Below are 144,179 nucleotides of genomic sequence, written 5' to 3'. Positions count from 1 at the left end.
AACGCGACGTTTGCGACGACGTAAAAAAACCGCCTTGACCACATTGCAAACTGCAGCATTACAACCGTATTTGAACGACACGATTCACGGTTATAACGGTAGTAACGTATTTTGACCAGCTTGGCACTTAGAATGAATAGCATAACGGATTCCAACGGCTGAGCTTGGAATGTCGGCAATCACCAACGTAAAATGACCGGCACAGCTGGTAGGAAATATTCAAGTCCACGTGATTTCACCGTCTGAGCTAGCATATGCAATTTTATGTGTATGCAAATTGTAACCAATCTGTGTTCGAAAAAATAACATATTTATTTACATAACAATAAATATTCAAATTGTGGGGAGATGCAGTCTTGTGGACATCTGGTCGTTCAGTATAAATATGGCCGAAGAAAATGAGATAAAGCCCAGACTCGCTGTGTGCCTCCTTTCCGACACATACGTTAATATGCCGTCCTATACAGATAGAAAGTGTTTTATGAAGGCAAGAAGGAAACTGAAGAAAACGCGTCAATCGTGCAGTGGCACGGGGAGTGATAAGTTTGACATTGACACGACAGATTTTTCACCAGCAAAGCGTGGAAAAAGAAAGAAATCCAAAGCAAAGGAAACATTTGACGTCGGTGAGTTACCAGCCGAGCGTACCACGGACACCAGTGATAATAGTCCACTCAAGAAAAGGCGTAAAAAGAATAAGAACAAACGCAAGTCGGAGACTGTCTCCTCTGTCAATGAACATGCGATTACAGAAGAAAACCGTTTGAAGGACTGCAGGGGCAAACCAGGAGGCAAACGTAAATCGAAGACGAACCGTAAAGTGGTTGAATCGCCAGCTGCCGACAAAGCAGATGCCGAAGAAACGGAAGTTGGTCACGCTGAAATACAACGTGCCGTCGAAGATGTGATACAATTTTTGCAAGACAATGTTTGCGATTCGGAACCGTCAACATCCGCCACAACTGCCAACGCAGAAAAGCAGGGGCCTGAACATATCGACCCAGCGAGTACGCAACAAAACGTCGATGTCACCAAAGAAATGGTACAAGAAAATGTATGCGGTACAGAACAATCAACACTTGCGAGTTTCCCCGAAAAACAAACTATTAAAAAACGTGTTGTGTATGCACACGCATCGCCAATGGACACGCGTGATGATGAACTTGTATTGGACGAAAAAACGGGTGAGCTACGACACAAAATACCAGATGACTTCATAGTTGCAACTGACGACGATACAGATTCAGAAATCGATGAAGATCGTGCTGAGAATGACGATTTTTTAGAGCAACGTTACCCACCTGTACTCGATAGCGACATTGAAATTGAATCCGACACAGAAATTGGTGCTACATTCGATTATGTTGCCTCCGGCACTGGTGAATGGAGAATGGCCACGGAGGAAGACGGCGATATATTTACTATTCCAGTTTTTGAACCCGAACCTGGACCAACTTTCGAACTGCCTTCATATGCTCGTGAGGTGGAATATTTCTACAAATTTATCCCACCAGAACTGATAGAACTGGCTTCTACCGAGACTAATAAATACGCCAAATATCATCAAAAATGCATTGCAAAAAAATTAAATGCCCGCTGGCGTAATACAAATTTCATTGAAATGCAAGCATTCTTTGGTGTGATGATATGTATGGGTGTTGATCACAAATCAGCAATCGACGATTATTGGTCGAGTGACCCCTTTCTGCAGAACATGGGAATTGCATCAGTAATGACTCGGGCCAGATTTCAAATGCTAATGCGTTATTTTCATTTAGCTGATCCAGTAAATGACCCACGGCGGGATCCTGACATTGAACGTCGCCGTCAACGATCAGAGGCCGACCCGTTGTATAAAATCAACCCGTGGCTGAAACCCGTACTCGAAAATTGTCGGCGATACTACCAGATGGGACAGGAAATTTCGATTGATGAGGGTATGATTAGATTCAAGGGACGGTCCAAGTTTAAGCAGAGATTGCCCCACAAACCCGACCGTGATGGCTTCAAAATATGGCAGGTGTGCGACTCGACAACGTCTTACATTGCAAACTTTGAACCATATTTGGGGGTGAAATATAAAACTACAATTGAGGGGAGAAAGAAAGAAACTGGGACAATCAAGAAGACAACACACCGGTTGCTACAGCCCTTCACAGAAAAAAACCATATTCTTTTCTGTGATTCGCTTTTTACGTCAGTTAACACAGCCCTTGAATTACAAGACAAGAAAGTGTACATGGTCGGTAGTTTTAGCAGACGAAATCGGAAAACCATGCCGCCGCAATTAATTCCTGAAGGGAAAAGCAAGAAGCTGAAATTGAAAATTGGTGAAATGAAAGCAGCAACTAGACCGGACGACACTATCAATATTACTGCATACCAGGATGACAGCGCGCAAATATTGATTTTAAATACAGTCTATCCCCCACTGGCTACGTCGGCAGAAGCAGTAGATGACGAGAGACACGTGCCTGTATCGTTACAATGTTACAGACATCACATGGGTGGCGTGGATCGTTCTAACCAAAGGCGAAAATACTATCACACGGGCAGAAAAAACAATCGTTGGTGGATCTACATGGCCTGTTACCTCATAGATGTTGCATTGGTCAATGCTTATGAATGTTTCAAGGCATTGAATCGCACGACAAAAGTAACGCACAAATTCTTCAATATCCGCACAGGTAAACAACTGATTGGTGGACACTCGAGTAGAATTCAAAAATCCATAAGAGAAGTTGGCTCTCTTCCAAGTAACACGTCATTTATTCGTAGTGAAAACATGGATTCGCACGAAATATGCAGACTATCCGGGCGTCAAAAATCGTGTAAGCAGTGCAGCAAGGACGGGAGAAAAACTGCGAGTGGCCGATTATCAGAAACATCAAAAGGATGCCCAATTTGTAAAGTTCACCTTCACGCGGGCGAATGTTTCGCTGCTTTTCATCACAACATGGCACTGAGGGGAAAACGCACCGTGGGAACACAAACACGAAGTACAGAAGAGCAGCCCTCGACATCAGGCAGACGCATGGGAGCAGCCCGCCGGGGTGGACGACTAAGAAAGGCGTACAACAAATAAATTTGAGACTTATTACAGCGTCACGAACTGTACAATAGTTTGAGTTGGTGAAAATACGTTATTGTTAATTTAGTTTCATGCTCAGTCGGTATTTATACGTTTTAATGTCAGGATAGTTCATCGGGTCTAGTCGGTGGAAATACGTTTCTGCGTGAGTATATATACACGCCAAGTCCCTGCAGTTACGTTCTCGCTAGTTCGTTTTATTTCAAGTCGTTAAATATACGTTGAAATATTTAGTTGGTTAATGTGGTCATGTCGGTGAATATACGTTACCGTGTGAAGGTAACCCCGATCAAGTCGTTGCAGTTACGTTCTCGTTCGTTTCAGTCTCAGTTTGAGTCGTTAAATATACGTTGTAAGTGTGGACTTACTCATACGGTCAAGTCGGTTAATATACGTTAGAGCTTGAATATAACATCAGTTAAGTCACGGAAAGTACGTTGTAATATGTTACACATGTAGTTCAAGTCGTTGAATATACGTTGCAATTTGAAATGTACGCTAACGGGTCGAGTACGTCAAACACGTTTTCCCTCGTACATGTCCCAAATATCCCCATACTCACTTGCATTCATGTAGTGACCTTGTACTTGCTTGTAATGTGTTTTCAATTAAGCAATATTTATTTCAATGTTTAACACGTGTTTATTGAGACTGTACAAAGGGCAAAACATCGTTACTTAACGACAGTAAAAAATGTGTATTGAAATAAAACGGTGATTTTTTTTATACGAGAAATTGTTGTCCATGGTGGTAATGAAGTGTGTATGCAAACAGATTGCAAAAAATGTGAAAACTGTGGTCGATACAGTCTGTTAACTATGGCCTATTTTTGCAAAAAATGTCTGGCAGGATAGCATGCTCAGATGCTGGCTACTGGAGTGCATTGAATCATGACCGTTTTTCAACGACTTAACCTGATAGCGTGAAACTCCCCTGACCGGAAAAGGGTTAAAGAATTCAGTTCTGGATCCGTATCCGAGACATGTCTGGATTGATCAAGTTCAAACTTCACACACACAAGGTACATCATGTCACAAATATGTATGTGCATTTGTTTCATGATCTCATTAACGATAGCCAAATGGGGGCCGCTTTAAGGCCGAAAATGCATTGAAATCGCACATTTTCACCATTCCGGACCCGTATCTCAGTTATGCATCGATGGATTTTGTTCAAATTTGGTACATACATTAAACATAATAGGACCTTGATGCACGTCTTTTTTTTTCGGATCAAGTTTGAAATGGCCGACTGGCGGCCATTTTGTTAAAGAATTCAGTTCTGGATTCGTATCCAAGACATGTCTGGATTGATCAAGTTCAAACTTCACACACACATGGTACATCATGTCACAAATAGATATGTGCATTTGTTTCATGATCTGCTTAACAATAGCGGAATGATGGCCATTTTAAGGCCGAAAATGCATCAAAATCACGTATTTTCACAATTCCAGAACCGGATCTCAGTCATGCATGGATGGATTTTGTTCAGATTTAGCACAATGTGTTGTACATATGCAGGTGCATTTCGGTCATGATCTGCTTTGAATGTATATGTTACTCAAATATGAACGGAACGGGGACGTGTCATTGACAATGACTTGTTTCCTTCATGTGTTGCTGTTGCATGTTCTGTGTAGCATTAATGATGTAGAGCAATTTTGTCTAAAAAGTGGGAATATTTATTTATCCATGATGTATACTTTTTGAAGTGGCTTTGTTTCCAAACCAGCCTATAGAAGAAATGTGTGTAGTAATATGGCAACATTTTCTTCATTCACTGCACTGGTTTTCAAGGGGAAAGCACTTCATCTAGGAATCTGGGTTGGTGTAATAAGTTTGACCTGAGAAGTCTATGCCAGAGAATGCAGTCCTACCTGTGTCCTACAAGAATGATATGTGGAACCTCATCACCATAGAATGCATCAACAACATTACCAATATCTCTGTGGGGAGAAAAATTAATATCTTTATTTATCTTGATTTCAATTTCACTTTGAAATCTCATGTTCCTGCAGATTATCATAAGCAGAGAAAAGAATTATTTCCTGTGATGATATAAAAATATAATCATTATTTTTATTACATATTATATATTGCTTTAAAGTATAAACAAATGTGAGAGAGAGCTGGTTACACAAGCAGAGTGACAGAGAAGCACATCATGATGAAAGTACTGAATCTTAAAGTATAAACAAATGTGAGATGTGAGAGAGAGCTGGTTACACAAGCAGAGTGACAGAGAAGCACATCATGATGAAAGTACTGAATCTTAAAGTATAAACAAATGTGAGAGAGAGCTGGTTACACAAGCAGAGTGACAGAGATGCACATCATGATGAAAGTACTGAATCTTAAAGTATAAACAAATGTGAGAGAGAGCTGGTTACACAAGCAGAGTGACAGAGAAGCACATCATGATGAAAATACTGAATCTTAAAGTATAAACAAATGTGAGAGAGAGCTGGTTACACAAGCAGAGTGACAGAGATGCACATCATGATGAAAGTACTGAATCTTAAAGTATAAACAAATGTGAGAGAGAGCTGGTTACACAAGCAGAGTGACAGAGATGCACATCATGATGAAAGTACTGAATCTTAAAGTATAAACAAATGTGAGAGAGAGCTGGTTACACAAGCAGAGTGACAGAGATGCACATCATGATGAAAGTACTGAATCTTAAAGTATAAACAAATGTGAGAGAGAGCTGGTTACACAAGCAGAGTGACAGAGATGCACATCATGATGAAAGTACTGAATCTTAAAGTATAAACAAATGTGAGAGAGAGCTGGTTACACAAGCAGAGTGACAGAGAAGCACATCATGATGAAAGTACTGAATCTTAAAGTATAAACAAATGTGAGAGAGAGCTGGTTACACAAGCAGAGTGACAGAGATGCACATCATGATGAAAGTACTGAATCTTAAAGACTTAGTATAAACAAATGTGAGAGAGAGCTGGTTACACAAGCAGAGTGACAGAGAAGCACATCATGATGAAAGTACTGAATCTGACTTGTTATTTGAGGATAACATTTTTTTTAAAAGTCAGTAGTTCAGACTTCTTTTTCAGCATATACCAAATCAAGAGAGTGATTACAGGATATACACTGATAAGATATCATACCTGGATAGGACGTTTGCTGATAGATCATCATCATTAGTTGTCTGTGTATTCCCATGTCCTCTGCTATCTATTGCTAATATCCTACATTTTATAATCTTTGATAATGACGCCTTCAAAAAACAATAACATAATAAAAGCATGTTTTATGGTGTGGGCTTCTGCTAAAGGAGCAAAAGTACCGGTAGTTAATGCTATATTGTTTTTCTTAGCTAAAAATTCCTAATCCTATTTGATTGTACATTGTACTCTGACTGCACATCAAATTGTTTTGCCATACTACCTATTGCCAGAGTCCAATGGAACATGCAGCCTGCCCTGAATTCTGATTCAGTGTACTGTGCAGTATTGTTTTACTGGTCACCATGATGGTAGAACACGTTGTACTCCAATAATATGCTTGTGCCATGTTGAATAGAGATGCAAGATGTGACTGGTAGTCTCTTTTTGGGTGGTTTATTGAGATGTGTGTTCTGTATTATGACCGCTTCTGTGATGCCAGATGCTGAATGAAATACAATTATGCTTGTCTTCTTCCTTCTGGCTGGCTGTATCTTTTTCACCTTCATGGTTATGGCCATATAATCCTTTGGTGCTTGTTGTCCCCATCTTGGATACTGATACAAGGCATTGGATATGTGAAGTAAACTAATTGAACTAATCTCCACTCTGTAATAGGCTGATTCCTGAATGGTTTTGAGTGGTAAGACTATCCATTACTTTTAAAAGCACTGTAGGTCATTAAGGGTAATATCTGGATTTTCCTTTGGGGGTGTCATAAGGTATACCAATATTAAACGAGTTTGATGATATGTCAAATCTGCTTGTCTGCTATATCATGGTTTTATAGAACATTGTGTTATTGGTCATATGTCATGAGTTTGTATTGTATTCGTAATATTTTTACATATATCTTATTATTATTTTAAAACTATTTTTTGCTGTACTTATCCTATGTAAATCTTTTTACAGGAAGGCAATAAAGTTATTATTATTATTATACACACTGTGACTGGGTGTTGTTTTCATGCTCCCAAGCTAGACTAAGTGCATAATACATATGGAAACTATGCAGTTTGCACAAAACCATTCTATTTGTTGGTGCCTTAGCTGATGGCAAACAGCTTGTGTGATTTCTGAGTTACATGTACAGTACTGTTATCTATCACACGCAAGCATCGATAATTTCCACTATAACAATATTTATATAAATCTGGAACAAGGTATTAAAACATATAATGTATGGAATCAGAATTCGGTCATTAAAATATATCATAACAAAATGAGATCAACTGGATTGGTAGCCCCTAGTTACGGATAAAAATTCACACATTTAATGGGAGTGAAATCAAGCCAATTAACTGGAAGATATAACTATCCCATATGATGCAAAGTGCAATACCTATTCAAAGATGTTAGTGTTTTTTTTATCTCTCTTGTTTTATACATTGCACTGTTATTTTAAAGTAAAAACACAAAAATAACTCAAATAAGAAAATTGTTTTGAAATTAATTTACATGAAACAAATTCACAATGACAAGCAGATCGATGCATGTTATTATCCACTTATAGGCTTTTATTTTTGTATTCCATTTTCTGTCTTAATAATTTATGTTAATTACTCTGAAGGCTGAACCCATTAAATAACTAAATTAAATAATTAAATATTTCTTTTATATATTCCTGTACATGGAAGTCCTAAAATGAGACATCCTACGACAGACTAATATGGCCATGTACACATATTTTGGCATTGGCCACACTAAAAACAATGTTTGTTTTCTTTTTGATCAAAATGCATATATGTACTTACAGAAAGAACAGCCCAAGACAAAGAAGAATGTCCTCCACCATGTAGAAATATTACAGCTGGACCTTCACATCCACTTTCATAAACTCTGAATGTATCACTGCCTACTTGTATATCTTCACATTTCTCAAAGTAATGCTGCCAAGTTACAGGTGTGAAGTCTTTGGTAAAACGGGACCGCCTATATTGAACAAGAAAGAAACAAAAACATCTTGTACAAGCCTTCTATTATTACAAATCGTACAGTCAGAGCGCAACTTGACATTCATCTAGCTTAAAAAGCCCAAGTACAGTATATATTTGCTTCTAAGCAATAGAGATGTAAACAGCTCCAGCCAAACTTGTGTGGAATCATGTTTCCTTCAACTCGTAGATGGATTGGGTAGTACCAAAGTGGATGTATGTGACTATGAATAGCACAGCAGTGTTTATATGTTGTATTTATGACACAATAACCAGTGTAGGATTTAAACGAATAAATGTCAAAAACATGAACCAGTAAAAAGCACCACTACTAAGCTTGAATAAATAAATGTCCTGTGATATGGAAATGATGAAAGAGGATGCATCAGTTTAATTTACATTAGTTCCTAATACTAATCTTATTGAAGACAATGAAAATCATGTTCACAAATTTAAAGTGACACTGTAAAGTACAAGACAGAAATATGCCTAGTTTTATGAAATAAAATGAATTTGGTATTTACATGTAGTATTGTTTACTGTCATGTTCTGAGTTTGCATTTGTGGAGGACACATTTCAAAAATAATGCAGTGTATGATGACAAATGAAACAGAAATGAGAATCCATAGAGTTGATGATGACAGCAAATTCAACCAATTTTGGAATTTTTCCTTGATTGTAAAGACAGTGAGACAAATAATGACATCAAGTCACTTGATGTTAACCTGACTTCAGTCAGAGAATAGTTTTTCACATTACAAATTAGTAACAACCTCTTCTAAACTCTGCGATTAGATTTGTGTAATTGCTTGTACACCACCATTTCACAATTTTGTCACAAATTTCAAGAAACTTCACTTTTTGTTTATTTATAGTGAAATAGAACTAATTGTCCAGACCTGCCAATAGCACATTGTATGTGTATGACACAGTATGTATGTGTGCTACACATCAGTAATAGTATTTGATTCACCAGTCAGTAATTTAGTGACGTCGTCTAACATTGTTGTGTGGTAAAGTCATGCAGTGAATATATTTGTTTTTATTGTTTACCATAGCATGAACATGAACACTGGCATTCAAAGAGTTAAGGTGACTTAAATCTACTGTATAACAAAATTACAGTTACCGTACTGCATAACAATCATGAACACAGTACAGCACCAAGTTGGAGCAGCTGATACTATGTGAGATGTGAAGCATAAAATTATTTAAAGTCAAATGAATATTGAATTTCTGTTTGTTTATCGTGTGACATTTGGGTGACGTACAACAACCAAATAAACACCAAATTATTAGTGACGATGATAGTATTTTTGCCCAAAACACTCCTATACAAATATCTGTGTATGTGTTAGCACAGAGTAGAAATCATAATTCTACTGCACTTTTCTCAGCAAATGAAATCAACGACTTCCATTCCATATAGCAAGGTGGAAAAATGTATAACGTCAGTCCACGAACAAGAATACAATTCAGTTTAGGTATAGGTAGAATTTTAATTTAGTGACAATCTCATTATGAGAATATACTATATTTCAAATTAGATAAAACAACGTGTTATCTAAAAAGGCATGTTTTCCACTAGTCATCTGCTATTTTAGTCATCTTACTGGTAAATAATTACTATTTTAACAGTGTTTAATATGATACGATTGAAGTACTTCTTCTCCAACCCTATTTTTCTCCCAGAAAGCATAGTTCTAAAATATTGCAACCTTCCTATGGCAGGATATTCTACAGCAATGCCATGTTTATAATTACACACTAATGTTGGGGGTTTGCTAGCTAATTTACAGCCAGGGCAATGTAATGCCATAGAGTATAGGACTTGGTAGGGCTTTCATTGATGCAAGGGTATTTGATTGCCTTGGTGCTCTTTGATATGCCCTCCATTATCTCTACATTCTAAGACAATTTTACCAAATTTGGGCTTAAAGGGCAGGGGTCATCGCGCTGAGTCCTGTTCGATATGGGACTCATAGCAACGTGTACAACACATGTAAAATACAAGTTGTTTATTTTCACAAAATTTAAACACGCGCTGCACGATAACCACCATGCTTTAAATTTAGTGCTCTCCCAACTCTGATGAACAACCCACCCTGTAATAGCCATCTAAGAATTGTACAAATAATGACCTAATATGGACATAGAACCAAGGACTTGTACATATCCTTGATATAAAATAGCTTATTATATTTGTTAGGCAGTCAATTTATTTTTCGAATAATAATGAGTATAATACTGGTAACATACTTTCATAAAACAGTTAATATCAATTTTTACAATAATATGGTCACTATATATTTAGCATCAATTAATTGTCATGTGATCTTTACAGATTTAAATTTTTTTTTTAGTAGAATCATACCTAAAATAGAACAGTGTTTACACAAAATATGCTAACTTTCTCCAGATAGTACCAGGATACTAGAATATCCGTTTACTGTATATAACACAAGACATTTGATTTCGAAATGTCAGCTATTGTCTCCATAGACAGCGAATGGGTTCAACGCTGAATATGTTTCCGTAATTATTTTATATCATAATACTCACGTATTACCCCTTGTCATACCCGGAGGGGGCATGCTTCGACTGGACATTTTTTTCGTGTGCAGCGACCGCTCAAACGCCATTTATCATGTTGTGTGGGTTATTTTTAACTTCGAGTCTTCGGGAAAACTCGGGATCACATCGAGTGTCCCCGGCGATTTGTTTTATTCTGTTAGTCGAATCCAGAATGTGGACGGACACCCCCCACATTTAATCAGCTTCCGGCGTATTCTGGAATTTGAAACGAACATTCATGGTTATTTCAGTTTTGAAATAGAGGAATTGCCGAGAATGTGCGTGTTTTGCTGTTGGTAGAGCCACCGGGACCCGGGCACCGGGATGGTGCAGAGGTAATTTGACGGGCTCGGAGGTCATAAGTCAGAGGTCAGCAGTTGAGAAGGGTATCTGTAAATTTTGGAATTAAGAATGATCGGTGGTTAAGAATTTGAAAAATCGAGATTTCAATTTTGAATGATAATCACCTTACGGTTCCGCAGATGCATGATTATTAACAATAAATGAAGCCTTTATAACGACAATTCTATTGCCATAGAGGGCGCGCATCTTTGTAAACCACGGTCACGGTGTCGAACTTGCTTGTACCAAAATGACAAGACAAAAACAATAAATGTCTGGTTTCTTTGATTCTATGCACTGATTCTCGGGCCTATTAAATTGATTGTATTCTTCCTCGCTCCGGCTGCCCGATGTTTGTTTGTTTTTGTTTGTTTGTTTTTTTTTTTGGGGGGGGGTACACATTACCAATGATAAGCGTCAGCACACTTCTCTCATTCATTCGTCGTACAGTATGATGTCTTGTTGTTCTGGTTGAATTTTGAAGAAGAATGGTAAGTTCGAAATGAAACTGAGACTGTATAACGTGATAATTATAACATTTGATCACCACCTCCCGCTTTCTTAAATGATTTTCTTTTCATTTCCGCTGAAAGTGTTCACAACTGTCTGAATTTACCGAATGCGTTCGCTGAAAAAAGGAATATGTGACCACGTCAATGTTATTCTAATCGATATAAAGCGCTATTTCCAACTTTTTCCCGCAACATTTTAAACACCTAAATGTTCGTTCCAAATTTATATAGATTTTAAGAATATACTTATGTTTACAAAAATATGATATAAAAGAACAGAACTACTAAATGTGTAGAAATTGCACACTTACGCGTTGTCTGGCCCGTCATTTCTGTTTAGAAAATATTCCCTCAAATGTCAAATTGTTAAGTTATTTTTTGTCTATGTGAATGTAATGGAAATATAATTTATAAAATTCATTTAGAATTAATACAATTCATGAACAAAAGCAACTGAAAAGTTAGTAGTTGTAGTTGTTTGTTTATTAAATGTGACATAAAACATAAATTCCTAAATATTACTTTATTATAACATTTAAGCCCGTCGGGCTTACAACTTGAAATCACTATGCGCATCGGAAATAAACTGTGTGATAGCATACGCGCCCACGCGTTCGCTAATCTTTTTCTAAAATGAAATATTTTCAATTTGTCTTTAACAATTATTATTTTCCTTCCTTCATTGTTTGCACCAATTGTGAAAATGATCTAAACATTGTTTATATATGCACCACACTTTAGGTAGTTAATTCCGGCATGACGTCATTAACAAAACAGAGAATAATGTAGGTATTTTATTGATGTAGGTATAACATATGAAGAATAAAACATTTATCATGAATTTTCGACGTGTTTCTAAAGGAGATAAATTGGAATGGTAGCAGAGTGATACATAATCTTTTGAAGAATATAATATACTTTACCTTGCACATACAATTTTTATAAATTTTCTTTGAGCTCGTTCAATTTTATTAACAAGAAATGTTTGTGAAGGAGACAACACCTGAGAACAATACTCAAGGTTTCTTTTCACTGACGTTGTAGATAAGGTTTTAATAAGATGGACACTGTCAAAATATTTGCACGCTCGCTTTAGAAAACCTAACATTTTAAAAGCTTTATTTGATCTCTAAAAAGAAGTTTACTCATTAATAAAACACTTTAATCCAGTATAATCGTGACTCTACAAACAACAACATTTACAACAACATTTACAACAACATTTACAACAACATTTACAACATCATTTATAACAACATTTACAACAACATTTACAACAACATTTATAACAACATTTACAACAACATTTACAACAACATTTACAACAACATTTACAACAACATTTATAACAACATTTACAACATTTATAACAACATTTATAACAATATTTATAACAATATTTACAACATCATTTATAACAACATTTATAACAATATTTACAACAACATTTTCAACAACATTTATAACAACATTTATAACAACATTTATAACAACATTTATAACAACATTAATAACAACATTTACAACATTAATAACAACATTAATAACAACATATACAACAATATCAATAACAACATGTACAACAACATTATACAACATTTACAACAACATTTATACCAACATTTATAACAACATTAATAACAACGTTAATAACAACATTTATAACAACATTTATAACAACATTAATAACAACATTAACAACAACATTTATAACAATATTTACAACATTTACAACATTTACAACATTTATAACAACATTTACAACAACATTATACAACATTTACAACAACATTTGCAACAACAATTACAACAACATTTACAACAACATTTATAACAACATTTATAACAACATTTATACCAACATTTATAACAACATTTACAACAACATTTACAACAACATTTATAACAACAATTACAGCAACATTTACATACAACAACATTTATAACAACATTTACAACATTTATACCAACATTTATAACAACATTAATAACAACATTAATGACAACATTTACAACAACATTAATAACAACATTAATAACAACATATACAACAACATTAATAACAACATTAATAACAACATTTACAACAACATAACAACATTTACAACAACATTTATACCAACATTTATAACAACATTAATAACAACATTAATAACACCATTTACAACAACATTAATAACAACATTAATAACAACATTTACAACAACATTAATAACAACATTAATTACAACATTTACAACAACATTTATAACAATATTTACAACATTTACAACATTTATAACAACATTTATAACAATATTTACAACATTTACAACATTTACAACATTAATAACAACATTTATAACAACATTAATAACAACATTTACAACAACATTAATAACAACATTAATTACAACATTTACAACAACATTTATAACAATATTTACAACATTTATAACAACATTTACAACATCATTTATAACAATATTTACAACAACATTTATAACATTTACATCATTTATACCAACATTTATAACAACATTTACAACAACATTTACAACAACATTTATAACAACATTTACAACAACATTTACAACAACATTAATAACAACATTTATACCAACATTTATAACAACATTTACAACAACATTTATAACAACAATTACAGCAACATTTACATACAACAACATTTATAACAACATTTACAACATTTATACCAACATTTATAACAACATTAATAGCAACATTAATGACAACATTTACAACAACATTAATAACAACATTAATAACAACATTAATAACAACATTTACAACAACATAACATTTACAACAACATTTATAACAACATTAATAACAACATTAATAACAACATTTACAACAACATTAATAACAACATTAATAACAACATTTACAACAACATTAATAACAACATTTACAACAACATTAATAACAACATTTACAACAACATTAATAACAACATTTATACCAACATTTATAACAACATTAATAACAACATTTATAACAACATTAATAACAACATTTACAACAACATTAATAACATTTACAACATTTACAACAGCATTTACAACAACATTTATAACAACATTAATAACAACATTTACAACAACATTAATAACAACATTAATAACATTTACAACAACATTTATAACAATATTTACAACATTAACAACATTTATAACAACATTTACAACAACATTAATAACAACATTAATAACAACATTTACAACAACATTAATAACAACATTTATACCAACATTTATAACAACATTAATAACAACATTTATAACAACATTAATAACAACATTTACAACAACATTAATAACATTTACAACATTTACAACAGCATTTACAACAACATTTATAACAACATTAATAACAACATTTACAACAACATTAATAACAACATTAATAACATTTACAACAACATTTATAACAATATTTACAACATTAACAACATTTATAACAACATTTACAACAACATTAATAACAACATTAATAACAACATTTACAACAACATTAATAACAACATTTACAACATTTACAACATTTACAAAATTTATAACAACATTAATAACAACATTAATAACAACATTTACAACATTAATAACAACATTAATAACAACATATACAACAATATCAATAACAACATGTACAACAACATTATACAACATTTACAACAACATTCATACCAACATTTATAACAACATTAATAACAACGTTAATAACAACATTTATAACAACATTTATAACAACATTAATAACAACATTAACAACAACATTTATAACAATATTTACAACATTTACAACATTTACAACATTTATAACAACATTTACAACAACATTATACAACATTTACAACAACATTTGCAACAACATTTAGAACAACATTTACAACAACATTTACAACAACATTTATAACAACAATTACAACAACATTTACAACAACATTTATAACAACATTTATAACAACATTTATACCAACATTTATAACAACATTTACAACAACATTTACAACAAAATTTATAACATCAATTACAGCAACATTTACATACAACAACATTTATAACAACATTTACAACATTTATACCAACATTTATAACAACATTAATAACAACATTAATGACAACATTTACAACAACATTAATAACAACATTAATAACAACATATACAACAACATTAATAACAACATTAATAACAACATTTACAACAACATAACAACATTTACAACAACATTTATACCAACATTTATAACAACATTAATAACAACATTAATAACACCATTTACAACAACATTAATAACAACATTAATAACAACATTTACAACAACATTAATAACAACATTAATTACAACATTTACAACAACATTTATAACAATATTTACAACATTTACAACATTTACAACATTTACAACATTTATAACAACATTTACAACAACATTATACAACATTTACAACAACATTTGCAACAACATTTAGAACAACATTTACAACAACATTTACAACAACATTTATAACAACAATTACAACAACATTTACAACAACATTTATAACAACATTTATAACAACATTTATACCAACATTTATAACAACATTTACAACAACATTTACAACAAAATTTATAACATCAATTACAGCAACATTTACATACAACAACATTTATAACAACATTTACAACATTTATACCAACATTTATAACAACATTAATAACAACATTAATGACAACATTTACAACAACATTAATAACAACATTAATAACAACATATACAACAACATTAATAACAACATTAATAACAACATTTACAACAACATAACAACATTTACAACAACATTTATACCAACATTTATAACAACATTAATAACAACATTAATAACACCATTTACAACAACATTAATAACAACATTAATAACAACATTTACAACAACATTAATAACAACATTAATTACAACATTTACAACAACATTTATAACAATATTTACAACATTTACAACATTTATAACAACATTTATAACAATATTTACAACATTTACAACATTTACAACATTAATAACAACATTTATAACAACATTAATAACAACATTTACAACAACATTAATAACAACATTAATTACAACATTTACAACAACATTTATAACAATATTTACAACATTTATAACAACATTTACAACATCATTTATAACAATATTTACAACAACATTTATAACATTTACATCATTTATACCAACATTTATAACAACATTTACAACAACATTTACAACAACATTAATAACAACATTTATACCAACATTTATAACAACATTTACAACAACATTTATAACAACAATTACAGCAACATTTACATACAACAACATTTATAACAACATTTACAACATTTATACCAACATTTATAACAACATTAATAGCAACATTAATGACAACATTTACAACAACATTAATAACAACATTAATAACAACATTAATAACAACATTAATAACAACATTTACAACAACATAACATTTACAACAACATTTATACCAACATTTATAACAACATTAATAACAACATTAATAACAACATTTACAACAACATTAATAACAACATTAATAACAACATTTACAACAACATTAATAACAACATTTACAACAACATTAATAACAACATTTATACCAACATTTATGACAACATTTACAACAACATTTACAACAACATTTATAACAACAATTACAGCAACATTTACATACCACAACATTTATAACAACATTTACAACATTTATACCAACATTTATAACAACATTAATAACAACATTAATGACAACATTTACAACAACATTAATAACAACATTAATAACAACATATACAACAACATTAATAACAACATTAATAACAACATTTACAACAACATAACAACATTTACAACAACATTTATACCAACATTTATAACAACATTAATAACAACATTAATAACAACATTTACAACAACATTAATAACAACATTAATAACAACATTTACAACAACATTAATAACAACATTAATTACAACATTTACAACAACATTTATAACAATATTTACAACATTTACAACATTTATAACAATATTTATAACAATATTTACAACATTTACAACATTTACAACAACATTTATAACAACATTTATAACAACATTAATAACAACATTAACAACAACATTAATAACAACATTTACAACAACATTTATAACAATATTTACAACATTAACAACATTTATAACAACATTTACAACAACATTTATAACATTTACAACATTTACAACAGCATTTACAACAACATTTATAACAACATTAATAACAACATTTACAACAACATTAATAACAACATTAATAACAACATTTACAACAACATTAATAACAACATTAACAACAACATTAATAACAACATTTACAACAACATTTATAACAATATTTACAACATTAACAACATTTATAACAACATTTACAACAACATTTATAACATTTACAACATTTACAACAGCATTTACAACAACATTTATAACAACATTAATAACAACATTTACAACAACATTAATAACAACATTAATAACAACATTTACAACAACATTAATAACAACATTTACAACATTAACAACATTTATAACAACATTTACAACAACATTAATAACAACATTAATAACAACATTTACAACAACATTAATAACAACATTTATACCAACATTTATAACAATATTTACAACATTTACAACATTTACAACATTTACAACATTTATAACAACATTAATAACAACATTAATAACAACATTTACAACATTTACAACAACATTTATAACAACATTTATAACAACATTAATAACAACATTAACAACAACATTAATAACAACATTTACAACAACATTTATAACAATATTTACAACATTAACAACATTTATAACAACATTTACAACAACATTTATAACATTTACAACATTTACAACAGCATTTACAACAACATTTATAACAACATTAATAACAACATTTACAACAACATTAATAACAACATTAATAACAACATTTACAACAACATTAATAACAACATTAACAACAACATTAATAACAACATTTACAACAACATTTATAACAATATTTACAACATTAACAACATTTATAACAACATTTACAACAACATTTATAACATTTACAACATTTACAACAGCATTTACAACAACATTTATAACAACATTAATAACAACATTTACAACAACATTAATAACAACATTAATAACAACATTTACAACAACATTTATAACAATATTTACAACATTAACAACATTTATAACAACATTTACAACAACATTAATAACAACATTAATAACAACATTTACAACAACATTAATAACAACATTTATACCAACATTTATAACAATATTTACAACATTTACAACATTTACAACATTTACAACATTTATAACAACATTAATAACAACATTAATAACAACATTTACAACATTAATAACAACATTAATAACAACATATACAACAATATTAATAACAACATGTACAACACATTATACAACATTCACAACAACATTTATACCAACATTTATAACAACATTAATAACAACATTAATAACAACATTTACAACAACATTTACAACAATATTTATAACAACATTAACAACAACATTTATAACAATTTACAACATTTACAACATTTACAACATTTATAACAACATTTACTACAACATTTACAACAACATTTATAACAACATTAATAACAACATTTACAACAACATTAATAACAACATTAATAACAACATTTGCAACAACATTTATAACAATATTTACAACATTAACAACATTTATAACAACATTTACAACAACATTTACAACAACATTTATAACAACATTTATAACATTTACAACATTTACAACAGCATTTACAACAACATTTATAACAACATTTACAACAACATTTATACCACATTTATAACAACATTAATAACAACATTTACAACAACATTAATAACAACATTAATAACAACATTTACAACAACATTAATAACAACATTTACAACAACATTAATAACAACATTTATACCAACATTTATAACAACATTTACAACATTTACAACAACATTAATAACAACATTAACAACAACATTAATAACAACATTTACAACAACATTATAACAATATTTACAACATTAACAACATTTATAACAACATTTACAACATTATAACATTCAACATTTACAACGTTACAACAACATTTATAACAACATTAATAACAACATTTACAACAACATTAATAACAACATTAATAACAACATTTACAACAACATTTATAACAATATTTACAACATTAACAACATTTATAACAACATTTACAACAACATTAATAACAACATTAATAACAACATTTACAACAACATTAATAACAACATTTATACCAACATTTATAACAATATTTACAACATTTACAACATTTACAACATTTACAACATTTATAACAACATTAATAACAACATTAATAACAACATTTACAACATTTACAACAACATTTATAACAACATTTATAACAACATTAATAACAACATTAACAACAACATTAATAACAACATTTACAACAACATTTATAACAATATTTACAACATTAACAACATTTATAACAACATTTACAACAACATTTATAACATTTACAACATTTACAACAGCATTTACAACAACATTTATAACAACATTAATAACAACATTTACAACAACATTAATAACAACATTAATAACAACATTTACAACAACATTAATAACAACATTAACAACAACATTAATAACAACATTTACAACAACATTTATAACAATATTTACAACATTAACAACATTTATAACAACATTTACAACAACATTTATAACATTTACAACATTTACAACAGCATTTACAACAACATTTATAACAACATTAATAACAACATTTACAACAACATTAATAACAACATTTACCAACAACATTTATAACAATATTTACAACATTAACAACATTTATAACAACATTTACAACAACATTTATAACATTTACAACATTTACAACAGCATTTACAACAACATTTATAACAACATTAATAACAACATTTACAACAACATTAATAACAACATTAATAACAACATTTACAACAACATTTATAACAATATTTACAACATTAACAACATTATAACAACATTTACAACAACATTAATAACAACATTAATAACAACATTTACAACAACATTAATAACAACATTTATACCAACATTTATAACAATATTTACAACATTTACAACATTTACAACATTTACAACATTTATAACAACATTAATAACAACATTAATAACAACATTTACAACATTTACAACAACATTTATAACAACATTTATAACAACATTAATAACAACATTAACAACAACATTAATAACAACATTTACAACAACATTTATAACAATATTTACAACATTAACAACATTTATAACAACATTTACAACAACATTTATAACATTTACAACATTTACAACAGCATTTACAACAACATTTATAACAACATTAATAACAACATTTATAACATTTACAACATTTACAACAGCATTTACAACAACATTTATAACAACATTAATAACAACATTAATAACACCATTTACAACAACATTAATAACAACATTAATAACAACATTTACAACAACATTAATAACAACATTAATTACAACATTTACAACAACATTTATAACAATATTTACAACATTTACAACATTTATAACAACATTTATAACAATATTTACAACATTTACAACATTTACAACATTAATAACAACATTTATAACAACATTAATAACAACATTTACAACAACATTAATAACAACATTAATTACAACATTTACAACAACATTTATAACAATATTTACAACATTTATAACAACATTTATAACATCATTTATAACAATATTTACAACAACATTTATAACATTTACATCATTTATACCAACATTTATAACAACATTTACAACATTTATACCAACATTTATAACAACATTAATAGCAACATTAATGACAACATTTACAACAACATTAATAACAACATTAATAACAACATTAATAACAACATTAATAACAACATTTACAACAACATAACATTTACAACAACATTTATACCAACATTTATAACAACATTAATAACAACATTAATAACAACATTTACAACAACATTAATAACAACATTAATAACAACATTTACAACAACATTAATAACAACATTTATACCAACATTTATGACAACATTTACAACAACATTTACAACAACATTTATAACAACAATTACAGCAACATTTACATACCACAACATTTATAACAACATTTATACCAACATTTATAACAACATTAATAACAACATTAATGACAACATTTACAACAACATTAATAACAACATTAATAACAACATTAATAACAACATTAATAACAACATTTACAACAACATAACATTTACAACAACATTTATACCAACATTTATAACAACATTAATAACAACATTAATAACAACATTTACAACAACATTAATAACAACATTAATAACAACATTTACAACAACATTAATAACAACATTTATACCAACATTTATGACAACATTTACAACAACATTTACAACAACATTTATAACAACAATTACAGCAACATTTACATACCACAACATTTATAACAACATTTATACCAACATTTATAACAACATTAATAACAACATTAATGACAACATTTACAACAACATTAATAACAACATTAATAACAACATATACAACAACATTAATAACAACATTAATAACAACATTTACAACAACATAACAACATTTACAACAACATTTATACCAACATTTATAACAACATTAATAACAACATTAATAACAACATTTACAACAACATTAATAACAACATTTACAACAACATTAATAACAACATTAATTACAACATTTACAACAACATTTATAACAATATTTACAACATTTACAACATTTATAACAATATTTATAACAATATTTACAACATTTACAACATTTACAACAACATTTATAACAACATTTATAACAACATTAATAACAACATTAACAACAACATTAATAACAACATTTACAACAACATTTATAACAATATTTACAACATTAACAACATTTATAACAACATTTACAACAACATTAATAACAACATTTACAACAACATTAATAACAACATTAATTACAACATTTACAACAACATTTATAACAATATTTACAACATTTACAACATTTATAACAATATTTATAACAACATTTACAACATTTATAACAACATTTATAACAACATTAATAACAACATTAACAACAACATTAATAACAACATTTACAACAACATTTATAACAATATTTACAACATTAACAACATTTATAACAACATTTACAACAACATTTATAACATTAACAACATTTACAACAGCATTTACAACAGCATTTACAACAACATTTATAACAACATTAATAACAACATTTACAACAACATTAATAACAACATTAATAACAACATTTACAACAACATTAATAACAACATTTACAACAACATTTACAACAACATTTACAACAACATTTATAACAACATTAATAACAACATTTACAACAACATTAATAACAACATTAATAACAACATTTACAACAACATTTATAACAATATTTACAACATTAACAACATTTATAACAACATTTACAACAACATTAATAACAACATTAATAACATTTACAACAACATTAATAACAACATTTATACCAACATTTATAACAATATTTACAACATTTACAACATTTACAACATTTATAACAACATTAATAACAACATTAATAACAACATTTACAACATTAATAACAACATTAATAACAACATATACAACAACATTAATAACAACATATACAACAATATTAATAACAACATGTACAACAACATTATACAACATTTACAACAACATTTATACCAACATTTATAACAACATTAATAACAACATTAATAACAACATTTACAACAACATTTACAACAATATTTATAACAACATTAACAACAACATTTATAACAATATTTACAACATTTACAACATTTACAACATTTATAACAACATTTACTACAACATTTACAACAACATTTATAACAACATTAATAACAACATTTACAACAACATTTATAACAATATTTACAACATTAACAACATTTATAACAACATTTACAACAACATTTACAACAACATTTATAACAACATTTATAACATTTACAACATTTACAACAGCATTTACAACAACATTTATAACAACATTTACAACAACATTTATACCAACATTTATAACAACATTAATAACAACATTTACAACAACATTAATAACAACATTAATAACAACATTTACAACAACATTAATAACAACATTTACAACAACATTAATAACAACATTTATACCAACATTTATAACAACATTTACAACAACATTTACAACAACATTTACAACAACAATTACAGCAACATTTACATACAACAACATTTATAACAACATTTACAACATTTATACCAACATTTATAACAACATTAATAACAACATTAATGACAACATTTACAACAACATTAATAACAACATTAATAACAACATATACAACAACATTAATAACAACATTAATAACAACATTTACAACAACATAACAACATTTACAACAACATTTATACCAACATTTATAACAACATTAATAACAACATTAATAACACCATTTACAACAACATTAATAACAACATTAATAACAACATTTACAACAACATTAATAACAACATTAATTACAACATTTACAACAACATTTATAACAATATTTACAACATTTACAACATTTATAACAACATTTATAACAATATTTACAACATTTACAACATTTACAACATTAATAACAACATTAATAACAACATTTATAATAACATTAATAACAACATTTACAACAACATTAATAACAACATTAATTACAACATTTACAACAACATTTATAACAATATTTACAACATTTACAACATTTATAACAACATTTACAACATCATTTATAACAATATTTACAACAACATTTGCAACAACATTTAGAACAACATTTACAACAACATTTACAACAACATTTATAACAACAATTACAACAACATTTACAACAACATTTATAACAACATTTATAACAATATTTACAACATTTACAACAACATTTATAACAACATTTACATCATTTATACTAACATTTATAACAACATTTAAAACAACATTTACAACAACATTTATAACAACATTTATAACAATATTTATACCAACATTTACTACAACATTTATAACAACATTTATAACAACATTTATTGAAGTTAATTTTAGGTTGCCATCTAGAAAACCAACCAACTACATGATCAAGATATTTCTGAAGCTTAATACAATCAGGCAACAGGTCAATCCTTTTTCATTTAAATAAATCGAGGCTTTTGATGGGAATATGGTGATCGTTTGATGCAATTACTAGTATTATGTACTATGTACTTTAAGCAAATGCCATATTTCCGAGAGTCTACTTTTACTATTTCCATGTTGTGCTATTTTATTTATTCAGTTAATTATTGAGTAGTGGGTGAAAGACACAAAACATGTTATAACATTAAACAAGCTCATTGAGTGTTTACTGTGTTTCGCGCGGTACGTAGAGATATTGCTCCTCAGTAAATCCTAATATTGTATTATCCAAGTATTGGTCTATGTTGCTATGTCAACAAAATGCACTATAAACCAAATAGTTACAGTTTATTCCTTACTCTAGGGACTGTGGTTATAAGAAGGCTTACACTTCCCAATGTTTTCATTGACCAAGATAAACTTCTTTACGATCAGCTATTCGTCTGGACAACGCCCCTATTCCATTGATACCAGAGACATCAACATAACTAGTATCAAGTATCTATCAAGTGCCACGCGTGGGATTAATCCTTCCAAGAAAGACAGATGGAAAGATGTACATATATCCCAACTGACATGTCAGTTGGTGCCCGTCCCATGTCAGTTGGTGCCCGTCCCATGTCAGTTGGTGCCCGTCCCATGTCAGTTGGTGCCCGTCCCATGTCAGTTGGTGCCCGTCCCATGTCAGTTGGTGCCCGTCCCATGTCAGTTGGTGCCCGTCCCATGTCAGTTGGTGCCCGTCCCATGTCAGTTGGTGCCCGTCCCATGTCAGTTGGTGCCCGTCCCATGTCAGTTGGTGCCCGTCCTATACCGTCAAATTATTGCCGGTAACCCCGGAGATTAGTACCTAGTTACGGTAGTACATGCCACATGAACTAAATACCCGTATGCTCGTCAAAAAAGGTCTCTTCACTTGTGTCCGATGCAGTGTAGTGGATACCAGCTGAGAATTGTCGCCACGCTGCCGCGCATACATTGTACATATAGATTACGCAATACCTGCCAATTTAGAATTAATTTTATCAGCTGTATTCGCTTACCTATTGTGTTGTCTGCAACCTTCACACAAGCGTGTGTTTTTTACAGAACACTCACAAGACATCAGGATTCTCCAATGGCTAAACACGACTCATTTCCGCGCATACAAGTACTACCGTATATTGTTCGATGACGCTCGTCATGACCCCCTGTTCACTTACTAGTATTTATTTTATTTATTTATTTATTTTATTTATTCCCGGTAGTTCCTTAAGTAAGTAAGTACATATTTCATGGAGACCGTAATGTAAAAAGGATTATTCATAACAATAACACATCTTTAAATTACATTAAGGTATATTTTTCATAATAATATAAAAAATCATTTTTTAGAGATCTTTGTATAAAAATTTAAAATATTGCAAACTGTGTGAAATATATTTGGTATTCATGAATTTAATTCCTAGCGATACAGATGTATTAAAATAACTAGGGCCATAACCCTCGTTTTTTATCCACCAGCACTGCTTTAAAGAGAAAAGCAGAAATCTATAGATTATAAACATATTTATACCGATCATCAACTTCCATTGAAATTAAAACATTTAATAGCGATTTGCCCAAAATAGAGCTCAACATCGTTCACGCCCATAATGTTCACATACATGAAATAAAATGGAAAGTTCTATTTAATGTAAAAATAGGTTTTTACACTTTACAGATAAAGCAAATTACTAATTACATTGTTATAATATATTTGATAATTTGTGTTTAAGAATCAAAATTTGTTTACGAATTACGACATTTGATGCGGTAAATGCTTTATAATCATGATGCTTACAAAAATAAGATCCCGGACGAATAAAATAGCTGATTACATTTTACAACTTGCCCATGTCTACGTGTTTTATATACTTAAATTACATTATTACGGAAATACAAACAATTGATTACAGCTTACGAAAATACCCCATGCCGACCCAGATACATAGGCATGCATGCGACCGCCAACTTATTATAAATGAATCGCTTTCTGGTTAGATGTTGTTGGACAAACTAGCGACGATCTTACAATACCACTCTGGATTTGCCAATTATAAATCTATCATCTATTTTGATTTAGAAAAAAATTATATTTATAAAATCTTCAAAATGTACCCAGGTTTCAGCTGTTCACTGTATTCTGTTTACGAAGAGACAGCAAGTTTAGTTATTTATTTCTGTGCGCAATATTGTTGCGATATTTGTTCCAACCAGTTTGAAACATGCTATTTCTACGTCATTTCAGTTTTATCTCTTTCTTCAGTTGGATTTAATTGTCCATATTACACAGGGGTAACGGGAAAATACCGGTTTGTTTGATGTTTCAGATGTTTCTGTCCTCACTGGGCGTTAACAATCCCAGCCATATTTGTCAAAAGACCAGCAGATTGAGTGCAATGAGTGGCTCCGAGTCCCCTTCACGCCAACCAGGAAGGATCAACAAACTTTGAAGACTGATGCATTCTAATCAATAGCTAGTATTCGGGGCGAATTGTTGATCTGAATACGGGATAACGCTTAGAAATTAAAAGCCCTCTTTGCGCACATGTTACATATCCCCCCCCCCCAAAAAAAAACAATGAAACACATTACAATGCAAATATTTCCGAAAAAAATGCACATTTGTACACACGCGGCAATGTATCTCCATGCGCCCTCTACGAATTGTTTATTTATCTAAACTTGGAGGCGTTCTACCGAAGACACAACAAATATCATGAAAGGGGTGTACATTTATTTGTCAATCTCATCCAAGTTAATTAAGTTAACTGCGCGTATTCGGTTATTTTATCTGGCGTAACTGCCATGTGGATGACCCCTGTACAGAAAATACTTCACATGGTCTTTACAAGAGGGTCACCTTGGGTAACGCGAGCCTCGACTGAGAAGGAAACAAAGGAACCCGCTGGGATTTCACCTCGCCTTTTTACTTTACTTGTTGAATGTCTGCAAAATAGCGTGACTTCCAGATTGCTAGTTTGAAGAAGATTTGGGTTCGCTACACGGGAAGATTTCGAAACAGTGCAGGGTATTTTCATACTTGGCCGCGTTTAATACTGATACGAACGAACATCCACTAGTGCGATGGTGACGCCGACTGTTCGGTATGTCACTGGTAGTGTGTTTGGAGTGCTACTATGCGGACTCGGGATCGGGTTAATACCACTCTTCTGTAGGACCATACACAATATGATTGAACAGGTATGCTTCCATTATATATTAACCAATCATGTATGCTTTCTTTATATAATACTAATTATAGGGACCGTGCTTCATCCCGCACACAGTCAACGCCACGTTTGTGCCTTTGGATTTAAAGTAATCATACTGCAAGGTTTATAATAAATCCTGTCTTAGCGAAGGTAAAACACGGATAACTAGTCCTGAGTAATCGATAGTCACACTATATGTACACGGTGTATTCTTTCATTTAACCTCGAACTGTGGATGCACGTATTCAATACTAAGTATATTCTTTGAAGACTACTACCAGCGTCACTCTACCCCCAGAGTGTAACCATATGCAGTCTAGTAAGAAAAAATGTCTGGAACAGCTTGAATCGAGCACTGTTATAAACAAACTTAACTGGCAAGCCCTACACTAGAGACTGTGTTTATATTTGCATTGCATGAAAGAGTGGCTTTTGAAGGGCATATGGAGTTCATTTTGTTGGAATACCTTGTAGGGTAAAAATAGAGCATTTCCTTCCGTGTATTTTGTCATGCTGATCATCCGATGGATCGTGTTATGATTTCTATGACCTTTGCACCCAGCTCATAAGATAGCGAATATCGGACGATTTGAAAATCTGGGACAAAGCTTAATGGTGTGATACCGATCTTATCCAAGGGAAGTTAGAATATTTCAAAAATGCAGCTAAACCTCAAGAGGAGAAATAATTAGGCACATCGTAGAGAAAAGTAAACCACTCAAACCGCAAAACCACATGTTTCATTTGATGTCTTCACCTCAACCTGAGAGTCGACAGCTCCCCGAGCATTTGTTTATTTTTCGCGAAAACAATATACAATAATAATAATAATAATCTTTATTACCACCGTAAAGAAAATTTGACATTTTTTTTTAATTTTTTTTTATCACAATTCAACAAAATATGTTAAAATAATAAAATGTCTAATACATATGCTAAGACATAAAAATTAAAATTAAAAATAGCACCGTATGTACGAATAAACAAATAACCCCTGTACAAATAATGCCATTTCCATGGGTATGGGGTAAATCCCTGTACAAATAACGCCATGTCCCAGGGTATGGGGTAAATCCCTGTACAAATAACGCCATGTCCCTGGGTATGGGGTAAACCCCTGTACAAATAATGCCATTTCCATGGGTATGGGGTAAATCCCTGTACAAATAACGCCATGTCCCTGGGTATGGGGTAAACCCCTGTACAAATAATGCCATTTCCATGGGTATGGGGTAAATCCCTGTACAAATAACGCCATTTCCCTGGGTATGGGGGTAAATCCCTGTTTAAATAACGCCATGTCCCTGGGATGAGGTAAATCCCTGTACAAATAACGCCATGTCCCTGGGTATGGGGTAAACCCCTGTACAAATAATGCCATTTCCATGGGTATGGGGTAAATCCCTATACAAATAACGCCATGTCCCTGGGTATGGGGTAAATCCCTGTACAAATAACGCCATGTCCCTGGGATGAGGTCAATCCCTGTACAAATAACGCCATGTCCCTGGGTATGGGGGTAAATTCCTGTACACATAACGCCATGTCCCAGGGTATGGGGTAAATCCCTGTACACATAACGCCATATCTCTAGGTATGGGGTAAATCCCTGTACACATAACGCCATGTCCATGGGTATGGGGTAAATCCCTGTACACATAACGCCATGTCCCTGGGTATGGGGTAAATCCCTGTACAAATAACGCCATTTCCCTGGGTATGGGGTAAATCCCTGTACAAATAACGCCATTTCCCTGGGTATGGGGTAAATCCCTGTACAAATAACGCCATTTCCCTGGGTATGGGGTAAACCCCTGTACAAATAATGCCATTTCCATGGGTATGGGGTAAATCCCTATACAAATAACGCCATGTCCCTGGGTATGGGGTAAATCCCTGTACGCATAACGCCATGTCCCTGGGTATGGGGGGTAAATTCCTGTACACATAACGCCATGTCCCTGGGTATGGGGGTAAATTCCTGTACACATAACGCCATGTCCCTGGGTATGGGGTAAATCCCTGTACACATAACGCCATGTCCCAGGGTATGGGGTAAATCCCTGTACACATAACGCCATGTCTCTAGGTATGGGGTAAATCCCTGTACACATAACGCCATGTCCATGGGTATGGGGGTAAATCCCTGTACAAATAACGGCATGTCCCTGGGTATGGGGGTAAATTCCTGTACACATAACGCCATTTCCCTGGGTATGGGGTAAATTCCTGTACACATAACGCCATGTCCCAGGGTATGGGGTAAATCCCTGTACACATAACGCCATGTCTCTAGGTATGGGGTAAATTCCTGTACAAATAACGCCATGTCCCTGGGTATGGGGTAAATCCCTGTACAAATAACGCCATGTCCCTGGGTATGGGGGTAAATCCCTGTACAAATAACGGCATGTCCCTGGGTATGGGGGTAAATTCCTGTACACATAACGCCATGTCCCTGGGTATGGGGTAAATCCCTGTACAAATAACGGCATGTCCCAGGGTATGGGGTAAATCCCTGTACAAATAACGCCATGTGTCTAGGTATGGGGTAAATCCCTGTACAAATAACGGCATGTCCTTGGGTATGGGGTAAATCCCTGTACAAATAACGCCATGTCCCTGGGTATGGGGGTAAATCCCTGTACAAATAACGGCATGTCCCTGGGTATGGGGGTAAATTCCTGTACACATAACGCCATGTCCCTGGGTATGGGGTAAATCCCTGTACAAATAACGGCATGTCCCAGGGTATGGGGTAAATCCCTGTACAAATAACGCCATGTGTCTAGGTATGGGGTAAATCCCTGTACAAATAACGGCATGTCCCTGGGTATGGGGTAAATCCCTCTACAAATAACGCCATGTCCCTGGGTATGGGGTAAATAATGATAAATACGTTTGTTGACCAAATAAGCTGCCTGTAGAGCGTTTACCTGTAATAGCCAGGTCAAAAAGTCACGTGACCAAGTAGCGCCATCTTGCGACAAAGTGATTCGGTGATCTGACGCACATGGTTGGAGTGAAAGACAGTTTTTTACAATAGGTGAATATATAAATAAATGCTATTTTATTAAAGATTTGAAAAATCGAACAAAACAATCTACTTGAAAAGCAAAATAGTATTTCGTGTGTTCTTTAAATGGTGCAAGTAACATAAATTAGATAACTATGTCAAGCTACAATTCACCATGGTAACCACCGGATCCACTGGCATGTACGGTATTTACAATTAACACTATTGTCATTTGTTTTGTAGCAATTGGTTATTTCGAAGAGTTCAATGACCTATAAAGACTGGGTTTCGCCCGACGTACCTATTTACATGCAGCTGTGGTTCTGGGATGTGAAAAACCCTGACGAAATCCTAGCGGGTGAACTCCCACATTTCGTCGAAAAAGGTCCATATACATACAGGTACGGTTGGAGCATCTTAGTCCAAACAATTGTCACGAAGTTCGGCTTATTAATACATTTGTATGCCAATTTTCAACATAAAATGATTTTGATTTATCAATTTTTGCCATAGATAATAATAATAATAATAATAATAATAATAATAATAATAATAATAATAATAATAATAATAATAATAATGACGAGTATTTATATTGCGCTTAACCTAAATTAGCTCTAAGTGCAAGATGGCACTCTGCTTCATTAACAGTTGCCATTTCCATAAATTCCCTGTTCTACAGCTCGCTCTATTTTTGTTCTCGCCATCTGGAAGTGTAATCTTCTTTCTTTTTTTAAATGTTCATTAATTTACTTGAAAGATAAAATTGCTGCATACTTGAGTCCATCGTCGCTACCCTCCAAACATACTCTAGTCAAATACACCGACAAGGCCAATTAGAGCGTGTTGTAGAAGGTCCTCACATCGACTACTTCTACAAGTAGAATAAGATTGATCGGTTCCCGGTTATGAACGTTATTAAATACTACTACGTAGGCGTAATGTATGTTAGCAATGATAACTTAAAGTGGTAACATAATATTTTCGAGATAAACTACATTTGTTTATTAATCGTGTCAGGCTTTATTACATTTATCATACACCCCGACTGAAACCGTCCCAAGGTTTTAGGCACGAGACGCTTCTGTGAAACAAATGGAACTGATATTTTGTTTTTCCGTAAAATCAATATTGAAAACAAATCTGATGCGTTGAGAATGTATTTCTGGCCTTGGGATATACTATATCCCAAATGATGAATGGCTACATGGCATTTAGACGTCACGTGAACAATAGAGAGCGTAATTATTTACTTAAATAGTTTTTTGCGCATACACTGTAAATTGAACTAATGAACTAATATTTGTGTTTACATGCAGGGAATACCGTGATAAGTTTGACATCGTATGGAACTCAAATGGTACAGTTTCGTATAGAAACAAAGTAGTCTTCACATTTGAACCAACGATGTCTGTTGGTTCGGAAGACGACATGATAACCACACTTAATATCCCACTTATGGTAAGCCAAGATCTATGGTAACTATGATGTCAATTTCCTCTTCGGAATTTGGTTTATTATTTCCAAATAGTTTTATTTAGTGTCAGCGTTTCCGGTGAGATGATATTCATTTCAGTTATATTATACAATGGTGATTTATCTCCCATAATGCATTGTGCATACACTTAGTATGTCCTATTAGTAGTCGTGTAAGTTGTTTTGAATGATAACAAAAGTTCACTCAGATATTTCTAGTTCTATTTTTATTCACACTAATATGCCCAGCTTATTTTAAAGCGCGGTGGTCGTCGCGTGTTCGAATTTCATGTAAATAAACAATGTATTTTACACGCGTTTTATACGTCGCTATGAGTCCCATATCGAACAGAACGCGGCGCGACGACTACCGCCCTTTAATTTTATTTATTCATAATTGTTCAAACACAAAAAAACCATTTAAAGGAACATAAGAGGCAACCAAACAATGCATGACTAAGCATAGTATTACTACACAAAACAAAGCGAAGTCATAACATAATCTAAAAAGTACTAGTAAAATAGGTTGAACAATTTAGTTTTATCCAAACTTGGATATTATATTAACCAGTTTATGATCGTGGCCAGGTTAGATTATGGTGCATGTTCTATGTATATAGGATCTTCATTTAATTTCACCTAAAATTGTCTTTTTGTGGTTACAATAATTCAAACAATTTTTATCTAATATCAAATTTGGGAACATACTATCAATCGCTATAAAGCAATAAATAACAACCAAGTTCAATTTTGGTGTAACCAACAATAGCAGTTTTCAAGATATGAGATGAAATTGGACTGAAATAACGCATCTTTCAGCCAGATATTATATTGTATTATATATTATTATATTATATATTATTGCGTTCTTTCAGGATTTTTATACTCACTTTTACCAGGCAAAGAAAAGATATTGCATTATTATTCAAACATACATTTGTTATTTAATCGATGTTCTCAATAAACAAGGCTGTAATAGTTTTTAAACAGAGTATCTGTGAAATCGAAGGAATTACTCAGGCTGAAATCATTAACAATGCTATTAAAAAGACCCCACCCCCACCCCACTCATACGCACGTGGTAAAAAGAGTATTTTATTATATTAATAAGGAAATGATTTAAAATAGACGTCATTTCTGAGAACCCGCTCAAAACATGTATCTCCTAAGATATCGGATACATCATATAGGTTATTTGAACACTTGAATAAAAAATGTGCCTGTCCTAAAACTATTGTTGCTCCCTCAGCCCGGACATAAACAAAACGACGGGTCGTTGTTTTTGTTTGAATTACTAGTATTTACTTATTGTATTAATTTACATGTAATGACGTAATACATAATTCTATAGTTGCGCCCTCTATCGACGGGCACTTCTGTGACATCAAAGTAACATAGATGCTTGAAAGCAAATTGACATTCAAAGCGATAACTGTGTTTGGTCGAGTAGTCCGTCTAAACTTGTGATATCACTCAAAAAATGTATTTAGTAATGACGTACAACCACAGACCAAATCTACATTGACGTTTTCCTTCACCTATTTACGTCACAGAAACGCTTCGTCCACAGGGGGCGCGGTTTATATTAAGCTGCTTTAAATACATTTATTCTTCAGTCAGTTGGCCTGAAACTTGAGATGATGAACATTGTCGGTATCGGACAGTGGTTAGTCGATCTATTATTCAACTCGCTTGACGCAACAGTGTTTTATCAACGCTCAGTTAAAGAATTAACATGGGGTTACCAGGACCCAACACTTAAATTATTAAAAGGTCTGGCACCTGATCAGGTCCCAAGTGACGTCTTTGGAATCTTTATGAACGTGAGTACCATTCGTCTGCTGAGGGCGGCACCATTTTATGATATGATCAAATCGCTAGTGTGAACGGGCTTTATACGACGACATTCTATTGTTTTCACTGCCAAACAATAATTATAAATATGGATGTCATTTTGTTTTCTATTCAAAGAAAAATAATTCTAATGACGGTGTATACACAGTGTTCACTGGTGAAACTGATATCAAGAAATTGAATCAAATTGATATGTGGAATGGTATTCGTAAATTATCACATTGGACAACTGAACAAGCTAATATGATAAACGGAACGGGTGAGTGACGTCATTTTTTCATGGCCAAGCATTAACTTGGTGGAACGGGTGAGTCACGTCATTTTGTTATGGCAAAGCATTAATTTGATAAGTTCCATACGCAATACCGATTGCCAATATCCACATCAGAATGTTGCAGTTTGCCTAAATATCATTATCTAGTGTACCCGTATCCTCGAGTTTAGTGTTTGTCATCATTCACTGTCGAAGATATGAGTAGTAACACATCTTGGATATCAAATATTGCACATAAAACTACCGGTACGAACATTTAACCTAGTAATATGGGTATTTGTACGTGAAACTAAAATTGTTAGATCTACAGAGCGACAGGAAAGCTATTTGTTGATAGAATATACGTACGTACAGTTAAATGTGGAACACACATATCAAAAAGTACACAAATACCAAGCATTTCGTCATGGGTTCGAAGTGAACGCACAGGAGTTTCGCGTGTGAACGCGTTGTATTATATATGCATATGTTTACATAGGACAAATTACTGAAATTGTCGTATCTTTACAAATAAGTTCGTAACCCCCATTTTTTCTTCAAAATGTAGTTTAAGTCAGATTGTTTTATTACGAAAAGTTACAAAGCATATATGCCCTAGTATAAAATTCAAACCCGAAACTGTATTGAGCAACCTTAACGTAATATTCTCGGTTCTACTATACGTATAGTGCAGTACATGCAGGTTATGTTCAATATTTCTTCACAGTCTGTTTGTGTGTTTTTTTCCAATAGACGGTTCGATGAATGCTCCTTTTATGGACCTCACAAAGCCACAGTTTGTATACGCAGCAGACGCATGTAGGTAAGATTTTCTTCATTTTCAGTAAAAAATGACATTGTCGTACGCTCGACTTCTCAGTAGGTTGACAAATTATTATATCTTAACACATCCAGCAAACGATATTGATTGTTTTTGTATTTTCTTTCTGGAACATGAAACCGCGTAAAACATTCTGTAAGTAGGGGTGTATCTTTTGGACAGGATGGGATATACTAGTATACAATGAGTTTCCAAGGTAATAAACTATCGCAACTAATGGTTATTTTTGAAAGGCATCCCGGTGTTCGAAAAAGGTGTATAAATCTGCATTCAGAAACATGTGCCGAGAGGCGCACTAATTCCACCCGAATCAAGGATATGCACCTTCGGGTATTTTATTGCGTTGAGCTGCGCGGCTACCAGTCGTAGTGCACGAATACACAAAGAAATAATTTCTCCCCATTGAGTGACGACGCACCCACGACGTACCGCCGGTCTACACTGCCACACATGGGTATACGTTAATTTTCAATTATGTATAAGTCATATGATCCTTCATTCTTCAACATTCAAAACTGTCAATGTCCAGGCAGCACGTTTGTTAAACGACATAAGTAAGTTTGCAAATATATCCAGTTTTCACCTACGTCGAGATATCTTTTTCATTCTGTAGATCACTGGTTGGAGTATACGAAAAGCATGTTTATTTAAAAGGTATTAAACTTGCAAGATTCTCGGCGCCTGAATATGTTTTAGCAGACGCTGACACTTATCCTCCTAATATTGGTTTTTGTACGCCAAATGAAGACCACTGCTTACCAGCTGGACTCCTTAACGCCAGTGCATGCCAACAAGGTAAGTCTCTTTACTACATCCGGGTAACCCATGGCCACTTCGTACGTTTTATTTACTGATCTCTGGTTGTAGACAACTGTGTTTGGTCGTAGAGTCATTCATCATTAAGACTTTAGCAAATACTTAGAACCCTTACATTTTTATCAATGGGCGTCAAACAATTTGAACAACCAATGAAGGACATCGCCACGAGAGGGCACGACTTAATGCATATAGCAACCACATAATATTCTGTGTATCGGAAATATTTTTACCGGTCTGTCGATCTGAAATCACAGTTTTTGTATATTATTATTGAACATGTTTTTGCTGCATCTAAATATCGACTCAGGTATATGAATAGATCGCTACCTACTACTTCTTATCGTTGTAGGGGCTCCGGTGATATATTCATTTCCACATTTCTTATACGCGGATCCGAGTATAATGTTACCAGACATGTCACCAGATAAGGAAAAACACCAGACATATGTTGATACAGACCCGGTAAGTGAATCCTTTTCATGACTCACAAGGCAATGTACGTGGCAAAGTGTTAATGTTATTTAAAAATACAACACGTTTTTTCTACGATGTAACCAACTTTCAGGCGATATATTCTAATTCTAAACAAAATATACAGTTTAAATCGAAACGTCGATATCAAGCAATATAATCAATGCCCAAAGATATAAGTAATTTCCGTTAAATTACGTCACTGTCTCGCTCTGCGTCCAGTGGCGGATCCAGAGGGGGGGGGTCCGTACATCTTAAGCGTAGCTTGGACCCCCCCAATACATTTTGCTGTATCCGCCACTGTCTGCGTCCTAGCGCGTTGTGTTCAACACGTGACGACGGAAGCAGTTGAGAAGTTGAGAAGTACGTATGCCTCGAATATATGGCATGGTATATACACTTATGCACTGTGCTACATTCTATTCCAAATAACAATTGATGTCGACAGTTGTAGACAGAACATATGGGCAACAAAATTTCAAATATTAAATTATTTTGTCTTTGTAGATAACTGGGCTTACTATGCGGGTAGCGAAGAGATTACAAGTCAATATCCATCTACAGCCTTTGAGTGGACTCTCGTAAGTTCGTCATTACATTATACATCATTACATTACGTTACGTCATATTACAACACAGTTCAGTACCGTGTAATACAGTAAAGTATTGCGACTATGTGAGCTACAATAAAAAAATGTTAGGTAATTATGTGTCAATGATCTTTGCAAATTATTCAAGTATTGTTTTTTTTAAATATAATTACTTATTTTTTCAACTATATCTTTAGACAAACATATGAAGTTCTGGAAATGGTATTTCCTATTCTGTGGTTAAATGAGGTAAGCTGATTGTTATTTGAATTACGTATGTAATGCGAATGTGCATAAACTGGTAATTCTAGCTGGCATGGCGAACCATACACAGTTTCATCTCGATATACATGTGTAAGATTTGTGCGCGGAGGCGAATAATTGTCACACACGTTATAATGTGAACTTCAGGGTAGATTGGTATGCAGCTATTTGAGTTAGTCTTTCTAAATCAATAATAAATAGACTGACTGATTAGTTAAGTCATATATATTAATTAATTGATACACATCTTTGAATACAAGTTCATATCATTGTACTGACTGTGATAGTTTTCGACTGTAAGATGTCAATGTGATTGCCTGACCTTTTGTATTGTTTTCTGACAATATCCCGCAGAGCACAGAGTTGAGTGACGCCAGTGCGGCCAAATACAGATCCCACATACAGACACCTCTCCTCGTCACTAAAATAGTACCATGGGTCTTCATTGCTATTGGTGTTTTGCTTATCGTCTTGTCGTTGATAATGGCAATAAGGAATCGAAGAAAAAGCAAATCACATAAAGCAGTGAGTATTAATTTCAAGTCTTATACAAATATATGTATCATAGCATAATTTACATTGACATATTCATAGAGTCCTACATATATTTCTCAGATAAGTTATTGTGTAACTCATTATATAATTAAGAATTAAGAGCACTGCATAAAGCATTACAATCACTCCACGTAAGCATTCCATGCCTCATGCCTTTCATTTTCACTATTTGTCAACAGGAACAATCGTCCCTGGAACTCTCCGAGCCAGTCACGCTAAACAAATCTCAAAGAAAAAACACGACCCAAATTCACACGGCAGTGTGACGATTCTCTACATGACATTTGTGAGAATCGCTCTTTCACTTCATGTCTTGCGTATGCATATTGTGATTTGAGTGTTTGTGTTTCTTTGATTTCAAAAAGAAGGCAATTATTAAGAATTGTATTTTCATCACATTTAAAATCATCAAGCAACAACAGAGAATATATAAAGCAAAATAATAAATTACTTACCACTAGTTGATGTGAAGGGTCACCAGGCAAGGACACATGTATTTTATAATAGTCGAAATTGACCATTATCCCTTAACCAAATTGCTAAGTGAAAAAAATCCTATTTGTTTTAAAATAGATTCTGGGGTCTCTGGGTATTTTATGTTTTGCCCTCTACATGATTTGATTTGAAATGCCGCAAAGTTGAGAAGTTTGTTTCTAAGTATACACCAACGGCTTTATTATCACTAATGAATGATTAACATATAACGCCTATATCTGTTGTAAAATTCAGTGGTATATTTATACTGCAAACAAACGTCGATCATGTTTTTATTGCTCAACTGTCATCGAAGACGACCGAGCGAAGATGTTTATATATTTTCTCGACGTTGACCGCCCATCTGTTCTCCGTCATCTAAACAGTAAGTTAAATCGCTTTCATATTCACCATACGTGTTCCTTGAACATCAGACCAGATTAGTCCGTATCATGCCAATAAACCCGGACAATATTAATTAAATCAGCATTGTGGGTTGTGGTCCAGCCATTAATTTCAAATTGTTCACCGCCAGAGATTATGCATATTCACGATGAGCAGAATATGTAGATGCATTATTTTTTTATAATAGTATTTTGTAAAGTCTACTGTTTTTAAAAGGATAAGTATTCGTGAACTGATGCTGGTGTTTGGTGATGACGAGACATATATAAAATATATGAATTATTATTTAGATATGTTTGTAATCATAGCTTAATAATTAATCATAAAGCAATGTCCTGACTTTGAACTGTCATTCTTGTATACGATTTCTGGGTTATGTGTGTTGTGAATGCAATTATGTTTTGGTGCCTCGCATACTACTTCACATTCTACACAGATTACTATTTGGTTTTACAGATGTTCATGGAAACTGAAAAGGCACAGCTGATTGGTATTAATATTATTGATGAAGAAGACAATGATTGGGATTTAGTTTTCTCCCTGGAAAAAAAACAACTGTCTTAACGTTGCGTTATACAACAGTTACGAGCACATGCGATTAAGATCATTCCAAATATTTTGGGTATAACCAATAAATGTTTATTTCATTTATGCGCGAAATGTGTGACAATGTAGTATTGTGATGATAATATAGCAGAAAAGCGTATTATCGTGGGATATGTATTCAATGCTACGAGGCGCTTGCCGAGCTCGAATTCTATGTTTAGTGTTGTGATATATGCATGTTTGTTTGTCTGTTACATATTTACTACCCGTGTAAGAATCTTTTAGACACTTTATTTTGAATTTATTCAACGTTTGAATTTAATGTACACATTTAAGTTATGGACATTAAATGCACCATCAACTAATAGTATGCGACATTTGATTGGTGCTCCAAATGGCAATTAATACAATTTATTTAACAATTATATTTCTCTCTATCCCAAAATACGACGCGGCGGAGGCGTGCACAAAGGTCACTATAATATAATAAAGTCTTCCTACACTTCAAAGTTTGACCTGGGATGGCTTCTCATTTACGCATGCAAACCTCAGTTCACATTTCAATTCAACCTGAATCATAATAATCAATAAACAAAAATCTAAAGTGGAAACACAAGATCCAAGAGTATTTGTGTTTATTGACGTTTACTAATAGATGAAATGAAATGTTAAAAATATTTCAACCAACAATACATTCTGATAAATGCGGATTTCCAAATTCATTATTGTTATGTTCAGTAATACTACGCTATCCCTCTATTGTTCTAATATTCCTCTAACATTCAATAGAAGGCAGTTTTCGTTTAGCATTTACTACGAAAGTGTTTTTCTTTCAAGTAGTACCCGGGGGTATTTCACTAGGGTTTGTTCCAAACAATTCAACGATGCCCGTTTACTAGGAAAGGACTATCGTTTTCAGAGCGAGGTTGTTCTCACATGATCAAAGTGGAGAGTACAAGTTTTGTCAGCAGGAACAGACATGATTCGATGTGAGGATGCAAGGTTACTCTACTGAATTAATGAGCTGAGTAGACGATTTCTGGTTGAATGTAACATGTAGTTCAATGTGGTACATACATGTATCAATTTGTTCAGATGTTCATGTGACTATTATTTAGAGTATAATGTTTTGCCATGTCTAAATGTCTAAACAAAGTTTAGAAGTACAATTTAAGCCCATTTTCAAGGTAGTTTACCCACGTTTAGCCAAGTGCCCCGGGTAGAACCTCGATCTCAAACAGAGTACCATCTAGTCTGTAGCCTTTTCTTACCTATCAGTAATTCCATGGTAACGATATTCCTAGCACACTTGACATAAATAACTGACGTTCAGCAAACCTGCCATGAAATAGAAATAGAAATATAAGCATAATTCCGCTCCCAAGACGACGACCCATTCAGTCACTCTATTGCCTTTTTGAGGGACAGCACAATGATATTAATGTTTCAAAGTCAAGTTACTGTGGCTGTAATTATCGAATATAACAATTTACATAAATTGCATCATTTTAGCCTGAATATTATAATATACGAATGCGGTATTGCATGGTGACCCTCGGTCAATAATGTGTAATTTATTTTCTTTCTTCACATTCATCGTATCACCATTTCTTTAAATATAATTTATATAGTTCTTTTTAACCCAACCACGTAACTTCGTGTGTTTGTCTCGAATTTTATTTTCAGATTGCTGTGCTACTTTTACTTAATGTCACAATTTATATATATCTGTATCGCTACGGTTGAGCATAAACAGTATATAACATTGTCAGTCAACTTGAGAAATCAGACAATTTAAAGACAACTTTTCAGATGATGTGAAGTATTGCCAAACAACAGATTTTGTACTCCGATTTTCAACCCTCAAATCATTAACAATAAAAGATTATCTCAAATGAAACACCTTAGTTGAATGTTCATCTTCTATATGTTCATATGGATTCACGTGGTATTTGACTTCAGAACAGATTAGAATGCACAGATATAATTTGTTGCCAAGTTTGAAACTTCCGGGGATACGTCGTAATGTCCAATGATGCAGGATGCGTCACGCCATGTGTTAAAGACGACCAATTATGTGATATACGTGGGAATAAATGTTATTGGTGGGACACGCAGACCAGAAATCTTCACGTCCAAGCTGCGATCGGAGTTGCGATGTTACAGTCTTGGAATGTAGTAAACTAGACACTGTTTTATTCAATAATCTAATAATACGTTGTCATGTTATGTCTGAGGTATTATCGAGGCCACATTTTAACTTGATCTGTTATATATAACACCGTTCGAATCATTGAATTATAGATGTGTTTAAGAAGATTAGAAAATAAATACAAATATGCCGTATAAATATATCACGACTTAACAGGACACGTTTCATAATTCGTATCCATCATTTTCAAAGACACGCAAAACGTCAGAATCCGTGATTAAAAAAAAGCGCTGACGAAATGTCCGTGCACCATTCAAACACGCGCCTAGTGGCGACCACCGTACTTTAATTTAAACAAAAAAATGTATTCAATAAAGCACTGGTTGAATTCCTATATTTGTAATAGTGCCATGATAGTTATGCATTTTTACCTTATCTGTATCATTGCAGATGAAGGTCAAGCAAGAGGGGGGAAATGTCTGTCCTTGTTAATTCCATTGAAAAACCTTTTCTTGTGGTTACAAACTCAAACAGTTTTTATCCAATCTCTTTCAAACTTGGTTAGTATATTAACCATATACCGTATATTGTGGTTACTCAAACAATTTGTAATTGATCATCTTCAAATTATCAGTTAATAGGACATGTCATCAAAGTTCAAATAAGTGATTATGACGACTTCATTATTCTTGGTAAGCATTGTACCCATTTACATTTTAGCCAGCATTTTCTGTGCAAAATGTTAACAGAAGATTGCACTGTTCATGACTTTTATACTATTTTGCCATGCAATAAAGATATTGCATCGTTTTTATCCATACATCCATTTGTTTAATCTAGATTCTTATATAGTTAAGCTATATTGAATGAGGTCACATGACCATTAAATAATTTGATCAGATCTAGTGTGCAATATTTTCAATGTGAATGTGTCTATCTGAAATAGTGTCCTTAATATGGCTATGTACACATGCACAGGTACCCACTACTACCAATAACTATACTACTCAAAACAATTTAAGGAACATTTGAATATTCTCAGTTACAGCAAGATCCTTTATTTCAGATAAACCTATTTGGTCACATAATTGACGTGCAACATCAGCACAATGAAACAGATGATAAAGAATGCATGTAATCATTACACATCGTTACACGAGTTCTGAAAGAGAGAAGGGTTGAAAATGAAAATCTCAGTTCATGGAACATTTCAATAATGGGTGTGACCACCTCTTGCAGTAACACATGCAACACAACGTCGCCTCATGGATGTCACTAGTCTCTGCAGTGAACATTGTATCGCTTGCCACTCCTGGATCAGCCATTGAGCTAGCTGACCACTATCCACTGGTGGGGGATGATTGCCCATAACACGAAGACCAAGTTGATCCCACAAATGTTCAATTTGTGCCATGTAAAAATGAATTTAGACACATGTGGCAGATTAAATACTGCTATTGTGGCAATATTGGGGTTACATGACATCGTTTAACATGGTCCAAATGTATTTGATGTAAAAAACTAAGGTGTTCCCTAAATTGTTTTGAGTTGTACATTTCCTCATCTAGCACTGTGTGTGGGTGATTATAAGCTGTTACTATACATCGTTGGAAATGAATTCAGAAACTATGAACCCAACTATGATATTAATTTCCACAATGAAATGATATTAATGATATGGTAATAAAATTGTTTCCTTTTTAAAAGTACAGGAAAACTAATTTGTTCTACTGTATGACTAACAATATGTTTTCAATGTTATCAAATTACAAATACACCCTTATATCAATCTACATCCATACCAGGTCATGCATGTACAGTAGTACATATGCAGATTGTAAAATACAATATTGTCTTTATCTTTTAAATTAATGGAATGACAGGGCAATTTATTTTCAACAGAAATTAATTCCACACTATAATCATACTATTTGTTTATTGGATAAAAGTCATATTTTATTTAAAAATAAAAAGTTTTACAAGTTTCATGTTGTAGCCATTTAATAAATTAAAGTACATCGCCAGTATGGACACAGACCTGTTGTATACAGAGCTTGGACTACAACCAGACACTTCAGTTGGAGCGCTAACGAGCGAGTAACTCCGTTTATTTCTCAACGGGAAAACAGAACCAACATGGCGGGGAAAACACAACGAGAGAACAGAGCATGCGTAGCAAAATGTAAAGCGAACACAAGAGGGCGTTAACATGATTGTAAATACAATAAACACACATAGTGGCGTAACCACTTATCGTCTTTAACTTACATCATTTTCGAAAAGACTAAAGAAAACGCAAGAGGAAAAATGACAGGCAACATGATAATTCAAAATTGTTGTTGGAAAGACACAAAAAATAATCTAAACTGAATACAGACTTAAAAGTCCATGACATAGTCTTTTAGATGTTCCGGAAGCCGGCGGTTACGGCTTGATCGTCTATGTTGAACGGGCTGCATGACTTTTGGATTATCATCAGCCAGGGATGTTGGTGTCTGGTCTCCAGGAGTCAACAATATTGGGTTTATTGAGCCAATACTTTGCGACTCAGTTTCTAAGGGAGTGTCAGTGCAACCTGTTGCCGGTGTTAGATCGGAAGGTATACTTGGTGGTATTGGTGGATGTGTTGGAGATAGTGGAGTGTCGTCTTCGTCCAGATGATATGACATAGGGTTTTGATCGGTGTCTTTCGGAGAAGGTACGATATAACATTCCGACTCTTTGACACGGTATGACGTTTGCCTGAGTTGACTACCGCGGAACTTGCGGATGTTGCGCCATTGGCCATCGATACCAGTCACCAAGTAGCGATCACGGGCACTAGACTTATTGCGGTCACAGTGCAGATAGACGAGGTCCCCAACTTCAAGTTTGGGTGCACTGGTGGTTTTTACTGTAGGAGCTTTTGACTTCTCGCTAGCTTTATGGTTAGCCAAACGTTTCGTGTGTTGGTCTAAAATAAGTTTACGGTCACTAATTGGAAGCTGGTAATTGGTAAATTGGTCTCTTTGGGTCCACATTTCACGTGCCGATAAGCCACTTGACCGTATGCGAGAGTTAACATGAGCGATTGCTATGGAGAGGGAGAGTGGCGTAATAGTTGCGCACAGTGGATCCTGGCGGAGAATCTCATCCTCAACTTCCTGTATTGCTCTATCTGCGACAGGGTTTTTGTTGCGATTCTTGATGCGGCCGACCTCAATATTCAGACGGTATTTTCGAAGAAGGCTGTCTTTCGATAGGGCTACAAAACCTGGAGCTGGGTCTGTTCGTATAACTGCGGGTGGACCATCAAGGGGGCTCAGGTCAATGCAAAGTCGCAGTAAGGCGTTGCGCAATGTTTCACTGCGTTCGTCTTCTATGAGGCACGCTGTGGTGTATGACGTGACGCATTCTCTGACGACTAGGACTAATTGTCTTTCACGTTTAATTACATCTGCTGCATATAAACTGCCAACAGATTCTGGTGGATCTGAAGTTGATTGCTTAACAATTGTGTGAGGTACTTTGTTAAGTGAGGCACACTGGTGACAAGAGGTGGATACGTGTTGGATTGCCTTGTCCATGTCCAGTGCGAAAAAATAACGATGGAGGACCTGCTTCATTTGGTAACAAGACGGGTGACTGAGACGAATATGAATTGCTGTCAGGAGGCCATCTAACACCTGTCGAGGTACAACAATGCACTCGCGAGGTGGAGCGAATGGATCAGTACGCTTGACTACAAGTAGACCATCTTTGGCAATAGTGACGATGTTGAGGTAGCGTTTGACGTCTTTGATGTTAGTTAGCTTTTTAGATGGACGAGTCCCCTGGGTGAGATGAGAATGTGTGCGTCTTAAATCAGCGCATTCCAACTGGATAGTTTGCCACGCTGCCCTATTGGTGAATGGTAGGCGTTTATTTCCTGATGATATGTCTTCAACGGATGTGTTCATGACAACCGAGTCTTCCACACGTTCTACAAACGAACATATCTGACAGGTAGGGGTGGTACACTCTGCGGCATTGCGGCTGGCAAAGTCTGATGGAATATTGTCCTTGCCCGCCAGATGGCGCACGTTGGCCTGGTAACGACTAACAGAAGAGAGGAATGTTGTTATGCGTGGGCTTGCTGAGAACTCACCCCGACAAAGTTTTTCGTACGCTTGCACACATGGCTTACTGTCGGTAAGAATACACGGTTTATGGTGGGACTGAATGATGTATGGCCCAAAGTGCCTTGTTGCGATGGCAATAGAAAGGGCCTCAATTTCACATGGAAGCCATGTTGCCTGACGGCCTCGAAGCTTGGCACTGAAGAAACCTGCAAGGTGGAGCTTGTCACCACGCGAGACATACATGGTGGACCCAACACTGTGTTTTTTAATGGCTGCATCAGTGACGATCCATATCTGATCTGTGCGTCTGGGGAGTGTGATCGTGTGATTTGATGATAATGCTGCCTGAGCAACACGAAAGGAATCACGAAGCTCATCCGACCATTGAATTTTATCTTGGGATTGTTGTCCAATAGTCGCATCTTCTAGTGGAGCAACAAGAGAAGCACAGCCTGGAAGCACTCTAGCTAGGACCTTATATGCGCCTATAAATGATCGTAGGTTGCGTATCTTTTCCGGTGGAGAACATGACGACAACGTAGAGATACGGTGTTGGCTTGCGCGGATGGTTCCCTCATTCCATACCCAACCGAGAATTGTGACTGTTGCCGGGCAGATGACAGTTTTCGATGGTGACAGTCTTAAGTCATTGGCTGCTAACTTACACAGGAGACGTCTCCAGTTTACAAGAAGGTCCTCGATTGTATTTGCACCGCAGTACAGATCATCTGCGAGTTTGGCAATGCTACCATCCTCAAGCATGTCACCAAGTACGCGACACATTAACTCCTCCAACGCTGTCTCAGAGCCTGGCATTCCCATGGCTGAACGCACGTATACGCGGACACCTTTGAATGGGGTTACAACGCCACAGTATTTTTGTGACTCGTGTGACAGGGGAATCTGGTAGAAGGCCTTAGTGAGATCGGTGGTGATGATATACTTCCATTGTGCAATTTGGCGTAGTGTGCTGTCGATGTCTGGCATGAAGGCGGGTTGTGGCTTACTGTAGCGGCCAACGTCTGCAAAAGCGGTGACAAGACGGAATTCACCGTTTGGTTTTTTGACTAAGAATGAGGGGTTCACATATTCTACATTGACATGTACGTTCTCCGGGCGAGCAAAAACACCGAGCTCTTCAAGTTTGTCAAACTTTTGTTGTAACTCAGCCAACTTGTCACGGGAGTATTGGGGAACACGGCCCTTGCGCTGCGGTGGTTGAACAGGACCCATGTTGACGACTGCTTGAAATGGGCCAGAAGCACCGTTATAACCCTTGATTGCAGTGTTGAAGACATCATTATATTCATGGTGTAATGTTGCGAACTTTGCTTGGTGAGACGGAGAGAGGAGTTGGTCGGGGTCAATTTTAACCGAATCTGAGTAGCTCTTTTCTGGAAGAACTGATTTGTGTGGTGATGTTACATGAAGTGTAGTGTCTATGCTGTCTTTGTTTGTCGGTGGTACGAAGACAGGACATATTTGGCAAAAATGTTCATTGCGTTTCAAATTTTGGGGTGTGTTGGTCTGGTTCGGAATCCGAATTTTACCCGATATGGTTGAATAAATGTTTGGAGCAGGCCATGGCTTGTCAGATGATATGACTGAGAGCGAGCGAGATTCTACTCGTGGTTCAAGTGCGAATGCCTCGCTTGAGTCTTTGATTTCTGTAGGCAAGTCAAGTTCAATGAAATCACCGGGCCAAATTGTTGTTGACTTTGGTGGTGCGCGTAGTATGAGTGTCCGGCGAATGCGATGACTGCCCTTTGGCGATGAACCGTATGTATATGTAGTGTTGTCTCCCACAGTGACTTGGTGCTTGGCTGGACGAACACTTATATCATTGGCCTCCATGAAAGGGGTACCTGCGAGTATTTCAACATCGAGATTCTCGACAACGAGGCCTTCAAACTTGAAATTCATATCATCGCGACTCACTGCGAATTTGGTCTCACCCACAACTTTTAGGGGAGATGAACCATCTGCTTGGCGTGCTGATTGAGAACTAGACTTTATTGGGACGCCGAGACGTTTTGCGGTGGCCAGTAGAATCATATTGCCAGTGGCACCACTGTCGATGGTAAGACGTGTAACCTGGTGGCCATAAAATGTATCAATATATGGTGACTGACGAACCTGTATTCTAAGGGCAGTAGGGACGTCCGCAGTGTCAGAGTCACTGAGGTCATCATCGCCCTGTTGAGTGTCCTGGGGAACATCATCGAGTATATTAACAATCTGTCTGGCCTTGGTCATGAATTTACGATCTTGGTCCGGCAGGAAGTCACGATCGCTGAGGAAATGGTTGTCTGGATGGCTGGCCTGCTTACATAATGGGCATGAGCGGCTTTTGCGTTCCCTGGGCCGAGCCTTTTGATATCTCACTGGTTTTGGTGTGATGCGTCCCCTCTGAGGCCTTGAAGAAGCAGAGAGCATGACAGTGGCGTCCTCAGTCATGTGGATTTCATCTAAAAGTGAGCTCAATGCTTGCGAGATCTCGGGCTTTATAGAAGTTAGAGTCCGTGTCCGCAGCTCAGTCCCATACCGCTGTTTAACCAGTTTGGGGAGGTCACTATGAATTAGTTGTAACCAAGTGAGTACAATGTAGTTCTCAAGTGAAGGGGAAATTTCCTCATCGTCAGTTATTGTTTCACCGTGGTGTGAAATACCATTGTCGCTGCGTAACAGGTTATCATCAACAAATGCTGTTAAGCGTTGGAAGAGATCTTCTGGGCGTTCATCTGGTTCAAGGTGTATATTACAAAAATCTAGCAGGTGTGCACCAGTGGACTGGAACCCAAAATGGAGACGGATTACCTGCCAAATATTGCTCATGGATGTCGAATTTTTGACTATCATGTTGCGAGATATGATTGGACAGAAGTTGGCTATTTGCCCCAACATTAGTTCTAGGGCACTGACCTTCTGCTGGGCAGTTTGTCGTCTGCCGGCCTGGATGTCTTCTCCATCATCTGTGAAACCTCTCAGCGGTGTAGCCTTGGTTCGCTTTGTCCACTGTACGCCCTCACCGAGGAACTGTGCAAAATTTGAGTCTAATGAGAGTGTGTAGACCAGGTTCTGACGCCAGCTTTCAAACGAAGTAATTGTTTCTGATTTTGACAGACACCACTGCTTGGGCGCCCGTTGTTGGTTGGCCATAATGATTAGTATTGCTTAACGAAATCAACGTCGGTATTATCCAGTCGATATATTGACTGACTGGCTGTACACAATATGCGTGTGTAAAGTCCGTACGTGTATAGCAGGCTTGTGAGTTAACGATGTCCGTATTACCTTTCAATGACGTGAGATCCGAAGGACGCTGCCACCACGCCAGTATGGACACAGACCTGTTGTATACAGAGCTTGGACTACAACCAGACACTTCAGTTGGAGCGCTAACGAGCGAGTAACTCCGTTTATTTCTCAACGGGAAAACAGAACCAACATGGCGGGGAAAACACAACGAGAGAACAGAGCATGCGTAGCAAAATGTAAAGCGAACACAAGAGGGCGTTAACATGATTGTAAATACAATAAACACACATAGTGGCGCATGGATCAGATTTAGATAGAATCACAAATTTAGGATTTCTAAAAATGTAGGTTTCTCCTCTTGCAATTTTGTGACCAAATTGCATTTCATGTGATTTCTTCATGTGTGATTTCATCTCACCACACTGTAAGCATAGAATTGTAAGCATAGAATTCCTTTACATACATTATAATAAAAATATTGTTTACCCAATTGTTGCATGACAAGAAAATTGCTGAATCAAAAAATATTTAAAACTTCCATTACAAGAGAACCCTGCAGAATTCTGAATTTGTGCAATACACTGTCACTTGGGTGATATAGTGTATTATGCACTCCATGTGTACATTTATGTGGTTGATATGGATGCTGTTACCATGACTACACCAGTTGGGTTGACAGTTGCTGTAAATTGATCATTGATACCATAATTGCCCAGAGATTTATGAAGGTATACATCCCTCAATGTATAGTGGTCTACACCAGTATTATAACCCATATCTTTAAGAGTCATTGAAATACTTCTAGGCATACCATTAGTATTACGATTCAGGAACACTGTTGCAAAACTTTTGTTTACCAAAGGTTTGGTCCATACTTCCATGGCTCCTGTCTATATAAACAAACACTGATAAAATAGCACTTGGCTTCAATAAAATGGCAACAAGTCGGTCAATAAAATGGCAACCAGTCGGTCAAACAAGTGTATCTCATCTTTAAATCTATCAAGTTATGTCTGAGAAACGATTAAAAACACATGGAAATAAAAACAATGCGGCTGCCAGTTTGCTGTTTTGAATCAAATCACAAAAAACAACTAAACCCAAATTTGTGATGTTCATACAGAGTTTGAATGAAATCAGTCCAGGCATGCTTGAGAATTGTGTGATTTCATTATTTTTTACAAAAATAGCTACGAGGATAGATTTTATTAAATATCCACAAATAAGTAAAGACAAAATTAAACACACTATGTCCTATCTTTGTACAAAATTAAAATTTGTAGTTGAGAAATGAGTAGAACAATTGTAAAAAAAATAAATAAAATAACTGCCATTTATCAGTGGTGAATGAAATTGGTACTGACATGCCTGAGTAATACGAGATGACATTTTCAAATGTTGATTTTATGTCATGATATTGTACCAATTTGAACAACATCACTGCAGGTATGTTAAATGAATGTTGATTTTATGTCATGATATTGTACCAATTTGAACAACATCACTGCAGGTATGTTAAATGAATGTTGATTTTATGTCATGATATTGTACCAATTTGAACAACATCACTGCAGGTATGTTAAATGAATGATGGTGAATGGATGAAATTGAGTATATTACTAGTATTTCTCTGAATGTTGAATTGTAATTTATTAATTTGCCACTCACTTTGTGCCTTGGCTTGTGAGAATGAATGATAAATGTTGTTCACATTTTGCATTCAATTATTTATCACTACAGATTTTGATTGCCATATTAATTATATATACATACAAGTTGAGAGTATTGAACTATTGATCACCAAAACAGTTATGAGAGTGGGAGAGCCTTGCATTTACCCCTTATTCCATTCTCTCCTGTCATCCCATCAACTAACCAAATAACATGGCTAACATAGTTCAGATGTTACCATGGTTACTGCATATAATGCGTGTGATAGAGGGACTGTGTATATACTTAGGATTTCCCTAGTTGCTTTCTCAATGATCCAATAAAAACATTTCAAATTTTATTAACTACTGTGAACATAATTTCATGAGTCGATGTAAATTGTGAAATTTGGTAACAGTGTCAGTGCTTTCCCCTAAAATTGTATTCTTTGAATGTCATAAAATTATCAACCGTGAAAATTGTGATCAGAAAAAATAAACAATTTCCAGTCTGTTGAAAATACTATACATTGGTTTGAAGATTAAAATAAACAAACCTTATAGACTTGTCTTCCCATCACACCAAGTGCATCTTGATTAACAGCAATAATTTCTTTATTGAGAAGTATTTCCTTAGCTTCATCACTTACAGATCTCAGGTCATTAGACATCATTAATGGTGATGCAAATATGGACCACATCGCCATCTGTGATTTAGACTGATCATAACTCAAACCGAAATCACCAATGATAACCTACATGTAGAAGCAAATAAATTACTACTATCAAGTTATTATAGCTTAACTATAGAATTACTTCTAGGTTGAGTTTGTGTTGTTTTCTTGAATTTAGCTATTTTCACCGGCTCTTTGACCGGCATTCGACAGCAGCTTGCGCAGAGCCCATAGAAATGCATGGTACAGTGGTCTTGTGACGTAGTCCCACCCAATGATAGACCCTTTTCATAAGTCTGGCACCCTCACAGGTTACCTAGAGAGAGGCCTATCATGTGAACTCAGAAAGATGCTCCTGGTCTCATGCCACTAATCAACCAATGGCTGCTCATAGCCCTCAATTTATATGCCTTGCAAGAACCAATGACATTTTTTAAATATTTTTTTTCTCAGGTGCTCTCTGTTTGAGGGCATGATTACCTGGGTCAAAGGTGAGACCAACATGTGGTCTTTTGTTTACTACTTAGCGTCTGTGTACCTGTGGGTTTATTCTGTGTGTATTTGGATGTTCTAATCTTGGTGTTTTTCCAGTGATTTCTCTTGGTGCAATCCAAATACAGTAGGTGTGTCTTGTTTACCTGAGATTTGTAAGAGTTTGAGCTGGCCAACATGTTAGTTTTTTTCATGTGGTTGATTACTGGCATGTTGCTTTCCCATTTTTGAGCCATGTTTTCAACTTTGTTCATCATTTTCATATAGCAATCTCGTCATATGGTAACATTGTCGTCTATTGAGATTCAATTAGTGATATGAGCCCTCCTGGGGAAGCCATGCTTTTTGCTGTCACTGTATGCATGGCATAGGAAATTGCTCTTAAATTTTTAATTAATTTAAAAGTCGAAGAACACAACAACAAAATAGATAAACAAACACTAATGAACAATACAATAATTAACAAAAATTATAATTAACAAATAGCAGTTGATTAAATTATAGATAATATATTTGTTATGTAATACTCACCATGTCAGGGTCATTCCATTTACCTGGTCCTTGTGCTGCTGCAAGTGTGTCATGTTCTTTTGCATAGTAGTCAATAATACTAGTAACACTATCCCAAGAATCCTGGATATCATTGAAATTACGCCATAGATTACAGTTATCTCCAATTAGAGTATAGTTTGGCTGAAAATATGAAAATATTTAAATCCAGTGTTCATACAGCAAATTGACATTAAAATATATAACAATAATTTTGCTAAAAAAATGACTGGAATTTTTTTTTTTACTATTATGTACTATTTTTTTTGAATTGTATGAGCAACTTTAATGAATACCCACATTTTGATAAACTTGTAACAATTATCACACAGGTGATCAGGTGCTTACCTTCATACCAGAAGCTTGTTGGTAATCAGGCCAACTACATGAATACACAATAGATCATGTACTTACCTTCATACCAGAAGCTTGTTGGTAATCAGGCCAACTACATGAATACACAATAGATCATGTACTTACCTTCATACCAGAAGCTTGTTGGTAATCAGGCCAACTACATGAATACACAATAGATCATGTACTTACCTTCATACCAGAAGCTTGTTGGTAATCAGGCCAACTACATGAATACACAATAGATCAGGTACTTACCTTCATACCAGAAGCTTGTTGGTAATCAGGCCAACTACATGAATACACAATAGATCAGGTACTTACCTTCATACCAGAAGCTCGTTGGTAATCAGGCCAACTACATGAAAACACAATAGGTATGCCAGTTTTATTGAGGGCCTTTGTCATCTGTGGATAGCCTGTATCCATAACTTTCGGGTTGGAGTAACATCCATCAAATTTTAAATAATCCACGCCCCAATCAGCAAATGTCTGTGCGTCTACTTCAAGGTGATCTAAACTGCCAGGGTAACCTGCACATGTGAGTTTACCATAGTCCTCATATATACCAAGTTTTAAACCTTTGGAATGCACCTGTAGAATGAGAGATTAAGACAATTAGCAGTTATGATTGCTAACCAGTACTTGCATTCTTATTCTGTATAATAATATCATAATATATTTATATTTCAGCTTACGTTTTACTAGCCTGACAAGATCACATGAGTTGCACCATCTGTGGTGCTCGGATGCTGTTCAGCTGGCGAGGGCGCCACTCACACCTACATGTCAGGCTAATATTTTTCAAAAAGGTGAAAATCTAACAATTGACAGATGGTGTGTGTTTTAAGAATATTTTTTAATTAAATTAGTTTGACATATCAAAAATATAATAATTAACTATTTCATACCAACAATCAACTTTTGTCATTTTTATCAAGCCAAAGACAACTGGCTTCAAAATAAAATAACAAATTATTAAATTAAACAAGTCATTGTCAATGACATGTCCCCGTTCTGTTCATATTTGAGTGACATATACATTCAAAGCAGATCATGACCGAAATCTCAGACCACTTTCAGTGGTCTGATCCGAAATGCAGCTGCATATGTACACATTGTACTAAATCTGAACAAAATCCATCCATGCATGACTGAGATCTCGTTCCGGAATTGTGAAAATATGCGATTTTGATGCATTTGATGCATTAAAATGACCATCATTCAGCTATTGTTAAGCGGATCATGAAACAAATGCACATACATATTTGTGACATGATGTACCATGTGTGTGTGAAGTTTGAACTTGATCAATCCAGACATGTCTCGGATACGGATCCAGAACTGAATTCTTTAAAACAAAATGGCCACCAGTCGGCCATTTCGAACTTGATCTGAAAAAAAAATGACGTGCATCAAGATACATTTTTGTACTATTATATTTAATGTATGTACCAAGTTTGAACAAAATCCGTCCATGCATAACTAAGATCCGGGTCCGGAATGATGAAAATGGGTGATTTCAATGCATTTTCGGCCTTAAAGCGGCCGCCATTTGGCTATCGTTAATGAGATCATGAAACAAATGCACATACATATTTGTGACATGATGTACTTTGTGTGTGTGAAGTTTGAACTCGATCAATCCAGGCATGTCTCAGATACGGTTCCAGAACTGAATTCTTTGAAACAAAATGGCCGCCAGTTGGCCATTTCAAACCCGATTCTCAAAAAAATGACATGCATCAAGGTCCTATTATGTTTAATGTATGTACCAAATATGAACAAAATCCGTCCATGCATAACTGAGATCCGGGTCCGGAATGGTGAAAATGTGCGATTTTGATGCATTTTTGGCCTTAAAATGGCCGCTATTCGGCTATCATTAATCGGATCATAAAAAAAATGCATGTGCATATGTTCCATATAATGTGTGATCTATGAGTGAAGTTTGAACTTAATCGGTCCATGCATGTTCGAGATACAGGTGATCACGGACGCACACAGGGCAAACCATAAGTCCCCGTTTTCGGACTACGTTCGAACAGGGACGAATAAACTGTTGGCAGATAATTTGTTGAATTTTAACATTTAACATTGACTTACATAATCAGCTAGTCTTTTAATGCCACTTGGAAACCTGGTTGTATTGCCGTATAATTTACCATTACTGTCTCTTTGGTGAGACATCCAGCAATCATCAATGGCCACGTATTCATAACCTACATCTTTGAATCCATCAGTGGACATGTGATCTGCTATCTGCATAAATAGCTTCTCTCTAGAATATAACAAATCATTGTCACATGAATCAATATTTGAAGATACAACAAACCCTGTTGGTTTAATAGTAAACAAAATTGAAATAAATCAATCATTTTTAAGTTGTAAAGTTTGATTGCAATCAGTTAATGCAATCAGTTAATGCATGAGAGAGACATGGTTCTAAAACAGCATTTGTATTCAGCCATTTTGAAATACCATTGTGGTGTCATTAAATATATGTTAAATGTATATACTGAAATAAACAATAGATCTTGATCCAGAATGGCCGCCATTCGGCCATCTTGAATCAGATCATGAATCTATTAGTTGGGCATACGTATCTCAAGATATATAATGTTTGTGTCAGTTCAAATAGGATACGCCCAGGCATGTCCGAAGTACAAGTGAGAACAGACATATGGAGGCCCTCATTTTCAGACTCTGTTCAAGCAGGGACTAAAAAGGGTAAAGTAACAAATTGTATATTGATTAGTAACCTATGATGAGTGAGGTAAATACCATATTTGAAATATATTAGCCGAAGTATCCCTGAGAAACTGTTCATGAAATATTATTTTAATTCCAAGAATTAGACTAAGCTCACACAGCCCAAAAATAGAACACAAAACATGTCAGGAAATATCAGGTGAAATATATTTTATAACAAATTGATGATATTTTAGAAATTAAAGACAACACATGTATGAGAGGTTAATTACTTGTAGTTACAAAATGTATCTGAAGCATTTGATAAGTACTGATGACTATTTAACTTTCAAATTCTGCTATTACAAAATGAAACCAATGTAAAGAAGATAATTTATCAAATAAAAAAAATGGAAACAATAAATATTCTGTGAAACTAAAACTTGGTTTTGTAGAAACCTCACAAAGAGAAAACCTACCCTATACAATTATCTGGATCGTTGACACAGTCTATATTGCAGCGAAATCTCTCCCATGCCATCCATCCCATAGGTGGTGTCCTCGCTAGGCCATTGTCCAAACTGAATGTACCGTACAGACTCAATATAACCAGTGATGTCATAAACCAGATATTCATTGTAAACTGGTGGTGTATCGTGGAATTAAATGGTAAAATTTATTAATAATACATCTATAATAAACAATTCCTTGCACATGTTTATTTATAAACTGCTGAGTACAGTCGCTGGGTTGGGTTGTGAGCAGAATTTGCGATACATACATCCTGTCTTCCCCTGAGGCATAATGGTACATCCCAGAGAGTCACATGGTGATTGTGAATCATTGACCCAAGTCTCCTATTTTAAATTGGTAGACCTTGGATAAAATTGGCATCCTCTATACACTGGTTTGTCCGCAATTTGAGATAACCAATCATTTCATTGGATACATTTTATTGTTTGCATGGGCATAATTTAGATGTACCGACAGTATTTAAGTTGAAACATGTGTGAAAACCTTTAGTCAAGAAGGTAACCTGTGATTTCTGACTCCAGTTAGCTTTACCATATACTGAGGTACATATGCAGACGTGCTGTGCAGTAGTCCCTGCTGATAAACAGGAACCACTGAAGCAGCTGGTTCTAGTGACTAGCGCCCAGTATTATTTATTTATTAGAGTGAAGGAAACCTTATATATTGTGTTGATTTGATTTATTGCATTTTTCATTGGTATATTTCCTTCCATGCACTGCCTCAGTTGTGATGATATACTTTCCCAAAACGATTCCCAAGATGTATAATAATAAGGGTATTATGATGATACTACAAAGTATGCACTCAGATAGTATGCATTTGCACTGACCTCTGCTCCGATTGAAACTCTGTACTGTCTTTGTGCATACTTTGCAGTATCCTCGTAATAACCTCATAATCATGCATATGAGTTTAATAGTAATCATCTAATTAGAATGTTGAAAAAAATGGGAATTACTCATAATGACTTTTTAAAGAAACTCAAAAGCAATTCAAAAGCAGGTGTAATGTAGAGTATACATTATGTACAGCAACACAGAAACTAAAGTTATCCATGCTGTTAACTTAAGCTGAATGATCTGACCCTTAAATTTAAACTTCAACAACATTAGATTAGATTAGTTAAATTGCAAGACGTCAGCATTGCAAAGTCTCGTGAGATCTCATGAAAATACTGTTCTTTTAATACATATCTTGGACATGTACATTTTGGAAGTTGTGATAGGAGGTTCAGTAGTGGATGACTTGTTTTCGTGGTCGTGGCCACAGCCGAAGAAGGCATGGTGGAATTTGCATAAACAGTAATTTTTATTCATTACATATCCACTAATGCTGTAAATAAACTATTGGCATTTTCTTAGTTTTTAAGTTAATTGACATAAAATAAGAATATCAAACAGCTACTTTTTACTTGTATTGCTGCTGTACTGATAGAAATACTGTATTTCTAAAGAAGCAATAAATATTAGTATTATTATAACAGCTACGATACCCGGAAATGGGGACTTATGGCTTTTGTACATATCACAATTATATCCCACAAGGATCGTTCAAAGTTAGCAATTTTACGAATTTACGAGCGTCTGTAATACACATATATAGAGTACACATACCTTGACTTCAGTGCATCGAATTATAAAGATCTAGTGTAGTACAATTCTGAGTTTCAGTCGAAAACAAACGCCCCCAAACAGGTCAGGTGATCTGTCTCAACTTTATTATGTAAAAAGTTACCTTATTGGCCTGTTTCTGATAGATTTCAAACACAAAATTCTATTGGATTGTTCTGGACCAATCATGTTGCAATATTGTTGACCGCGTTTCAAAATGGCTGCTTCGTAACCAAAACGATAGATTGATATCGAATGCAGACGAAAAGTCCACATTCTGCTGACTATTAGAACGAAACATCGTGTTTACCGAGAACTCAAGTCGTAGGACAGAAATTGCTGCCGCAGTACACGATTTCACGAGATTAATGAACATGTGAGTATTCAGTGAACACGACGTTTGAATTTTTCGTGGCATCTAACATGTCCTTGCTTGTTTTGATCAGTTCACTGTACATCGTGTACGTGTGAATACATATTTATCTGCCACGACGTTGGAACATCGTTGACAGTAGTTCGCTGACATTTGGTAGTCTGTCCTCACTTTGAGTATAGCTCGCATTTGTTTGATTTGTCTAAGTATTGTACTGTCCTGTATCCATGCGCGAGTATCGCCTTTTTTACTACTTCCGGGTTGAGTTGGCCTGTATTTATAGTGACTCTCACTAGAAGTGTATTGTCACGAAGGCGCGACATAACATTAATATAGGGTCTTAGCATAAACACAATTATCTGTTCATGATTTCAATAGGTTATCGATTGAAAATAATATTTGACAATTCTTGGTATCAGAAAATGAAATCAATGATATTGCACCAATTGTTATATTTTCTAGAGCCAAGAAAGATGTTTTATGTTTCATGGACAGTACTTAAATAGCAAACTGTTTACTCTACTTTAATAATGATAGCACAAAACATGGTTTTGTTTTTTTCACTTTAGTTGCTGAGTTAGCAATCCTAGAAAATACTTAATACAATGTTATCACCGGAGCAAGAGGAGTTGTCTGCAGAGGAATTAAAAAGCAAGTTATTCCACTCATTTAGAGAAAAGGGAGTATTAGATTCTTTGAAGGTAAGGTTGCAATGTCAAATAAAGATGTGGGGTTCAAACTGTTGAGATTGACATTCTTTACACTGTTCAATAGTTTCAAAAATTTATAAACATAAAACAATCATAAACTTGAAAACTGCCATTGACCAATCAAGATGATCACCTTGGATGGATACATGCCCCTGAAAGGGATGACCCAGTCTGTGTATATGCAGTGTGAGTCAATCAATCAACATAGGCGTATCTACCAGATTCTGATTGACTTTCCTGTACATCATTGGAAGGGGGTGCGAATTGTTAAAGTCAATCGGGTTGTCTCAAATGAATTTGAGTGATATATTTTATGGTTGTGTTATAAACTAAATTATTGAAGCAGCTTTTCTGAAACCACTACTGGTATATACAATTTGTTGTAGATATATATCGATGTACTTGTGAACATTTCCATTTCCAATTATAAGATTATTTCTTTCATTTTTCTTCATGTAATCCCAATTTTTCATTCATATGTGTAATATAAATCGACATGGAATTCTCTGACTACTGACTTTTCCTGTGCAGTACACTGTTACAGGATACAACATTCACAGCAAATGATGTCAGTCAGCATGAAATGATTTTTTTGGTCATATTTCAGTCACAGCTTCGAAATAGATTGATTACTGAACTGTCACATGGTGGAATAACGGGTAAAATACCAAGACATGTATCAGTGAAAGATGAGTCGTTGATGCTAAGGGCTTCTAACAGTATCTTAGCTGATCACCTTAGACGATGTCATTACGATTACACATTGTCAGTATTTTTACCAGAGAGTGGAACAGGTCAAGATAAGGTAAACTATGATTCATTTAAGTATGTCCAAAACTTGCAATAGTTATATTTCCTTCACAATATGGTCATAGTGGTATTAAGAAATGTTTTGAACATTGAGAGCCACCCTGGTTTTACTGCAGCCTTTGATGATACCATCCAATGTGTAAATTGACATGTAGCGTATTCGCACATGACTTGTTGACTGCATTTATCTGTAATTCATGCATTTGTTGTTCTGGTGTCAATTGTTGGGTTTTTTAGTGATACACATTGAAAATAAGATATATGATGTTAACTTTGCTGATAATATTTAATAATATTTTTCATTGCAGTTATTTACTGTCAGGGATCTACTACAACTGCTACAAATTAATCCTCAATCTAAACTTTTCAAAGATTTGGTAAGTGCATCTGATGTTGAACATTATTTACTGTGTTTGTTCCATGAAATCAGGCTTTTAACATGTAAAACATGGTTTCTTTCAATTGGCAGATGATGACATAAAGGTGTCATGTTGTTTTTTTAAAAAAAAGGAAACAAATAAATACATATCTACCATATGACATATTTTCTATTGGTTTCAGTCCTCCAGTATTACCACCTTCACAAATGAGAGTTTTCTATGGCAACTGTTGACACAGCTTGCTTCTAGGTATCAGGGTGGATGTCATGATAAATCATTACAAACAGAAGGACCTCCTGTCTGTTTTACTTCATTAGGTAATTATATTAAACTCTAAATGGTATCTATGTCTTTATCCTAAACACTATGGGGGAAATCAATGCTGTAACGATGTGTATAGCTCATCGCTTAAAAAAATATAATTTAGCTAAGGTCAAGTTGAATGAAATTGTGGAGATCTCAAGCTATAAATACTTTAAAAGCGAAGACCAACAACATTACGATACTCCTGTAGTGCATCTTGTCTATTATGCTCCTTACACCCTATCCTATTGAGAAAGACAACATAATATAATTACATTGTAACATACACATTCTAAGTAGTGAGTTAATCCCTCAAATCATTCATGCGAAGTGAGGTGCATCATTTATTGTTCAAAATGACAGCCATGAAGATCTTTCATTAAACATGTTATCGTATTTGCAGATGCAAGATTATGATATAAGCCACAAAGAAAATTAAATTATTATACATCTATCACCGTAACGCCATAAGTTACAGCGGTAACTGCTGTATTGTACCCCGTCATCCTACCATATTAGGAAATGCAAATTCCAAATATGGAATGATTATGGGCGTACAGGTCCTCTAATAATGAACTACCATCAGGGTTTGATCAGACTCCACATAAAGAAGTTTGTTGATTTTGTTCTAAATTTTTTGGATTTTGGCATTCCCATGATGTATCATTGGGAGGAAAAGATGTACAATAATAAGGCTTTTACGACTCGAACAGTACGCCATCACATCGACCTCTGCTGCACATTGGTCGAGACTACCGCTTTACTATCTTCGTGCATACTTTTTCGGTATCCTCGTAATACCTCATATTACCGTAGTTGCATTTATATAGTGGGTAAATTGATTCAAGTTAATGTTTTTGTGGAAATATACGTGACTAATGCATTCATACCTGTTTGTCATAGCAATTATAACCAGACAATTTATACTGTTCAAAATTTAATTATATGGCATGTTTTTTTTTCAATCTCTTTTACACATTGCTTTGTATGTATCATACAGTGAGAAACTCAAAACATATTATTGTAAGCCATGATTAATATACAAAAAATGGGCCAGAATTCCTGTGAATAAAATATATTAGAAGTCTCTTTTAGATTATTTGAAAGTCAATAGACAATAAATTAAAACCTAATGCATTCTCTGCAACCATATCACAGTCCTACTACCATGTCTACAGGTAGCTTGGAATACCAACTATTTATGAACCATTTTTATTTATTTTTTCTATGATTTCTTTGACAAAATTTACCATAAACCATAAAATTTGAAATGTTCACAAATATGAATTTTATTCCAGATGACAAGTTAGATTGTGTGGAGCAAGCTTACAGTAATAAACTAGATAATAATGAACTTGGTGGATCATTGGAAGAGAGACTTATGTCTCATCGCAGGCAGATAGAAGCACAGGCAAGAACTGATGTCAATGCAGAGGTAGGTACTTCCCCATGTTTGGCACAAAGGGTGAATAAATATAAGTGCATGAATCCATGATTATTTGGAATGAGTCCCATGCAACGTGTATCATGTGTTTAAACACAATGCTTAAAATTAAAATGTTGAGACTGATTTTCAGATTTTGGTGTCCTCCTTTTTTTCAAAGTACAGTAGGAGTATCAGCTGACACATAATACAGGTTGAGACTCTATTGTAATTTGTTGTTGCATTCCTGTAATGAAAATTAGCGGGCCATTTGTCTGGTTTAAAAGCAAGTAACTTTCCAATAGACAAGTAGTTTGCAGAAGCATTGAGGAAATCCTCTGTAAGACAAAAAAACTTTAATTTCGACTAACCTGAGTAAGTATTAAAAACGATTTAGCAGAGAATTATGAAAATATGATATAAGAATATTGTAATATCATTTACTAGTATGTGTGTCACAGATTGTTTTCAGATTCACAGGAGATAATACAGTTTTGTGTTTAGTTTAGCATATATACTAATGATTTTAGTTCCATATATAAGTGTTTTTTTTTCTTTTGTTTGTGTATGGTTTTTAGATTCTAAGATTCAAAGAGAATGATCTGGCTAGAGTTAAACTGGAGGAAAGAGAAAAAGCCAGAAAAGAGATCGAGCAGTCCAGGAAGGAGGTGAGATGGTTTACTAATTAGTGCAACTATTCTGTGTGCTATTTATTCCTCATTGTTTCTTTTGATGTTACAAACTAGCAATGTACATTTGTACTCCTATTATCCTATTAAATGCCATCATTTTGGTGTTTTATTCCTGACATGTATTTTTCTACAATTTCTTTATTAATTTTGGATATGTCTTCATTAAAAATTTTGGAGAAATTTAAACTGGGAAAAATTTGCACCAAAACTGTAAAAGAAAAGACAAGCTTATGAAAGAGTTAATTTATGGATTTGTCACCATCAACATATTTTCGTTCTCTTTGTGGACTTAATGCAATTTATCAACCGGAATTGGGGTTAGTAGGTGATATATGGGAATATGAATATTATAATCAAATGTCATTGTAATTTTTATTTTTTAGATGGAAAGAACATATCAGATTAAATCAGATGCATTAGGTGAAAGAGAAAGACATTCATTGGAAAGATTACAGAAAGAAAGAGAGGTACATTTATTTTGCTGATTCAGGAAGTATCATATGCCCTGGCTATGGTTTTTAAAGTTGCCTTATAACACAGGATTATCACTGGTTACATTGTTACTGTCTGCCAAAAGCTACTGTTGAAGATTCAAGCTATTTTCTTCAATACACAAATCAACAGATCTTGAAAAAAATTACAATTTACAAAATCATGGTTCTTCTGTCATTTAGAAGTGTAATTCTAAAAATGTTACAAGAACTAAATTCACTGGCCTATATTGAGAACCTTGTTCAAGGGTTGTAGGTTGATGTCCGAATTTTGAATGATACCAGGATATCCTATTATATGGATTAGATCATCACATAGCTCATGTAGTCCTATTCATAGAATATGTTGTATATATGTACACACATACTATCAGCATTGCACAGTCAGACCACAGTGTTCTATGTCTGGCCCAAAAAATACTTTGAAAAAAATAAAAAACAGAAATAAAAAAAGACATTAATTGGCACTTTGTTTGAGTTCACAGTTGTCACAGCATAAACCTTCTGGGGGCTGAAACTAGATTCTCTTGGATCAGATTCACCTGCACTTTTCGGTTCATATGACAACTATTGGAGATGTATAATATAGAAAATTGAATTAGATATTTACATAATCTGAGATATCAAACCACAGTATAATGATTTTCATTGTTCAGATTATGGAGAAAGAGACGTTTATTCAGAGACAGAAAGTACTTGAAGAATTAGATTCTCTGCGAGTCAGAGAAGCCACAGTGAGACGAGAAGCTGATCTTAATGCAAAGTAAGTGGCCAGTAATCCATCTGCTTTTAACTTGAATTATTATAATCTTAAAGTCAAACTACATGTGCGCTGCATTCAATAAATTCATACTTCTAACAAACAGCTAATATTTGACAGAATAATTTTAATTTACATTGGACCCCAGCACAATACTTTCACAAGATGTTTTTACAGAGACACAGCTATGTGTCATATACATGTAGATGAGGCCAGCTTATAATGGCAGGTATATTTACTTTTACTCACCTCATCATCATCTCAGTATGGGTCATAGAAGTCATAGGACCCAGCATAAAGTTCTCTTAATCAGCTAGGTTAATCATTAATATGGTGATAATCACAAATTATTTATTAACAGAGCTGTTAAAATTGAGGAGGATAGAAGAAGAGCAATTGAAGATAATTTAAGAAAAAGAGAAGCTGCTGTGGCCAGGATAGAAGAAACATATGAGCATCAACTCACAGAAAAGATGGCATCGTAAGTATTCAGATTGTATGTTTTATTTGGCGATTGTAAATTGGTCTTATATGGGTAGAGCTACATGTAGGAATGGGTAATACAACGGCCAGAGCTTGAAGTTGAAAGAGTACCCATTTCAAGGCCAAAATTGTCTTGGCATCATAGTAATAACAAGGGGAACATCAAAGAGCACCAATTCAAACTCATTGGGCACCAAGACAAACTCATTGGACACCAAGGCAATGGATTTTGATGCCTCTGTGAAGTTCAAACCCTCCAACAATAACTATACCAATGTAAATGTTATACTGTAAAATGACTAATTTTCACTGGGTTTAAATTTCACTGATTTACCATTTCAGGCATATTCAGTGGGTTTTAAATTCACGGTTTCGTCATTTAGATAATGTGTTCCATGCTAAATTTTACATATTCACTGTGTTTTAATTTAGTGCATTTTTCCAGTCAGTGAAATAAGCTAAATTAAAACCCCCTTTACAGTAGTGCATGTACACATATTGTGTTTGCAGCAATGTAATGGGTAAATACATTTTGAAATTCTTTTGGAAAGATATAGTTGTGCACCAATATATATTATGCATTCACAATTACAGGAAATAATTTCACCACCAAAATCCTTAGAAACCTTTATTAGGAATGAACTTCTCACTTTTTGTTCATGTTGTTGTTGTCTTGTGGGAACAGGTGTGCATATAGATGTTGCCAACCATTTCATATGAACTCGCAACATATTCAATTCATTTTCATTTAGTTGATCTGTCAGACTTTTAGAATACTAATCATGTAAGTTGTGGCAGACATTACCAATATGTTAATATTTGTAGTATACATAGCATAAAATAGACATTATTGTTTTAGATAGAAGTTCAGTCTAATATACAAAATATCTCTGTGATTTTAGTTACGATCTTGAACAGAAGTCCAAATATATAACAAGACTGCAGTCTTTGGAGATTTCTGAAGCCAGGAATAAAGGTAAGTGTATTTATTTCTAGTCACAAGCTGTATACAGTATGTGTAAAAATACACAGGTGTAATATGAATTAGTCATATTACATGGTATATCACATGGATGACCTCACTGATACTATCGTCATTCACTGCTGCTGCTGTCTTGACCCATGTTGTTTTTGAGGTTTTGAAGGAACTTTAGCCATCCAAAATACACAACGAACGTGTCTGAATAGATAAGATACTCTGTTTGGATGTTTAGGATATTCTTTATATAAAGCAAATATGTATGGTGAAACCGCCATCGTATGATGAAATATCGTATCCTGTGTTGTATTCTACGCATGCCAAGGCGATGCTCACTGAGAAAGCTCTAATCTATGTGGCTTGTCAATACAGATAGAAGGTGCGACTTTCACGAGAAAGTCATTGCAGTCACTTCCATAGCGTTCTGACATTTTTATCTGGCGAGTGGTGAAATAACTTGCGTCTGAGAAGTTCTCAATTCATATCAATAATTTTATATGCTATTTTTATATGATTTGAGTGATTCACACTGCTAAAAGTAACGTTAACTGTGCATTTCATAGTTTTTATTCCAGCAAACAATGTATGTATGTATGCTATTGAGTAATATGTCACTTGTTATAAATTATATGTACTAAAATATTGCATACTTCAAATATAAGTGTTGTTATTTTGTGGGAGAGTGGGCGTGAGAGATGTATGTTAGCTGTATTTGTGCATGGTGGATGTCTGTTCGATGTGATAAAATAAACAATACATGATCATTCAGGCAATATCATGATTTGAGGTCTGCCCTTGGGATGTTGGTCATGACCATGGTATTGATGATGTCAGAGCAGACAACAAATCGTGATATTGCCCTCACAAACATGTGTTATTTAAATATACAACTATATCAGTATATAAATAACAGGTACATGTATGTTGTTTTTTGTTGATAGAGGAGACCAGACTTCTGGCAGAGGAGAGAGCCAGAGTGAATTTAGCCAGAGAGGATCTTAAAGAAAAAACTGCAAGATGCAAGCAGCTTGAAGTAGGTGAAAACTGCTCAGTTGTATATTGTGTACATTTATATCAATTCTATTCTCCAGAAATGTAAGAATTTGTTCTTTGTTCCCTCATGTGTGTCAATAATCACTGTATCATTGTCATCCTGACTAGTGGATGGCTGGTGTTTCCTTCTCTATGGTAACCTAACAACCATTGGTTTCAAGAAGGAGATCTCTGTCTTGAACTTGTAAATTTGCAAAACTTTCTTTATTTGATTTTTAATTTTGTTGTCAATATGCTGAGAGGTTTCCCCACTTGATGATAATATCATTACCCACAATACATTGCATGTATCGTGTGATTGGCTGTTGAGAGGGACAGGAGAACTGGTAGTTAACAAGGTCTATGTTATATTGATAGTCTCAGACCAGGATATTACGGTTGCTGAGAGGTCTCCTCACTTGATGATATCATTACCCACAATACATTGCATGTACATGTATCGTGTGATTGGCTGTTGAGAGGGACAGGATTAAGAACATTAAAATGGTGGCTTGGCTAGTTGCCAACACTGTTAAACTGATAGTTAACAAGGTCTATGCTACATTGATAGTCTCAGACCAGGAAATTACATGTACAGTAGCAGTGATGCATTGCTATTGTGACTGATTGTGTTGAGTGACTGCTACTGTCTGACTGTAGTCACTGTTTCAACCATGAATGCAGCTGTGAATAGTTCAATATTTTAGTTGCAAAACTGATCCATACATGCTTTATTCAGTTTAATAGCATTTTACCCATTGAATAGTTGCTACTATGATGTAATACCATTATGTTTGTGAACACCGTAGTGGATATTGGGTTTACTGTAATATATGTTTGGAAGTAAAGAAATATTAATACCAGCATGAAAGGAAACAAATTATATTATAATATCATTACAGTCACCAAAACTATTCTGAGTGACTGTGGTTAGTTAAAAGTTGATAGTGAATTAGTATGCTAATTTACTGACTTGGTACTTGATGTAACTGTGGTTATCACAAAAACTATGATTTTTATTAACATGATACAGTGGTTAATTACATATTAATTTTATACATATGAGTTTGTTAAGTCCCTGTCATTCAGGATTGTTGTCATTTATGGGCCATTTGGACACTTATTAACTACAGCTTGTTGGTCACATGGTTCTGAATTCATATCATTGGGGTCACAATCTTTCTCATCACTTTCATCCAAGCAGTCACAAACTCCATCACATCTACGGCATTTGTCTAAACACATCTTGTTGTCGGTACACTGGAAGAACTCTAAGTCTTTGTTAAAATACGAAGATTTGCAGTCATCTGTTACAAGTAGAAACATAGAAGAGTTGTAAATCCACAATGTTGAATATTAATTAATTTATTTACATGAATAATTGCACCAATTTCAAGGTTTTTTTAAGTTTTTTCCTATGCAATATATTTTCTGGCAAACCCCTTTTTTATTCAGCCACTCACCAGAAATAATGGTTCACCCCAAAAAATAACATTCCCTTTCAGAGTCATTAAGCTCACTAATTTGCATAATTGTTGTACGGCTCTGTTAACAAAGGCGAGTAAAGGGCCCTTCCAAATTTGTCTTCTATTGCATATTAATTATCAAGCTAAATATAATCATCTGTTTGTTTATGAAAGCTTACCCTCATGTTTGGTTACACAGTCATCACCTTCTTCATCAGAACCGTCTTCACAGTCCATTAGAGCATCACACCAGTACCGATTTGAGATACATGCTGGTGAACCACTGACACACGAAAACTTATAACGGTTGTCTATCTTGCTACATATGTCTGCACCTGAGAAAATATGGCCTATTTAAATCCAATTTTCTATGAGAAGGGGTGTAGCTATGATACGTATTATAATAATAAATTTACTACCCCTCTCTCAAACTCAATTCTAATGCTTATTGCATTTTTTCTGTATGTGCCTCCTCAAGCAATGAAGTATGTCTGTGACGTAAATAGGTGCAATGTATGCAATTCACAATGTTGACAGTGTTTTGATTTGGAGTATGTATGTATGCTTTACTTACAGACAAACAAGTGACTGGAAAGGTGTTTTTGGGTAGTTTCTTAAATAATCTGAGTAGTAGTTTCAGATACAAACATTTACAGATGACTCAATCGGGAAAAATGGTGGTATTATTATGATTCTTACTCCATTGGCGCTTAGATGCAATAAGCATAAGTTCTTCCAATTCTTTTAACTCAATGTCCCGTAAAATGTCGCCCACTTCTTTTTCTTGTTTAGTTTGGTCAGCATAATATTTGGCTGCTGCTGCCACATACATGACAACAGAGATTATTATCAGATAGCGAAGCATTATGGCTGTAATAAATAATAAGGAAGTTAATTAAAAAACATATAGTGAAGTAGACATCTTCATATTTGTAAAAATATTCCTGTTATCTTTAGTAACCTGTGTGTCTAATATCTAAGACTGTACTCTTATCCTGCAAATCAGACTTAGATTGATGTGAGCATTGTCATTCAAAGTCACAATTTTGTTTGTATAGTTTAATTTAAAATAGTAAAATTTCCAAAAAAAACAAATCAATATCAATGCTGTGAGCAATGTCTCTCACATCACAGAATTGCTTCATTGCTAGCAGGTGCATCTTATAGGAGACGTAAAGCAATTGCATTGGCCATGATTTATTAAGTGTAAAAAGCTGGGACCCATGGGTAATATGTTGGCCTATCTGACATCTTTTGAAAGGTAATTTCTCACATGTTCAAAGGGTGGTCATCATGCAATAGACGTTCACATTTAGGGTGAAAGAACAATGTTGATCAGGTTTCATATCAAATCCATCATATCAAACGCATCATATCAAATGCATCATATCAAAAGCATCATATCAAAAGCATCATATCAAATGCATCATATCAAATGCATCATATCAAATGCATCATATCAAACGCATCATATCAAACGCATCATATCAAATGCATCATATCAAATGCATCATATCAAATGCATCATATCAAACGCATCATATCAAACGCATCATATCAAACGCATCATATCAAATGCATCATATCAAATGCATCATATCAAATGCATCATATCAAATGCATCATATCAAAAGCATCATATCAAATGCATCATATCAAATGCATCATATCAAATGCATCATATCAAACGCATCATATCAAATGCATCATATCAAATGCATCATATCAAATGCATCATATCAAATGCATCATATCAAAAGCATCATATCAAACGCATCATATCAAACGCATCATATCAAAAGCATCATATCAAAAGCATCATATCAAAAGCATCATATCAAACGCATCATATCAAACGCATCATATCAAAAGCATCATATCAAACGCATCATATCAAACGCATCATATCAAATGCATCATATCAAATGCATCATATCAAAAGCATCATATCAAAAGCATCATATCAAATGCATCATATCAAATGCATCATATCAAATGCATCATATCAAACGCATCATATCAAATGCATCATATCAAATGCATCATATCAAATGCATCATATCAAAAGCATCATATCAAAAGCATCATATCAAACGCATCATATCAAACGCATCATATCAAAAGCATCATATCAAAAGCATCATATCAAACGCATCATATCAAACGCATCATATCAAAAGCATCATATCAAACGCATCATATCAAACGCATCATATCAAATGCATCATATCAAATGCATCATATCAAACGCATCATATCAAACGCATCATATCAAACGCATCATATCAAAAGCATCATATCAAAAGCATCATATCAAACGCATCATATCAAACTCATCATATCAAACGCATCATATCAAACGCATCATATCAAATGCATCATATTAAACGCATCATATCAAATGCATCATATTAAACGCATCATATCAAACGCATCATATCAAACTCATCATATCAAACGCATCATATCAAACGCATATCAAACGCATCATATCAAACGCATCATATCAAACGCATATCAAACACATCATATCAAATGCATCATATCAAACGCATATCAAACGCATCATATCAAACGCATATCAAACGCATCATATCAAACGCATCATATCAAACGCATCATATCAAACGCATCATATCAAACGCATCATATCAAACGCATATCAAACGCATCATATCAAACGCATCATATCAAAGGCATCATATCAAAGGCATCATATCAAACGCATCATATCAAACGCATCATATCAAATGCATCATATCAAATGCATCATATCAAACGCATCATATCAAACGCATCATATCAAAAGCATCATATCAAAAGCATCATATCAAACGCATCATATCAAACGCATCATATCAAACTCATCATATCAAACTCATCATATCAAACGCATCATATCAAACGCATCATATCAAATGCATCATATTAAACGCATCATATCAAACGCATCATATCAAACGCATCATATCAAACGCATCATATCAAACGCATCATATCAAACGCATCATATCAAACGCATCATATCAAACGCATCATATCAAACGCATCATATCAAACGCATCATATCAAACGCATATCAAACACATCATATCAAACGCATCATATCAAATGCATCATATCAAATGCATCATATCAAATGCATCATATCAAACGCATATCAAACGCATCATATCAAACGCATCATATCAAACGCATATCAAACGCATCATATCAAACGCATCATATCAAACACATCATATCAAACGCATCATATCAAACGCATCATATCAAACGCATCATATCAAACGCATCATATCAAACGCATCATATCAAACGCATCATATCAAAGGCATCATATCAAAGGCATCATATCAAAGGCATCATATCAAAGGCATCATATCAAAGGCATCATATCAAAGGCATCATATCAAAGGCATCATATCAAATCCATCATATCAAACGCATCATATCAAACGCATCATATCAAACGCATCATATCAAACGCATCATATCAAACGCATCATATCAAACGCATCATATCAAACGCATCATATCAAACGCATCATATCAAACGCGTCATATCAAACGCGTCATATCAAACGCGTCATATCAAACGCATTATTTCAAAAGCATTATTTTAAAAGCATCAAACGCATCATATCAAATGCATCATATCAAATGCATCATATCAAATGCATCATATTAAACGCATCATATCAAACGCATCATATCAAACGCGTCATATCAAACGCATTATTTTAAAAGCATCATATCAAACATCAAACGCATCATATCAAACGCATCATTTCAAAAGCATCATATTAAACGCATAATGGAATCACCGTCCCCCTTGAGGGACGGTGATGGAATGGACAATTTTAAAAATGAATGATTGGAACTGTATCTTCATAGTCAATAAACTCCATTACGTTGTTTACTTGTGCTCTGGCTGGTCATTTTAGATACAATTATTTGGTTACGTTGAAGAATAGTTTACTCGTTCACACCCTATTCACAATAGTTTCGGAAAGGTAATAGTAAACGAAGAACCAAACTACCGTACTAAGCATGATTTTTACACCTATATATGTCATTGTCGTCCGGTAAAAACACCCTGGGCTTATAATCGGGGATGCCTTCCAATCGTTAAATGTCTAAAAATAGAGGGGTGGGCTTATACATTGTACCTGGAGAGGGGCTTATGATCGGGGAAGTACGGTATATTAAATGTCTGTCTGCTTCAACTTATGACTATCTATATAAACTGAAATCCTTGATACTGATATATTTTGAAAATTTGTTTGCCTAATGGACCATGTAATGGAAAATAGTTGTCAATTCTAGTACAGACTGAGATTTTAGCTAATCCCATATGTTTGCATATCAAGACCATGTTGGATTCATACATAGAAGGGGGCTAACAGTTAGTACGAACATGGAACTACCGTATTACCCCGGGCACGCGCCCAGGGACCTGAACGTACAAAATCGGGAAAAATTGGGGGTGGGCGCTTACCCGAGGACCACCCCAAAAAAGATTTTAAAAAGTTGTTTTTGTGATCGTATGATAAGGTCAAATAAAGGAATGCTTTCGTACATTTTGTACACGTACTTATTTCTTGATTTATGCGAGGTTTCAATAAACGTGAGCACTCAGTCAAGAACTGTGGGAACACTAAGACACAGGGTCTTTTTTAGTAACCGTGACCAGTGCAATTCGAAACGGCCGGGAAAAACTACCGTTTGTAATCCAAGAAGGCGATGATCTCATTAGCATAATTTTGTTCAGGCACGTATTGATACATCGCATCGTAATTACTGAAGAATAGCAAACAGGGTTATGAAACGAAGAAAACTTGTATTACTGATGTGAAATGTTTACAAACTATTGTGAATACATAAGCATATCCAAATGATGGCGATACATAAAAAACAGACTGAAAATAATCTCTGGTCGACCTCATTAACATGATTTATTCACGCACCCACACACGTGACAAAATTATGATGCAACAAATTTCCACCGCCGGCATGCCTCATTACGGTTATCGTAATGGACTTGAGGTCGGCAAAATGTTTTTTTCTTCAACGACAGAAAAATAATCCACATGACCGTAATGCCATAGCTGTGATGAAGGATGGAAAGAAAGTAGCAAGTTTACGACGTGATGTCTCAAAAGTGCTAGCTCCCGTTCACAGTCAGCTGGCATCGGTGTCGCTGGGTGTATATGATAGAGGGAAGTTGTGCAACCAAATTTGCCGAGTTCGCAGTTTTTCGCCGATAAAAAAATAACTAAGGCAAAAACTCACAGTTTTTCAGCATTTTTGTAATAAAGACATTATCCTCTATCAATAATCCGCCCCAAATAGAAACATTTCCACTAATTCTTGTGTTTTTTTTGACGTTTTTCGAAAAACCTGCGATTAGACTGCGAAAGTAGAACATTCCGGAGGGGGTGAAACTTAAGAGCCTAACTTAACGCGTAAAAATAGAACGCGTATTTTGACCTCTACGTGGCCAACCAATGGCTGGACACGGATACGTTTTTGGTCGTTCCCAAAGAGCTCCGCGTCCATCTGGCGATGCTCTTCCAATGAGTTTTTACGTAAAAACACAAACAAAACGGCCCTTTTCAGGCCACCACACTACCGTAACAAACACACTATTTAAACGCGTTCGTTTTTGACAAATAAAACTTTATTGTTGACCCCATTCTTGGCTAAAAATCACCCTGGGCGTTTAACCGAGGATGTCCCCAACATGTAACTTTTGTGAAAACAGGGGGGTGGGCGCTTGCCCGGGGAGGGGCGCGTGCCCGGGGTAATACGGTATAAACCACAGTTCTATGCTATGAACTAAGATATAACCAACCTTACTTATACAATTCATTGATTTATCAGTACAGTAACCAGGGTGGTATACATTTTAGTTCCATGATTACAAATAATTTGCATAGCTGTTGACCAATAGAATGCCTACACTAGCTTGCACCTCCCTTGGAGGAAAGTGACAGGTTTTGACCTAACAAACAACCACAAAGGCTATAAAATTGTGTGAACTGATACATAGGCATGCGATCATGTAGAACGACTGTACCACAGTCCCTCTATCATGATAGAGGGACTGTGACTGTACTGTTATACATGTACAAAGAACTCAAGAAACTATTGTGTTCATGACAATGGACTCCAGTCTATTGATTTTTGTGTTGATTGTGAATATCTTTGAGCTGTACATGATGCACATTGTACCCTCTTGTTCATATCAACAGTGAGCTTTAAACTGTTTCTGGACTTTAATTATAATCCTAATGAGGTTGTGATAATAATAAAGTTTACATTCTTTCCTCAAAAATATGATTATCTAAATTCTTTTGCTCCTGCTGCTGAATTGGTGTTCTTTTTTCACACTCAATTGAACTGAAAACTCTTGAAAATATTTTCCCGCAGTCAGAATGAAAAATACAGCTATCAATATGTTATTCTGCATATATAAACAATCTGCAATGTACTTACCTGTGTCTTCTCGTGTAAGTGAACTGCTCTGTCACTTTGTATGTCAAAACTGTGGAGTTGAGAGACACTGATCTATCGAGGAGTGTTCAACCAGTAGTGCTGTTCTACACAATGGTCAACAAAGGGTTAAGAAACAAGACATTTACATATCAATAACACTTGACCAGAAATATGATGTGTATTATATCAGTGCACACGATTTTTGCACAATATACTTGTGTCTTTTTGGAACTTGTGTCTTTCTGATACTTGTGTCTTTCTGGAACTTGTGTCTTTCTGATACTTGTGTCTTTCTGATACTTGTGTCTTTCTGATACATGTGTCTTTCTGGAACTTGTATCTTTCTGATACTTGTGTCTTTCTGGAACTTGTGTCTTTCTGATACTTGTGTCTTTCTGGAACTTGTGTCTTTCTGATACTTGTGTCTTTCTGATACTTGTGTCTTTCTGATACTTGTGTCTTTCTGGAACTTGTGTCTTTCTGATACTTGTGTCTTTCTGATACTTGTGTCTTTCTGATACTTGTGTCTTTTTGGAACTTGTGTCTTTCTGATACTTGTGTCTTTCTGATACTTGTGTCTTTCTGATACTTGTGTCTTTCTGATACTTGTGTCTTTCTGATACTTGCGTCTTTCTGATACTTGCGTCTTTCTGATACTTGTGTCTTTTTGGAACTTGTGTCTTTCTGATACTTGTGTCTTTCTGATACTTGTGTCTTTCTGATACTTGTGTCTTTCTGATACTTGTGTCTTTCTGATACTTGTGTCTTTCTGATACTTGTGTCTTTCTGATACTTGTGTCTTTTTGGAACTTGTGTCTTTCTGATACTTGTGTCTTTCTGATACTTGTGTCTTTCTGATACTTGTGTCTTTCTGATACTTGTGTCTTTCTGATACTTGTGTCTTTCTGATACTTGTGTCTTTCTGATACTTGCGTCTTTCTGATACTTGTGTCTTTCTGGAACTTGTGTCTTTCTGATACTTGTGTCTTTCTGATACTTGTGTCTTTCTGATACTTGTGTCTTTCTGATACTTGTGTCTTTCTGATACTTGTGTCTTTCTGATACTTGTGTCTTTTTGGAACTTGTGTCTTTCTGATACTTGTGTCTTTCTGATACTTGTGTCTTTTTGGAACTTGCGTCTTTCTGATACTTGTGTCTTTCTGGAACTTGTGTCTTTCTGATACTTGTGTCTTTCTGGAACTTGTGTCTTTCTGATACTTGTGTCTTTCTGATACCTGTGTCTTTCTGATACTTGTGTCTTTCTGATACCTGTGTCTTTCTGATACTTGTGTCTTTCTGATACCTGTGTCTTTCTGATACTTGTGTCTTTCTGATACTTGTGTCTTTCTGATACTTGTGTCTTTCTGATACTTGTGTCTTTCTGATACTTGTGTCTTTCTGATACTTGTGTCTTTCTGGAACTTGTGTCTTTCTGATACTTGTGTCTTTCTGATACTTGTGTCTTTTTGGAACTTGTGTCTTTCTGATACTTGTGTCTTTTTGGAACTTGTGTCTTTCTGATACTTGTGTCTTTCTGATACTTGTGTCTTTCTGATACTTGTGTCTTTCTGGAACTTGTGTCTTTCTGATACTTGTGTCTTTCTGATACTTGTGTCTTTCTGGAACTTGTGTCTTTCTGATACTTGTGTCTTTCTGGAACTTGTGTCTTTCTGATACTTGTGTCTTTCTGGAACTTGTGTCTTTCTGATACTTGTGTCTTTCTGATACCTGTGTCTTTCTGATACTTGTGTCTTTCTGATACTTGTGTCTTTCTGATACTTGTGTCTTTCTGATACTTGTGTCTTTCTGATACTTGTGTCTTTCTGGAACTTGTGTCTTTCTGATACTTGTGTCTTTCTGATACTTGTGTCTTTTTGGAACTTGTGTCTTTCTGATACTTGTGTCTTTCTGATACTTGTGTCTTTCTGATACTTGTGTCTTTCTGATACTTGTGTCTTTCTGATACTTGTGTCTTTCTGATACTTGTGTCTTTCTGGAACTTGTGTCTTTCTGATACTTGTGTCTTTCTGATACTTGTGTCTTTTTGGAACTTGTGTCTTTCTGATACTTGTGTCTTTTTGGAACTTGTGTCTTTCTGATACTTGTGTCTTTCTGATACTTGTGTCTTTCTGATACTTGTGTCTTTCTGGAACTTGTGTCTTTCTGATACTTGTGTCTTTCTGGAACTTGTGTCTTTCTGATACTTGTGTCTTTCTGGAACTTGTGTCTTTCTGATACTTGTGTCTTTCTGATACCTGTGTCTTTCTGATACTTGTGTCTTTCTGATACTTGTGTCTTTCTGATACTTGTGTCTTTCTGATACTTGTGTCTTTCTGATACTTGTGTCTTTCTGGAACTTGTGTCTTTCTGATACTTGTGTCTTTCTGATACTTGTGTCTTTTTGGAACTTGTGTCTTTCTGATACTTGTGTCTTTCTGATACTTGTGTCTTTCTGATACTTGTGTCTTTCTGATACTTGTGTCTTTCTGATACTTGTGTCTTTCTGGAACTTGTGTCTTTCTGGAACTTGTGTCTTTCTGGAACTTGTGTCTTTCTGGAACTTGTGTCTTTCTGGAACTTGTGTCTTTCTGGAACTTGTGTCTTTCTGATACTTGTGTCTTTCTGATACTTGCGTCTTTCTGATACTTGCGTCTTTCTGATACTTGCGTCTTTCTGATACTTGCGTCTTTCTGATACTTGCGTCTTTCTGATACTTGCGTCTTTCTGATACTTGCGTCTTTCTGATACTTGCGTCTTTCTGATACTTGCGTCTTTCTGATACTTGCGTCTTTCTGATACTTGCGTCTTTCTGGAACTTGCGTCTTTCTGGAACTTGTGTCTTTCTGATACTTGTGTCTTTCTGATACTTGCGTAAATATATGGAAAAATGTATGCAGGTTTATTTTGTGAAAAGATGACAAAAGTTGGCATTCAAAAGATTAAAGATCAAAGGTCAAAGTGTTAACTAGCAATGATACCTTTTGCTTTTTACTACCTTATACTAAAATATATTTGGATATTTAGAGTACTAGAGAATTCCAACTTATTGTCCGGTTAGACTTAAAATACACCACGAATATTCACTTTTGAGATATAATTTTTGGTATGTGTTAGTTCTTGGATATCTAAGCTTCGTCTTCCTGTACTTCGTTTAGTAATTCGAACTTCCCAGTTTGCGTAAAAAAGTTTCGCGATTTTGACATTGAAAATGTCTTTGCTTCATTATTTGCTGAGAGACGGCCGCTTAGGTATGTGCTCTGTAACTTACAGCACATGAACCTAAAAATGTTAGGTAATCAAACAAAAATGACGTTGTACTAAAGTCCAAAAAGTAAGTTCAAGGTCTTAATTTTTTCGTAGCTTAAAAATGATTTCCTCCCTCGCTTATTGTGACACCCTCAAATCAACTGATTTCCATTCTCCTCAAGAGTCAAAATGGTACATGTACATTTTACGCTATGACTGGAAAAAGTCTTTTTTGCTTGACGTATTCATTTGCCTTCAATTACGTTTCAGTAGCTGCCACTGTCGCATTGTGAGTCTTGCCGATAACATTTTGGTTCAAATCCACGTAGCTATCGTCGAAAATTCAAGAAATCTTTCATTTCTTTGTCAACTAATATGCCGGAAATCAAATTAGCATAACAATGCGTTCGAAAGTTACATTGATTCGTTTCAAAAACGTTCGTTGTTAAATTCACGTTTATTTTTGACCTTTGTGAATTGATGATAAGCAAACAATCATGGCAGATTGGCCCCGACTTTCTGTCGATCGGAAACGCAAGGGAGATAAGACTCGATTTTCATAGACGCAGGTCGTTTAGATCGGACGGTTACTTTTGTTTCAGGTTTGTTGTTGTTTTGAGTGAATATAGAACATGTTCAAGCCCAAAATTGTAGCAATAATGCTTACGTCGCTGTACGTTAAAACACACTCTCGAACTTGACAACATTCACTTACAGACCACTAAGCAAATATGTGGAAATACCAGTTACATCACTCATGAAGATTGATGATGATTCGAGATGGCTGCATTTAGTGTTCATTTCTATGCAATGTAAAATCATATCGATGCTGTGGGCGGCGAAGGCTGACAGATTGTTTTGGCTATGTGGCCGGCTCTCATGGCACGGGCAACTGACATTTGCTGACTTTTTTTTACTATTCTGATGTGTTCTGGGCTGTATATAACAGTTGGACACTGACGAGTAAGTAGGTTGGAGCCTGAATCAGGTAGGCCCTGAAAATAGCACATCGCACAGTATTCTATTAATGAACGAAGTTCTCATAACAATATTATGCTTACAAATCATCCCATAATTATTGACAAGTTGTTACTAACTTATACTAAAACAGCCGGTAGGCTGGTTGGCGATCCGCTCCTCTCAAAAAACAAGCAACATGTTTTTGGCTGTTTCCATGGTAGGACATGAACGTGAAGCTAACGTCGGTTTATAACTAAAACCGGACCCCATATATGAAGTTCGCAAAAAACATTCAGTCTTTAGAAGTCACTTTAATTTTCTTACTAGGGCGTATTCTGCTGTTACATTTATTATTTCCAACCATTTTCGATAGTATTTTCGAGAATGAAGGCAGCATTTACAGTTCATTTTAAGTTCAAAGTTACTTTAAGAATTACGGTGATACAGTGTAACAATGTCGGCGCCGGTGATCTCTTACCAATGCGCAATGTAGCCAAAATAAAAACCATGATCATTTGAACACTGTTATTACAAGACTGGTAGGAGGTAATAAATTTGGGACTAATGTTTTCAAAAATAAGTTTATATATGAACAAAATCGGCCAAGTCAAAAAAGTCACAGAGCCCGTTGCTGGTGAAGTGAAAAGTTACCCCAACTTTGAGGTCAATTTTCTTGGTAATGAAAATATACCGGTACATAAAAAAACAGTGAATGTTTGCCCACACTCAAGCTGAGTAGAATGAGCTATGTCTGAGGTGTTATCCTAAATTTGAAAAAGGAGATACATTTGGCGCAAAGCTATTCAAAAATCAGTTTTTTGGCTGTTGCTATGGCATCGGTGGGCCAACATTTTTTTTCCAGATTTTTCCTAGTAACTACGGTGAAGATGTGACATACCTGCCACGTTTGAGCAAAATCAGCCAAGCCAAACAAATCACAAAAGAATTAATACGTGAAAACTACATGGAAATCACACACACACACAATTTTTGGGGCAATCCTAACGGATCGCTAGTATGTTTTTTAGAGTACTAACAAATTCCCATTTCCGGCCCGATTAGAATTAAAATACACCACGAATATTCACTTTTGAGATTTTTGGTATGTGTTGGTTCTTAGATATTTCAGCTTCGTCGTCCTGTACTTCATTTAGTAATTCGAATTCCCAGATTGTGTCAAATTGGAGAGTTTCTTGATTTTGATATCGAAACCGCCTTGGCTTAATTGTTTGCTGGGGTACGGCCGCTTAGGTACATGCTCTGCAACTTGCAGCGCATGAACCTAAACATGTTAGATAATCAAATTCACGGGAAGTTGACAATCCCTAATATTGCTAAATCGCCAGTTGTGAACTTTATCAGGGTTCCCGTATGAAGTTACACATCATTCTAGCAAGGAAAATATTGATTACTGTTGTGCAGGTTATATAATAAAATATAAAATAATTATTATTTTATTTTTGTTAGTATATCTTTATTTATTAAAATATGTATACATTATATCTAATTGGGGTGGGTATTGCCAAGCAAGTTTATAAAATTATAAATATTTTCATAAATAACACTGGTCGCGAAATACGCCTTTGAGAAGTATTACTGATGGAATACTTTATATTGCAATTTCTTTCAATTTGAATTAGTTGTATTGCAATGCATTAGTAATAATGTAAATATATACATTCCTTTATTTCATTGTTGAGACTGAGTTATACAGTTTGTTACGTACTACAATTTATCTATATTGGAAAACAGTTATGGGGATTATTAATTTCAATAAACAATATTCAACTATCCTTTGCAACACCAATAAGATCATAATGGTAATGTTTATTGGTCTTTGAAACTAGAGGCATTATCAGAGCATGGGTCCTATTTTGGAACTCCTGCCAGGATGGTATTCCCAGAATAGTGCCAGTTGTTGAAGAAACATAAAACTTCAATTCTCAACAAGGATGAAAAGACCAGTTACTGAGACAAAGCCCTACTCCCCTCGAAACCCACCAGATATGAAACCCACTTACCGCAAAAGTCACTCACCGCGAAGCTACTAGTCTGAAATATAAAAGAAATGAAAAATGTCGTAAGGAAAATATAATGAATAGTTATCAGTAAAATGTGTCTTATGTTATAGATTGAACTTCAGAAATTAAAAAAAGATACTCTAGATATGACCAAACACAACGATATCATGAGTGATAAACTACGTGAGATGGCAGATTACCCTTCGGTGAAAGAAGAAGCAGCCGTACTGAGGAGAGAATTGCATAATACAAAAACGTGAGTAAAATTGACACAGTTTATACCTTGTATGTACTTGTTTATGAAGCTGTCCATAGTCATCACTTATTAAATTTTTTGTGTTTAAATTTCCAAAACTAGCTGATTACGTTTAGTCATTTGGTTTTTGTGCAGCCTCAGTATTGAGGCTCAAGTTAAAATCTTAAAAAGTGGATAACCCACCCTGGTTGAGTTTGTCACAGACTCAAGTAGAGGTCAAATACACTGTACCCTGGGTGAGTGTGTCACAGACTCAAATGGAGGTCAAATCCACTGTACCCTGGGTGAGTGTGTCATAGACTCAATGGGGAGGTCAAATCCACTGTACCCTGGGTAAGTGTGTCACAGACTCAATGGGAAGGGTAAATCCACTGTACCCTGGGTGAGTGTGCCACAGACTTGAGGGCGAGGTCTAATCCACTGTACCCTGGGTGAGTGTGTCATAAACTCAATGAGGTCAAATCCACTGTACCCTGGGTGAGTGTGTCACAGACTCAAATGGAGGTCAAATCCACTGCTATCTTGGTAGCACAGTAAATCGCTAGATAGGAAGATGATTTAGAACAACCCTGTTATCTTGTTCAAAACATGCAGTATTAGTGAACTAATTGATGAAGAATTGTAGACAATTTTTAGTTAAAATTTGTCGTATCATGTTCGATGTAGATCTATAGGATGGACCGGTATGTAACGTTTGTACATTACCCAATTTATTGTTTATTTACATGAAATTTGCATATTGTGTGATGATGCCATTGGTTTATGTGCTTGGGGAAAAACCTAAACTGATAGTTCTCAATTTTTGTTTTTCTTTTAGTGCATTGACTGAAGTCAAACATGAACTCAAGATTGATAGGACAAGTAAGTTGTTTGTTCTGAGAAGATTATTATGTCATGTACAATGATGGAATTCTGAAATTATGTAAATTGTGAAATGTATTCAACATTTTCATTGCTTTTCAATGTGTCTGAATGTTGGTAACCAATTTAGCTTTTCATTTTATTGTGGCCTGTGAATTTTGGCAAATTGTCAAATATTTCTCAGTTGTTACAAATTCATCTCAGCAAATATTTAGGATATTAGTTTGCAATAAATCGTTATGAATGCTCTCAGAATGGAAACTGACAGTGGTTTACATCTCAGAACGGGAACTGACAGTGGTTTACATCTCAGAACGGAAACTGACAGTGGTTTACATCTCAGAATGAAACTGACAGTGGTTTACATTTCAGAATAGAAACTGACAGTGGTTTACATCTCAGAATGGAAACTGACAGTGGTTTACATGTAGATTCTGTTAAATGATATGTCATCTAAATATATCAAATTTTATTTCATGTGAATGCTTTACTTCAACAGATAATTTATGGAAAATATTCAATTTATTAAAATGAACTTATTATTGATATCTGTCAATTTAGAATATGAGGAGCAATTGCGAGAGCTGAGAGAGAGACTGACTAAACCCACACCAGAAATGGTTACACTGCAAGTGGAGCTGAACAGGACACGGGATAGACTTAAAGATGAAGAAACAATGTTGAGACAAAAAGAAACTCATCTTAATTCAAAACTCCATGAAGAGGCAAGTTTGTCATTATTTTAGAGTTGTATTGTTAGCAAATCTGCTAAACTGACTGAGGAAATACGTAATGCTTACTCACACACATTACATTAGTAAAATACGTAATGCTTACTCACACACATTACATTAGTAAATTATGTAATGCTTACTCACACACATTACATTAGTAAAATACGTAATGCTTACTCACACACATTTTATTAGTAAATTACGTAATGCTTACTCACACACATTACATTAGTAAATTATGTAATGCTTATTCACACACATTACATTTACTAAATTATGTAATGCTTACTCACACACATTACATTAGTAAATTATGTAATGCTTACTCACACACATTACATTAGTAAAATACGTAATGCTTACTCACACACATTTTATTAGTAAATTACGTAATGCTTACTCACACACATTACATTTACTAAATTATGTAATGCTTACTCACACACATTACATTAGTAAATTACGTAATGCTTACTCACACACATTACATTTACTAAATTATGTAATGCTTACTCACACACATTACATTTAGTAAAATACGTAATGCTTACTCACACACATTACATTAGTAAATTACGTAATGCTTACTCACACACATTACATTAGTAAATTACGTAATGCTTACTCACACACATTACATTAGTAAATTACGTAATGCTTACTCACACACATTACATTAGTAAATTACGTAATGCTTACTCACACACATTACATTTACTAAATTATGTAATGCTTACTCACACACATTACATTAGTAAAATACGTAATGCTCACTCACACACATTACATTACTAAATTATGTAATGCTTACTCACACACATTACATTAGTAAAATATGTAATGCTCACTCACACACATTACATTACTAAATTATGTAATGCTTACTCACACACATTACATTAGTAAAATACGTAATGCTTACTCACACACATTACATTAGTAAAATACGTAATGCTTACTCGCACATTACATTAGTAAAATATGTAATGCTTACTCACACACATTACATTAGTAAAATATGTAATGCTTACTCACACACATTACATTAGTAAAATACGTAATGCTTACTCACACACATTACATTAGTAAAATACGTAATGCTTACTCACACACATTACATTAGTAAAATATGTGTTCAAGAGCCTGGCGTGCATCTCCAACTAATTCTAATGAAAATTGCTTTACATGCTTGCATTAAAAATTCACTACGTTCAATTACCCACCATAGACTCCTCCCTGTCAAAATGACTATTTTGAACTGTAGGCATTAATCAGCGATTCTGCCGGTGACAGAGAGATAGAATCTAGGTCAGGGGAAGCCCCATGACCCCAAGATTCACTTCCCTTACGTCATGAACTACGTAACCGAGGCCATATGGCAGCGCCATTAACAGCTGGACAATCACTCTGATTTTTCTCCGCCTCGAATGGAGATGAAATCTCTCGAGCTCTGCCTGGAGCGCTTGCTTTTTTCCTGTCCTGGTTTCTAGCGTGGGTTGTTTTTCAGAGCCATCAAAATCACTGAGAATGACCACGTTGCTCGTTTTTTCACAGCAAGGTCGCGCATCTGGTAAAAAGTTGGTCAAAGTGAGTTGCGTGTTTGGCATGAGTGGAAAGTCTTCACACTCAGCTACCGGTGCTTCGCGTAACGGGACATTGAGTAGGAGGCCCGACAGTGGAGGTACCGATATTTTTTCGGTCTCCCTTGCTGATCGGAGGGCATCCTCACAGTCTTTGTTTTCAGGCGGTGGTTTACCCGATTTTACCGGCTACAGCGAGGCTGTGCCCCTGGAGGTTTTTTTCCTTCTATGGGGCCTGTTGTGGGTTCCTTTATGGATCCTTCCTCACACGGCGCTGGGTTTGCGTCCGAGTTTAGAGCTTTGATCGAAGGACTGTCGGGGCAAATTGTGTCCCTGGCAGGCCGGGTAGATCAGACTCAGTCGGAGCGAGCTGTCTCCACTGCGGCCCCCGGTGGGCAAGCAGGAAGAAACACAAAAGCATGTTTGCATTCAGACACGTCTCTTCCGGGAAACCTCCGTTTACTGCCACTAATTTGGGTCAGGCCGTGGCTCAGGCTAATTGCACAGGGCCTCCTCTGGAGCCTCGGGCACTGAATGCCAACAGGGTGCTGGCAGCCAAGCCTCTGATCGCGGGGTAGGGCTTTCAGGGCAGGGCACATGTTGACCCCCCTACTTTCAGCCAGCCAGGGTTTGTCGCGCGGTAATGGTACAGTGGTAACGAATTTACCCTTGTGTCCGGTCTCCGCTGTGGGTTTTGACTCCCTTCTTACGAACCCACGGGCGTCCCCAGAGAGAACCGACCCTTAACGCTTAAGGCCCCCGAGTGGGGTAAAATCTTGTGCAACACTTTCCGCTGGACCAAACGCTACCCGGTCGGTGTGGTTCCGGGATCAGTCCCCAAAGTGTGGGATGAGACCAAAATACCCCCAACCGGATCCCAAGGCTCCTTCCCCCAGACCCCGGTACCACGAATTTCTGTTCGGCAGACCGGGTAAAGGGGGACAGTCGCGTTCCATGGGCGTTCTCGCCAGCTCAATCTGAGACGATCCGTCACGCCCTGAGGGCAGAGTTGCTTGAGCGCATTACTGTGCGCGCCCGGGACTCTGAGACCTTGGAGGCAGAACGCACCAGCCTCCTAGACCAGACGACACATTTATTGGTGGGCCATCGCACATCTACATGCGACATCCCCTAGTGTCACCTGTCTCTCTTGGCTGGGGCCACTACTGCGCAATGAGATGCGGCCTTAGATGCATGTGTTTTCGCCAGGGGGTACGTCCCCAACTCAGTGACGCAGACTGGACATCCTCCACCCTCTTTGTTCAGGGAATGGTGGGTACAGTCTCGGAGCTTTGGAGTGCAATGAACCAGAGGGTTCAGATCGAATCCGCTAGCCAGTTGATCCTGCCAAGGGTAAGCGAAGGGCACCCAAAGCACAGAAAACACAATGCCCTAGGGCGTCGTCTGCTAGCCAGAGTCGACCAGGAGGCAAGCGCTCATACCCTTCCATGGGAGGAAAGAGTAGTCCCCCCCCCCCCCAGGGAGGAAAGAGCCAGGTGGTGGCTCGTCTACCCCGGCAGCAGGGGAAGCGTGTTTTGATGCTCTACAACCGGGGGGACAGGCATGTGTTCAGCGAGTGGCCAGGTCACAACTTAGTGACTACTTCAGGCCTTGGGAAACTCACCTCATGGGAGAAGAGAGCACCCCCCTCACAACTGCCGAACCCATGGCCACATATCCCTGTCGTACACAGATTGGGCCGGTGTAGTCCGGTTTGGACACAACAGGTGACCGTTCCCTGGACCTTTCCAGGTGGTGACATCCTGTTACTGGATACCGCTGAAATCTCCATCTCCCTCGTCAGTGTCTCCCCTATTGGGCACTGCCAGAGGACTCCCGCAAGGCGGAAGCAATCAGGCAGGAAGTAGTAGTTTGCTGGGAAAAGGCGCCATACACAGGGTAGATCAGGCCTCTACCCAAATATGTTCGTAGTACTAAATCTACAAGTGGTAGGCGTCCACTTCTGGACCTAGGCAGACTGAATCAGTACGTGCTCCTCGATCGGTTCCACATGGAGACGCCATTCTGGGTTCTTCTCTCCATCCACCGTTTCGACTGGCTAGCCCCACTAGACTTAAGCGGAGCCTACCTACCAATGCACCCAGTGAGTTGCCATCTTCTTCGAATCGCCCAGCTGGGCCAAGTATTCAAATTTCGGGTGCCCCCTGTTCGGGTTATGCACAGCACTCTACGTGTTCACCAGAGTGATGAAATAGGTAGTGCTGCTGCTTCACCAAATGTCGGTACACCTCAATCCGTACCTAGACGACTGGTTACTACACAACCCGGACAATGGGTTAATAACCAAACACGTCAGGCTAACACAGGATTTACTTCACCAGTTGGGCTCGTTAGTAAATCGACAAGTCCCATCTCGACCCAACGTGCAGTTGGTGTCCCTGGGCATGGAGTTTTGACACAGAGGTAAGCTTGGTATAGCCATTTCAAGCCTGTTACTTAGCGCTAAGCAGCCTAGCCAAACGCCTAGTCAGCATTCCCTCAGTGTCCCTCTGAGAACTAATGCAGATCATCGAAATGATGACCTCGATTCGAAGGGTCGTTCCCCAGGCCGCACTACGCAACCGCCCAGTATAACGCTTGTTATAACGCCAAGCTCTCCTATGGGAACTAGATAGGCAGGTTTTGATCTCGGACCAAGTGAATGAAGCCCTGCCCTGGTGGTCGTCACTGGCCAACCTCGGACAGGGGGTCCCCTTGGATCCACTCGCCACAGCTACAACTCTGGTAACAGATGCCTCCTCCCAAGGTAGGGGAGCGCATCTATTGGACGAGCAAGCCCAAGGATATGGCCCGCATTAGTTTCGGGACTATCATATCATAGACCGGTTTGCCGCACCATGGAATGCCAAGCTCCCGACGTACGTAACACTCCTGCCGACTCCAGGAGCTTAGGCCAGGGTCGCTTTCCTAACCCCGTGGACCCACTGAGTTGTGTACGCCTTTCCTCCCTTCCCGCTAGTTCACTGGGCACCGGAGAAAACTGGCGACAGGTGCACACCTGCATATTATTATTGGTCGCACCCAATTGGCCAAGCAAGGCTTAGTTTTCACTTCTGTCGGAAATGCTAGTCGAAACACCAGTAGTGCTTCCGGACTTACCGGACCTACCATCCCAACCAGACGGCGCACTACCATCGAGCCCAAGGGGTATCACGCACAGAGGCTCTCAGTAGACCCGCACATACGAAAGCTTTATCTGAGCGGGCTGCCAACGTCCTGGCCAGAGCGAACAGGGATTCCACCATCTTGGATGGTCGAACAGAAAATACCATGTGTGCAATACATGTAGTCCCAAACAGGAAATGACTTCTGTGGCGAAATGCACTATGTGTCAGCACTTGCACTTGCAATTTGCACTTACAAAAAAGTCAGGAGAGACAACAGTGACATTCAAAGTTAAAAAAACAAAAAATAATGTGTGCAATACTTAATCTCAATCTCAAAATTAATCTGCTGATCTGATTGGTGATGTTCAGCTATTGTGAATACCATAACAGATGCATTTATTCTAGTGCACATAAAATTAAAATGTCAAAGAAATATGAAAAGTAAGCATGTTTTTCCCTGAATAGTGACTTTGTGCTTGAACGGTGGAAGGTTAACTGAAGTGCATTTCGACTGAAACGTATTGTTTTTTCAACATTTCTTAAATCCATATGAAATGCCCATATGTGTATTTTAAATGTAGACTACATTTATACTGATAGCATGCATGTTGCTGGAAATGAATTCATTTGGTGCCACAAACGTAATTTTTACTCACGATTGGTAAAAAACATGAATTCAAAATTACAGTACAAATAAACTTGGTTTTATGTCAGCTTTTGTAATTCCCCAAATTACATATATCGGTATTGTGACATGTTACTTTGTCAAGATTAGTACGTTTTTAGTATAAGAGCCTCAGATATTGTGATGTGTGTGGTAAATAGCTTTGGTAAGTTTCTCAAAAGTCAATTAGACCAATTTCTTGATGATTGCTTCTTCATTACCTTCTTTGTGTAGTGGTTAATGTAATAATAACATCCAGGATCCACCAGGTCATAGGTCAACTCACTACAAAGCATGAAATGCAGTCCATGTTATTAGCAAAATGAAGAAAGTTGAATAGCTTAAGATATGTGAACATGATTGTATTTTTTGGGTTGTAAATTAATACACCCAGTTACTGCTTCAATCGAATATCAGTAACGTCTCGTAACTTTTTTTAGACTGAGAAATGTCGTGATCTGAAACGAGAGGTCGAAGAGCAGACCCGACAAATGAACCAAATGAATGAGGAAATTACTGACTTAAGAGCAACACTGCGGGAAACACAGAAAGCACTTAGTAATGAAGTTTACAGGAATCCAAAATCGGTGCCAGATAGGTGGGTTATCATTGTATATCTTTGATTTGATTGAAAGGTTCTGCCAAATATTAGTGTATGCTGTGAACCGTGGGGCTTGAATCAACTGTATGAAGTGAAATTATTTAGGTTCTATTGGAAGACTAGATTGAGTCGACAGAATTCAACATTAGTCAATACCATATTATGCTTTTATGTGATATTCTTGAATTAGAGAGTGACATTTTTTTCAAGATGGTGACCATCATCAAAATTTGGCTGGATTTTGGCAGCTGTTGATGTCTGTGTCTGTTTTATAGAGTAAACACAGTGTCTATGAGATATATAATGAAAATGTTACTGCTTGAATACGGGCATTGTGTTTGAACCAGTGATACAAGTCCTTCCACATGTTTTCATATGCTCAGATTCAGACTGCTATATATAATATTGCAAACTGTGTTCTGCACTGCACTGCACTATATCAATGGTAAGTGACCCTTACTTGAAGTGTCTTTCAACCAACATGTCTTTTTTTATCTGTTTCAGTTTTTACGCATCCAAACCGCTGTCTAGAAATGCTGGACAGCTTGATGACTTGGATTCTATAGATCTGTGTGCTGATACAGGGTTTAAATATGTGTCACCTGATGCGTCACTGGACTTAGCCACACCAAGAGAACGACCCCGCACTGATGCGTCACTGGACTTAGCCACACCAAGGGAACGACCCCGCAGTGCTTCTCCTGATCTGGCTTTAGATAAATTCCTGGCTGAAACTAAAGCAAGGTTTCAAAATCTAGAGATGGAAGCGGAGGTGAGTTGATAAAATATTTCAGTTTAGTATCCAGTTATACTGCCCTCTGTGTTAGGGTTGTGTGTGTATTTTTTTTTTATTGGGTTAAAGAAGTGATAGATATATTGATTTGTGTTTCTAAAGATAAAGGAAGTAAAAGTAAAGAATTACACATTACAAACTCTTTAGGCTATTGTTTTGTTTTTTTCCCTTTTTTTAAGGGCACTGCTCTTTAATTAAAACATATCTAATTATTATTTTTCAATATATTTTATTTTTAATAATTTATCATTTATTTTCAGGTAAGTTTTAGTAATTGCAATTGTTAATATATGATGTTAATTATTAGAAGGCCATCTCAAATAGAAAAATAGAAGTGCACATAAACCAACTAGTGTGTTTATTGTATACACAATTATTAAACAATGATTTTATTTGACAATAGATTACATCCATGTTATTTATGTAAGCACATGTACTACTAATAAGTAAAAGCAGATACAGATATGTAATTAAAAAAGATTTGGAAAATTTGTAAAAAATGAAATTAATATAAAAAGATGGCTTTATACTGTGAGAGTATTCAATGTAACTGAAAACACAGATCTAAAAAATGTCAGTAAATATATCTACTATGGTAGTATGGTACAATGTAACATCACAACTGTCACATGGTCTCATATTGGAGCTATCACCAGCAGTGTAGTCAAATTCAATTTTTTGTTTCTTCTCACTCACAGAACTTGGATGAGAATTATCGGAACTATCGACACAGATCTACTAATATCTATGCTCTGCCAAAGAAAGGAAGTCCATCACTGAAAAGATCTACCTGGTCTGATGCCACTGATATACCTATCAGAAAAACCACCTCCAGCAGTGCCTCACAGAGAAAACAAAGTATGCAACACCTGCACCTAGCTGACAATACCTCCTAAAACATATGTATTGTTTACATTCAGAGATGTAATATTAACACACATGCTTACATGACTGAGATGACAACAATTATGAATTTTGGACTCCTGTATGATATGTGTGTGTATGTGTGTCCGTCTGTTCCACTGATATCTCAAAAATCATACATCGGTTTTTGATGAAACTTGGTGCATAGATGCTCTGGGCCAATTTTATCAGGTTTTAGTAAAAATCTATGCATATTAATAACCTATTTTGCATGATATTTAGCTAAATTTTTGCTGTTTCATGACTGTTCCACTGATATCTAAAGAACCATTCATTGGATTTTGATGAAACTTGGTACATATGTGTTTTCGGTAAAAAAACATGCATCTTAATGATCTAATTTGCATAATGATTAGTAAATTTTCGCCTTTCCACTGATATCTCAAGTACTAATCATCATATTTCAATAAAACTTGGTGCATAGATGTCACAGGACACTGCACAGACCTGATAGTTTTTAGGGTAATATCAGTACATAATAATTACCTAATTTTCATAATTAATTAATTTTCAGCTTTTGATATTTCAAGTAGTAATCATCACATTTCAATGAACCTAAAACTATGCAGAGACCCTATTAATGTGTATCCAATACTATCAGCATACAGGAGTTCTTTCCAAGCTTTCTTTGATTTATATTCATACAAATTAAATAGTTATTCGAAATCTGAATAATCATGCATTGAAAGAGAGTTCTGATAATTTAAACAGTACATTTGTCATAACAGATTACGTAATTAAAACATGATGTCATGACAATCTTTAAAAATGCGTTTTTTGGCGCTCAAGTCATACAGACAGACAGATTGTTCACTAAATTTGTACTTTGAATTAAATAATTTACACATGATATGATGTGACGACAATTTGAATGAAAATATTAGTTTCAAGCAATTGGAAAAAATATCACACGTTAAACTATGACGTCCCGACAATTTAAAATATGCAAGTCACTACAAATCTTGTCAATTTAAAAAATATTAAATTAGAAATGTGATGTCTCAACAATTTAACAAGTGCAGAATTCGCAAAGATTATTCAATAAAATATTAAGTACTGACTATACAAAGGGGTTGCACAATGCGATATGTTCAGATTATTTAAAAAGTTACAATTTGTAAATAAAATAAATGGAAAAAAGTGGCACATTGTCTCAACATTTTAATTAATTTTCTTGCAAATGAATATGTAATTATTTTAGTAGTGCTTAAATTACACATTAAATAAACAGTAGATAATATTAGATCTGTCATTTATAAATTACATTACCGGTAGTCTTGATTAAAGAAATCTGAAAGATCAGATCTACACTTTGCAGTATTGAATAATTCAAAAAGTATGTCTATATTAACATAAATATAACAAATAGCCAAACATATATTGCTCTTACATTTTTTTTTGTATGGGGATGTAATTATTTGAGAAAAATTATGGTAATTAAAGATTATCATTTGAAATATGTATTTTTTAACTTCCTAATTAAGATTTCCAAAAATTGATAGTTTTTGTCAGTATTTGGGTTAATTTGCATTTGAGGAAACAAGGAGGAGGATGTCATTGTGTTGTAATAAAATTGCAAGAACATGAAATCATTAATTGAAATAAAAAATAAGACCAAATAAAATGATGCCCTTCAAATAATTTGTACCCACAACTATTGATCTTAAATTCAAATTTCAATGAAATGAACCCAGGCACACCTGAGAAACCATTGATGACTTTTGGGACAAAAACGGATGTTTTTCGATCAAAATCAAGGAAAATAAATTGATGCGCTTTTGTATATAAATGTGTCAGACAGAACCTCTAAACACAAGTTTCTAGTTTTACATGTAGCCAAACAAATCAGTCCTATAAACAATAATGGGAAAGTTGTAATGTTTCTAGTACATCACATTACAAAAACCAATAACTTTCCAAGAACTGTATTCTATGTATGTGATTTACTGCTTGATTTTTGTTTTCACTTTACCACCTGAATGTTGAAATTTGTACTGTAGGGTAACCTGGAATTTGCTTAGAAGTCAGCTGCTATCTAATTAACTGTCAATGTCTACTTATGTTATTAATGCCTCATAAGCTGCCTGCCTTCTGATAAAATCTTAGAGAATACCCAGCGGATAACAATAAATTTATAAATTTTCATTTTTTAGGTCCCCCAAGATCAGTACTAAAGAAAGACCGTTCAGCGCCATCACTCTCACCATCGCATTCCAAACCAGCAGGTAGTGTTACTATTGTAGAAGATGGACAAGTGGGAAAATGTAAAATAGGTACATGGATTGGGTGTAATAGATCACTTGTGAAATCAATGATGTGATTGGGTGTGATAGATCACTTGTGAAATCAATGGTGTGATTGGGTGTAATAGATCACTTGTGAAATCAATGATGTGATTGGGTGTGATAGATCACTTGTGAAATCAATGGTGTGATTGGGTGTAATAGATCACTTGTGAAATCAATGGTGTGATTGGGTGTGATAGATCACTTGTGAAATCAATGGTGTGATTGGGTGTGATAGATTACTTGTGAAATCAATGGTGTGATTGGGTGTGATAGATCACTTGTGAAATCAATGATGTGATTAGGTGTGATAGATCACTTGTGAAATCAATGATGTGATTGGGTGTGATAGATGACTTGTGAAATCAATGGTGTGATTGGGTGTAATAGATTACTTGTGAAATCAATGATGTGATTGGGTGTGATAGATCACTTGTGAAATCAATGGTGTGATTGGGTGTAATTAGATCACTTGTGAAATCAATGGTGTGATTGGGTGTAATAGATCACTTGTGAAATCAATGATGTGATTGGGTGTGATAGATCACTTGTGAAATCAATGGTGTGATTGGGTCTGATAGATCACTTGTGAAATCAATGCTGTGATTTGGTGTAATAGATCACTTGTGAAATCAATGATGTGATTGAGTGTAATAGATCACTTGTGAAATCAATGGTGTGATTGGGTGTGATAGATCACTTGTGAAATCAATGATGTGATTGGGTGTGATAGATCACTTGTGAAATCAATGATGTGATTGGGTGTGATAGATCACTTGTGAAATCAATGGTGTGATTGGGTCTGATAGGTCACTTGTGAAATCAATGATGTGATTGGGTATGTTAGATCACTTGTGAAATCAATGATGTGATTGGGTGTGATAAATCACTTGTGTAATCAATGATGTGATTGGGTGTGATAGATCACTTGTGAAATCAATTATGTGATTGGGTCTGATAGATCACTTGTGAAATCAATGATGTGATTGGGTGTGATAGATCACTTGTAAAATCAATGATGTGAATGGATGTGATAGATCACTTGTGAAATCAATGGTGTGATTGGTTGTGATAGGTCACTTGTGAAATCAATGATGTGATTGGGTGTGATAGATCACTTGTGAAATCAATGGTGTGATTGGGTGTGATAGGTCACTTGTAAAATCAATGATGTGAATGGGTGTGTTAGATCACTTGTGAAATCAATGGTGGATTGGGTGTGATAGGTCACTTGTGAAATCAATGATGTGATTGGGTGTAATAGATCACTTGTGAAATCAATGGTGTGATTGGATGTGATAGATCACTTGTGAAATCAATGATGTGATTGGGTCTGATAGATCACTTGTGAAATCAATGATGTGATTGGGTGTGATAGATCACTTTTGAAATCAATGATGTGATTGGGTGTGATAGATCACTTGTGAAATCAATGGTGTGATTGGGTCTGATAGGTCACTTGTGAAATCAATGATGTGATTGGGTCTGATAGATCACTTGTGAAATCAATGATGTGATTGGGTGTGATAGATCACTTGTAAAATCAATGATGTGAATGGGTGTGATAGATCACTTGTGAAATCAATGGTGTGATTGGTTGTGATAGGTCACTTGTGAAATCAATGATGTGATTGGATGTGATAGATCACTTGTGAAATCAATGGTGTGATTGGGTGTGATAGATCACTTGTGAAATCAATGGTGTGATTGGGTGTGATAGGTCACTTGTAAGATCAATGATGTGAATGGGTGTAATAGATCACTTGTGAAATCAATGGTGTGATTGGGTGTGATAGGTCACTTGTGAAATCAATGGTGTGATTGGGTGTGATAGATCACTTGTGAAATCAATGATGTGATTGGGTCTGATAGGTCACTTGTGAAATCAATGATGTGATTGGGTGTGATAGATAGATCACTTGTGAAATCAATGATGTGATTGGGTGTGACAGATCACTTGTGAAATCAATGATGTGATTGGGTGTAATAGATTACTTGTGAAATCAATGATGTGATTGGGTGTGATAGATCACTTGTGAAATCAATGCTGTGATTGGGTGTGATAGATCACTTGTGAAATCAATGCTGTGATTGGGTATGATAAATCACTTGTGAAATCAATGGTGTGATTGGGTGTAATAGATCACTTGTGAAATCAATGGTGTGATTGGGTGTAATAGATCACTTGTGAAATCAATGGTGTGATTGGGTGTGATAGATCACTTGTGAAATCAGTGAATGTGTGATTGGGTCTGATAGATCACTTGTGAAATCAATGATGTGATTGGGTATGATAGATCACTTGTGAAATCAATGGTGTGATTAGGTGTATTAGATCACTTGTGAAATCAATGGTGTGATTGGGTGTAATAGATCACTTGTGAAATCAATGGTGTGATTGATTGTAATAGATCACTTGTGAAATCAATGATGTGATTGGGTGTGATAGATCACTTGTGAAATCAATGGTGTGATTGGGTGTGATAGGTCACTTGTGAAATCAATGATGTGATTGGGTGTGATAGATCACTTGTGAAATCAATGATGTGATTGGGTCTGATAGATCACTTGTGAAATCAATGATGTGATTGGGTGTGATAGATCACTTGTGAAATCAATGATGTGATTGGGTGTGATAGATCACTTGTGAAATCAATGGTGTGATTGGGTCTGATAGGTAACTTGTGAAATCAATGATGTGATTGGGTGTGTTAGATCACTTGTGAAATCAATGATGTGATTGGGTGTGATAGATCACTTGTGAAATCAATGATGTGATTGGGTGTGATAGATCACTTGTGAAATCAATGATGTGATTGGGTCTGATAGATCACTTGTGAAATCAATGATGTGATTGGGTGTGATAGATCACTTGTAAAATCAATGATGTGAATGGGTGTGATAGATCACTTGTGAAATCAATGGTGTGATTGGGTGTGATAGGTCACTTGTGAAATCAATGATGTGATTGGGTGTAATAGATCACTTGTGAAATCAATGGTGTGATTGGGTGTGATAGGTCACTTGTAAGATCAATGATGTGAATGGGTGTAATAGATCACTTGTGAAATCAATGGTGTGATTCAGTGTGATAGGTCACTTGTGAAATCAATGATGTGATTGGGTGTGATAGATCACTTGTGAAATCAATGGTGTGATTGGGTGTGATAGATCACTTGTGAAATCAATGATGTGATTGGGTGTGATAGATCACTTGTGAAATCAATGATGTGATTGGGTGTAATAGATCACTTGTGAAATCAATGGTGTGATTGGGTGTGATAGATCACTTGTGAAATCAATGATGTGATTGGGTGTGATAGATCACTTGTGAAATCAATGATGTGATTGGGTCTGATAGATCACTTGTGAAATCAATGATGTGATTGGGTGTGATAGATCACTTGTAAAATCAATGATGTGAATGGGTGTGATAGATCACTTGTGAAATCAATGGTGTGATTGGGTGTGATAGGTCACTTGTGAAATCAATGATGTGATTGGGTGTAATAGATCACTTGTGAAATCAATGGTGTGATTGGGTGTGATAGGTCACTTGTAAGATCAATGATGTGAATGGGTGTAATAGATCACTTGTGAAATCAATGGTGTGATTCAGTGTGATAGGTCACTTGTGAAATCAATGATGTGATTGGGTGTGATAGATCACTTGTGAAATCAATGGTGTGATTGGGTGTGATAGATCACTTGTGAAATCAATGATGTGATTGGGTGTGATAGATCACTTGTGAAATCAATGATGTGATTGGGTGTAATAGATCACTTGTGAAATCAATGGTGTGATTGGGTGTGATAGATCACTTGTGAAATCAATGATGTGATTGGGTCTGATAGGTCACTTGTGAAATCAATGATGTGATTGGGTGTGTTAGATCACTTGTGAAATCAATGATGTGATTGGGTGTGATAGATCACTTGTGAAATCAATGATGTGATTGGGTGTGATAGATCACTTGTGAATCAATGCTGTGATTGGATCTGATAGATCACTTGTGAAATCAATGATGTGATTGGGTGTGATAGATCACTTGTGAAATCAGTTATGTGATTGGGTCTGATAGATCACTTGTAAAATCAGTGATGTGATTGGGTCTGATAGATCACATGATCAAACGATTAATTTATTTTTAAACACATTCTGAAACACATTCAATAGATTACCTACTGTGATAAGTAATAGGAATATAAACATAATCCAAAATGGCTCTTCCCATTACCAAGGCAACCTGGTCTGTCCCACAATCCTTAGCCCATATATCTTAGAGTAAATCCAATGGAACATTTCTGAATTTTACTCAGTTCTCTTAATGGGTGATAAATGACACTGCCAGCCTAAGCTATTTCCCTTTTGAATGAAAACAATTTTTGTTAATTTTGTTAATTCTCCTGGGCTCACAACTGTTCATGTTATTTCTGAGTATAATTTACCGGTAATTATCATACAATTTCCTGCCAATTCACCCCAAGAAATTAATTTAAATTTAATCGTCTATGTGTTCATAATTTTTTTAGTGACAAGTCCAACGGAGAAGTCCTCTACATCTCCTTTGCCAAGTCTTAGAAGTAAACCTCTTGAGGTGGAACCAATTTTGTCTGTGTCATCACCAAGGCGACCATTACCAAAGACAGGTGGTTATCATTCGCCGTCTGTGAAGAAAGATAACAATGATCTGTTGCTAACAGGTGATGCATGGAAATCCTCATCTTTACCTCATGATGTTGTTGAAGATGAAGAGAAGCAGGAAGAGCAGATTGAGTTTTCAAGTGCTAAGAGCAGTCCTAGACTAAAAAAAGAGACGTCCTATGATGATGACTGGGAGTCAAGTAAATCTGAACGATCTGAACATCAACAACCAGTCGTGTCTCTGGATGCTGCCTGGAAACATGAAGTTACATCACTAGATACAGAGTGGAAAGGTCAAGTTAAATCTGAACAAGGTTTGTATGCTTTATTAATATAGTAGTGTTTATTTAATCTTTTCAAATCCAAAGTTCTTCCATGTTACATATTTCTAAACTTCTATTTATTTTAATTTTTGTCATGAATATTTTAGAACTGGAAAAAGAAAGGGAAGATGAGAGGAAGTGGGAGGAAGAAAGAAAACAAAAAGAGGAAGACAGGAAACGAAAAGAGCAAGAAGCTTGGGAGAGGGAACAAAGGGAATTAGAAGAACTAGAAAGGCAACAACAGGTAAGATTGTCAGTCTTGTACATCATATATGATACTTTTAATATTGTGGGATACCATAACAAAAAATATAATAGAGATTATAAACATATTATATTGCTATGAAAATTAGTCAATTCTCTGAGAGCCTTGATGCTTGAATCACTGTTCTCTTGTCACTTTTAGTAATGAATGTTATTCATCTCTCTGTATGCTTGCAGTTGGAGAAGGGCGATTACCAGACATCAGTGACAGGTCAAGGGAGTGATGAAAAAGTAGCATCGGGAGAAGAGAAAAAAGATGAGGAAGGAAAGACAGATAAAAAGAATGATGATGATAGTGATGCCAATATTGACCCAGTTATGAAGAAGTATATGCAGATGGTACAGAAAAAGAAAGAAGAGAAAAAAGTAAAATTGACTTGTTTGAAATAAAAAGCTGTGTTAATTACCTCATATTGAGTGGTATTTACTGGTAATAACATTTTTTTTTTATTTCACAAAGGAACAGGAGAAAACTGCATCACCAGATCATTCTATTTCAATTGAAGAAGAAATTCCAAGGTAAAATTTGATTAATATCCAGTGATCTGTGTACATGGTGGGTGCATTATTTGTGGGTGTGCTCAATACATGGGTGCATATTTGTGGGTGTGTCCAATACATGGATGCATATTTGTGGGTGTATCCAATACATAGGTGCATATTTGTGGGTGTGTCCAATACATGGGTGCATATTTGTAGGTGTGTCCAATACATGGGTGCATATTTGTGGGTGTGTCCAATACATGGATGCATATTTGTGGGTGTGTCCAATACATAGGTGCATATTTGTGGGTGTGTCCAATACATGGGTGCATATTTGTAGGTGTGTCCAATACATGGGTGCATATTGGTGGGTGTGTCCAATACATGGGTGCATATTTGTGGGTGTGTCCAATACATAGGTGCATATTTGTGGGTGTATCCAATACGTGGGTGCATAAGTGTGGGTATGCCCAATACATGAGTGGGTGCATAAGTGTGGGTGTGCCCAATACATGAGTGGATAGTTGTGGGTGTCGTCCTTTGGTGGTTTTAACCAACAACTTTCATGTTTTGAATGTCTAAATAACCACTGTTTAATATTATTTTCATCTTTTACTTAGCAAGTTCTTTGATTGTATAATTTTTCTAATACTTGTAATATTTCTTTCTTTCAGTCTTGGTGCTACATCTGACAATACATTTGATGATTGGTGAAATGAAGGAATACTAAAACTTGTATCATTCATTCACATTCTATTACTGTGACATTTACATCCAGAAAATCTAATCTGAACAACAGATGGAACGAAGATAACTTGTAGCAAGACTTTGGAAAGCATTAGAAATTATTGATATTTTATCTTTTGTTGTTTGTAGTTGGTACTCTGTTGAGTCGTGGTCAGGTCAAGGAAAACTTCATGATGATTACAGCATCATGTTTTGATTATGTATAACTGGCATTTTCAATGATTTGATTTGATTTGATTACAATGTGAGTACAATTAGTTCTTCTGTCAGACTAGAGTAGTACATATACTGTGTATTTACTCTCTTAATAATATATTAGCTTATGTAAATTACAGAGTTTTGTCTTTGATCACAAGTCATATTTTAATGACACAGAATACCAGTGGTAAATGCAGTTTTTCCTTTGTTTACACTTTGAAACACACTATTAAACTTGATTCAGGAAGATTTGGCAGATGTGAGTTCAGACTTGTGTTAAATTGGACTAATGAAATAAGTAACTATGTGTATAACAAAGAAAGAGTTTTATTTCCAATACTAAAAACAATGATAATTATATACATACATACATACAGTAAATAATATTAATACTTATACTGTAAAATAAATGTAAAACACATCAAGGACAGTATCACTTTGTAGATAGGAGGTAATGGGGTTCAAAATGTGGATGGACTAAACTATTTTGTTAAGAGGGGATATTACTGATATTACATATATTTTTGTGTGAATTGTTCATAATTTCTGTAAATTTTTGTTACTTCTTATGTTATTTCATTGAGCTTATTTGCTAACTTGGTAATAATACAACAATCAATAGCTCTCCCAAGCTGGCTTACTTTGCATAAAACATGTCATGCTGTTTGAATGTTGAAATCAAAAACATTTTGTTAGCGATAATAATTGATGACCCTGGGACACTAAGATAAAATAGATGGTCCATGTTTTCAAGTCCCTGTAGATATTAGGACTTGTATGAAATGTTCATGCTAGGGAGGAGTGGGATGCATATGCCAAGTGCATAAACATAAACTTATTTTAACTTAAATTAATTATTTTCATTTGATACAAGATGAATTTTGAAAATAAATTATTATTGATTAAATTTAATGTGAATATGTAATGTATGTTAATGCTTATAAGAGTGTTTAAAATAAAATGACATTATTTTCAATTACATTGGTATGCACTGTTTGTATTTCCTGTTAACTCCCGTTACTGAGCTGAATATTCTTTGATTATAAGATGAATTAAAATACTAATATTACATTGACAATTCAGATCCCTTTTGAGTTTGATAACGTATTTTGATAACAAAATTACCAGCATAAGATCAATTATCAGGTGTTCAGATACTTGTGTGTATGAAGTGCTATAAATGATTGTATTTCTTTTTGATATCAACTCGTGTGTTTTGATGATTTGAAGTGCTCACTAAAAAGTATTTGCAAAGTCTTGCAAAGTTCACCAAAACTACTAAAGTTGTTTACAGTGCTGAAAATTTAGTATTAGTTAATATATGATGTATTCAGAAAAGCAGGGAAAGGGAATTGTTTTCAGCCTCGTATTTCCAGCAGAAATAAACCTCTTGGCAATGAAAACGTTCTACGGCAGATATACTGTACAGGAACTAAATTCTAACTGATAACTAGTAACAAGACTTTGAAAAGCATTAGAAATTATTGATATTTTATCTTTTGTTGTGTGTGATGGTACTCTGTGTTGATTCATGGTTACATTCAATGAATCGTCCTGGGTATTAGAAGCACAGCCAGTTTGTTAAATCGACCCACATTCATAGAATATGCCTTTAAAAGAAGTCGCTTGAAGTGACAAATGTTCTTAGTTTTGTAGTCATTTATCATTTGAAAAAAAAATCTCTTTTTTTTACTGGCAGACAATCCAAGATATATACGCTTAATCACAATCGTGATTGTCAAAATTGATATACAAGTTGCGAGACTTGGCAGGTAACTGATGGTAAGAAATGCATTCAATATGAACAATGTATACAAGTGTCATAGTGCCCTCCCTCCAGTGAAAGTTATAATGCTTCGGAAGTAGACATGTGGTAGTTAGAGAGAAATCATTTATCCCATTAAAATTAATGCTACCCTGGTAATAATTCAGATGGGCAATTGTTATGAACTTGATAAGTTATTAAAAGTATCTTTGTTTGAGATCATACGAATCACGTGTACTAGCAGCGTTATTGTATTCTGACGGCGGTGGTGTCGGCGTGACCGTCGGTGGCGGCGGTATATCACCCCTGTCCCCCTCTGTGATATCATGACTGAATGTCTTCATCTGATACCTATTCTCCTCGTCAACAATTTCCTGTTTCTGTTTGTATTTTGTGGACGATGATCTTCCATGGCTGAGGTGAGCATAGTTGGCTGACAAACACATTAGGAAATGAATCTGAAAGACAATTTTTAAAACTAGTGAATTACGTAGACTAGATAATAGATTCATATGCATATCCTGACTCATCGCCAGTCTGACTGATTTACCTTGAGTAAATAGTGTTTAAAGCGGTTCGAAGATAAGCATTCAAATATCGTTTTGTTGGCACAATTGGTCACGTCAGGCCTATGTGTGGGGAATATGTGTGGCAGTGGTAATCCCAACCTGACGGTGGCCACATAGCTAGTTTGGTCATGGTTAGACAGAAGTTGGTCCAAGGGGTAGCATTCGAATTGGAACACTCGTATCCATGCTCAAATGATTGCTTTAAAAAAGGCCTCTAAATGGGTACAAACATTTGCCAACAAATAATCCATCCTACACCATCAAAAGCAACCAATGTTTGCGAGGGAATACCACAGATTTCTAAATGTTATGTATGATGCGAAACGATACAGATTCACCTGGAGATTCACAAAAGAAAGTAAAACATGGAGATGGAAAAATAAACCTATTTTTGTGTTTATCTTATCGTTTTGGGGGAAAAAAGATACCCTTATTGTGTGTTTTTTTATTTTAACACCATACATTCTTAATCTTAACTATCTGTTTGAAAACCGCATGTGTACCAATTTCCAATTCGAGTCCCCTTTCTGCAAAGTTGCTATAATACGGACATAGTTGTTCACAGAACTGTCGTTGGAGAGCCAATGAGCATATGTCCAGTATTTCAGCGAAATATGAATGTAAACGTAACATTTTCCCTAGTGCACATGTTCTTTTCATTTCTGTTTTTATGTGAGTTACGTACTTGTGCCGAGTTAAGACATTTCCAGTGACATGCACAATATATTTTTCTTCTATCCACATTTTGGAACTATCTAAACAGGTTCCGTAATTGTAGGAAAGGAAAAACGTTTTACAACAATTATACAATGTCGGTACTAAATGGAGAGCGCCAACCGCAGTGAAACCCTTCTTGAAAATGCCAATTTATATTTTATTGCAAAAATGTAGAATGTTAAACTGTAATAATTTCCAATGAGACTACTGGTGGTAATTGATTATACCTAAATACAACAATAAATTGTCAACTTACAAATCCGATAATGATGATGAGACAACCTATAAACGTTAATAAGTAGTTGAAGAATACCACGTCAGTCTGAAATCAAATAAGAACACCGGTTGTTGTCGTAATAATGTTTTTATCAAATACATATTACCATTATGTCACGTGTCACCCAAAATCGCCATATTTGGTAAACTATATTGCATCACGTATCACACACAAAACACGCACATGATTTGCTTTGATGTTTACATATATAAAAATGAATAATGAAGACTTGTAGGCAATAGAAAATTATGTCATTTATGGTTTAAAATAAATAGATATTCTAGCAAAATGCATATAAATATGCAAAATCTTGAAGTGAAATGTTGGAGGGAAAAATTATGGAAGTTATAGTTTCCACTTCATATCGTATGCAGAACTACAAGAGTAATACAACAGGGTAGCGATCTAGAGGTTATTTTTCAATGTCCTTTCTCGATTAGTCCTCCCATAAATTTAAGATGGGATATAATATAATATACTAATAAAACTTGTGATAAATTCAAAATACGTGCCATAGAAACAAAACGAGTAATTTGTTTGACCGTTATATCCAACGAATATATCAATCAAATTCTTAGTTCTTACTTGATCACAAAATTTCGCCAGCTCATCGAAACATATTTCCGTCGTACCGTTAACCCGCTCTGCTATCCTGGAAACGATGCCTAAAGTGAAAAAATAAAAACATAGTTGAACTCTGGTGACCTTGTCCTTTGTTATGTAATATTATCCCCTTTATCATAGTTTGTTTCAATATGAATATGCATTGTCATAATTGAATACAAACAAGTATTGGGATTGAACAACAATGGGAAAGCAGTCTACCGAGTGTTCTTGATTGATGTAAATATCTTACAAAAACATTGGTACCTAAAGAATTTATATATTAATAAATTCAGATATTTTAATATAAAAACAAATGCCTCATCTCAGAAAAACGTGCTGCATTTAGTTGTGAATAGATTGATGAAACATGCGAGATAACAGAAAATCTTAGCTGGCTTTTGCCCAAGTATTTTGTACAGGTGTCTGTCAAAAATTAATGATTCACTGAGACAAATATGAACTGCCTTATTATATTAATTATGTGACTTCTGTATCATCTGAAAAGCAAAAAAAAAAAAAAACTCCCTCTATGAATAACTATCATGTTACAAGCTCTGCTTTGTATGCAAATCAACTTAAATTGTTAATTGGTGTCCAGTGGAGAGAGAAGTCAACAGTACTGTTGCCTCCTGAGAATCTACATCTCCAAACACTGCAATCTTTGTTTTTGAAGTGCGCTTTTAAATTAGTTTTATAAAAGCTCTATCATTCTGTTCTAATAGCTGAAACAAATTCCTGTGAATTTTCATTTTCACTTGTAAAATGAACTGTTTGTCAAATACAGAATACATATTTTTGAGTAGAATTTTTTTTTTCAAAATGTTAATGCAACGTTTTGCTTTTTATGTAATTTTTATGTATTGTTTTTGTTTTGATAACTTTGGACTAAACAGATTTTCTGTTGGCTTCAGATCTTGATCAATAGTTTGGCACCCAATTCATAAGAGTGCTTATATTGATTTTCTGACATCTTGGTTTCTGTAAAGATTTTATTGATAGGTTTGCGAATGTGTATCTGACTGAACAACAACCCTGTCCATGAGTTGGTTTTGAAACCCAGTCTAGTATCCCCATGGGATTTGGGAGATACATTCCAACTTTGATGATACGGGCAAGGCAAAAATAAATATTGTTGTTTAGACAATCAGGTTTAAACTTAATTGAGATTAAGCCTTTCTCAGAAATCGACAGGAGGTCGTCATTCTGATCAGGGTGTCCAGTGTTCTTGGGACGTACTAGTATATGTGGGAACCCATGAGCGGACCGCTGAGATCACATGGTGTAAGAACTGTGGGACTGCAATTGAGGATTAATTCTGACTAGAACAACATTTGTTCATTATTCCGTATTATATACTCTATATTCGTATTTTTAGATAATACACAGTCAGGCTGAATCGTAGTCCTTTTGACGACTGTGACTAACTATTGTGTTCTGAAATTTCACTTTTAGTTTAGAGAATTGGCAACATTAAATATAACGTGAATATTTTATTAAATGCATTTTCGGCAGGTATCTACTGTCGAATGGGAGCTGTCACTCACAAGCCCGGTAATCGGAATGCTCTGGATATTCTAACGTCCTCGTGGTAATCAGATTTGTGCGCTGCCAATTTTAATATTGCCCGGCACGTATATAATTGTATTTGTAGTTTGTACGATGACGTAACCGTTACGTTGAAATGCCTACATGCCATTTTAGTAAATTTCACTCAATTAACGAAATATTAGTTAAAGTGCCAACAATCGTATTGTGAGAATATACTTTATTATAAAATTTAATTAAATCTTCAATTTGCGAAATTACGGATTAGTTAACTTATTCTGAAGTAACATGGTAATTAAAAATACATGTTTTACAGTATCTCAAGTTCTCTATAAAACCTCAACTTACCGAAACTAGACAGATCTAGGCAGTTTGTTGTAAGCTGTTCTACAGGGTCGACATTGCAGAATACTGTGACCATTAAACCGAATACTACAGGGGCTACGAGCACAGAAAATATAAGGATCCAACACACGCAGAGTATATAGACCACCACTTCAAACTGAAAAGCAAAATATAATTCCATCAAACATATAAAATTATATCGCATGCTGTTTCCAATTGTATTGCATCAGTTATAACTTAATTTTAAACTAGATCTAATGTGTGCAGTAACATAATGTAACACGGCTTTTTCCCTGACACAAAAACAACGCATGCGTATTAAAGAAATCCATTGTTTCATCGAATAAAATTTCACATGTGTGCTACAAGAGCAGCGTTGTCAATTCATGATAATCATAACAATATTAAAAAGCACATGTTCTCGACAAAACTGAACCTTTAAACAAGAATTTTCGCCGGTTCTGTCACATCGCGTTTCAATTTCGACGGGATATTCACATTCAAATTACAATAATCTTTATTAATGCTTATTTCCAGCTGGTATTTAATTTCGCTATATTGCCATTTTCATAATATTCCTTAGTTTTAAAATTCACAGATTTTCCAGATAAACATTGAATTACATTTTAATTTTCGCATGTTCTCGTAGATTTTATTTAGCGGATTTCATTTAGTAACGAAAATGCCGAAATAAATGACTCAGGCTGTCACCGCCATATTGTTCCGAACACCAAAACAGCAACATTGTCAGCAAAGTTGCTACATGCATATTACGTACACGCCGATCGATATCATAGAGTGCCCTAGGAAAAACAATTGCTAACCCATCTTTGCGAAAATGATTACGATTAATAAAAATAACAACATAGATATTTTTGAATATACAATTGTTATTCGATGGTGTATGTTTAATACACGGTGTATGTTTTGTGGTGCATTGAATAATTCTTGTCTGATAATATGACAAACAACGCCTGTGCGCATGCTCTTTGATTTAATTGTACGTATCACAAAACACATCCAACATTTTCCATATCACACCTTAAAGCTGCGTTCTCTCTTTGAAAATTTGAGGTTATCGCTTCCAGAACAAATAGGTCTGAATAGATTTGTTTTTGAAAAATCAGTGAGGGTTTATAGTTTACTCAAATTCATATTCGGCAGTTAATTTCGCATTATCTTTCCTCAACCTTATTTTATTATAAAATACATGCATAATGTGAATGGAAAATGTAGTGAGGATGACAGTAAGCCCCCCCCCCCAATGTTTCTGGTCAAAAACTTGACACGATGAGACAAAACAGTAATTTTGTAGGCCCCATAACACTATGAGAAAAGGCAATGAATGTTAGTAGATATTGCGTTTGAAACCATACTATTTTATAATTATTTGATAAATGTATGAAAATCTTTATAAAACCAAGCGTCATTCAATATCGTATCACATATCGTCACTATTATATTAGTCAAAATTAAAATCAGCGAAATGTTTTAAAGTAAGGTATTATGCTAATCACATGCCCTCTATTGAGTGGATGTTTTCTGTATCAAATATTAGTATATATTAGGACGAGATATAGAATATTTATTTACACGCCAGAGTGGAGATAAATATTACCTCTGATATTACCGACTCATACTAATTATTCATGTCAACGGTCTGGGCCCTTTGCGAGAAGATTAACTGGGTATTATCCGCGTATTGTGGCTAGAAACGGTACATTGGCGTAGACTTTATGGTGGAACTGACAGCTTTATGTCTCTCCAAGTGAACGTCATTGTAACAAATTCGAATGCCATGAACCATGCAAGCGAGTATACTCAGTCTTGCTACACTGTTGATAAGTGCAGCCGACCACTGGAAAACGAACCCACAATACTGGGCGGAAATCATCGTGCCACTCTCAAGGTTACTATGTATTAACACTGACGGAGGACTTTGATGTTACGCAGATAAACGAGTACAAACAGGAGACGCTACTGATTTTTAACTAGATAATTCCGGGTTGATTGAAACGCATAGAATGAATCTAGGAAGTCAAGTCGGTATTTAGTGCACAGTGCGATCAGATAAAAACTCGCATTCATGCTTGCTACTGGGAAAATGCATAGCATTGTGGGTCAATCACACAAATCTCGCACATGCGCGTCTCGACAACCACAATCCTTTACTAATAAAGACATTTTCCGAACAATGTTACAACACATAACTGTTATGGCAACGTCTCTACGGACGATTATCGTTTTGCAAATTAAGTCACAAATTTAAATAAAATGTACTCACAATTACAATACAGAGACGTCCTGCACACCGTGCTCCAAATTTACACGACTTTTTGGCCGTTGTACACGTTGCTATAGCACCCAAAATCAAGACGATTGTGCCAATCACTGCGATGACACCAACTATGGCGTAGATTGCGTACTTCACTCCCGCTATCCTTTGAATACAAAATAGCACAACATTATTATTTATGAAACCACATCGTAAAACAAACATGTCCATGTGTTTATGCTCACTTGGTTTGGTGAGTGTATATGATGCTAACTTGTTGACAATCAGATATAAGAATTCAACCTCTACGATCAATAATGTATTTTCAATTGTTCATGTTGCCATTTTTTCCCATTGTTCTTCTCATCTGTTTTACCTTCGAACATTTAGTGACTGACTAAGCTGAATTGTATTTTAGAAAAAATTCCCACCGATACGGTAGAACTAAGAAAATCACATGTGTAATTTTTAAATAAACCAACTTTTTGTAATTACTAAGTATCTGTAATGTGCTTCATTCATTAATTCCTGTAGTACCTTAATAAATAAATTCAAACAATGAAACTAGAAATAAATGAGTTGGGAGCAAAATTAGATGCTCACCCGTCGGTGTAGTCTTCATTGTTTTCAACCTCAGTTCCTGTAAACAGTTCTAGCGTCGCTATGATTGCATGTATCGAAAAGTAACAGAATACACATAGTCCTGAAATGAGTACAAAGAACGCTACTATTGAACCCCATGGCGTGCATGCACAGCATCCCGTATCACAGCAACCTGCCAACAAATGAAATAAAAGTAGTTACATTTCGACAACACAGGTTTCGAGAATCTAAACTGCATTGAGAACACATGTTTGTATGATTTCTGTAACGACGGGCATCCATGTTTCTGACATTAAAGGCCAAATCAGACGCCCGGGTGATTGTTTATTGGAGGTTTGGCTACTAGTATGCTAACGAGTGCTTGCGCAGCTTCTGTTTACAGAACCCCTTGTAGCTTATCATAAGCATCATATACCATGTTTACATCTGTTGATAGGTTGTATAGTTTTTTGTTGTTTTTTGCATATCGTCCCAGAATAGTTTTTTTTATGATTAGGTGGTTGTTGGGTGTCTACTAACTAAATGCACCACTAGTTACCCGGTTAGTACAGATGAATTAACATACATTTGCATATACATGACTAATGAATATTCATATTTACATAATTATCCACATTATATGGTAATATATGCAAATAATAAATATGAATATTCATATTTACATAATTATCCACATTATATGGTAATATATGCAAATAATAATTATGAATATGTATTAGTCATGTATATGCAAATGTATGTTAATTCATCTATACTAACCGGTTAACCACTTGCACCATCAAGTTCATTTCCGAGACGGACGGACCATATGGGACAATCTGTATACTCTATGATAACCGAAAAAACCAAAATAATTCGTAATGTAATGGCAACATTTTCGTTATTTTTGTGTTTCATAACCCCCCCAGTAGTGTCTGTCTTTTCGTACAATTTGTCACATCGTTGTATATGGCAAGATTGGTTAATTAGAAAATTGGGCAACTAGAAATAATAGAACAAAAAAATATTTTTTTGACGAGAGGGTATCAGCATCGGCGTAACTGTAATTATAAACTATTAATGGTCGAATAAAATAGTACGCAAAATACAGGAATATACGAAATATTGCCCATCTCGAAATTAGTGCCACTGTGTGCTTCAGCAAGTGGCTGCCTTACGTACGACTCTTTTTTCATGGAGAACATGGTAACTAATGTAAGATTTCCTAACAACTTATTACACATTTCGTTATCTGCAAACAAGGACCATAGACACATATAATAAGCTGATTAGACTAAATACAGTGTTTTCCACAACTAATCATATTCGTTATACCCTGTTGAGTTTACACACGAAAAACAACAGCAGTTAACACGGGCTAAGGAACATCGAAACTAATGTTTTTGCTCGTGTTTATCGCATTCACGCAATTCAATATATAAATTTTCAGTACTTTGACTACTATACTTTCCAAGTACAGTAAAAAGGAAGGTATATATGTTAGTTCTGTGGTTATAAAAGAATATCAAAGCAAATTCAGAAAGTGCAAGTGTAAGAGTAAACTGAAGTAGTAGAGTCTCATCGTTAATCCGTTTCTTTCTCAAAAAAAATGTTCCTGGGAGTGCTCGAGTTAAATGCCATTCTGAATGGCATGCCGAAATGAATAGTTAATGTAATTATGTATAATAATATACATTGTGCACGTAATCCCCTCTCAGTCAAGTCAATTTGAATACACATTGATGTGTATATATTATTCATTTTAGTAGCAATGTTTTGTCAGACATTATTTCAGTCTAGGTTGCATTTCATCATGTGATCACTGTCTACTATGTACTGCCGCAAATCACAGAAAAACAACAGTAAACTACAACAGCTAACTTAAATTTACAGTAATTAGAAATCGTTTGCTTTAAATTATGGTTTCTGAGTAATCACCTATATTTGGCTACAACAGCTAACTTAAATTTACAGTAATTAGAAATCGTTTGTTTTAAATTATGGTTTCTGAGTAATCACCTATATTTGGTAAGACCCCCCTACTCCATTTATTGGAAACATTAGAACTGTTTTTCCAAGTGTATACAGAATAGCGGTTACATGTCTTACCTGTCTGTAAAGGTGGGCCAATGTACTTAATCCTTAACATATAGCAATACAGACACTATTTTGTTGCTGGGAAAGTCGCAATGTAGTAGCATATGTCTGGTTCTGCGCGTTTATATAATGTCTGCGCGTTTATATAATGTCTGCGCGTTTATATGATGTCTGTGCGTTTATATAATGTCTGCGCGTTTATATAATGTCTGCGCGTTTATATGATGTCTGTGCGTTTATATAATGTCTTCGCGTTTATATAATGTCTGCGCGTTTATATAATGTCTGCGCGTTTATATGATGTCTGTGCGTTTATATAATGTCTGTGCGTTTATATAATGTCTGTGCGTTTATATAATGTCTGCGCGTTTATATAATGTCTGCGCGTTTATATAATGTCTGCGCGTTTATATAATGTCTGTGCGTTTATATAATGTCTGTGCGTTTATATAATGTCTGCGCGTTTATTTAATGTCTGCGCGTTTATATAATGTCTGTGCGTTTATATAATGTCTGCGCGTTCTGTGCGTTTATATAATGTCTGTGCGTTTATATAATGTCTGCGCGTTTATATAATGTCTGTGCGTTTATATAATGTCTGTGCGTTTATATAATGTCTCCGCGTTTATATAATGTCTGTGCGTTTATATAATGTCTGTGCGTTTATATAATGTCTGCGCGTTTATATAATGTCTGCGCGTTTATATAATGTCTGTGCGTTTATATACTGTCTGCGCGTTTATATAATGTCTGTGCGTTTATATAATGTCTGTGCGTTTATATAATGTCTGTGCGTTTATATAATGTCTGCGCGTTTATTTAATGTCTGCGCGTTTATATAATGTCTGTGCGTTTATATAATGTCTGCGCGTTCTGTGCGTTTATATAATGTCTGTGCGTTTATATAATGTCTGCGCGTTTATATAATGTCTGTGCGTTTATATAATGTCTGTGCGTTTATATAATGTCTCCGCGTTTATATAATGTCTGTGCGTTTATATAATGTCTGTGCGTTTATATAATGTCTGCGCGTTTATATAATGTCTGCGCGTTTATATAATGTCTGTGCGTTTATATACTGTCTGCGCGTTTATATAATGTCGGCGCGTTTATATAATGTCTGCGCGTTTATATAATGTCTGCGCGTTTATATAATGTCTGTGCGTTTATATAATGTCTGCGCGTTTATATAATGTCTGTGCGTTTATATAATGTCTGCGCGTTTATATAATGTCTGCGCGTTTATATGATGGATGCGGACAGTTCTTTGATGAATTAAAGGGCAACAATTGTTAAATTTATCTGACATCTGACATAAAAGACTACGACGCACGTGGTACCATGACAACGATCTTTGCTATTTTCAATACATTTGACGTGTAGTTAACACTTCAGTTGATATATATATATTTATATAAATAAATTAGTGATACTGTACATGGTACTGTACATATAAAATATATATTTCAGTTCTATGATCTTTTTAACCTGTGGTCACATTTGCCCTGCAATGTCATCATGGGAGGTCAGGTCGTCTCATAAAATACACATAGAATCAATCATAACCATTGCTTTCGTGTCTTCTTTGTGCATGGTGTGTAATTTTAATGACTTAGAGACCAAGGTGAAATTAGAATTGTTGCAATGACTTTACACTTTATTGCTCTTGCTAGAAAGTCACGTTGTTTATGGGGGGTTATACATTACAAGAACAAATTCAAACATTGACATTTGTACTTTTGTGAGAACAACCGTGTAGGGCACTGCGAAGCTTAAACGGCATGCACACCTGAATATATTGAAATATGCGTATGACACAGCCATACATCCGTGCATTGAATGCAGCTGTTGCCGATGAATGCACTCGTTGTAAACAAGGGAGTGCACGACAGTATAACCCCACTCCATTGACGCCTGACATAAATAAACAACTGTACACTGATTCCTGTACGCACACGCACACGCCTTCATCGGCGTGTAAAAAGGCAAAACTCATTTGTCTGGATTTATGTAATTTCTTTACATGCATACAACGTATTGCATACAATATACTGGCTGGGATATATGTCATATATCTATTTCCAGACGTGTCATTCATGTGCCCATTATATCCACATGTGCTCTACGAGACGAGCATTCAAAGATGTACATTTCTATTGCTCTAGTTCCAGGTTAATTATATAGCGCTATTCAAAACAGGTATACAATACAACAATGAATCAAACACCAGAACAATACTTCTGAGCCCAACGAGTTTTCCTCTGTTTTACCTCTGTACGATGTATTGAATTTAAATTTATCTCGATGTCTTACTTCAATAAATCATAGTAATATTAACGCACATAAATAATCGAAGCATGACTTTGTTTTCACTGTCTTCACTTTCATAGAATGCTCATTTTGTCCACGGTTACTAAAACCGTGCTTTGACATAGTTTTTCGTTTCATTTGTTTACAACTCGACAACACATTCACAGACTGAGATATTACCCCGGATGTCGTAGTACCGTACTCGGTATATACTCGGTATATGATGTTGTAACTCATAGTAAAATTTATCCTTACCACGCTAGATTTAAATATCTCGTTAAAGACTTCTCATTACTGAATTGACCATCACCGTGGTTTCACTGTTTCACTTGCCCATACCAAATGATTCCTCCACACACACACACACCCAGTTGTAAGTAATATGATTCCCTTTTACTGTTTATAATACTGTAATAACTTTACACAGACTGAATAATGATATATACACATACACCTACCCATTATTAATCTCCTTAACAAGATAACGTGTTACTGCTAGTTGCGATCACCGGAATGACTTCTTACGATTTCAGTTCTACTATTACGTTGATCGACTCGTGTTGCCACTCCTGTTACACAGCGTCACATGGAATGACAAAGCAACAATGCCCGACTGAAATGAAGCTAGACAGGGTCAGAGCAGAGTATAATTTACATATACAATGTGAACGAGGTCATACCAAACAATATGAATCGCGTTTTTCGCTCGGGGCGTTTTGTAGGCTATGCAAGTCTGTGACCACACCCAAACTAACCTATACATGTAATTACCGGTTACGTCGTTTCGTCTTGATCATCTCTTAGTGCAAATGGGTCCGCTCCACAGGCATCGCACTAACGTGCCATAAACATTAATGCCGGCGGAACACTACGATCCGTACTTGACCCACAAGACATTCTGAACATAGCATCTATGTCAGGTTACTGAATCAGGACAGACAATCTTTCGCGATTTAAAAACTATTTAAACACGCTTTCCAGTTCTTCGTCTATCCATATATTAACCCCCAACTATAATGTAAAATTACATGCAGAGTAAATAAAGGTATAACAACAAAATATAACAACATGAAAACTGCATTAAATTGTAACATTTCTTTATATTTCGAGTAGATACTTGACTTCAAACTGCGCCACCAAGCTGTTCCTTCGAATTGCACCATCTTTACATGAAAATGGCAAACAATAATACATATCTGTCAGTCTAACTAAAACTCGATGTAGGTATAAGTTTGAATAAAATATAAATAAAGAAATAAAAAAAGTCTGAAACTACATCAGATTAAAATCAGGTTGATTCACATATGGCACTGGAAATTTTCCACTGATATAGATTGCGTGAATTTGAATTTTTGTCATGTAAAATATAATTTCTTCAAATATCCTTTTTTTTTTAAATCAACACCAATGTTAATCAGGGCAATGATTCTAATAATTGTTCAAAGCAAGATATTGATAAAAGGCACGCCCTAGTTAAAGGGCGGTTCTGTGACGTCAACATTACGTCTTTATATGTGTGCTTAATGCGACAAATATGTACAGGTTCAGTTTTATGTTATAATCGTGTTTGTATAACGCTCCACAGACGTATATCTGGAGCAAAAACAATGCCATTTAAATCGATAACTGTGTTTGATTGTGTAGTTATTCGTCATCCTATGATATAGTGAAATCGCTCAAAACCATAATCTACATCGACAGACAACTACAGATAAAAACGATATCAATACTTTGAACGGGCCTTCGTGTCACCCATTTAGATCATAGAACGGCTTCGATGCTAGAGGGCGCGATTTATATAAATTGTTAAGATACACCGTGACCATGGCAATGATTTTCAGTTATTTTATTCATGGAAGGTACCTTCCATGTTTTATTTAAGTACTGTATCATAATGAAGCTACTACACTATACTTCTCAGTTCAAAGAAATGTCCACTAACCTGTGTCCTTCACATAATGCGTGTTTTTGCTTTTAAGAAAAATATGGGTAACATATCCCTGTATCCCTGTCAACATGTGCACTATTTTGCAAAAAAAAGTTAATGAAATATTATATTTATCGCCTGGAGCTGTCATCCGATAACAAATATTAAAAAAAAAAACATAAATTGTACAAGTTTAAGTTTAGTTTGTTTAATATTCACACTAACCCGCTCTATCATCTATCAGTCATAGCCTTTTAAACTTATCTTTTCTGTTTAACTTCAACCTCAGACCACTAATATGGTCCACGCGTCAACCTATTATAGTATACTAGTATACAGCTTTGCCAAATCATTTTCAGCGCCTGGTATTAATATTTCTGTGTTTTATTTATCAAATGCGAGGTACAGAGAATGGATTTATTTTATATAAGAATATAATTAAAGAGTTACTTCAAACGTAGAGATCTCTGGGATGGGATGCTACTCGAGTATTTGAAACATCATGGAGCCCCTTTAGTTCCATTGAAACAAACCATCGCTGATATGTTTTTGCATAATGTTTGTTTTTAGAGAGGCTTACATGAAATGCATATTTGATTGCTTATTGTGTCAGATACACAGTCAGTGTTTACTGAGTAACAGTAATGTATGACAATGGATTATTCCTCATTTAGTGTATTTACAATAGAAGCATGCCACGGGCAATATGCACGAGGTTTTCCGGCATTTTGCATGAAATTATTATATTTATAACATGATCAATATCATTCGTGTTTAGTAGTCACTACACTTTTTCTATGATTTCTCCAATTTGAATAACGAAGGTAATCATGTCAATGGGACCGCCGTCAAATCTACTATGCTAGTGCAACGAATTTCAAATTTACACCAATCATTCCCGAGTTAATGCAAGGTGTGAATACGTCTTGGTTTTGTCAAGTAATATTTAATATGTATATCATGGTTTATATATCAGGCAACAATGAACTTCACTTTTTTTTATATGCATTACAAATGAACACAGGATCAAGTTCTCCAAACACTACCCGAGGGTCTTGACCAACATTCTCCGAAAGCTACCTGCAAACCTTAACAGAGGTTCTCCAATCGTTAACTGTAGACATTAACCAATGTTTTCCAAAAACTATGTGCAGGGGTTAGCCAAGGTTCTCTAAACACTACGTGTGAACCTTAACCAAGGTTTTCCTTCAAATGCTACCTGCGGACCTTAACCAAGGTTCCCCTTCAAATGATACCTGTGGACCTTAACCAAGGTTCTCCTTCAAATGCTACCTGCGGACCTTAACCAAGGTTCTCCTTCAAATGCTACCTGCGGACCTTAACCAAGGTTCTCCTTCAAATGCTACCTGCGGACCTTAACCAAGGTTCTCCTTCAAATGCTACCTGCGGACCTTAACCAAGGTTCCCCTTCAAATGCTACCTGCGGACCTTAACCAAGGTTCTCCTTCAAATGCTACCTGCGGACCTTAACCAAGGTTCTCCTTCAAATGCTACCTGCGGACCTTAACCAAGGTTCTCCTTCAAATGCTACCTGCGGACCTTAACCAAGGTTCCCCTTCAAATGCTACCTGCGGACCTTAACCAAGGTTCTCCTTCAAATGCTACCTGCGGACCTTAACCAAGGTTCTCCTTCAAATGCTACCTGCGGACCTTAACCAAGGTTCTCCTTCAAATGCTACCTGCGGACCTTAACCAAGGTTCTCCTTCAAATGCTACCTGCGGACCTTAACCAAGGTTCTCCTTCAAATGCTACCTGCGGACCTAACCAAGGTTCTCCTTCAAATGATTTCTGCAAACCTTAACAAAGGTTCTCCCAACGCTACATGTAGATCTTAACAAAGGTTCTCCCAAAGTTCCATTTGTCACTTACAGGTGACTGGTTAATGGTCATTCTTGCAGCTGCTGTAATAATTGAAATAATGTCTTACCTTGCGGAAACCTAAATGTGTAGACGTGAAATTATCGTCACTAGGTCAAATCTCCTTTTTTGTAACCATGATCAAATGCTATTCCATATATGTGTATGTTTCGAGTATATTCTTTGTATCTACTCACTAGATCAACTTATAGCTATAAATATCAAACAACTTGATATAAATATATGAAATGTTTCAATGCGTAATTAGAACAATGAATCAAATAATATGGTAATACATCGACAAAAAACATTTGTAGGTTTGGAAATATATTCATGGTTTATTTCAAAAGTTAGTGTTTACTGAAATTGAGCACCAAATTGATAAGAACACAAAATAATATACAAATCTATGTAATCGATACCTGAACAGTTTTAGAAATAAAGAATATGATATGCTGTGTTATCAATTGTCCACAAGATATATTACCACATGCACGAGGCAAGTTATTCCCTGTTGGACAGAAAATACGGCTTTAATCCTTTCTATGTCGTCGGTTCTGCGAAGACGGAACCATTTACACCGAGTACCAGTTTTCAAAATAAACAGAAAAAATAGTCGTTTATGCCTTAAAACGTGGTGACAGATAATTATAACATGAATACATTTGGTTGCAAACTCTTTTCAATCAAAAAACTATGTATGTTCGCATCTAAGCGAGTCGCCGCTATACTAAAACAGCGCGTCGATACTTCAGAAACGCGCCATATGTTAGTGTGGCGACGCGTGTCACCGTGGACTATGGAAGCTTTTGGCGATTTCGCAGCATTTCGAACTTCTTAAAGGAAAACCCATGAAAGTAACACAAGTTCAAATAGTATTTTTTCCCCGAATAATCAGTGTCTATGATTATGATCGTTATATAAATTTTATTTGTCACCAAACTACGCAAATTCGTTTTCTGTGCGTGCATATTCTCGTTAAAAGCATGCCGTTTAGATGACATGCCACCAAAACAGACGAAAATCATGTAACACGTGAATTTCACAAAAAATATTCTTAAAACAAAAATCTATACCAAGGTATGAATATTACCATCCACAAAAAAATCTACATTTATAAGATCACACATTTCGTGTAATATGTTTTCATAATATAACACAATATAATATAATAAAGATGAAAGCACCATTGGACTGTGGCCGCACAACAGTCCAATAAGACGCATGCGCATTGCAACACATCCGGTCCGCAGTACGCCACATAAAGAAAAGACTACATATCATAATGACGGGGCTACATGGCATAAATACTTGACTGCATTACACAAAGATGAGACCGAATGACATAAAAATAGAACTACATAACGTAAACACAGGACATAAATACTGGACTGCATAACATAGAGATGGAACTGTATAACATAGAGATAGGACTGCATAACATAGAGATGGAACTGTATAACATAGAGATGGGACTGCATCACATAAAGCAAGGACTGTACAACATAAATACTGGACTGCATAACACAGAGATGGAACTGTATAACATAGAGATAGGACTACATAACATAGAGATGGGACTGCATCACATAAAGCAAGGACTGTAAAACATAAATACTGGACTGCATAACATAGAGATGGGACTGCATCACATAAAGAAAGGACTGTACAACATAAATACTGGACTGCATAACATAGAGATCGGACCTCATCACATAAACAAAGAACTGTACAACATAAATACTGGACTGCATAACATAGAGATGGGGCTGCATCACATAAAGAAAGGACTGTACAACAAAAATACTGGACTGAATAACATAGAGATCGGACTGCATCACATAAAGAAAATACTGTACAACATAAATACTGGACTGCATAACATAGAAATGGGACTGCACCACATAAAGAAAGGACTGTACAACATAAATACTGGACTGCATCACATAAAGAAAATACTGTACAACATAAATACTGGACTGCATAACATAGAAATGGGACTGCACCACATAAAGAAAGGACTGTACAACATAAATACTGGACTGCATCACATAGCGATCGGACTGCATCACATAAAATAAATACTATTCAACATAAATACTGGACTGAATAACATAGAGATCGGACTGCATCACATAAAGAAAATACTGTACAACATAAATACTGGACTGCATAACATAGAAATGAGACTGCATCACATAAAGAAAGGACTGTACAACATAAATACTGGACTGCATCACATAAAGAAAGGACTTTGTAACATAAAAACTGTACTGCATCACATAAAGAAAGGACTGTACAACATAAAAACTGGACTGGATCACACAAAGAAAGGACTGTACAACATAAATACTGTACTGCACAACATAGAGATGAGACTGCATCACATAAAGAAAGGACTGTATAACATAAATACTGGACTGTATCACATACAAAAGGACTGTACAACATAAAAACTGGACTGCATCACATAAAGAAAGGACTGTACAACATAAATACTGGACTGCATAACATAGCGATGGGACAACATAACATAAATACTGGACTGTAGAACATAAATACTGGATTGTATAACATAACGAAAGCACTGTACAACAAAAATACTGTACTGCACAACATAGAGATGACACTGCATTACATAAAGAAAGGACTGTACAACATAAAAAACTGGACTGCATCACATAAAGAAAGGACTGTACAACATAACTACTGGACTGCATAACATAGAGATGGGACTGCATCACATAAAGAAAGGACTGTACAACATAAATACTGGACTGCATAACATAGAGATGGGACTGCATCACATAAAGAAAACACTGTACAACATAAATACTGGACTGCATCACATAACGAAAATACTGTACAACATAAATACTGGACTGCATCACATAAAGAAAATACTGTACAACATAAATACTGGACAGCATCACATCAAGAAAACACTGTACAACATAAATACTGGACTGCATCACATAAAGACAACACTGTACAACATAAATACTGGACTGCATCACACAAAAAAGTACTGTACAACATAAATAATAGACTGCAGAACATCGAGATAGGAACTGCATCACATAAAATAAATACTGTACAACATAAATACTGGACTGTCTCACATAAAGAAAATACTACACAACATAAATACTGGACGGCATAACATAGAGATGGGACTGCATCACATAAAGCAAGGACTGTATAACATAAATACTGGACTGTATAACATAATGAAAGCACTGTACAACATAAATACTGGGCTGCATAACATGGAGATAGGAACTGCATCACATAAAGAAAATACTGTACAACATAAATACTGAACTGCATCACATAAAGAAAATACTGCACAACATAAATACTGGACTGCATCACATAAAGAAAACACTGTACAACATAAATACTGGACTGCATCACACAAAAAGCACTGTATAACATAAATACTGGACTGCAGAACATAGAGATAGGAACTGCATCACATAAAATAAATACTGTACAACATAAATACTGGACTGTCTCACATAAAGAAAATACTACACAACATAAATACTGGACGGTATAACATAGAGATGGGACTGCATCACATAAAGCAAGGACTGTATAACATAAATACTGGACTGTATAACATAATGAAAGCACTGTACAACATAACTACTGGACTGCATAACATGGAGATGAGACTGCATTACATAAAGAAAGGACTGTACAACATAAAAAAACTGGACTGCATCACATAAAGAAAGGACTGTACAATATAAATACTGGACTGCATCACATAAAGAAAATACTGTACAACATAAATACTGGACTGCATCACATAAAGAAAATACTGTACAACATAAATACTGGACTGCATCACATAAAGTAAACACTGTACAATATAAATACTGGACTGCATCACATAAAGAAAATACTGTACAACATAAATACTGGACTGCATCACATAAAGAAAACACTGTACAACATAAATACTGGACTGCATCACATAGAGAAAAGACTGTACAACATAAATACTGGACTGCATAACATAGAGATGGGACTGCATAACATAAATACTGGACTGTACAACATAAATAGTGGACTGCATAACATAGAGATGGGACTGCATCACATAAAACATAAATACTGGACTGTATAACATAATGAAAGCAATGTACAACATAAATACTGGACTGCATAACATGGAGATAGGAACTGCATCACATAACGAAAATACTGTATAACATAAATACTGGACTGCATCACATAAAGAAAATACTGTACAACATAAATACTGGACTGCATCACATAAAGTAAACACTGTACAATATAAATACTGGACTGCATCACATAAAGAAAACACTGTACAACATAAATACTGGACTGCATCACATAAAGAATACACTGTACAACATAAATACTGGACTGCATCACATAGAGAAAAGACTGTACAACATAAATACTGGACTGCATAACATAGAGATGGGACTGCATAACATAAATACTGGACTGTATAACATAAATAGTGGACTGCATAACATAGAGATGGGACTGCATCACATAAAACATAAATACTGGACTGTATAACATAATGAAAGCACTGTACAACATAAATACTGGACTGCATAACATGGAGATAGGAACTGCATCACATAAAGAAAATACTGTATAACATAAATACTGGACTGCATCACATAAAGAAAATACTGTACAACATAAATACTGGACTGCATCACATAAAGTAAACACTGTACAACAGAAATACTGGACTGCATCACATAAAGAAAACACTGTACAACATAAATACTGGACTGCATCACATAGAAAAAAGACTGTACAACCTAAATACTGGACTGCATAACATAATTACTGGACTGTATAACATAAAGAAAGCACTGTACAACATGAATACTGGACTGTATAACATAAATACTGGACTGTTTAACATAATGAAAGCACTGTACAACATAAATACAGGACTGCATAGCATAGAGATGGAACTGCAACACATAAATACTGGACTGTATAACATAAATACTGGACTGTACAACATAAATACTAGACTGCATAACATAAAGAAAAAATACTGTACAACATAAATACGGGACTGCATCACATAAAGAATGGAATGTATTACATAGTGATGGGACTGCATCACATAAAGAAAATACTGTACAACATTGATACTGGACTGCATAGCATAGAGATGGGACTTCATCACATAAATACTGGACTGTACAACACAAATAGTGGACTGCATAACATAGAGATGGGACTGCATCACATAAAGAAAGGAATGTATTACATAGAGATGAGACTGCATCACATAAAGAAAATACTGTACAACATAAATACTTAACTGCATCACATAACGAAAATACTGTACAACATAAATACTGGACTGCATCACATAAAGTAAACACTGTACAATATAAATACTGGACTGCATCACATAAAGAAAACACTGTACAACATAAATACTGGACTGCATCACATAAAGAAAACACTGTACAACATAAATACTGGACTGCATCACATAGAAAAAAGACTGTACAACCTAAATACTGGACTGCATAACATAGAGATGAGACTGTATAACATAATTACTGGACTGTATAACATAAAGAAAGCACTGTACAACATGAATGCTGAACTGTATAACATAAATACTAGACTGTTTAACATAATGAAAGCACTGTACAACATAAATACAGGACTGCATAGCATAGAGATGGAACTGCAACACATAAATACTGGACTGTATAACATAAATACTGGACTGTACAACATAAATACTAGACTGCATAACATAAAGAAAATACTGTACAACATAAATACGGTACTGCATCACATAAAGAATGGAATGTATTACATAGAGATGGGACTGCATCACATAAAGAAAATACTGTACAACATTGATACTGGACTGCATCACATAAAGAAAATACTGTACAACATAAATACTGGACTGCATCACATAAAGAAAATACTGTACAACATTGATACTGGACTGCATAGCATAGAGATGGGACTTCATCACATAAATACTGGACTGTACAACATAAATAGTGGACTGCATAACATAGAGATGGGACTGCATCACATAAAGAAAGGAATGTATTACATAGAGATGGGACTGCATCACATAAAGAAAATACTGTACAACATTAATACTGGACTGCATAACATAGAGATGCAAGTGGTGGGACTGTATAATATAAAGAAAGCACTATATAATGCGAATACGAAACTGAATTTCATAAAGACAAAATATCACAGAAGATAGTTATGGAGTTTCATATATTTCTACGTTTGACTAACATCCGTATCGTGATCACAGGAACGGCAACTGCTGGATCAAATCAATGTTCCGGTTTATTGCTAGACGGAAGCGTTACACCTGGATACCTGGTATGTCGTCATCACTATCAATCGAGTCACTATAGTAACCCCCTCGTGGCACGTTCTCTACACTGGTATAATAAGACGCGTTGTCGGACACACTCGATATGGTTTCGCCGTCGTCGAACTCAACCACGCAACGCAAAGGAACAAACGGGGGGTAGTCCTTTTCACTGAACCGTGGATAATCCCAATACCGATACTCTGGGTACTCGCGGTATTTTTCCAGTACTTCCAGGCCTGTCGTCTCTGCATAATCTTTTTCCGGGACGGCTTTCTGTTTTCCCTGCATATCTTCCACAATTACGTATCGTTCCTCGGTAGTTTTGGGTTTGAGTTCTCTGCTGTAGTGTTTCACCTTCTTTCGTTTCTTTTTCTTTTTCTTTCTGTCCGGTGTATCGTGGATATGGGCGTAGTTCGCTGTTAGTACAGGTATGCTGTAAAACTGTGAATAATAAACATAATAAGGAATATAACACGGTCACCACTCACCCTCTCTTATCAGGGGCGAATACAGAATTTTTTAATGGGGGGGGGTCCAAGCTTTAAAATCGCCAGACTAAGTTAATGATTTTTTATATTATACAAAAACAAATTGAATATTTTTTTCAACTGGGGGGGGGGGGGGGAGTCCGCCATTGCTTATTGTATTCAAACTATACCACCATATGCCGACCAGTAACGAATTTCGCGTATTCGATCAATCTGTCGTGGTGTCCACGAGAATTGTCAAATTTAGTTGTAAAATGGCTGTTAGTCAGCCATGTTAAATGCTTGCATATTAAATAAAATATAAATTGAATAAAAAATGGAAATTCACAGGTTTTGGTTACAAAACGGCTTTGTGTATGCATTGTGTATGGGGTGCGAGAACTTACGAAACCAAACACCATGAACATAGCAGATCCACACGCTATACCGAATCCAAGCCATAACCCAGTGCCCTGTCAGAAAAACAAAAAAGAAACTCCGTTTAATGACCCAGAAGGTTACACAGTGTAGCTGGGCGTTCACTGGCCGAGACAGTATAGTAAGTATGGGATTAAAAATTGCCTTTGATAAATTTAAATTGCTCTCAAGATAAATAGATATTTGAAGACTGTACACTACGTGACCAACAAAGATATGCGTCCTTCATCAAACCATGGAATCCATGCTCGAACCCAATCTTAAAACATGGCTCCGTAAACAAAATTTATATTACAGGTTCAATTTTCTTAAAGAAACTATTACAAACTATTAATCAACAATTTTGTACACTTGAGACTAATTTTAATAAAACCACACTTTCTAAACCAATGGTCGCGTTGTTGAGTATGGTTCGCATACCCCTGTAAAATGAAGCTAAGTGACAGTTGAACCAATCAGAATGTGACACGCTACAACATGCACACTACCAACACCAATTTATGAAAACATACACACATATTCGCAAACGTTGTACATTTCGTCAATGAAGATTGCCACCCCTTTAATTTCACATCTTTCGCCTCTTGATTTGAACGCACGATTCCAACACCAATTTATAAAAAAACATACTTACATATTCGCACACGTTGTACAATTCGTCCATGCAGATTGCCACCCCTTCAATTTCATATCTTTCGCTCCTCGATTTGATACCTACAGTTCCAACAAAATATTCACTAGTATATTTTTCCAATTCTAGAATTTCGAGTTGAGCATTTTTTCATTTCCAGTGAAGAGTGTACTCTTTCCTACAAGTCACGCTCTCTGGCGTCAAACGATTCTGTGACGTCACTGGATGACACGTGGGCCATTTATGTCGTCACATATGTGTTTGATATGTATTAGTCCGTCAATAAAAATAAAAGATTTGGAAATGTTACTATATTCTAAATGACAGACGATTAAACACACTGACACAGTTGTATGTTTGAACGAAGCCTAGTAGTTTCTAAAAAGATATATTTCTTTTTAAATGCTTCTTTATTCGATAGTATGAACCACGTATGTGTAATGTCCATGGGAAATGTTATTGTGGACGCTAATGGAGTGTGCCACTGTGACATTCTGAGGATATTACGTTTACTTAAGTAAGATTAACCAGAAACATCTCATAAGATTGCCTATGTTGTTGCTAGGCAACACATGTGGGTTCTCCGCGCGGCCATAACCAGGAGAGCAGCTTAGTTCAAATAACATTGTTGAAACTGCACCACATGGGAGAATGTTTTGATTGTTATAATAACAACGTATTTGTACTCGTATATTTGATTGTTTAATCAGTGTGTATACGCTCTATATGTCTGTTTACCCAGAACACACACCACAGGTCAACATAATCTACAGTATCATGTGCGGCACACGAAGAGCTTTTAAACAGCGCCGTTTACGGCGAGTAAAGGTTATCTACTAGACGTTGATACCGGAAGTTTTCGTAAGGCTCCATTTAATGGTTTGCGATGATTTGAATCAGGGCCACTTGTGAGCGTAATCTGATGTTGTACATACCGAAGTAATATGAGTAATAACGAGGCCTGAGGTTCAAATTCAGCTGCACGTCAAAGGGCGCGGTGGTCGACGCGTAGCACGTGTTCGAGTTTCATGTAAACAAACAATGTAGTTTACACGCGTTGTGTATGAGTCCCATATCGAACAGGACGCGGCGCGACGACCACCGCCCTTTAATACTTCCGAAGGAATGTGTTGTTGGCGTTGAACCAATTATGTCCAGTAGTGTGGATCCGTGGTCATACGCTCAATAAAATCCATTAAATGTACTTTTTATATAATTCAACGATACTTTCAGCAGATATGAGTGATTACCAGCGAAGTTTTGTATTATTCCCAGCCGAGTATCTCGGGCTGAAAAAATACCCTGCTATGTGGTCAGTTAGTGTGTACAGATGATTGTACCCTGAAAATACAATTTAAAAAAAAAATATTGCATAATATCTCTGCCATAGTGTTATAACAGTGTCAAAATGGCGACTTTCCACTAAAATACAACTATCAATTTCTCGAAAAAAAGACTGGTGACACCTCAACTTTTTTTCAGGTCAATATCCTTATATTGCCTTGGAGTACAATTCATTGCAAAATGAATAAATTCTGGGTTTTTTAATTTATGAGTAGGCTTCTACTTTAGTGTTCAATTCCATGGGCAAGACGAAATACCTACTTTCTGTTACTTGGTTGATCATTCCTGTAGCGTCCGTCAGTAAGCCCGTCACTGTATCCGTGGCGTCTTGGATGCTTCGCACCGCGATGATTTTCGTGAGTGTATTTAACGCCAGTGCCAACCCTAGACCAAGTAGCTCAACTGAGAATTCAAAATAATTACTCAGTTAGTACTTAATGTAAATATCACGAAATTAATGTATTGTAATATAAACACCATAAACAGACACAATTATTCAACCATGATCTTTGCGTTTTGATGTCCAATAGTGATTTACCTCATTGAATAAATCTTTGTGAAGAGATACTACATAGATGAGATACCTTGATCAAATTCAATCTATAAACATTTTACATTTTAAATTGTTAACACCTAACTCGGATTTCTACAGCGAAATGCACTAAAGTTCAAATACCGTCACCGCCATATTGTCCCGAACAACAAAACAGCAACATTGCCAGCCAAGTTGCTAACTGGTTGTTATGTGAGGGGGGGGGGCAAGGGTTATTTTCGTTCAACGTAATTGCAATATTTTTTTGTTCGTACAACATAAATTGAAAAAATAAATTCCGTAATTCTGTAATCACAGGCTAGACGTACAACGTAATCAATCAAATATTGTTTTCGTACACTGTAAAAATGTGTCATTTTTCTCGTACGTACAAAAATTCACATCCAAATAAAAAAATCGTAAAGAATAATCCAGGGAAATTACATTTTAGAAACTGTAAAACGACTAGATGACACAATTCACTACAAAATTGAATGTCAAGACGTAAACAAGGCCCTCTAACCGAATGAAGAGCATTACGAGGGTAATATGCGCATGCGTCTCTTCACACGGCGCAGCAATGGCGGAGAATTTGAGTCGGAGAGCTCTTCGGACCATTCAATGTTCTATTTGTTAACACTGTAAACTGTAAAAACGTCTTTTTTTCTTCGTAAATTGTGAAAAGCCCTTTTTATTTCCCGTAAAACCGTACCAGCTACCCCCCTTGCCTCCCCTCTTATGTGCATCTCGAGATCTTTGCATGATTAGTAGAACTGTGTTGTTCCGGCCGTTCATCTAAATTCACTCATTCACAAGCGTTATGACATGCCTCGGCAGACAACTAAAAGACCAGACACAGAACAGATTGTATCCTGGCATACTCCGTCTAGCATACATTTTACTTGGATAACTTTGAATGAAATAAATTAAAAGGCAATCACATCATGATCTTCTATTTATATTCGAAGTGTCTGAGTCCCCCACTATTAGTTTGGCGTCTCTTGTTGAGGTTGGTTTGAAACAACTTGATTTAATCGTGTAATGATTTCCAGGCGCGCATATCAAACCAGTCAGCAACTTAGCTGGCAACAATATGACTGTTAGTGATAGGCACTGCGCTGCGCACTACTAATCATATCTACTCAGATTGCCTAAGTATATTGCGCCCTCTGCGACGCTGTGATCAACAGTTTGTTGATTAAAATCGGCCTTTGTGAATAACGTTCGGTTATAAGGTATTTGGAAATGTGCTGCAAGCTGTACTAAGTATGATCAATGTTTTAGCTTATCAATATTAATGGATTCGGTACCACGTGATTTTCTATAAATAGAACAGCTATATACTAGTATCCGCGACAAATAAATATTGGGATACTTGACGACAAAATATAAAATAATAATGTCGATCAGCGTAAATTAACAACATAAAAACCAATACGACCGGAAATTGTCATTTACATTGAATGTTCAGCTATAAATAAACCGTTAATTATAAGGTTAGCTGACGAGACTATTGTCTATTTCTTCATGGTAGTATGGATTTCAAAGGACGATATCAGGCGAGCATTTCGCAAATAAACCGACAACTGATCTAAAATGACATGGACAATATAACATGACGTTTAGTATATCTTAGCATAATTTATCTGTTTTCAGTACAACTAAAATCGGATTCTCGAAACGCTTTTATTTTCAATGAGTTTGTGGGTGAACTCTGACATAATTTAACCTTTTCCTAACCACTGAGTCCAGTATTATAATAAACCATTGAAGGATTGTAAATAGACACATGAATACAAATAGTCACTCGTGAACACGACAACCTACTTGATCTATTGAATAAAAACAGCAGCCGGGGTAATTATTTATTTAAATAGCTGAAGATATCACATATGAGAGGGCTACGTCAATTAAGCCGAGGTCAATTGAACGCTGTTACTATTGCGGTGCTATACAGAAAGATTGATGTGTAACACACTCCGTATAATAACGGCGCTGGCTGACATCTAGGACACTACCTTGGAGACATAGCTTTAATCAAAGTGGCAGCAATGCTGTACAACATGTAGGCACGTGACTGAAATACACATCGAAGGAAATGATGTTTTCGCTTCTGGGTGCCACGCCCTCACGGACATGCATATATTTATGACTCTTGAGTGAGTGTTTTTTTCTTCTAGTTCTTTTAAATTAAACATAACTGACCTTGAAATCGTGTGTTATTTTTGTTAGATTATTCTGTTTAAATTTAGATTTCAAAATTGTTGTGTTTTGACTTACGTAACAACACCACCTGTGGCACTGGCATCCTGTCGTAATATTATAACATGTTCACGAAAATAACCAGTCGATTCGTGTTAGGGATAGGATAGTAGCAATAATGGGCAGGAAAATAATAACAATGCAATCATCAAGAAAAAAATGGATTTGGGGGAGGGCGCAGCAAATGCATCCCCGATGATGAATGCCTGGAACAGTTAAAAAATAAACACCCACACTGCCCCTTGCCTTGAATTTGACTATACGTTTTCGAGCGGGAAACTGTCTCGCAGACGACGTACGTACGACAATCAAAACGTCGACATCACAAGCTTATATGCGGGATTAATTTAAACGCGGCCGAAGCTCTCAGGCCGTAAACTCGAAGACATTATTATTAACGATACTTTATTAACACTGGACTCACTTATACTCGATGTATCTACACATATCTCTTTTATAAGCTTGACAATTTCTACCGCACACACTTGGTCTATAATAAAGGTGAACACTGTCGGTATCATCAATACACCAATCAACAACATCCATATAAAGGCCATGAAGTAACAGGTCACTATTAACTGGAAAACAAGAAAGGAAATGCGTTCTCAATATAAACTGGCTTTACTAGTACAAAGATGAATAAGTTTATGTGGCATAATATGAACTCATTGCGGGGCAGTTGCATGTACCGTGGAATTAACACATGAGTCGAGCCTCCACGGAATATCATATCCTGTTGTTGTGCAGATCACAGTTTCAGACACAGTAAAATGACGTAAATTGGGATAATTTAAGCTATACTAATTCGCAATATGTTATACAAGCACTACGTAAGTCCAATTTAGGTTAGCGTTCAGAACATAAAGGAAATATTTTGCTTTGAATTCATGTTCTTAAGAAACACGATAGTTTGTATTTAGATCACGTAGTACGCTGTCACTCAGTCAGTCGGCCATGTTGAAGCAATTGTTATGATCTACGCAAATGTCACTTTTTTTCTTTTGTAGAGCATTGAGAGTGTGATATCATGACTTGAAATAATTCTTGAAAATAGAGTGGCGGTGTAACATTCATCTTAGAGTATTTTGTTCATGTCTGAATTTGTCATGAATTTTTCATTTTTATTTAACCAAACTGAAGGGCAGGTAAGGGACGAGTTCATACTGTGCGGTTTACGATCAGTTTTTAGACATTTTTTTTTATTTATAGTTCACAGGTCACTAAGGGCAAATAACTTATGGCTCACAAAGAGAAATAAATTAATCCCGCTAGGCATGTTGGGATAATTCGTCGGTATTATGGAATTTGTAGGAACTGGACACGGATAATGAAGCCGGTATTCACAACCATGAAACGCAACAGCAGTCGGACAAGTAGCAATAAAGCACACTTTTTTTAATATGATGCGAAACTAGATGAATGAGCGGAAATGGTGATCACCGTGCCAGAACCACTATACAACTGAACAGGTTTTCAACATTAAATAGTATAATGACATTCGCACCGCAGATACTGTTGATTAAATGTATTTCTCCTCAGTTTACTTTTTTTGTATTTTGTTAAAAAGCAATAGCATGTACTCTTGCATGAAGGGCATTCCCCATAATGCATTTATGCAAGTTACGTTCGTTTACTTTTTCCACGTGACCAAACATTTGGACGTTAACAACATTACAGGAAATCAAATCAAATAATATATTCATTCGAAGAGTATTGGGTTAAATTTAATAGTCTGCGGAGTAATTTATGTTTAACAAATCGAATTAGATGACTGTGTATAGCAGACGACATTCTCACGGCACAATTTGGATCCATTATTTTGAAGTATGTTTTGAATATGTATGCCAAGCAGACGACATTCTGACGTCACGATTTTGACGCCATTTCAAAGTGCACTTACCGTGCCCACTATAATTCTCCCATATAGTCTGCAACCATATCTTCCACAACACCAACGTCGGGTCGGACCAGTAGATGCGATACCTATGATAAGAATCCACATTGCTATCCACGACATCATGGCACCAAGACCAATGGCTCCCATCTGTGCCATGGGAACCCTGATATGTTAAATAGAAAAGTGAATTGAATAAAGGTGTCATGTTTTTAACGTATTCAAGTTGCACTTCCACTCCGCATGATCTGCACAAAGCTTCTCGCTGAATCCTATAACCATCAGAAACAGAATCCAGAAATCAAATTTAGAAGTATCTCGAAAAAAAATAGTAAAATGTCGTCGAGTGGTTACAACAGTAAACAATATGTTTGATTTGTTGATTAGACACAATGAACTTGAACTCTAGCTTTATTATTTTGATATTTCAGGAATTGTTACCAAACCAACTGATTGTCTCATTTTCAATTATGGTTACACTAATCCGTCAGAGGGCGATGCTTCGCACATACTACAAAGTGGGAGCGCAAATTTAAGGTGTGTGTATGAGCTTCCTGTTTTATCGTACGGGACTTGAAAGTTAATGTTGATTCTAGAATAAATACATATAAACAGTGTATATTTTTCGTTTGTATGATTTCCTCCTTAATGACATACACAGTTGTCAATTTAGTGAGTCTCAAGATTACATTTCCAGGCTGCTGACTCCTATAATGAGATAAATTGAGCCAAAGTAGCGAGTAAAGAGATAGTAACTCTACATAATGAGATAGTGATGACATTTAGTTTCTACACCTGCTGTATTTTAATGACGTCACACATGTCTGCATATCATTTGTCACGTCATATTCATCATTTAGTGTGGCCTACGACAGCGGGATTCTGTGATAATCGGAGCTGCCTTCTTTGTCACGTGATACCAACCAACAAATGGGCATTACATTGAAATTATCGGTAATGACGTGTAAGCGACGTTGAGGTTTTAATCAACTCACTACGCGTTTTGAATTTCGTCCTATGAGAGTGATAAGATTGCACAAATTGCTTTCGTGTCACGTGATCTGGTCATCACTCCCCAGTTGTTGGAAATAAACACTGTGGAACTAAAGCAATCAAGGCTCGCACTGGTCATCATGATAGCTGTTGATTCAAACACGCCATCCAATAATCAATTTCTCTCCCGGCAATTCCTTTATTTCACTAATATCTCTTGTAGTTTTCTTGCACCCCGGCAGGTGTTGTGTATTTTCAGCAATTGTATTTATACTGACGGTTTCTTTGATTGGTCAATCACGAGATCGTCTATAAATATGAATCCTGGCCGTGGAAAACGGCTTGCGAATACTGTGAAACTACTTTTAGCTGGAATTAATTTTCGCTGAAAAAGATTTTTTGGGTGTTTTGTATGGAATTTATTTTCACTGATTTTTGACGAGTTGAATATAAAATATAGGTAGAGGAGAGAACAACAACTATACATTATATTCCCTCGTACTACTAGTATCATACTTACATCGCCCGCATGCTGTCACCGAGAAAAGCGATAGCGAGATCCATACTCCCAGTAACTGCCTGGTGGAAGAAATACGTAAACGCCACCGACCCTCCCCCAAGAAAAAAGAACGAGATGAGCGAGTCATACGGAATCCTGGACAAGCAAACACAGCACTTGTTGTAGCAGCAGGCATGCCAAAATCTCCGACAGCACCGACATACTAGGTTTTGGCATAAAAAACGGCTGATTCTGTACTTGTTAGCATGGAATTTACGACAACCGTTCACCAAGCCGTCCCAGATAAAGTTGTCGCAGAATATACGCTTATTACGTCGGTGAATGCGCCCCAACTGATCGCTAACGACGGAATAAGCGTTGCCGCAAAAGTCGTAAATGGCATTTTCTTGTTTCACTTTATTCTCGTAAACTTCCTTTACTTTCTCCTTTCCTGCAATCAAGCAAAAAAGTCGGTCGATGTAGATCGATACTCGTTTACACAAAATAAATAGTTAAGTAGGGAAGACAAACCAATCACTCCCAATAGACACCTTTGAAATGAAGTCGTAGATGAACAATATCACCTTTATCTGTCTTATGGGATCTTTCCTCTACCTGTGCAATTAGCATACTAGTAGATGGAACTGAAACGATGAACGTTCAAAACTAAAAGGAAACAACTTCGCCATCGTCCGTAATTGATTAATTAATTAATTAAATAATTCAGTATCAATCGGCAATATATATCATTAACGGTTAAGAAGATATTGCTGGTATCGCTCAACATTAAAAAAATGTTCACATTACCCATGTACGTGAAAGAATGTCATGAGAAAGTATTGTGTGCTAATCATCCAAACTAGAATAAAATGCCCGTCAAACTATATACAACATTAAATGTTACGATTTAGAAAGCATAGGTTGAAGCTTAACATTAGAAAAATCGTTTCGTCACTTCCTGTTTAGATGAGAGAAATTCCTTATTCAATAGAATAATACTAGTACATTGTTTGGAACGTTCAACACTGGACACTGAGTAAGTAAATCTTCACGATAGTTCAGTGTGCAGATAACGTGATAGTCATTTGATACTCTAAAGTACTTGTTAAGATCAGCGACAACGGTCAAGGTGTTTTAATTTAGTTTGTGATGTGACCTGACAGTCACCAGACGATATAGGCTAATTAGCATATTCTACGTATTATAACACGGGGTCACGTGACTGAAAGCGTCCAATGAGTGTTAATAGTCTATTTTACACACTCTTTAATAATAATAACAAAACAAAAAATGTAGTGTACCTTTCTTGACACTTTTCAAAACCTGTATCAACAGCCATGTCTGACGTGATTCTCGGTACACGTGAAGTGAATACGGAAATAGGTATATTTACCGATATAATGTTTCGCGTTGATGACAACGCCGATACGGTTCGACCTCGTTCGACGATGAAATGATTACCGTTTCAATTCACGTCTGTTGGTAGAATTCTTACTGACACAAATTAATTTCGTTTTTATTCTCTGTTTGAATAATTTATTATCAAATTGACGCTTTTAATGTTGAGAAAAACATAACTGAGTTCGTTGAATAGGGTTGTATCGGTTTCTATGCGTCACAGTGCCGGTATTTTCTCGTCCCTGGATTTACTATCAACCCACCACACCCAGCCCCACTCACTCGAGTATGCTGAACTACATCCCAAACATTTAACCCCTAATAAACACATTAAAATGTAGCCATAAGCTATTGATTTTTAAAACGTTTATGACGTCTAGTTAACTGCATTGTTCACAATCTTCTCTAGGGCAACCATAGCAACATAATCGCCATACTGTATGTCCAATTATCCATATTATCTAGCTGTATTTCAGTTTTATCGATTCAGGCAGCTTGTCGAGTGAATACACAAGCACGAGCCGCCAATAAGATATGCAGAACGAAGTAACAGTGAACCCCGGCAGTAATACATTTCCATGAATACATTAGCATTTTGTGTAAAACGTGAAATTATCAAAATTGATCTGGATTATACGAAAAATTGACGAATGTTCAGCCATGCATGGGTTTGTTTTTTTGTCTGAATGCCAATGATACGGTTCTCGTATCGTTGATTTATGTCGAATATATGAATTCCACCCACGCTTTGTTAACTTGGCGTTTCAGTGGGAAAAGACGGTGTATGGTCAGGTAGTGATAAGAATCGCAATAAAAACATATTATTTTATTTCACATGCTCTGTAAACAATGAAAGGTCAGCGGGCTGTTGTAAATAAATAAATAAATAAATAAATAAATAAATAAATAAATAAATAAATAAATAAATAAATAAATAAATAAATAAATAAATAAATAAATAAATAAATAAATAAATAAATAAATAAATAAATAAATAAATAACGAAAAGTAAACGAACAAGTACATATATAAAACAGACACACGAACATTAATTATTATAATATTATTAACACTAAACGTCAAGTCAAAGGTCAATAGAGGCCCACCTTGTAAAAAATAAATAAATAAACAAACAAACAAATAAATCTATCTCACCTCTATCTCGATAATAACCACAATTACAGCAACCTTGAAATAAAGAAAGGCGATTAATAGAACTTAGAAAACATAAATATAATCATTATGAATGATAAGGTACAGGGCCAGATGTATTTACATGCGTAACCTTTGTATTTCTAAACCTGCAACATTGATGGGACTGAAATAGACATATAATTTGCATATCAATTAATCAACAACTCACAAACACGACAACAGTTGTTATATTCCAATATAATTTGTCTGGGTGTAAAGCTCGACTATGACGATGAGTGATAACATTACAGATATTTGTAGTAAATTATGAATAGGGCCTCTATTACAGAGACAGCTACGGAGTCGATAGAATAGACTTTCCAATAGAATTATTTAGACAAATACGCATAATAATATATAGTTTAATTTGCACTTCCGTAAAATTAATGTTATTGAAATTTAATAATTATTTTTCCATCTACGTAACCTTTTCCCAATATAGTATCATTTGATAGTGCTACATGAGCTTTTACAATCGAGACAGCATGTCATTTATCACTTCAGAGCGCATATCTTATCTTTCAGTTTCCATGGCAACTGTGTGAGGATATTTTGATCGCAGATGCGCTTCACGGAGAAAATACAGAAGAACTGCAGGGCATATACATGGTACATGGTTGTCTTCTTTCACTTCACTGCCACCTTGTTTTTTTTATTATTTTAGTTTTGATATCACTGTGATGTTAACATCTCAAATAGAATTATATCATCCGTAGCCTAGTCATTACAACTGATTTACTAAATTATCATAATGATAATTTGATATGTACAATTTCGTTGTCTGGATTGTTTGAGAGGCATTCTATCGAGACCTAACCCCTTTTATTTAATGGAGTAGTCTTTTATTAAATCCTGCACGCACGCACATCTCGCAAGGTGCCATTTTACAAGTCATAAACTCTGCTCTAAGACAAGTTTGACGTGCATTCAAGACAAGTTGTCAGTAATGCTTGATCTCGCAGATGTTTATTTATACACAAAGACAAAGCAATTATGTCACGTCACATACTAATATTAATCATTATCCCCACGTTCACGGTTTATAATCGTTTGAAAATAGCAGACGCCCAGGCACCACGCCCATTTCACTACACTGTAAGTAACAACATTGGCAGGTAATGCAGTTAGGACTATGTTCACAGATCACCTGGCAGCCCAACAGCCTGTCCCATACTCAGTGCCAGTGAAAGCCGTTTTACTTGTATAAATTATATGCAAATTGGAAAATCTAATTTTCAACGTACCCATTCTACTATAATAGCAGCCTCACACACCTAAACGCAGATGTAGAAAATCCTGCAAGATATTCGCCATAGAGTTGAGCTACCAGTAATCAGAAGATAAAATTGCAACAGCAAACACCGGCTGTACAACACACTAACCCATATATTCGGATCAGAATAGCAAGTATAGTATGCAAATGAATTTATTTTTAGGAATGAAATGATTAATTGTGTGTTCACATCTACCATCGTATTTGGCCATCATGCTAATGACTCGCCGAATGTACCGACACTGTGTGAAATCTACCTTGGTTTTATACTGGGCAAGACAACGTTCCTCATAACGTCACGTAGACAACATTGGGCAATAATGGGTAAGTCAGCGTTTCGCCGAACCATAACGCGACGTAGACCACGCTATAATGACTACACCATAAGACTACCTTGGTTTTAATAACGGGCAAGTCAACGATGCACTGAACCATAACGCCACGTATACTACGTTGGTATAAATACTAGACATGTCAACGTTTCACTGAGTCATAACGCCACGTAGACCCCAGAGGGCTCTTTGAATAAAATATGGCACGCAAGCTGGAGTAAAGAAACGCGTAAAAGTGTTATTTAGTTATTTGACGCGTATACGCGCGTACTATGTTTAAGGCCCTATTGGAACTTGAACCCGGATGTAACTTATAATATAGAAATAAAGTGTGAAAAAAAGAATCTAATGAATTCATGTTACCTCAACAGTATGCTTTCAGTATGTATATAGGGTATCTATTTTAAGTTTCTGCACTTGAAAAGGGGTATAATTTCACAAAAATGAGAACGTGTTCAAAGGCTTTTTTAAAGCTATACTTCGTCAGCATGGGTACCAGGTCTGACTTGGAGACCCCCCTTAAGACGTAGACGGACTACTTGGTTTTAATACTGGGCAAGCCAGCGTTCAACTGAACCATAGCGCCACGTAGACTACCTATGTTTCAAAACTTGGCACACTGGCGGGTCCAGAATTTCTGTAGAGAGAGAGAGGGGGGGGCTTCTATTGACGTGTGGGCTGGGTTTGTCATTTTTTGCGGGCTCGGGGGGGGGGGACTGTCGCGCCTCCCCTAAATCCGCGCGTGCGGCAGGTCTGCGTTCCACTGAGTTTTGAGATTTTGGAGGTTCAAATCAGTTCAAGTTTATGCTGGTGCTTGCTGATTAGAATTAACTGTTAACATTGTCATGGACCTACTTATTAGAATAAAACGATAACGACATTAATTGACATAATAATATCTAGATTGTATATAAATAGAAAGAACTTTAAAATATTCACATCCTTTTCTATTTAGAGTCAGTTCATGGATCTTGTTTGACGCTCATTTACAATTGTTTAAATATGGTGTTAGAACACTGGTTTCTAAGTTGTAACAGGTTAAAAACCACAATTACAGCTGTCTACACATTTCATTGTTACAATAGTACGTGTTTATTGTATATGTGACCACAGTATTAATAATTATACTTTTAATTACATTAAATTTGACATAATTATTATATTATTAGAACACTAAAGGTCAAGTGAAAGGTCAAAGTACATTTTGAAATAAATAAATAAATAAATAAATAAATAAATAAATAAATAAATAAATAAATAAATAAATAAATAAATAAATAAATAAATAAATAAATGAATAAATAAATAAATAAATAAATAAATGTATTTTATTTAGTCGCTAGATTTGTTTTACAAGCTAATTTATAATTAATATATTATTATATATAATTAATTGTATTGTCATGGTTAAAACTAATTTGTTTTGTCATTATTCTGCTATATTTATCCCAAACGACGCTGAAATAAGGGCAAACAATATTCTATAAATAATATTGTACCTACGCTATTCGATCTGTTCAAGTTGTAAATAGTGAGTCAATCATCGACAATTTCATTCGAAGATCTTTACTAGTAATTTGGTCACCACATTCGGCAGGGTAAAACTTCATAATTTGTCATTAAAAAGTAAATTTCAGTATTCAATGAGCCTAATATAACACTTAGAATATTTGTGTTTGCGACGGATCCCAAACAATACGGTTGTACCCGGCAAATGTGCTGGCCACATTTCTCCTTACTACGATCATGATTCTTTGCCATCCTTACTCCAAACATAGTATCTATATAAGTACAAGCTGAAAAACATTCACTATCCGCGTTGATCATTTTCATCTTCAAGTTGAATTTTCTTAATTTTAACTTCATGAAAACTATACCATAAAAATACACACAGCGGCATATATGCTTTAGTCTGTTACTAAGGGAACGTGAGCTTTATTGTGTTCTTGAGGATATTTTAATAAACTATTGAATTGCATATTTTTATTATTACAGGGAATGCCCTATTTCACAACATCAAAGTAGAGCGCATATATCCTCAATGTTTCTCTGACCTCGTAACATAGTTTAATGTAGGGCCCTTAGCGCTGGATCAATAGTGATTCGTGTTAATGTCGGGTTGTCATTGTGTATACAAGTACCATGTGGACGGTGTGTCAATGACTTGTTTATTATAATAGGACAATGTATCAAATATGATATGATATTCTATGAAGTTCTTATTTCCTATTTTATTGTCTAATTGTCCTTGTTACCTTGATGTCTTGAATTAACCCATACATTACTCGAATTTAATGCCCTCAGTAAAAAGATTTCTTTTGAATTCAATTCACTCACAGTAACAATGAATTTTCATGTTTTTCTCAACTATTCTTAGTTGCTTTCGTCGTGTACTATATTGATTCAAAATGCAAGTTCACAACAATTCCGCCAAATTTGATGTGTTTTCGTATGTCCAGTATTTCTGAAGTTCGTGATCGGTTAATAGCATACACCTCGTGACAATATTATGGCTGCCTGAGTTTGATTGTACATTCAGCCTCGGGTTGTACACGCCATCATCCAGGAGGAAATATGCTCATAATATACTTGCTGTCGACGATTCACTGCTTAACAAACATCGTGGGAATGTAACCTGTAGAAGTAATTCGGGTCTCCATCATACGCTACATATTGTATTGTTAAATCGAATCTAATAGAAGTTTGGGTGGAATTCGAAATTGGAAAAAAATCACAAGCCCAAATCAATCTACAGGGAGAGGTACATACAAAAGCCCAACAAAATAACACAGCGACGTTATTTGAAAAAAAATGTAGCCGAAAATTAGGTGAAGCAAAAATAAAATATTAATTTTAATGCACAGTACTTCCCTTAACATTTTTAATGGCCAACCTTAGGTCAAGAATATGGTCACACGTCACGCGTTCACTACATGATAGTTGAATATGACAAGCACTTCACGTTGATATTAACAAGACAAGTACACCATCAGGTCGCGTGTGAGTATCGGTATTTATCATTTCAATGGCAAAGCCTGAGACGATGTAATTAGAACGCGGTCATGGATAAAAGACGATATTGGCGCCATGTACATCCATTGTCCCTGTGCAAATCGCCTTGAGTTAAATGAATTATGTAGAATGTAGGGGTATATATATTATATATGTTCCACTATTTACTTTTGGCACCGATTAGTATTAACTGCCAATCAGAATCGCGCATTTGCCGATCGATATATTCGAGAATTGACTTCTCAGCGGTAAAAGACTTACGTAATATTCCGTTCTGCGCTTGCGCAGTTGTTACAGTCGATCTGAGAAATACTGATTCACCGTTGAGATTTGTCGACGTTTGTCCCAGAGAATCACCCGTAAATTGTAAACAGGTCGAACAACTTTAACCTTTTCGGTTCAACAAAGTATCTTACATCAATTGGGCCGAGTCATGCTCGGTGTGAATACGTGATAATGTGATTGTTTTTGTTAAAGCATCACCAATATACTATATGTTTTATCAATATTACAAATCAAAATGTATAGCATATCACGTGACTTTTGCGCTATATTTAATTTTGCATGTATGTGTATATAATGAGTGCATTACAATTTGATTACTAGTATTTTATGGAGATTGGTCACGTGGTTTGGTAAAAATGTTAGATTTAATAATATCTCTTGCACGGGGGTGGGGTGGGCTGTGTGTAAACGATGTGAAATTGTTATGGTAGCTGTCACAAAATCCATAATCTATAATGTGTGTAACATATTCTTATTAGTCTTTACGATAACTATTTAAATAAATGTTGCAAGCCATGGTGTAAATGTATAATGAAAAGTAGTGTAGCAATCAACTGGAAATATGTGCTGAACTAATCGGTTTACTGTGTGTGCATGTGAATGGGTGGGTATAATGTGAGACTTAATTCTGTCCTACCAGGTGGTAATGATATTGCAGTGGTTGGGGACATGTAATCAGTTACTGTTTTTATATTTAATTGCATATTTGATTGCATTGGTTGTTGAAATTAATGAAGCAAACACTAATGATTTTGATTGGATCTGAACAAGACATTAGTTCGACTTTCAGCATACCAAGAGCATTGACGTTTGACATCCTTCAATAGTTGGTCACAATGTAAAACGCCTGTGATACTGTTCACAGCTTTAATCTTATTATATGATTGTTCTGATATGATATTTCGAAACTCCAGCTCTTCTGACACCCTAAAAAGTCTAACCATGTATCTCTCTTAGTATCACACCCACTGGAAATACACTCGCATTATGATTTAAAGAGACAAGTTTATTCTTTTTATTTTCTACATAGTCCTACAATTGTTTCAATTGAACGTCGTTGAGTTGAGTTGAATACAAGGCAGGTTAGGTTAGCTCAAACACTTTTCTGAAAAAGTTGCTATGTCTCTCATGAAATATTTAGCTATAATAGATCATTTCCGGTCATTATAAGACCGCGATTTATGTATAAAATCGAACGTGAACACAGGACAAACAAACAGCGTCGTAGTAACGTCAAAACATCGAAAAACATACCCCTAAAGTATTTTTGGTTAAACACATTTGATGATAGTCAATTTTGATGAAGAAATAGCATCTAAACTCAATATCCTCCTCTCAAAGTTTATCATTTCGACATACAGCTATGAAAAAATCAAATCAAATCGTTGGGTCCGGTCCTATCATGTAATACGTGAGATCTCGCGGTGAACAGGAAAATCACCTATTTGAGAACTGTTTGGTTTTAAAGGAACTAGATCAACGGATTTATAATATGAAATAGACAAAATAATTTACTATTATTACCAGAACATGGGCATAGAATAAAATCATCCAATCATCATCAAGTTTCTGTCTGGTTTGCTCCGGGAATATATTGTTATGGCAAATAATGTCCTCTAACTGTTGCATGCATGCCATGGCATCTAGTTTTAGCACAATATTTGAAATGTTTCAGAAAACGTCATGTATATCTAACAATTCACAATGGTGCCGATGCCACAATTCAAATGCTTGATATGGAAAGACAGTCAATGGTATGGAAAGACATTCAATGCGATGGGAAAACATTCAATGGTATGGGAAGACAGTCAATGGTAAAGAAAGACACTCAATGGTATGGAAAGACAGTCAATGGTGTGGGAAGACAGTCAATGGTGTGGGAAGACAGTCAGTGGTGTGGGCAGACAGTCAATGGTATGGAAAGACATTCAAAAGTATTGGAAGAGAATTGATGGTATGGAAAGACAGTCCATAGTAGGGAATGACAGTCAAAGGTGTGGGAAGATAGTCAATGGTGTGGTAAGACAGTCAATGGTATGGGATGAGAGTCAATGGAATGAGAAGACATTCAATAGTATGGGAAGAAAGTCAATGGTATGGGAAGACATTCAGCGGTATGGAAAGAGAGTCAATGGTGTAGGGAGACATTCAGCGGTATGGGAAGAGAGTTAGTGGCATGGGCATACATTCAATGGTATAGGAAGACAGGCAATGGTATGGAAAGGCATTCAATATTATGGAAAGACATTCAATGGTGTGGGAAGACAGTCAATGGTGTGGAAAGACATTCAGCGGTATGGGAAGAGAGTCAATGGTGTGGGAAGACATTCAGCGGTATGGGAAGAGAGTCAATGGTATGGGTATACATTCAATGGTATAGGAAGAAATTCAATAGTATGGGAAGACAGTCAATGGTATGGGAAGACATTCAGCGGTATTGGAAGAGAGTCAATGGTGTGGGAAGACATTCAGCGGTATGGGAAGAGAGTTAATGGTATGGGCATACATTCAATGGTATAGGAAGACAGTCAATGGTATGGAAAGACATTCAATAGTATGGAAAGACATTCAATGGTGTGGGAAGACAGTCAATGGTGAGAAAGACATTCAATAGGATGGAAAGACATTCCATGGTGTGGGAAGATAGTCAATGGTATAGGAAGACAGGCAATGGTATGGAAAGACATTCAATATTATGGAAAGACATTCAATGGTGTGGGAAGACAGTCAATGGTGTGGAAAGACATTCAGCGGTATGGGAAGAGAGTCAATGGTGTGGGAAGACATTCAGCGGTATGGGAAGAGAGTAAATGGTATGGGCATACATTCAATGGTATAGGAAGACATTCAATAGTATGGGAAGACAGTCAATGGTATGGCAAGACATTCAGTGGTATGGAAAGAGAGTCAATGGTGTGGGAAGACATTCAGCGGTATGGGAAGAGAGTTAATGGTATGGGCATACATTCAATGGTATAGGAAGACAGTCAATGGTATGGAAAGACATTCAATATTATGGAAAGACATTCAATGGTGTGGGAAGACAAACAATGGCGTGGGAAGACATTCAGCGTTATGGGAAGAGAGTCAATGGTGTGGGAAGACATTCAGCGGTATGAGAAGAGAGTCAATGGTATGGGCATACATTCAATGGTACAGGAAGAAATTCAATAGTATGGAAAGACAGTCAATGGTATGGGAAGACATTCAGCAGTACTGGAAGAGAGTCAATGGTGTGCGAAGACATTCATCGGTATGGAAAGAGAGTCAATGGTATGGGCATACATTCAATGGTATAGGAAGACAGTCAATGGTATGGAAAGACATTCAATAGTATGGAAAGACATTCAATGGTATGGGAAGACAGTCAATGGTAAAGAAAGACACTCAATGGTATGGAAAGACAGTCAATGGTATGGGAAGACAGTCAATGGTGTGGGAAGACAGTCAGTGGTGTGGGCAGACAGTCAATGGTATGGAAAGACATTCAAAAGTATTGGAAGAGAATTGATGGTATGGAAAGACAGTCCATAGTAGGGAATGACAGTCAAAGGTGTGGGAAGATAGTCAATGGTGTGGTAAGACAGTCAATGGTATGGGATGAGAGTCAATGGAATGAGAAGACATTCAATAGTATGGGAAGAAAGTCAATGGTATGGGAAGACATTCAGCGGTATGGAAAGAGAGTCAATGGTGTAGGGAGACATTCAGCGGTATGGGAAGAGAGTTAGTGGCATGGGCATACATTCAATGGTATAGGAAGACAGGCAATGGTATGGAAAGACATTCAATATTATGGAAAGACATTCAATGGTGTGGGAAGACAGTCAATGGTGTGGAAAGACATTCAGCGGTATGGGAAGAGAGTCAATGGTGTGGGAAGACATTCAGCGGTATGGGAAGAGAGTCAATGGTATGGGCATACATTCAATGGTATAGGAAGACATTCAATAGTATGGGAAGACAGTCAATGGTATGGGAAGACATTCAGCGGTATTGGAAGAGAGTCAATGGCGTGGGAAGACATTCAGCGGTATGGGAAGAGAGTTAATGGTATGGGCATACATTCAATGGTATAGGAAGGCAGTCAATGGTATGGAAAGACATTCAATAGTATGGAAAGACATTCAATGGTGTGGGAAGACAGTCAATGGTGTGGAAAGACATTCAATAGTATGGAAAGACATTCCATGGTGTGGGAAGATAGTCAATGGTGTGGTAAGGCAGTCAATGGTATGGGATGAGAGTCAATGGTATGAGAAGACATTCAATAGTATGGGAAGAAAGTCAATGGTATGGGAAGACATTCAGTGGTATGGAAAGAGAGTCAATGGTGTGGGAAGACATTCAGCAGTATGGGAAGAGAGTTAATGGTATGGGCATACATTCAATGGTATAGGAAGACAGTCAATGGTATGGAAAGACATTCAATATTATGGAAAGACATTCAATGGTGTGGGAAGACAATCAATGGTGTGGGAAGACATTCAGCGATATGGGAAGAGAGTCAATGGTGTGGGCATACATTCAAAGGTATAGGAAGATATTCAATAGTATGGGAAGACAGTCAATGGTATGGGAAGACATTCAGCGGTATTGGAAGAGAGTCAATGGTGTGGGAAGACATTCAGCGGTATTGGAAGAGAGTTAATGGTATGGGCATACATTCAATGGTATAGGAAGACAGTCAATGTTATGGAAATACATTCAATATTATGGAAAGACATTCAATGGTGTAGGAAGACAGTCAATGGTGTGGGAAGACATTCAGCGGTATGGAAAGAGAGTAAATGGTGTGGGAAGACATTCAGCGGTATGAGAAGAGAGTCAATGGTATGGGCATACATTCAATGGTATAGGAAGAAATTCAATAGTATGGGAAGACAGTCAATGGTATGGGAAGACATTCAGCAGTACTGGAAGAGAGTCAATGGTGTGCGAAGACATTCATCGGTATGGAAAGAGAGTCACTGGTATGGGCATACATTCAATGGTATAGGAAGACAGTCAATGGTATGGAAAGACATTCAATAGTATGGAAAGACATTCAATGGTGTGGGAAGAGAGTCAATGGTGTGGGAAGACATTCAATAGTATGGGAAGAAAGTCAATGGTATGGGAAGACATTCAGTGGTATGGAAAGAGAGTCAATGGTGTGGGAAGACATTCAGCAGTATGGGAAGAGAGTTAATGGTATGGGCATACATTCAATGGTATAGGAAGACAGTCAATGGTATGGAAAGACATTCAATATTATGGAAAGACATTCAATGGTGTGGGAAGACAATCAATGGTGTGGGAAGACAT

General features: G+C 35.4%; 8 protein-coding genes and 1 long non-coding RNA gene across 12 annotated transcripts in view; 3 read left to right on the top strand and 6 right to left on the bottom strand.

Annotated features, from left to right (window-relative positions):
* LOC102804327 (protein phosphatase methylesterase 1-like) overlaps positions 1–11,141 on the bottom strand; it is a 23,035-nt gene extending 11,894 nt beyond the window's left edge. Inside the window, exons 1-4 of the mRNA XM_085498074.1 lie at positions 10,779–11,141; positions 8,036–8,213; positions 6,225–6,334; positions 4,971–5,039 (exon numbers count right to left, since the gene is read on the bottom strand). Coding sequence (XP_085354200.1) covers positions 4,971–5,039; positions 6,225–6,334; positions 8,036–8,213; positions 10,779–10,858 — 437 coding nt within the window. The 5' untranslated portion in view covers positions 10,859–11,141. The remainder of the gene's footprint in view (positions 1–4,970; positions 5,040–6,224; positions 6,335–8,035; positions 8,214–10,778) is intronic.
* A 16,845-nt stretch (positions 11,142–27,986) lies between these two features.
* On the top strand, positions 27,987–41,763 carry LOC102801238 (lysosome membrane protein 2-like). 2 transcript variants are annotated; one of them, XR_014929107.1, is made up of 13 exons: positions 27,987–28,288; positions 31,559–31,716; positions 32,635–32,776; positions 34,408–34,614; positions 34,763–34,904; positions 35,652–35,721; positions 36,353–36,534; positions 36,908–37,020; positions 37,537–37,610; positions 37,817–37,868; positions 38,238–38,408; positions 38,618–39,297; positions 39,774–41,763. XR_014929107.1 is itself a non-coding variant. In XM_078008411.2 (12 exons), the coding sequence occupies exons 1-12, from the start codon at positions 28,172–28,174 to the stop codon at positions 38,702–38,704; spliced, it is 1,515 nt and encodes a 504-aa protein (XP_077864537.1). In that variant the 5' UTR covers positions 27,987–28,171; the 3' UTR covers positions 38,705–41,763. The 2 variants fall into 2 exon arrangements, 1 of the variants encoding a protein (XP_077864537.1); XM_078008411.2 differs by having other exon boundaries at positions 38,618–41,763.
* A 2,182-nt stretch (positions 41,764–43,945) lies between these two features.
* LOC146747358 (uncharacterized) lies at positions 43,946–49,358 on the bottom strand. The gene has a single exon (XM_085498072.1). It carries the CDS (start codon positions 49,272–49,274, stop codon positions 44,394–44,396), a length of 4,881 nt encoding a protein of 1,626 aa, XP_085354198.1. The 5' UTR covers positions 49,275–49,358; the 3' UTR covers positions 43,946–44,393.
* A 142-nt stretch (positions 49,359–49,500) lies between these two features.
* LOC100374673 (alpha-N-acetylgalactosaminidase-like) lies at positions 49,501–58,016 on the bottom strand. 2 transcript variants are annotated; one of them, XM_002733779.4, is made up of 7 exons: positions 57,930–58,016; positions 56,262–56,425; positions 55,198–55,372; positions 53,416–53,685; positions 52,720–52,881; positions 51,580–51,777; positions 49,501–50,263 (listed from the first exon to the last, which is right to left on the bottom strand). In XM_002733779.4, exons 2-7 carry the CDS (start codon positions 56,417–56,419, stop codon positions 50,000–50,002), a joined length of 1,227 nt encoding a protein of 408 aa, XP_002733825.2. In that variant the 5' UTR covers positions 56,420–56,425; positions 57,930–58,016; the 3' UTR covers positions 49,501–49,999. The 2 variants fall into 2 exon arrangements, with proteins under 2 accessions (XP_002733825.2, XP_085354199.1); XM_085498073.1 differs by having other exon boundaries at positions 50,140–50,278.
* A 110-nt stretch (positions 58,017–58,126) lies between these two features.
* LOC100329045 (oral facial digital syndrome protein) lies at positions 58,127–100,018 on the top strand. 2 transcript variants are annotated; one of them, XM_085498071.1, is made up of 24 exons: positions 58,127–58,302; positions 58,869–59,000; positions 59,617–59,814; positions 60,128–60,196; positions 60,381–60,516; positions 61,801–61,937; positions 62,504–62,593; positions 63,001–63,084; positions 63,765–63,871; positions 64,230–64,349; positions 65,254–65,327; positions 66,272–66,363; positions 80,664–80,809; positions 81,627–81,670; positions 82,232–82,395; positions 88,217–88,374; positions 88,882–89,149; positions 89,869–90,028; positions 92,248–92,319; positions 96,913–97,338; positions 97,455–97,591; positions 97,789–97,977; positions 98,072–98,130; positions 98,769–100,018. In XM_085498071.1, exons 2-24 carry the CDS (start codon positions 58,905–58,907, stop codon positions 98,806–98,808), a joined length of 3,066 nt encoding a protein of 1,021 aa, XP_085354197.1. In that variant the 5' UTR covers positions 58,127–58,302; positions 58,869–58,904; the 3' UTR covers positions 98,809–100,018. The 2 variants fall into 2 exon arrangements, with proteins under 2 accessions (XP_085354197.1, XP_085354196.1); XM_085498070.1 differs by having other exon boundaries at positions 92,248–92,367.
* On the bottom strand, positions 67,353–74,427 carry LOC102800507 (uncharacterized). Its single transcript, XM_085498610.1, has 4 exons — positions 74,327–74,427; positions 68,528–68,698; positions 68,008–68,163; positions 67,353–67,669 (listed from the first exon to the last, which is right to left on the bottom strand). Exons 2-4 carry the CDS (start codon positions 68,691–68,693, stop codon positions 67,464–67,466), a joined length of 528 nt encoding a protein of 175 aa, XP_085354736.1. The 5' UTR covers positions 68,694–68,698; positions 74,327–74,427; the 3' UTR covers positions 67,353–67,463.
* LOC102801637 (neuronal membrane glycoprotein M6-b-like) lies at positions 99,343–112,709 on the bottom strand. Its single transcript, XM_006816574.3, has 7 exons — positions 112,586–112,709; positions 107,742–107,913; positions 107,148–107,304; positions 104,867–105,020; positions 102,953–103,032; positions 102,347–102,412; positions 99,343–101,262 (listed from the first exon to the last, which is right to left on the bottom strand). Exons 1-7 carry the CDS (start codon positions 112,587–112,589, stop codon positions 101,002–101,004), a joined length of 894 nt encoding a protein of 297 aa, XP_006816637.1. The 5' UTR covers positions 112,590–112,709; the 3' UTR covers positions 99,343–101,001.
* Positions 112,710–122,291: 9,582 nt separating this feature from the next.
* Positions 122,292–135,365, bottom strand: LOC102801753 (uncharacterized). The gene is made up of 9 exons (XM_085498609.1): positions 135,215–135,365; positions 133,932–133,964; positions 131,400–131,829; positions 129,893–130,052; positions 128,417–128,570; positions 125,460–125,600; positions 123,858–123,937; positions 123,193–123,258; positions 122,292–122,759 (listed from the first exon to the last, which is right to left on the bottom strand). The coding sequence occupies exons 1-9, from the start codon at positions 135,216–135,218 to the stop codon at positions 122,307–122,309; spliced, it is 1,521 nt and encodes a 506-aa protein (XP_085354735.1). The 5' UTR covers positions 135,219–135,365; the 3' UTR covers positions 122,292–122,306.
* Positions 127,665–129,535, top strand: LOC146747357 (uncharacterized). The gene is made up of 2 exons (XR_014929211.1): positions 127,665–127,889; positions 129,202–129,535. It is a non-coding gene; the product is annotated as an uncharacterized LOC146747357 (long non-coding RNA).
* Positions 135,366–144,179: the final 8,814 nt, after the last annotated feature.

Source organism: Saccoglossus kowalevskii, chromosome 4, assembly GCF_978046115.1.
Source record: "Saccoglossus kowalevskii chromosome 4, keSacKowa6.1, whole genome shotgun sequence".
In the NCBI taxonomy this organism is placed as follows: Eukaryota; Metazoa; Hemichordata; class Enteropneusta; family Harrimaniidae; genus Saccoglossus; species Saccoglossus kowalevskii.
The sequence above is the reverse complement of the archived record's forward strand: the minus strand, read 5'-3'. Positions and strand labels throughout refer to the sequence as shown.

Coding starts and splice junctions, on each gene's coding strand:
- LOC102801753 (XM_085498609.1), bottom strand. Junction 123,259..123,857: donor TGTACAACGTGTGCGAATAT/GTAAGTATGTTT, acceptor TTTTTCTGACAG/GGCACTGGGTTATGGCTTGG. Junction 122,760..123,192: donor TGTTCATGGTGTTTGGTTTC/GTAAGTTCTCGC, acceptor TATTATTCACAG/TTTTACAGCATACCTGTACT.
- LOC100374673 (XM_002733779.4), bottom strand. CDS start 56,419: ATGAATATCTGGTTTATGACATCACTGGTTATATTGAGTCTGTACGGT. Junction 55,373..56,261: donor GATCCAGATAATTGTATAGG/GTAGGTTTTCTC, acceptor GTTATATTCTAG/AGAGAAGCTATTTATGCAGA. Junction 51,778..52,719: donor AATGGAATGACCCTGACATG/GTGAGTATTACA, acceptor TTCTACATGTAG/GTTATCATTGGTGATTTCGG.
- LOC100329045 (XM_085498070.1), top strand. CDS start 58,905: ATGTTATCACCGGAGCAAGAGGAGTTGTCTGCAGAGGAATTAAAAAGC. Junction 65,328..66,271: donor TTCTGAAGCCAGGAATAAAG/GTAAGTGTATTT, acceptor TTTTGTTGATAG/AGGAGACCAGACTTCTGGCA. Junction 89,150..89,868: donor ATCTAGAGATGGAAGCGGAG/GTGAGTTGATAA, acceptor TCTCACTCACAG/AACTTGGATGAGAATTATCG.
- LOC102801637 (XM_006816574.3), bottom strand. Junction 107,305..107,741: donor AATGAAGACTACACCGACGG/GTGAGCATCTAA, acceptor TTGTATTCAAAG/GATAGCGGGAGTGAAGTACG. Junction 102,413..102,952: donor TGGCGAAATTTTGTGATCAA/GTAAGAACTAAG, acceptor ATTTGATTTCAG/ACTGACGTGGTATTCTTCAA.
- LOC146747358 (XM_085498072.1), bottom strand. CDS start 49,274: ATGGCCAACCAACAACGGGCGCCCAAGCAGTGGTGTCTGTCAAAATCA.
- LOC102801238 (XM_078008411.2), top strand. CDS start 28,172: ATGGTGACGCCGACTGTTCGGTATGTCACTGGTAGTGTGTTTGGAGTG. Junction 37,021..37,536: donor CATATGTTGATACAGACCCG/GTAAGTGAATCC, acceptor TTGTCTTTGTAG/ATAACTGGGCTTACTATGCG. Junction 38,409..38,617: donor AAAGCAAATCACATAAAGCA/GTGAGTATTAAT, acceptor ATTTGTCAACAG/GAACAATCGTCCCTGGAACT.
- LOC102800507 (XM_085498610.1), bottom strand. CDS start 68,693: ATGCTTCGCTATCTGATAATAATCTCTGTTGTCATGTATGTGGCAGCA. Junction 68,164..68,527: donor TGCATCTAAGCGCCAATGGA/GTAAGAATCATA, acceptor ATATTTTCTCAG/GTGCAGACATATGTAGCAAG. Junction 67,670..68,007: donor CTGTGTAACCAAACATGAGG/GTAAGCTTTCAT, acceptor TACTTGTAACAG/ATGACTGCAAATCTTCGTAT.